The sequence below is a fragment of the Lontra canadensis genome, unplaced genomic scaffold, assembly GCF_010015895.1.
Source record: "Lontra canadensis isolate GAN:19392208 unplaced genomic scaffold, GSC_riverotter_1.0 scaffold52, whole genome shotgun sequence".
NCBI classification, from domain to species: Eukaryota; Metazoa; Chordata; class Mammalia; order Carnivora; family Mustelidae; genus Lontra; species Lontra canadensis.
This window is the reverse complement of record NW_022631046.1, coordinates 8230755-8359083: the sequence shown is the minus strand read 5'-3', so window position 1 is coordinate 8359083 and position 128329 is coordinate 8230755. Positions and strand designations below refer to the sequence as shown.

The 128329-nt window shown below is 38.8% G+C and overlaps 3 protein-coding genes across 5 annotated transcripts; 1 reads left to right on the top strand and 2 right to left on the bottom strand.

The window, feature by feature from the left end:
• Positions 1–20335: 20335 nt before the first annotated feature.
• Positions 20336–49783, bottom strand: MRPL42 (mitochondrial ribosomal protein L42). Its single transcript, XM_032874220.1, has 5 exons — positions 49620–49783; positions 43704–43767; positions 41770–41854; positions 34015–34178; positions 20336–20509 (listed from the first exon to the last, which is right to left on the bottom strand). The coding sequence occupies exons 1-5, from the start codon at positions 49687–49689 to the stop codon at positions 20464–20466; spliced, it is 429 nt and encodes a 142-aa protein (XP_032730111.1). The 5' UTR covers positions 49690–49783; the 3' UTR covers positions 20336–20463.
• A 15699-nt stretch (positions 49784–65482) lies between these two features.
• UBE2N (ubiquitin conjugating enzyme E2 N) lies at positions 65483–100867 on the top strand. Of its 2 annotated transcripts, none has more exons than XM_032874218.1 (4): positions 65483–65624; positions 98932–99178; positions 99358–99498; positions 100145–100867. In XM_032874218.1, the coding sequence occupies exons 1-4, from the start codon at positions 65595–65597 to the stop codon at positions 100183–100185; spliced, it is 459 nt and encodes a 152-aa protein (XP_032730109.1). In that variant the 5' UTR covers positions 65483–65594; the 3' UTR covers positions 100186–100867. The 2 variants fall into 2 exon arrangements, with proteins under 2 accessions (XP_032730109.1, XP_032730110.1); XM_032874219.1 differs by lacking the exon at positions 65483–65624 and adding an exon at positions 97608–97640.
• Positions 100868–109084: 8217 nt separating this feature from the next.
• NUDT4 (nudix hydrolase 4) lies at positions 109085–123474 on the bottom strand. Of its 2 annotated transcripts, none has more exons than XM_032874215.1 (5): positions 123045–123474; positions 113312–113422; positions 112085–112129; positions 110320–110407; positions 109085–110035 (listed from the first exon to the last, which is right to left on the bottom strand). In XM_032874215.1, the coding sequence occupies exons 1-5, from the start codon at positions 123141–123143 to the stop codon at positions 109833–109835; spliced, it is 546 nt and encodes a 181-aa protein (XP_032730106.1). In that variant the 5' UTR covers positions 123144–123474; the 3' UTR covers positions 109085–109832. The 2 variants fall into 2 exon arrangements, with proteins under 2 accessions (XP_032730106.1, XP_032730108.1); XM_032874217.1 differs by having other exon boundaries at positions 110320–110404.
• Between the last annotated feature and the right edge of the window lie 4855 nt (positions 123475–128329).

Sequence of the window (128329 nt, the reverse complement as noted above, 5' to 3'; positions counted from 1 at the left end):
CATCAGCCTTCAAGTACAATTCAGACCTCCCCTTGTTGACATCCCCCAGGAACTGTGCAAAGCAGTTGTCAATGGACCACAAATGAAATTCAGCTGGAGGAAAAAAAAAAAAAAAAAGCTGGGAAACTGGGCTAAGAGCACTAAGGAAACCACAGACAAAGGAAATCGGTCCAACCAGATTTCTATTACATAGGTTCTTTCAAGACAGAATTAAAGTAATCGTGCTTGTTTTAATTATTTCAAATCTGTTAAAATGCTTTCTTAGGTTCTCTTCCCCACATCTACAATTATTCTTCTGAGATTAGGAAATGGAGCAGGCTGGAACTGGTTGATGCAATAGGCAGGAAAAATTATCTTTTATCTATAGTTAGAATGAACAGAATTAAAATGAGATGAGAATTAGGTTATGTCTCCACAAGAACATGGGCAATATTAAGCAATGGAAGAGGGTTTGGGGGCAGGACTGGGTTGTCACATCACGTGTGCTGGAATCCTGAGGCACCTGTTTGATGAAGGTTTAAAAGAACGACAAAATCTAATCATTTCAGAGTTGGAAAGGATTCTCAGAAAGCATATCAGCTTACACATTTCACAGAGGAAATGCAGAGGTAAAAGGAACAAAATTACCTGGAAATATTCATTACGAACATTTGATTAGCATGTCACCAAGCATTTCCACATTTATTGCCTCATTAAATCCTCATAAAGTGCTGGCAAACAGCAATTATTAATTTTTCTTGTCAGAAGAAAGTTGGGGCTCAAAGCGTGGTGCAGAGAAAGCTCGTTCTCCTCAATGCTCAAGCCTCTCCCTTTGCAGGACACGCCACGAGGTCACAGTTCTCAGTTCTCTGGCAGCTGGTGGGGGGGGGCGCTGACAGAGAACTGAGTTCTGGCCAATGGAATGTGGCAAAAAGGCCCCCCCCCCCGCCACTTTCTGGGCTGACTAAAACTTGGCATACAATCCTCTCTTCCCCACATTAACTCTTCTCTTGTGCCCACCATTAGAGCATTAGATGCATGGGATCCAGTAGAGGACCTGAAGCCGCAGGGGATGAGGAACCACCATGTGGCGGGAGCCTGGGTTCCCTGAATGACTCTGTGGAGCAGAGATTTTTTTTTTCTCCCATTCGCTGACCCAAGTTCCACTGTAACGGGAGTGAGAAATAAACCTTTGTTGTGTCCAGACACTGAAGTTTTGGTGGTTATTGTATGGGTTAGACTAGCTAACAAAGAAATGTTAAGGGACTCATGCAAAATCTAGATATTAATTTAACAAAAGTCTACTGAGCATTTGTTATATGTGCCAGATATTGTGACACAATAAGGCCCTGTGTGTACATCAATGAATTAAGACAAATCTGGGCTATGCCCTCATGGGGCTTAAGCTAGTAGCTCACACAGTTACAGACAGGGCTAGGATGCAAATGAAACCTGCTAACTCTAAATTTCTTCTATTTTCTACTCCACATCTTTCCTCCCAAATAATACGAATCAAAATATATTACATTCTTCAAAGATTGCTTTGAGAAATAGAAGATGCATCCCACTATATGAATTATAGTATGAAATAGGAGAAAAAGAGATAGAGTTTCTTTGTTAAACTTCTATGTCCTTCAAGACCTGATGAGTCTCGGTCAAGAAAAAATTCCCCTGTACTGGATGGCTCAGTCAGTTAAGCATCTGACTTCAGCTCAGGTCATAATGTCAGCATCCTGTGTCCTGGGATGGAGCCCATGATGATGACCTCCATCGTTGTCATCGTTGTCATTATCATGGGCAGGCTCTGGGCTCAGCATGGAGTCCGGCCCTTCTTTCCCCACCTTCTCCTCCCCCTCCCCCCACTCGTGCTCTCTCTTGCTCCCAAATAAATAAATAAATAAATAAAATCTTAAAAAAAAATTCTCCTGTACTGTAGAGCTTTAGTCAGTAGGAGAGACTGGAAAACCATTGTGTTCATATATTTACATTTTCAGTTATTTAAGGATTAACTTAAACCATGTATTTCAACTTACATTGTTGAAAATGGCATGAGTCCATTCCCCTGTATTACTAAACAGTAGGTGATTTTAACTCCTCCAGATGTAAAATTCTATGAGCCTATGACTCTTCATTTTTTAAAAATTTTTATTTAAATTCAATTAACATATAATTTATTACTAGTTTCAGAGGTAGCATTTAGTGATTCATCAGTTGCATACAACACCCCATGCTCATTCCTTCAAGTGCCCTCCTTAATGCCCATCACCCAATTACCTCATCCCCCCACCCACCTCCCCTCCAGCAATCCTCAGTTTGTTTCCTAAAGTTAAGAGTCTCTTACGGTTTGCCTCCTCCTCTATTTTCAACTAATTTTATTTTCCCTTCCCTTCCCCTATGTTAATGTTTTGTTTCTTAAATTCCACATATGAGTGAAATCATATGATATTTGTCCTGCTTCTGCCTGACTTATTTCGATGAGCATAATAACCTCAGTTCCATCTGCGGAGCCTATGACTCTTTGTGATAACTGTGGCTTCCTGGTACCTCGTGATCACTACTCAGAACTTTTCTCACTATAATGCATTGTTACAGGGCTGGGCTATATCTCTCAGACTCAGGATATCCCAAGTAATTGATTGGATTTTTTTTTTAGAATACTCAGAGCCTAGTTTCTTATGCTTTTCTAGATGATTAATTTTGGCAAGTATGTAGGACAAGCTGACATGGCCAATAGTCCGAGTTTTCATTTGTCTCTCAGATACTGCTCTAAAAAAAATTCAGATATATATGTACTTATCTAATTTTTCCCCTTATTCAAGTGAATTTCACATGATCATTATTACATTGGTTAAGATCCTTTTGTTTATAAGTAACAGAAAGACTCATTCAGATGGTTTTGATCAAAAAGTTAATTTTTGATTCAAGTAATTAGGCCTGGGTTTCTCTTTCTTCATCTTTTGGCTCCATGTCTTTTAGGTTGACTCCATTCTCAGATAATCCCTTTATGTTCATGAAATGGCTGCAGAAATACCAACCTCATAGACCCTTAAGTTCATATCCTAAGGAGAGGAAAAACATATCTACTGTGGCATTCATAGAAATCCTGAAATGTCCTCAGGCTGCACTGGTTTAGGTCATGCAGCTACCTCAGGAACACACATGCAGGCTGCCTTAGGCCTGGGTCTTGGCTCCACTCTTGAAATGGGGAGTGCATTGAGACCTCACAGACTCAGAATGGGGAAAAGGTAAATCCCCAGAAGAAAACCACAGGCTAATTCCATTGAGGCAGGCAAGGAAAAACCATGGAACGCAATGACTTAACACTGCAATGAATACATTAATGATTATAAGCATCGAACCAAAATCAGATTCCTTTTTTAAAAAAAGATTTTATTTATTTATTTATTTGACAGAGATGACAAGTAGGCAGAACAGCAGGCAGAGAGAGAGGAGGAAGCACGCTCCCCACTGAGCAGAGAGCTCGACTCGGGGCTCGATCCCAGAACTCTGGGACCATGACCTGAGCCGAAGGCAGAGGCTTTAACCCACTGAGCCACCCAGGCGCCCCAATCAGATTCCTTTTAAAGAACAAAGCCATTAACCAACTTGTATAGCTGTCCTTGAACTCAGCAAATGTCTGGGTAACACAAATATTAAGGGTTCTACTACCCTTAAGGACTAAAAAAGCTGAAAGAGTAGACACTAAAACCTGTCAAATGACTCTTTGTTAGAGAAAGTGTAGGCTTGAGCAAGCACTTGGTAGGTTATTTGTAACTAAAGGGGAGAAAGTTAAGAAAGTATACATACTTTATCCTACAAACCATTTATTTGTTTCTTTAGGAATGGATGATTTAATAAATAAACAAGATAATATACAATCAGAGCAATAAGTGATGGGGAAAGTAAGGAAGGGAAATACAATTTAAACTAAGATTGTTAATATGACAAAAATCCTTGGGAGGTTACTTGGGATAGATGTTCTAATATTAGGCATAGGTAGGAAAAAAATCATTTTGGACAACTGCTATTTTTATTAGTAAAAACAAAAGAGCCATTTGTGGTCACTTTGTTTCCTACCATTTGGGTTCAATGTTTGAGATGTTTATCAAAATGAAGTTAACTTCATTTTAGAGGATTTAAAGGATAAAGGATTAAAGACCTAAATATGAGACCTGAAACCATAAAACTCCCAGAAGAAAATGTAGGTAACAACTTCTTTGACATCAGCCATAGAAACATTTTTCTAGATTTGTCTCCTCAGACAAGGGAAACAAAAGCAAAAATAAATCACTGGGACTATACTACAGAACAAAAGGCTTTTACACAGCAAAGGAAACCATCAACAAAACAAAAAGACAACCTACTGAATGAGAGAAAATATTTGCAAATGGTATATCCAATAACGGGTTAATATTGAAAATATATAAAGAACTTATACAACTCAACACCAAAAAAAAAACCAAAATGATCCAATTTAAAAAAATGGGCTGAGGACCTGAACAGACATTTTCCCAAAGACATATAGATGGCCAACAGATGCATGAAAAGATGCTTAACATCACTCATCACCAGGGAAATGCAAATCAAAACCACAATGAGATATCACCTCATACCTGTCAGAATGATTAAAATAAAAAAAAAAAAAAACAAGAAATAAAAATGTTGACAAGGATATGGAGAAAAAAGGAACCCTTATGCACTCTGATGGGAATGCAAACTGGTGCAGCCACTGTAGAAAACAGTACGGAGGATCCTCAAAAAGTTAAAAATAGAACTACCCTATGATCCAGCAATTCTACTACTGGGTATTTACTCAAAGAAACAAAAACTCTAATTTGGAAAGATACATGCATCCCTATGTTTATTGCAGCATTATTTATAATAGCCAAGATATGGAGGCAACCTAAGTATCCATTGATAGATGAAAGGATAAAGCTGTGATTTTTATATATATTTATACTTATATATGTTTATATGATATATATACTTACATGAGTGTGTGTGTATATATATATATATATATAATGGAATATTACTCAGCCATAAAAAATTAAAAGCCATAAAGAAGAATGAGCTCTAGGGCGCCTGTGTGGCTCCAACGTTAAGTGTCTGTCTTCGGCTCAGGTCTTGATCTCGGGGTCCTGGGATTGAGCCCCACATTGGGGGGGGTCTCTGCTCAGCGGGGAGCCTGCTCTCCCCCCGCCCCGCCTTCTGATTCTCTGCCTACTTGTGATCTCTCTCTCTCTTTCGAATAAATTAATAAAATCTTTAAAAAAAAAAAGAGTTCTTGCCATTTGTAACATGGATGGATGTAAAGGGTATAATACTATGTGAAATTAGACAGAGAAAGATAAATACCAAATACCATATGATTTCACTCATATGTGGAATTTAAGGAACAAAACAAACAAATTTAAAAAGAGATAAACCAAAAAACAGACTCTTAAATACAAAGAACAAAGTGGTGGATGCCAGAGGGGAGATGGGTAGGAAGAGGAGTAAAATTGATAAAGGAGATCAAAAGAACACTTAGCTTGATGAGCACTAAGAAGTGGATATTATTGTTGAATCGCTATACTGGACATGTCAAGTTAATATAACACTGAATGTTAATATACTTTAAAAAGGGGGAAATGAAGTTAACCTTTGACAATATAAATGAAGTAATAAGCTTTTAACAATACAAATTCAAACAAGATTTATTTGAAGTCATTGTACGAGTGAGGTCTCTCTCCTTTGGTGAAAAGTGACTGAAACCCAAGTCAAAACTATTTTAGGCAAAAAGGAATCTGTGTTGGAAGGCTCATTGTTTCTGAGATGGCAAGAGCACACGTGGGCCTCGCAGACAAGGGATCAGAGATTCAAATGCCACCTGGAGTCGTCTTTCATCTCTCATCTGTTTCTCCTGTACTGGCTTCTTCCTGGGAATTATGCCACAAACATATCGGTTCCCCACCTCTCTGTCTTAGAAAGGGAGTAAGCTTCTTCCCCAGGATCAGTTTTTCAAATCCCAAGGAAGGACCCTCCCTGGCCTGGTTTAGGTCATCTGCTCACTGAAGACCAAAACACAGTCTTTTGATCAGCCTTACTTGATGTGGTTACTCATCTTTAGTCCAATAAACTTTAGCCAGGAGTTGGAATTCCCTATAGATGTTTGTGGGAGGAAAATGGATATTTTCTAGAAGAAAATGGGTTGGAATACTTGGTCAACAAAATCAGAGATGTTTACACCAGACACCCCATTCTTTTCTTAATGGTAAAGACTATTAAAGTCAATAAACATAATTATCACTTTAATAAGTAGAGACCTAACAATTCCAACACAAGAGCCCACATGCCAGGTTATAATGCTTGACACAGGAGATAACCCAAATATTTCACAAGTGGCTTCAGTCTTTGCTTTGGTGCCCAGCCTTTGCAGATGGCCTCACTTAATGCTTCCTGAAAGGGAGAGCTTCACCTAGATTCCTAAAATGAATCCTAACCTTTGGAGTTCTATATGCCACTCTGGGACTCAAGATCTAATCATCCTTATCTTGCTTCTGACCTCAAGCTTCAGGCCTGATAATCAGACCTCTCCTTTACTTATCTTTACTTAAGCCAAGTTTCCCCCTGCTCTCTGAACTTCCATTCCCTCATGTGATCACCATGTGGCCATAGGCCTTCACAGACAAGCTTCTTAGAAGGAATAGTACCCCAGAGCATGATTTCTAAATACCTTTTCCACTCAAAGGAAACAGGAGTCCTTAGACAAATGGCTGATGCTAGGGCTAGGGCAAGGAAGAATAAGAGGGGGCTGAATATCCTATTCTGTGAGAAAGTAAAGAGGTACTCAAAAATGATGGGGCATGTCAAAGGCTTGGACGGCTCCTTACATCACTTGACTTCTTAGCGGCATACAAAACTCCTAATCTCATCCTCCTTTTGAAACCTTTTCCTTCTCTAACTTCTGGTCTTTTTCTACTTCTGATTCTCTTCTTTTCTCAATGGCAGCTTCTTCAAAGAGTCTTTTCTGGGTATCTCACTTTCCACTCACCTCATAAATATAGGTGTTCCTTGGGATTCTGTCCTCAGCCCTTTTCTCATTTTATTCCCTCCCTGGTGATCTTAGCTAACCCCACAGCTTTAATTATTACATAAATAATGGCTCTCAAATATGTATTTCTGAGTCTCCTTATGTATGGGTAGAGAGGAGAGGTAAATACACAGCACAGACATCTCTCTTAAGCCATAGAGCCATATAGACAACCAAAAGCCTCCTGGATATCTACACAAAGTTTAAACCATGATTATGTCAAAGATAACCTGTTAAAGAGTGAAGACATTATCTTTCTCTCATCTAGTATTCTTTATTTCTGTTATTGGTACTACCAACACCTGATTGTCCAAGCAAGAAACTCGGATTCTTCTTTTTTTTTTTTCTTTAAAGATTTTATTTATTTATTTGACAGACAGAGATCACAAGTAGGCAGAGAGGCAGGCAGAGAGAGAGGAGGAAGCAGGCTCCCCACTGAGCAGGGAGCAGGGAGCCCAACGCAGGGCTCAATCCCAGAACCCTGGGATCATGAGCCGAAAGTAGAGGCTTTAACCCACGGAGTCACCCAGGCACCCCAAACTTGGATTATTCTTAATATCTTTTAGCCAGATACAAACAGGAACACATCTCTAGTTGAAGGAGGTGAGTTTATGACTCACTTAAGGAAGAACACACAGCATAGGGAACCATGGAACTCGGTACGAGAGCATTATAAAGAAACCATTATAGGGTTTGCTATTTGTGTGAGCGCTTTGAGAGGGTCTAAGGAAGCAGAGACCTATTCTAGATTGGATGCTGTCATAAAAAGAGGGGGAATTCTATGACTGAGATCACAACACATCTTACATACAGAATGGACAGTCCAGAGCAAAGGTAATGCTAATAATTGGTGAGAAGTAGCTGTCACTCGTTTCAGCTGAAAGAAGGGGGTGTTTGCAATTTGGTGGATGGCACAGTGACTGCTTTTATCTGTGCTTAGACAAAATTAGGGAATGAACCTGTTTTGTCTCATGTTATTATGGCCTCAGAATAATCTTGTCTGATTGTGCTCTGCAAGGTTCTTATGCCCAGCAGGAAATAATATGGCCTACCTATAAAGGCCAGGCTGGCTTCTGAGTGTCAGGAGTTGCCATCTCCCCCTTCCTCATTCCCATATATTATTATGGAAATTATTCCCATGTAAATTAGTTACTGGGTCTTAGTAACTTTTTCATATATCTCTGGGCTTTGCCCTCTTCTCTCCATCTTCTTTGCTTCCTCTCTAACCCAGGTCATTGTCATTTGTCATCTGAATGACTACATCAGTCACTGAACAGTTCATCCAACATTTCATCTCCCTCCTGTTCCAGTCCATCAGCTCCCCTCCACTCTTTGCCCACAATGATGTGGGTAAATACAGCATCCTTACTTAAAATCTCCTTTGTTTACATTACCAGCCCTGTTGCTAGTATTTAAATGGTAAAATTAAAAACCAGTAAGCTTAGCAAGAAAAATTAATTTTTTTCTTTCCTCCCTAAAAGGAATCAAAAAAGGTGGATGAGGAATCCACTGAATATGGAGACTGTTTTGATATTCTGATTCTGTCTTAAGAAATTATGACTCAAGGTAAATCAATAAAATGACAGGATTGCTAAAAAACTTACTGTACTGGCACCATTAGCAGAAGTGTATTTATTGTCCAGAACAAGAAATTTATGTGCAGTTCAGTTCTGGGTAATACATTTTAAGAAAGACATTATTAAAAGAGTATGTCCAGAAGAGGGCAATCAGGACAAGGAGGTTCTGGAAACCATATCATATGAATAATCAGATCAAGTGAGGCTTACAGAAAAATAAGGAGGGATAATGACAAGTGTTTGCAAAGATCCGAAGAGCTGTCACATGCAGAAGGGAGTAAATTTATTTTGTACAGTTCCAGGAGTAGGATCAAGTTTGAAGACTATAAATCATAGGAAGATTGATTTCCATTCAATATAAGAAAACACTTACTAATAATCAGAACAGTCCAATGATGAGTTGGCATCCTGAAAAGGTAATGATCTCCTAGTTACTAGAAGAGTTCAATTCAAAGCTGAATAATGGTCTGGAAAGTATACTGTGAAACAGGAGTTGTTAAATCTTCTGTTGAAGGAGATGGTTCTTTAATCTGTTGTGGTCTGATACTTTTATAGATTACAAAAAAAAAAACCCTAAATTACTAAACATGGAAAGAAAAAAATTAAAAGTAGGGGCTTAAATGTTTTACTATCTGATTCAATGAACATTATATTTCAGCAATTAGAATTAGAACAAAAAACCTTGCTCACTGTAAATGCACACTTAAGATTAGAGGATTTCTAGAACTCTTAACATTTTGTTGTTCTTCAATTGTAACAGAAGAAAATTATGAGTGAAATAGTAATTCTCTAGATTAGGCCATTATATACATACTTTGAATAAATACTATATGTATGAATATTTTAAAGTTTTTAATATGCCAGATTAGCTAGTTTCTTTCTTACTAAAATATCTACTCCAGGTTGGATTGACAATACTACATTGACAATACTACATTGATTGACAATGAATGATGTATATCGAAACTGCTTCTTCTGTGTTGCCTTAATATCATGAAAGAACTGTATTTACAAAAGGATGATGAGGAAAATGGAAAAAAGAGGTTTTAAAATAATTTCCACATGCTCAGACTACTCATTTTTAACTTTGTCCAAAATGAAGCAAGTGATGCTGTATTTTCGAAATTCATTTTCAATTCACTGGTTGCCAGTTAGAACAATGTATCCGTCCCATAGATAAGACAATGTAAACCCCAAAACAAATCAGTAATGGAATGGAATGGAATGGCCACAGTATTTGCTATTTCTCCCTTCAAAAAGTAGAGTCTATTTCCCCAATCCCTGAACTTGGGATGGATTTGTGGAAGTGATGTTGTGCCAGTTTGCAGCCTAGGCCTTAAGAGACCTTGCAGTTTCCAGTCTCATACCCTTGAAATCCTGAAGCCATGTGAACAAGCCAGGCCTGATTTGCTGGATATTGAGAAACACAAAGTTCCCCTTATGGCTCCAGCTGACAGTCACCAATCACTGGACGTATGGGTGACACCAGCTAAGAATAGCCAGCCTCATCAACCCAATTAAGACCTCAGATGCATTGGCAAATCCAGTCAGGATCAGATGAGCCTAACGTAGACAAAAAGATTTACCGAGAACTGTAAATAAATACAGGGTTGGTTTTTTCCAACTAGTAAGTATTTGGGGTGACTTGTAACTTAGCAAATAGGAAACTGATACTCAAAGCTTCATCCAAAATTCTCCTAAGAGACAGACCCTGCAAGTCGTTAACCCCTTTAAACACACACACACACACACACACACACACACACCCCTAAAAAAAACCCCTGAAAGTGAAGGTTAAAGCTATCATGTAAAGATCATTTATTTCCCCCTGGAAACATTAATCAGAAAATAAGGTAGAGTGTCTTTGAAAGGATAACTTGGATGAGTGAGAAACTGATCAAATGTTTTAATCAGGGGCACATCCAGTGGCATGCTAGAGCTGGTTCATAGCAATCTGAGATCCAATTATTAAATTTTCGGAAATTTTGTGAGCCAGTTGTTAGACTGTTGGTAGATTAAATCAGCCATAATGGGATCATTTACACCTTGGAAATTGGCAAACATGACCAGGCAGAGCCAGCTGTTGAACCTCTACTAGTATGCCAATTAACACATCTGTTGTTGCAGGCAAATTTCATCAGTATGTGTATGCATAAATATACATATAAACATACCCTTAATGTTTAAAGGAGACATTGATTGGTTCTGCCATGACTTTTGCCCATTGAGATTGGGCAAATCAGTTGTCTTACTGAATTTCGGTTCTCCTATCTGTAAAATTGAAGTATGTACCCAAAAATCATCCTGAAGATGTCTTTTGGGTCTACTATTCTATCTTCTATGATCCTACAGCTGGTAGTTATAGCTGGGTGTCAATGATGAAGAAAGGCCAATGGGATTAATTAAAATTGTCACACTAGCTCTCTGCTCGGCGGGGAGCCTGCTTCCCCCTCTCTCTCTGCCTGCCTATCTGCCTACTTGTGACCTCCCTCTGTCAAATAAATAAAAAATATAAAATAAAATAAAATCTTTATAATTGTCACACTAACCACAACTTCACTCTAATTCAAGACTTAAAAAAGTGATACATTAGTAATTCAATGTGCTCTGGATTACGGAGAAGGAAGAAGTGAATTCTGACTAGAAGGGACAGGAGGGCAGGTCTGGGCAAGATATTTTGTCAATCAGGAATGAGGTCTCATCTTTGAAAACACTGTGGCTTGAACTCTACAGGTGCTTAATAAAATTTGCTGAAATAATTAGATGCCTGGAGAGAACATTAGAAAATACAATCTTGCTGAATTAAAGACTGACTCAGGATGCTACTTGAAATTTCCAGATATAATTGTGGAATTCTGCCTCAGTTTCTTCATCTAAAAATGTACTAATTTATAAGCAACACTGTAAGAATTTAGGCAATCACAACTGTGAAGCAGTTTAGGTTCCTATAGGAAGATGTTATATAAATATGATGTGATGTTACTAAGTCAAAGCAGGTTGTCTTTGTGCAAAACTAGAAAGCATATTATATATTCTTCCTGAGCATTTATTCCTAATGTGTTAAAATATGACTTCTTTCAGAAGGTTAAACAGCGCATTAGAAAATAGTAGGGGGTAGTGGCCGAACTGCAATTGGGACAATATTTACAAATTATTTTGCTAAGAATAGTAGCAAGTCATTTTGAACTTCAGAGAAAAAAAGATCTACAACATCATTCCCTCTGACTTTAAGCCATTTATTTATGCCTTTAGCAAATAAAGTAATTTGCTAACCTCTTGTATTTATGTGCTGATATTCAAGTTGACTCATTTCTGGAAATTGAAAAATATGCATCTGAAACTGGAAAAATATTCCTTAAGTCAGGGTTTGTTCACATTGCTAGAGCCTTCTAAAATGAAGGCATATGATCTTGCTTTCTTCCAAAATGAAGGCATATGATCTTGCTTTCTTCCATTCTTAAAAAAATGCTTGGAATCTAAGGTTGCTCTTGTAGAACATGTGGAAACCACACTTTCAATCTTGCATATCAATACTATTCCGGTGCTAATGTTATCATGTACTTACCTGCATGCAAGTAAGAATGAAGGCACGATGTGACATATCCTTTAATGAACTGAAGAACTATAGATTCTATTCCCAGGAAAACACACAAGATACATATTCTCAAAATTCTACACAACTTCAGGAGTTTCATAGATAGCCCTCAACCCCAAATCCCATTCATAAAATGGGAGGTTTACAATCCTTTGCACTACAGCAATTCTTTCATCAAATCATGTCTGTGGTACAATGAATGTACCAGGCCGTATTAAGCACTAGGGACACAGTGGTGTGTGTAGCCAGTCAGGGACCTTGCAAGCTATAGAGTTTACAGTCTTGTAGACAAGAAGGATATTTATCTAATCACACACAGACAAATACTTAACTGAAAACTCTGATTAAGTGCTCTGGAGTAAGAATTATATCTAATTTTCTTTAGATACCACAGGGGCAAGAAGAGACTAGAAGGAAATATTTAGAGCAAAGATTGAGAGCAAAAAACCCTACCAACCTAGAGTTCTGTACCCTGCAATATTATCTTTCAAAAGTGAAGGAGAAATAAAAACTTTCTCAAACAAAAATTTAAAGAATTTATTGCCAATAGACTTATCTTACAAAAAAATACTAAAAGAATTTCTTTAGAGAAAAGGAAAATGATACAGGTCAGAAACTCCGATCTACACAGAGAAAGAGCAATGGAGGAGTAAGTGAAGGTAAAATATAAACTTTAACTTTTCTTATTTTTCACTGATCTAATAATTTTGTTTAAAAAACAGCAACAGGAGCACCTGACTGGCTCAGTTGGTGGACCGTGCAATTCTTGATCTTGGCGTTGTGAGTTTGAGCTCCATGTTGGGTACAGAGGTTACTTAAAAATGAAAAATATATATTTTCAAAAATAGCAACAGCGTATCTGATTTTATTTATTATGCTTATGTACGAGAAATGAATGACCGCAATGATACATGAGACAGGAGGGAGGAATTAGGATTATTTTGTTATTATAAGGTACTCATACTGCCCATGATACAATATAGTGTTACTTGAAAGTGGACTTGGCTTAGGTGCAAATGTATATATGCAACCACTCTAGGGCAACCACTAAAAAAGATTTTAAAAAAGAAGTATATTACAATAGGGCCTGGCATGTGGGAAGGCCTTAAGAAGGGGGGGGGGGGGATAAAAGACAGTGTGCTAAGAAAGGAGAGTAAACGGAATCATATAAATTAAAACCACAAAAGGCAGAAAAAGAGTAAAACACAAAAACAGAAACAAAGAACAAGGGCAACAAACAGAAAACAGAAGTATATATATAGTGGATAATAACCCAACTATATCAATATCAATAATCACTTTGAATGTCAGTGGTCCAAATGCATCAATTAAAAGACAGAGATTGTCAGAGTAGATAAAAAACAAAATTCCATGTTGTCTGTAAGAAACCCACTTAAAATGGAAAAACACACATAGATTAAAAATAAAGGGAGAGAGAGAAAAGATATACCATACTAATTCTATTCAAAAGAAAGCAGGAGTAGCTATATTAAATTCAGACAGAGCAAACTTCAGAGCAAGGAACCCTACCAGGAAAAGAAGGGCATTACATAATGATAAAAGGGTAATTTTTCTAGAAGACATAACAACTGTTAATGTGTATGCACCTAACAAGAGAATGCCAAAATATGTGAAGCAAAAACTGATAAAACTGCAAGGAGAAATAGATGAATACAGTATTATAATTGCAAAATTTAATCCCCTCTATCAGAAATGGACAGATCCAGCAGGCAGGAAATCAGTAAGAACATAGCTGAACTCAAAAACACCACCCATCAACCAGATATAACAGACACCTACAGATTACTTCAACCAACAGTAGAGTACATATTCTTCTCTAGTTCACATGGAACATTCACTAATACAGACCACATTCTTGGCCATATAACACGATTTATCAAACTTAAAAGAGAAATCATACAATGTCTGCTCTCAGACCACAATGGGATTAAACTAGAAACTATTTACAGAAAGACAGCTGGAAAATCTCAAAATACTTGGAAGATTAAATAACACACTGCTAAATAACAGGAGTCAAAGAAGAAATATCAAGAGAAATTAAACAGTATTTTTCATTAAATGAAAATGAACAAAACTTATCAAAATTTGTGGGATGCACTGTAAGCCATGCTTAAAGGGAAATTTTAGCATTGAATATATGTGTTAGATAAAGAGAAAGACCTGAAATTAACCACCTGAGTTTCCACCTTAGGGAACTAGAAAAAGAAGAGCAAATTAAATCCAAAGTAAGTAGAAAAAAAAGAAATAGTAAGAATTGGAGTAGAAATCAATGAAATTAGAAACAGGAAATCAATAGAAAAAACTGATAAAACCAAAAGCTGATTCTCTGTAAAGAGCAATAGAAAAATAATAAGCCACTAGCCAGGCTAACTAAGAAAAAAAGAGAAGACACAAATTGCTGATACCAGAAATGGAAGAGGGGACATAACTAAAATTCCCAAGGACAACTCTATAACCACAGACAACTTCAATGAAGTTGAGCAATTCTCTGAAATACACAATCTGGCAAAATTCACACAAGATATAGACTACTTGAATAAGCCTGTATCAATTAAAGAAATTCCACTGGGACACTGTGAGTTAAGCATCTGCCTTTGCCTCAGGTCATGATCCCAGCATCCTGAGATGGAGTCCCACATCAGGCTCTTTGCTCAGCAGGTAGCTATTTTCTCCCTCTACCTGCTGCTTCCCCTGCTTGTACTGTGCATGCACTCTCCCTTTCTTACAAATAAATAAGGTTTTAAAATAAATAAACAAAAAATAAGTAAATGGAAACTGCAACAATAATAGCCTTCCAGAACATAAAGCACCCAGCCCAGAGGTGAATTCTACCAAACATTTAAGGGAGAAATAATACCAATTCTCTACAATTTTTTTCAGAAGATAGAGCAGAGGGAATACTTCCTAACTCATTCCATGAGGCCAACATTATCCTAATACCAAAACCAGACAAAGACTACAAGACAATGCCTAAAATGAACACAGAAGCAAAAATCCTCAACAAAGTATTAGCAAATCAAATTTTTTTAAAAAATTATAAAAGAGATTTATGCACCATGATCAAATGAGATTTATGCCAGGTATACAAGGCTGGTTCAACTTTCAAAATCAATTAATATAACCCCCTAGTATTGAAGAAGAACAAAAGGACTGACACTATCTTATTTCAAGACTTACTATAAAGCTACAATTATCAAGAGATTGTGGTACTAGTGAATGAATAGACAAAATATTTCAACAGAACAGGAGAGCCTAAAAATAGAGTCACATAAATCTAGTCAGCTGATTCTTGACATAGGAATAAATCCAATACAATGAGGCATCCACATGCAAAAAATTGATTCTAGACACAGACCTTACATCCTTCCTAAAAATTAATTCAATAGACCACACACACACACACACACACATCATAGACCTAAATGTAGAATGCAAAACTATAAAATATAAAACTTTCAGAACATAGGAGAAAATTTAGATGATCTTGGGTCCGGTGATAACTTTTCAGATACAATATCAAAGGTATGATACATGAAAGAAAAACTTGATAAACTAGACTTAATGAAAATTAAAAATTTCTTCTCTGTGAAAAGACAATGGAAGAGAATGAAAAGACAAGACACAGAGTGGGAGAAAATACATATAAGACACCTATGTAATAAAAGACTGATACACAAAATATACAAAAAGACTCTTAAAACTCAACAATAACAAATAACCCAATTAAAAAATGGGCCAAAGACCTTAACGACAGACACTTCACCAAAGATATACAGATAGAAATAAGCATATGAAAAGATGCTCCACGGGCAATATATCAAGGAAATGTAAATTAAAACAATTAAGATACCACTACACACCTATTACAATGGCCAAAATCTAAAAACACTGACATCACCAAATGTTGTTGGTAAAGATGTGGAGCAATGGAAACTCTTATTCACTGTTGGGAATGAAGAATGCTCTGGCCATTTTGGAAGCAAGCTTGGCAATTTCTTACAAAACTAAACATGCTCTTACCTTACAATCCAGTAATCATGCTCCTTCGCATTTACTCAAAAGAGCTGAAAACTTAGGTCCACACATCTATGCATAGAAGTTTATAGCAGCTTTATTTATAATTCCCAAATTTGGGAGCAACCAATATACCCTTCAGTACATGAATATATAACCTTCAGTAGTGAATGGATAAAATGTGGTATATCCAGACTATGGAACAATTTTCAGCATTAAAAAGAAATTAGCTATCAAGATATGAAAAGACATACTTTTCTTTCTATGAAAAGACATAGTAAGTGAAAGAAGCCAATCTGAAAATGCTACATTCTGTATGATTCTAACATAAAACATTATGGAAAAGGCAAAACTATGAAGACAAGAAAGATAGTGGATACCAGGGATTAGGAAGGAAAAGAGGATGAAGGCAGACACCATTTTTAGGGATTTTTAAGGCAATGAAACTACACTACAGATACTATAATGGTAGATATATGCCAGTCTATATTGTCAAAACCCACAGAATGCACAACACCAAGAGTGAACCCTAATGAAACCTATGAACTCTAGGTGATGATGTGTCAATGTAGATACATCAACTGTTAACAAATTTATTATACTTGTGGCGGGAATTGATAAGGGGGAAACTATGTATGTGTGGGGATATGGGAAATATCTGTACCTTCCATTTAATTTTGCTGTGAACCTAAAACTGTTTTAAACAATAAAGTCTTTTACTTTTTTTTTTAAAGGTTTATTTGTTTGAGTTGGGGAGGGGCAGAGGGAGAGGAACAGTCTTAAGCAGACTATGTGCTGAACAGAGACCCTGAGCTGATGACCTGAGCTGAAAGCAAGTCAGATACTTAACCAACTGCACCACTCAGGTGCCCCTAAAAATGAAGTCTCTTAGGAAAAAGGAGAAGTATATCCACTAAGATGTTAATTATTTATAATAGGGGACAAACAAACCAAGATTATATCTAAAAGTAGGGAGTTAATTTTGATAATCAGATTATACAATAAAACACATTTGTTACATGAGAGTATTTAATGATATGGCAAAAAAAATCAATTATATTAAATGAAAAAAGCAAGTTATAAAATAGCATGTATAATTAATACTATTTTTACTTTCTGAAATATATTTATGCAGTGAAGTAAAATGGAAGGAAAGCAAAAATTCCAGTGCTATCTTTACAAGGGACAATTAGGGGTAATTTTTATTTTCTCTTTATCTGTTTTTTAATTTAAAAAAATAATGTATTATGTTCATAGTTTAAAAACACCATTATAAAAATTAAGGGCTCAGTAGATACTAATGAAGTAGATACAATCATCCTTAGAAGGGACCATTTTTTTGGTATTGGCCTAAGCAAAAAATATGATGCCTCTTCATATGTATTAGGTGTTTGGCAAATGCTTCACAACTAGATGAACAGAATGAATAATGGCCTCAGAATATTTCAACACACATAAGTTCACTACTGCCATTTATTCCACTTGTCATTCTTACCTAAAGAATATCCAAATACTCTCTGGTAATTAAGCACTTGAGTTACTACCTTTGGGTGAGCAACATCGGAATTGAACACTATGTGAGAGTGCCCTCTCGTGGTTCCACGGACAGTGCTTTTTATCAGCTTGAGCTGTGTTGATCTGCCTCACCAACAGACACAGAACTGGGTAGTTAAAAAAAAAAAAGGACTGGGTAGTGAATTTTTCATGAAGCTAAATTAATTCCATTTAAAGGACCGTCCCACCCTATGTAGTTTTTACGTTTCAAGGAAAAAAAGAGACAAATAAATAAGTAGACATTTAATAAGATGCTTGTGATGGCAGGTAAGTTGCCCCTGGAGTGGTGGGGAATGGAAGGAGCAGAAAGGAGGTGATAGTGGTGATAGAATACGTACTTATTTAGCAAAACTAAACAATAGCAATCCACGAAAACCAAAATTCCAACAACTACAGTATTAATCTGTATTTCCAATACAGTAAGATTGAAGTTAATTCTCTAAAGCTTTGACATGTGGATGTGTGGTTTAAGCATCTTACAGTTGAACAATCTCCATTTAGTACATGTTTGTACTTAGGAAAAAAAAATTTTTTTTTAAAGATTTTATTTATTTGACAGAGATCACAAGTAGACAAAGAGGCAGGCAGAGAGAGAGAGGAGAAAGAGGCTCCCTGCAGAGCAGAGAGCCCGACGTGGGGCTCGATCCCAGGACCCTGGGATCATGACCAGGGCTGAAGGCAGAGGCCCTAACCCACTGAGCCACCCAGGGACCCCAGGTAAAAAAATTTTAATTAAATGCTTTATCCTTCCTACTTTTCAAATGCAGCATGCCTCAATTTTTATAAAAATCTGGATATAAATCAATCTGAAAAAATTTAACCATTTTTCAGTGTCATTAAACATGTCTGGTAAATGTTTCTGATTGTTAAGTTCTATCAACTTATTTTTCTTTGATCTTTCCCCCCAATTAATGTATTAATGAAAAAAAGCCGCTAAAAAACATTTCCTTTTGGTAACAGAGGGTGGCCATTATTAATTATTTCCTTTACTCTTCTCTATTTATTATTCCATACATCCTACCAAATACTTAAACCTTCAGACAGAGTTCCTTTATTAAAAGAACTAAACAACAGACTTTAAATGAAGTTTTCATTTCAATGAATTTCATTTCAATTTCACTCAATGAAATAATTTTTCACATCAAATTTTAAAGTACAAATATGAGTTTGAATAAAATACTTCTCCACTTTCTTTTTTTTTTTTTTTAAGATTTTTATTTATTTATTTGACAGACAGAAATCACAAGTAGGCAGAGAGAGAGATTGGAGGAAGCAGGCTCCCCGCCGAGCAGAGAGCCCGACGCAGGGCTCGATGCCAGGACCCTGGGATCATGACCTGAGCCGAAGGCAGAGGCTTTAACCCACTGAGCCACCCAGGCGCCCCACTTCTCCACTTTCTTAAGAGATTCCTCACCTCCTAAATAGAAATCACGGGGCAGTAAGGCCATCAAGGATCACATATAAGGTGGTACTGACAATAAACAGCAGAATAATCTATTAACATTCTCATAACACTAGTTCAGTGATACTAACATTTTAACCAGAACTGCATGTACTCTGAAGCAAGCATAATTTTTTTGAAGAGCCAGAAAAAAAAAAAACAACCCTCGAAACAAATTATATAATTTGTAAGCAAAATGTACTTTCTTTCTAGGAAAGTACATTCTTGGGTGAAAGAAAATACCCCTTTGTCACTGTAATGCACTATAAAAAAGCTTTGGCGCATGACCATTTGGATTCTGGCTCTTCCACTTGCTAAGTAGGTAGGGTTCAAGTCACTTGGCCTTACCCACAAAATGGGGATAATGCTCTTTCTTTAAAGAATTTTTGTGGGAATTTAATAATAATGTATATAAAGGACCCAGCAGACAGTAGAACTAATTAAAATGTAACTACAGTTGGCCCTTGAACAATAAGGGGATTAGATACACCAATCCGCCATGCAGTCAAAAACCCATCTATAAATGTGACTCCCCAAAAACTTAATTACTAATGGCCTACTGTTGACTTGTCGCCTTACTGATAACATAGTCAATAAACATAATTTTACATGTTATGTGTATTTTATATTCTTACAATAAAGCTAGGGAGAAGAAAATGTTACTAAGAAAATCAAGAGAAAATACAGTTGCAGTACTGGACTATATTTATCCAAAAAAAAAAAAAATCTGTGTATAAATGGACCTGCATAGTTCAAACTCGTGTTGGTCAGGATCAACTGCAATTTAATTATTTCGTAGAAGCCACAAGGAAGAATTTTAACATTTATTTTCTGGGTGGACCTCATGAGTTTCTTTTCAAAGGCAATTTAAAAATCTCCTTGAGAAGGAGAACCATGCACATTTCTATTAATCATATTTACACTACTAACAATATTTGGCTGATGATGTAAAAATACTTAATCACACTAGACACATAAAAATAAATGGCAGACCTTAATGTCTAAAGTAAGATGAAGTAGGTTTCTGTAAGTAAGAATGTCAAATCCATAATTCCCTAATATATATAAAGAAACATACATTCTAATATATGAACACATTTTATTATTATTTTGCTATATAACATGTTAGTGAATATACTCAATGCATTTTCTCAAAAGGCAAATGAGACACAAGATAACATCTTTTCGATTCCTGAAAACCTCAGTATCATCTGTCTTTTGGAGGATCCAGTTTCCTACGACGTCTATGATACCTTGAAAAGAAGAAAATATTTAAGGTATTATTTTAGTAAATGTTAACTGTTCCTGAAAGAAACACCAAATTTCTATGATTAATTTGTTGTTCATTAGTACTCAATGATCTCAATGAAACCTAATATAGATAGATGTTAGATATATCCAAGATAAATATTTAAATTTTTCTTAACAAGAAGCCACTTTCCCCACTGTGAAAATTTTTTCTACTAAATAAGCATTTTGGAAAGGTTTTTTTTGCCACTCTTGAAGTTAATTTCAATATGGTAACCTGGATAATTAATTCTTAATTAAAAATTAACAATTGTCTTGGGGTGACTTGGGTGGCTCAGCCAGTTAAGCAGCTGCATCCAGCTCAGGTCATGATCCCAGGGTCCTGGGATGGAGCCCCACATTGGGCTCCCTGCTCAGCAGGCAGCCTGCTTCTCCCTTTCCATCTTCCCCTCCTCCTGGCTTGTGCTTGCTTGTGCTCTCTCTCAAATAAATAAAAAATAAAACTTTAAAAAGACACACACACACACACACACAAATTGATAATTGTCTTTTGAACATGCTCTATTAAAGTTTTATTTATAAGGGGATGTTCTCCCCTAAATGGAAGTCTCTTAAAATCATGTTTTAATATATAATAGGATGCAATTAATACCGTTTCTAGAAAATGTATGTCACAAAAAACGTAAGAAGTACAAATTGAACAGTGAGGAACTTTTGTTTTTGCAATCACAAATATTTTTAAAATCATAATGCCCAACCCAAGCACAGGTGTGATGAAATAAGCAACATCAGACCCAAATGGTTAAAGTATTAACTGGTACAACACTTATGAAAAGCAGTGTGGCAATATATACCAAAAAATATTTTTAAATAGTCATAGCTTTTGATCTAGTAACTCCTCTTCTGGAAATCTAATCTAAAGCATATAGAAAAATAGTTAAAATATTAATATCTTAATACTAAAATATTAAAGATTAATCAGGGAGGGGGAGATGCAGGATGTAAATTTATATATACAGTATGATTAAAGCCATATAAAAATATACAAACTAACAAAACTTAGGAAAGATATAAAAAGAGAAATAAAATGCATTGTGAGCAGTGACTGACTTGGAGTGATTTCACCAGAATAATTTTTCTTTTTGTTCCTTTGCTTTCCTTATTTTATTTATTGATTTAAGAGAATTTCTACGCAGAATACATGTGTTTATGGTAATGAGTTCTCATCAAAAATTCCCTTAAGACTGCATTTTGGCAAGTTGGTCTAAGTTTTATTTAATTTTCTGGTAATGTGGAAATCCAATGTAAGGATTTCTACACCATAAATGGTAAGACACATAGCTTGTGCTCTTTACTTGTGATTAAGATAGTAAAGCATTCTTTTTTGCTTATTTTATGGTTTCATACTGGCAACTCTCCTATACATTTTTTTTGATACTGATTTTTTTAAATTGCAAAAAAAGAAATTAAGTTGAAAAAATGAAGTACATCTATATAAAATAACACAGAACATTAAGTTGTAGAATAAAACATATAGCATAATATAATTTACATAAACTTTCCTACAGGGACTTATACTGGCATAGAAAAATTATAGAAAAGTATCATTTTCTTAAGGGCTCCAGTTATGTGCCAGATAATCAAGTTTTTACTAGTGCAGCCCTGAAAGGTGTTCTCTCAAAGCAGCTAGTCACCAGAAGAGGGGGTTGGGAATTCACACTTTCTTTTTTTAAAAGATTTTATTTATTGATGGGGGGCGGGAGAGAGAGAGCATATGCACATGAGCGGAGGGGAGGGGCAGAGGGAGAGAGAGAAGCACACTTCCTGTGGAGCAGGGAGCCAGACATGGGGCTCGATCTTGGGACCCTGAGATCATGATCCGAGCTAAGGCAGATGCTTAACCAACTGAGCCACCCAGGTGCCCCGGGAAGTCACATTTTCTTATGATACATGACTTTCAATATCTGCTACAATCACTAGCCAGGGGCAAGCACCTTAATTTTAGGGTACCCTTATAACTTATCATCAGACTCAAACCCTTGAGAGAATTAAAAACCCATCCTACTAATAATTAACAAGAGAGTTAAACCAAGACTACTCATGGAGTACCAAGACACACTGTTACCCTTCTTAAATTACACAATAACTCAGTGACATCTGAAATAACTGTCCACCATTCTTAATCCAGAGAACTTTATCTCCTGGTTCACACTGCAGTCTGATATTCAAATCTCTTTCCTACCGATGGGAGTAACTAATTTTTGTGGCCTCCATGGAAAACTAATAAAAGTGATTTAAATAAAAGAGTATTGCTATTCATACATTTATAGGATTGCTCTACATTTCAAGAAATTTAAAATTATTTTCCAAATCCTTCTTACTTTCCATCCAGCCTTCTTTCAATCCTTCCATCCTTCTTTCCCTCAATGTAACTTTACACCTAGTAGAGCTATGTTAACTTACTATCTTCTCTTTTAAAAGGTATTATGAGAATCGGGCATTTACCCATTCACTTATTAATTTTTAGATGTGTGAGCATCTACTACATGCCAGCAACTACTTCTAGAGGCTAAGAATTCTGTAGTACACAAAACAAGACAAAATCTCTACCCTCATGAAGCTTACATTCCACTGCAGGAGACAGGAAAACAAGTTAAGTTGGACAAGGAAGGTTTCAGGGAGTAAAAACCCAAAGGAAGTGAGAAAGCTAGGTTTGCTGATACTAGCAGGAAGAGAATCTACGTAGCGAGAACAGCCTGTGTAGGGGCTTTGAAGGAAAGGCATGTTCAAGGAACGGTCAAGAGGCCATGTGGCTGGAACAGAGTAAACAAATAGGAAATGAGAGTGGAGAGGTAATGGAGGATCAGATCATACAGGTTCTTACAGGTTAACAGTTAAGGCCTTTAGCTTTTTTCTGAGTAACATGCAAAACTATTGGAAGGTTTTCAATAGAAAAATTATAAGAACTAAGGGAAGTATAAACAATGTTACTCTGGCAATGTGCTAAGAACAGACTGTAGAGAAGTAAAAGTAGAAGGAGGGAGACCAGGCAATTGAGTAATTCAATAAACCAGGCAAAAGATGGTGACATGGACCAGGATGGTAGCAAAAGGAATGGTGATAAATTGTCAAATGTGGATACATTTGGGGAGACAGAGCTAATAGGATTTGCTGACAGACCAGATGCTGGGTGTGAGACAAAGAGAAGAGTAAAGAATGGCACCAAGGTTTCTGGCCTAAGCCACCAGAAGAATGGAGCAAGCATTAACTGAGATAGGGAAGGCTGAAGGAGAAGCTGGTTTGTGGGAGACCATCAGAAGCTCCATTAGGAGACAATATTAAGTTAGGGATGCCTATTAGACATGTCAAGTAGGCAGCTGGATGGATACAGTTCTGGAGGTCAGGGGACAGGTCTTGACCAAAGACAGAATTGGGAGCCATTAGAATGCAGAAGGTATTTAAAGCTACGAGACTAGATGAGATCACCGTCTTTGAAAATGGGACAGGAAAGGGAGGAGAATTGAAGACTGATCCTTGAGGACTCCAGAACTTAAGAGGTAAAAAAGATGAAAAGAAATCAGTAGGAGAAACCAAGATAGTATTTGGATATGTAAAAAGAGTTTCAATGAGCTATTAAGGTTGAATTAAGGAGAAAAAAATAACAGAAAACCCACATACAACCATTAGGGACTGTAACACTGTTAAAATGAAAGAATGTTCTGGAAAGAATTACAATGGAAGGAATGCACCATCACACTTGACGCACCTTTCAAAAAATATGTTCCAAGTTCCATGACTTCAGGTAACTGTAATGTAATGGCTAAGCTAGTTTAATTTGTTTTCATACCCGTTATATCATTAAACAGGAAGTAGCAGGAACCACATGGTTACATAGTTATCTTTTGAAATCAAACTCTGCATAAATGAATGTAAAAATAGTCATTCAGGCAAAGGCAGAGGGTAAGGAACTAAAAGTTCAATTTAACCCCAAACTCAATGTCCTAGGTTTCCTCAGCACCCACTTCCCAACACTAAAAATTCAAAACAGCCCTAGCACCCACTCTCACCATAAAGCCGAAAATCTAAGACTCTTTGAATTGCCATTCTAAAGTAAGTAAGATCATCAGGATTAGGAAAAGGCAAAAGGCAGTTCACCAATTTCGTAGTAACAATATTAACTTTAGACTTCCAGGCTTGAGATGATCTAATCACCAATGTTTATTGGCCACTGGGCTATTTCAGAATCAGTTTTGTACAGTCATACTTACCTACCCTTCCAGCCCACCTACTCTGGGTGAGGTCAATAATTAAATGCAGGTAGGTTCAGGACTGAATGAAGTGAGGCAACACCTTGGGATCATAACTCACTTTGCTGACCTTGATTAAGAATTTGATAATAAGGAACATCTTACTCTACCTGAAACTCTAAATAAAATGGTAACTGAATAAACCCACATAATTTGATAGCTAAACTCTGGGAATAAAACTTCTAAGAATCACTGAGAAATTTATCAGTGGACCATCCCCAAAACTACCGTAAATAAAGTACCATTTCGAAGAAAAACAGAATATCTTCAAGAAGCTGTGAAGATAATTAGGTAAGGTAATATTTTATCAGACAGTAACTGAGATCCCACATACTGTATTAAGACTACTGTATTAGAGATCATGTGGAAAAGCACAAAACAAAAGACGCATTCCTGATGAAGAGAGAATAATTTAGAGCAAGAAATATAAATAAAAAATTACCCACAAATATAAATATAACATTAACATTATCTAGTCACCTATAGTTATATATACTTGGGCTAACGGGGGTAACAGCTATTCAAAATAACTATAACCAAATTAAATTTTATGAAGAAAGTGAGCTAAGAGCAAATGGTAGAAAAATGAAAGTACTGAAAATCAAAGGAAACAGCATTTAAAATGGCTTGATACTGAAATGAAAAGTCAAATTGGACAAAAGCAAAATCCAATTATATTCCATTTCTAAAAAACCCATCTAAAATATAAAGACACAGATAGGTTAAAAGTAAAAGAACAGAAACAGATCATGTAAACACTAGTCAAAAGAAGGCTGGATAGGCTATTAATACTAGACAAATTATATTTCAGAATAAGAAATATTAGCAGCAATTAAAAAGAAGACTTCATAAAAATAAACGTGTCAATTTATCAAGAAAATATAATAGTAAACATATATACAACTAATAACAGAACTTCAAAATATATGAACACAGAATTAGGAGGAGAAACAGAAAAATCCATTAAGTACAGATGCAGATTTCATGTTCCTCTAATAATAATTAGATAAACAGAAAATTAGTGAACTTGAAACTTGAACAACACTATCAGCCAAGCAGACCTGATATTTTTAGAACACTACCAGCAATAATGGCATAATATACACCTATGTTTTAAATGTATGTGAAACATTCACCAAGACAGACCATAATCTGGGCCATAAAACAATCTCAAAGACTGAGATCATACAAAGTATGCTCTGTGAGCACAACAGAATTAAACCAGAAATCAGTAACAGAAAGGTATCTGAAAATTTCCAAAATATTTAGAAATTGACTCACTGCTAAATAATCCATGGGTCAAAGAAGAAATCGCAAAAGAAATTAAAAACCATTTTGAACTTAATTAAAATGAAAACATCAAAATTAAAATGAAAACATAAAGCAGTGCTTAATCAGAAATTTACAGCATTAAAAACTTAAATTAAAAAAGAAGACAGGTTTCTAAACAATAAGCCTTAAGAAACTAGAAAAGGAACAAATTAAACCCAGAGTAAGCAGAAGGAAGGAAATAATGAGGAGCAAAAATAGAAAACTGGGGCACCTGGGTGGCTCAGTCAGTTATGCATCCAACTCTTTTATTTTTTTTTTAAGATTTTATTTATTTATTTGAGAGAGAGGGAGAGAAGAATCACAAGTAGGCAGAGTGGCAGAAGAGGGAGAAGTAGGCTCAATCCCAGGACTCTGGGATCATGACCTGAGCCAAAGGAAGATGTTTAATAGACTGAGCCATCCAGGTGCCCCTGATCCAACTCTTGATTTCAGTTAAGGTCTTGATGTCAGGGTCCTGAGTTCAAGCCCCAGTGTAGAGCCTACTTAAAAAAAAAAAAAAAAAAAGGAAGGAAGGAAGGGAGGAGGAAGAGACTGATGAGAGAATCAATTAAAGCGAAAGCTGGTTCTCAAAAAAATCAACAAAGTAACAATAACAAAATAACAAAGTAACAACACCAGGAATGAGAGAGATGACATCACTGCAGATTATGAAAATACTAAAAGGACATAAAGGAATATTATAAACTATGTACAAATAAATTTAACAATCTAGATAAAATGGGAAAATCCTGAAACGATCTGATACAAACCACCAAAGCTCCCTCAAGAAGAGATAAACTAAATAGTTCTATCTATGGAGTACAGAAGTTGAATTTGCAGTTAAAACTCTTTCCACAAAGAAAATTCCAGATAAATTCCAACATTAAGAAATAGTACCCATTCTACACATACTCTTCCCAAACACTGAGAAACAGTACCAAACCTACTCTATGTTGCAAGCATTACTCTGAAACCAAAACCAGACAAAGATATTATAAATCTATAGACCAATATCCCTAATAAAAATGTAAAAATTCTAAAATAAAATTTTAGCAAATAGAATCCAAACAATACATAAAAAAGAAACATATATATATATATATATATCTCATCACCAAGTGAAGTTTAGTCCACAAACGAAAGGTTAGTACAACAATTTGAAGTCATTCAATATAATTCATCACATGACTAAAAGAGAAAAATGTTATGATCATTTCAACAAATACAGAAAAAAGCATCTAACAAAATTCAACATCCATTCATGATAAAAACTCTCCACACCAGGAATAGAAGGGATTTTCTCAACCTGATAAAGGGCATCTATGAAAAGAACCATATTGAAACATCACACTTAATGTTTAAAGACTCAATGCTTTCCTTCACTAAAACTGGAAAAAAAGCAATGGTGTCCATTCTTATCATTTCTATGCAACACTGTACTTTAGACTCTAAGCTGTGAAATAAGGCAAGAAAAAGAAATAAAAAGCATACAGATTATAAAAGAAGAAGTAAAATTGCCTTTATTCAATGATACCATGATCATCAACACAGAAAATCCTAAGGCATGTATTTTATTTATTTATTTATTTATTTATTTATTTTTTCCTAAGGAATGTATTTTATTTTTATTTTTTTAAATTTTATTTATTTATATGACAGACAGAGAGCACAAGTAGGCAGAGAGGCAGGCAGAGAGAGAGGGGGAAGCAGGCTCCCCGCTGAGCAAAGAGCCCAATGCAGGGCTTGATCCCAGGACCCTGAGATCATGACCCGAGCCGAAGGCAGAGGCTTTATTTAACCCACTGAGCCACCCAGGCGCCCCTTTAAGGAATGTATTTTAAAAACTACTAGAACTACTCTCAAGATCACACGCGACAACATCAATAAACAATCATATTTCTACAACAAATAAAATTATTATAAACAACAAATTTTTGGAAACTGAAATTAAAAACCCAATACTATTTATAATAGCATAAAAATTATGAAATATTTGAAGTAAATTTAACAAAAAATATAGCATACTCATACACACAATTTATATAAAACATTGTTAAGTGAAAATTTTTTAAAGATTTAAATAAATGGAGAAATATACCATTTTAATGGTCAGAAAGATTCAATACCATTAAGACAGCAATTCTGAAATTGTTCTAGAGACTGAATCCAATCTCCTTCAAATTCCAGCAGGTTTTTTGTAGAAACTGATAAGATGATTCTAAAACTTATATGGAAATGCGAAAGACCTAAGATTGCTGAGACAACTTTGAAATAAAGAACAAAATTAGAGGACTCTGCCTGATTTCAAGACTTAGTTAAAATTATTTAGCCAAAACAGAATGGTATGGCAAAGATAGACAGTGGAACAAAATGAAAAGTCTAGGACCCACATATATGGTTAACTGAGTTTCAACAAAGTTAGTAGGACAACTCAGCGGCAAAAGAGAATATATTCAACTAATAGTGTTGGAACAACTGGAGGACAACTGGATATATATATATATATATATACATATATATATATATATATATATCTCCAAAAAAAATGAACCTCAACTTGTGCCCCACACCAGATATAAAAATTAACCACGAATGGATCAGAGACCTAAATGTTAGAGCTTAAATTATAAAAACTTCTAGAAAAAAAACTTAGCAGAAAGTCTTAGTGACCTTTGCTTAGGCAAAGATTTTTTTTTTAAAAGATTTTATTTATTTATTTGACAGAGAGAGATCACAAGTAGGCAGAGAGGCAGACGGGGGTGGGCAGGAGAAGCAGGCTCCTCGCTGAGCAGAGAGCCCGATTGGGGGCTCAATCCCAGAACCCCGGGATCATGACCTGAGCTGAAGGCAGAAGCTTTAACCCACTGAGCCACTCATGCGCCCCATTAGGCAAAGATTTTTAAAGTAGAATGTAAAAAGCCTGAACTAAAAGGAAAAATTTTAAGTTGGACTTTATGAAAATAATAAAAATTTTTACTTAAAATACACTATTAAATGAAAAAGCCACAGAAAGAAAATATTTGCAAGATATTTATCTCACAAAGGACTTTGATCCACAAGTTTTACACCATAATAAGACAACAAATCTGCTTTTTTAAAATAGTCAAAACATTTTTTACTTTTTTTACTCCAGACCGTATAATTCCATTTACATCAAATCCTAGAAAGGGAAAAACACAAAAATGTAGAAATTCATGAAATTCTAAAGAGACAGGAAGGAGAGCAGTGACTGCTAAGGGTGAGGGTTAAAGGGGAAAAACTCACTGCCAAAGAGAGAACTTTTTAGAGTGATGAAACAGTCTTTATTCTGACTATAGTAGTAATCATACAATTACATACACATTTGTCAAAACTCATCACAATGTGTACTTAAAACTGGTGAATTTTTCTGTATGTAAATTATACCTCAAAACCATCTATCTAAGAAAAGATACTTCAAAAGGAGTAAGAGGAAAACTATGAGTAGGAGACAATATTAGTAATTATCATTACCGTATCATCACTGAGCATATACTATATGCTAGGCGCTTAATTCCCATGATTATATATATATTTTTAAAAGATTTCATTTACTTGTTGACAGAGAGAGAGCACAAGCAAGGGTAGCAGCAGGCAGAGGGAGAAGCAGGCTCCAGACAAAGCAGAGAGTCCCTACATGGGACTCCATTCCAGGACCATGGGATCATGACCTGAGGTGAAGGCAGATGCTTAACCAACTGAGCCACGCAGGCGCCCCTTACATTATTATATTTTATATCAAAATCATCATGTAGTATTTACCCAAAGAATATGAAAACACTAATTTTAAAAGATAGGCACACCTCTATGTTTACTGCAACATTATTTACAATAGCCAAGACATGGAAGCAATCCAAGTGTCCATTTATAGATTAATAAAGATGTGGCATATATATATAGAAAGAGATATAAATCTCTCTCTATACACACACACACACATTTTTCCGATGGAATATTACTCAACCATAAAAAAGGATGAAATGTTGCCATTTGCAACAACATGGATGGATCTAGACAATATACATTGCTAAGTGAAATAAATCAGTCAGAGAAAGACAAATACCATATGATTCCACTCATGTGGAAATCAAGAAACAAAACAAATGAACAAAGATAAAAAGAGGCAAACCAAAAAACAGATACTTAACTGAAAGAACAAATTGAGGGTTACCAGAAGGGAGGAGGGTGGGGGGACAGATGAAATAGGTAAAGAGGATTAAGAGTACACTTATTATCCTGAGCGCTGAGTAATATATAGAATTGGTGATTCACTATATTGTATACCTGAAACTAATGTAACACTGGAATTAATTAATTACTTTTTATGCCAGGCAAATTAGGCATTATTATTTCTATTTTCTTTAATAATAACAAGATTAAATAAATAGCCAGTAACTAGCAGAGGAGATGATTTGAGTAAGCCCAGTCCCCTTTAAAACAAAGTTGTACGCTCAGAAAAGAGCTTGGCTTTACTGGAGTTTAAAAAGCACAAGACTGACTATAATATGAGATAGCTCTATTCATATAGGAAGAGTTTAACAGTGTTTATGGGGCATAAGGAATGAGTAAGTATAAAGAAAATTTCTACTTTACACTTCACTGCATTGTTTAATAATACTTTATACAAGCATTTTGTATCTGTTAATAAAAACTTATTTAAAAAGATACTATATACCTGCAATTATTAAATTCATAATGAGTCCCAGTCTTTTGATTTCCAGGATCTAAAAACTGTGAAATATTTAATACAACATCCCTCTATGCACTACCTGATGTTTAAGAAGACCTCAATGACATCTAGAAATCAATACTTGAAAACGGCTTACATTAGTCCAAAATAAATATTTAGATACCAAACAAAAACTTGTTGAATGATTAGTGATCATACCTTAGCTTATTCAAAATTCTGAAAGATGATGCATCACAAGGACAATATCTATTAGTAAAAATTTTCTTTATATACATAAGCTAGTATCTGGAGTATTTCTGCTAAACTTTATTAGGAGAGATACTGGGATAATCAACTGCATCTAATTAAAGTCTGCTTAAAATTGCAAGTGCCTGGTAATCCTGACGGGACAAGACATACCAAGAGATTAAATTAATTAGCAGTCAAAAGCTAATAAGCAATAACAAGATTAAACAAGTAAATATTTAAACATCAGGGCGCCTTGGTGGCTCAGTGGGTTAAATAAAGCCTCTGCCTTCAGCTCGGGTCATGATCCCAGGGTCCTGGGATCGAGCCCCGCATCGGGCTCTCTGCTCAGCAGGGAGCCTGCTTCCTCCTCTCTCTCTCTCTCTGCTTGCTTCGCTGCCTACTTGTGAACAAATAAATAAATAAAAATATAAATAAATAAATATTGAAACATAGGTGGGATACTACACATAAAAGTCTGAGGCTAACACGCATGATTTTAAGACTCCCTAATAGTCTTCCTGCCTTCAATTTTGTTCCCTTAGAGTCCCCTTTACAGGATTTTATTAACTACAGTGATTTGGTTATACACAAAAGATGGAAGACAAGTGTAGCAATATGGAACACACAGGAAGAAAACAGGTACTGAAAGCCACAGAAGAATTTCAAGATCGGGCTTGAACTAAAATATCTAGATAATGAGACAAAATAAAATATAAACACAAATAATGTTATGAATCATGGAAAGAAATCACAGAATACAGTAATGACATAGATATGGGGCTAAGAAATGGTTTACTAATTTGTTTCTACATACTCTAAACCCGGAGAGCATGTATAAACAAAGTGGATACTAAATATGAAAGAAAAACCAAAGGGGATATAAAACAGAAGCAGGAATTGAAAGACACCATGGTGGCCAAGGAATTGCAGATTTTTTTCCCTGGGAAATTAATATAGAAATATCACTTTTATTACAGAAAGATTATTAAGGGAGGAACTTTTTTTAAGACAGAAAAAGAAGAGCTATGTTTTTGTTATAATGAATTTAAAACTTTGGACAGATACCTATTTTGAAATTTCTATGAACAATGATACTGGGAATAAGACCAAGAAAATAAATGGTCACCTGGGTGGCTCAGTCGGTTGGGTGCCTGCCTTCTGCGTGGGTCATGGTCCCAGGGTCCTGGGACTGAGCCCTGCATCAGGCTCCCTACTCAGTGGGGAGCCTGCTTCTCTCTCTCCCTCTGCCGCTCCCCCCTGCTCGTGCACTCTCTCTCAAATAAATTTTTAAAAATCTTAAAAAAAAAGTAGACAAGTAGACCAAGGAAATAAAAAAAGAAAAAAGTATAAGGGAGCATAGCATCTATATAGTAAATGTAATTAAAGCTCTTAGAATGAATTTCAGCAAGACACAGAGTATGAGACTAGAGCCCTTAGGAATCTCTATTTTACCTAAGGATAAAAGAGGAAGTACCTTCTGAAGAGAAACTAAATAAGTAAAACAAGCTCCAGATCCATACATCCATTTGCTTTCAGAATTGCTCCCCAGCAGAAGGATCCATTGACCCTTCAGACTCAACACGACCAACAATGAGTTCATCTTCCTGTCAAACCTGTTTCCCCACATATATCAACAGCACCACCAACCACCCAAACACGTCTTCAGAAACTTGGGAGGCTGCCTGTCTCTTCCCACACTTAGCCGGTAACCTACCACTGCTGATTAAAATTCTCTTTTTCCCCCTCCTTTCTCCTTTTATTCCCTCCTGTTATCACAGTCCTTTCTTTTATTTTCCCCATTTCTATTCCCTTTTCTGGCCTTTTCATTGAGATCTTCAATAAATTTCACCTAGACTATTGTAATAGTTTCCAAACAGGTCCCCCCTGACTCCAAACTTTCCATATACACCTTCCATGTATCCCAAGTATGGAACCCACTTCATGATTTCCTAATGCATTAACTTTTCTTTTTAAAATTTGGTAATGAAAATAAACTCTAACTTCAGCACAACACAAACTCCTTCATAAGACTTACACTCCCTCCTCATATTCTCTGGGTCCCAGCCAAGCTGAACTACTTGCAATTTCCCCAGTATACTCTACGACATTCTGTTCCATCAGCCTGCGGAGCCTTTTCCCCATGGCTAGCTCCTAACCATTCTTCAAGGCTCAACTGCTTGACTTTGTTTATTTACTGTATTATTTTTTCTCCTTGACTATAAACAACTTATAAACAAGGACTGTATTTTTGATCTTCCAGCACTCAGCAGAGCAGGTGGGTGAATGTATATTCATTAATTCCATAAGCATGTCCGGCCATGAAATGTGCCAGCCTAGTGCTCAGTTACTGGTTGACTAAGTGAATAAGAACAAAGTTTGCTCAAACATAAATGATTAAAAATAGCCAGCTCTCAGTTTTGTTGGGAATAAGACACATATAAAAGAAAGAAGAATCAAAAGAAGAAAAATAATTAAAGCCAGAGTCAGGTGATAAGAATCCATGCAATAAAATTTGAGTATTAGCAAACGGGGCAACTACTTTCTAAAGGAACTGAGAGCCATATACGCTGCCCAATCATTTGCTGTACCACATTTTTTTTTAACAATAACTTGAAATCTGTTAAATAAATGGATAGGTGGGTTGAGAACAAGATCAATTATTTGGCAGGAAGATGAATAAAAACAGTAAATGACTTTATCACAGAACAGAAAAATTTTCAAGAATTATTGGAAAATTCACTGAAAGCTTTGGTTAAACTCCCCCACTAAAATAAAAGAAAAAATAAGTACTATTTCGTTTTAGCTATCCTTTATGTACATCTAAAAATATAATTTAGTAGGTGATCATACTGGGTGTTAATTTCCCAATGCAGAATACAACCTCAGAAGTTTGTTAATGCAGGAAAAGTCATGTATTCTTTTAGTTGTCAAGTGGGGGTTAAAGAAAAGAACTTACTGTCCACGAGGATACCAACGGTGCTTAGTAGTAAAGAACATTTTGCTAAGTTGTTCTATCATGGGTCCTTGCTCCAAGTGCTCATTTTTTCCTTCTAATCTGGTTTTCAGCACTTGGTCATGTGTTTCTTCATTATTATGCAGAGGATCTGGCCGAGGGATAGGCTACAAAATAATCAGTAATCAACAGGATCAAAACGTAGGTATGTTAACCAGCATTTGATTGAGTTTACAATACAATTACCACACTCCAGAATTCATTATAGTACCTCAAGGTAGGTTAGTATGTTTTCAGAACAGAATTTTACTTAGTTGCATTATTCATTAAAGAATCAAAAACAGGGGCACCTGGGTGGCTCAGTTGGTTAAGCATCCAATTCTTGATCTTGGCTCAGGTCATGATCTCAGGACTGTGAGATCGAGCCAAGCCTTGCCTTGCATGTCAGGCTCCACACTGGGTGTGGAGCCTGCTTAAAATTCTCTCTCCCCACCCCTACCATCTTACACTATTGATGGGAAGGCAAGCTGGTGCAGCCACTCTGGAAAACAGTATGGTGGCGCCTCAAAAAGTTGAAAATAGAGCTACCCTACAACCCAGCAATTTCACTACTGGGTATTTACCTTAAAGAAACAAATGTAGTGATCCAAAGGGGCACCTGCACCCCAATGTTTATAGCAGCAATGTCCACAACAGCCAAACTATGGAAAGAACCCAGATATCCATCAACAGATGAATGGATAAAGAAGATGACATATATGTACGTGTGTGTGTGTGTGTGTGTGTGTGTGTGTGTAATGGAACATTACTCAGCTATCAAAAAATGAAATCTTGCCATTTGCAACAACATGGATGAACTAGAGGGTATTAAGTGAAATAAGTCAATTAGAGAAAGACAATTATCATATGATCTCATTCATATGTGAATTTAAAAAACAAAACAGAGGATCATAGGGGAAGACAGGAAAAAAACAAGATTTGTCTTGTTTACAAACCATAAGAGACTCTTAATCATAGGAAACAAACTGAGGGGTTCTGGAGGGGAGATGGTTAGGTGATAGGTTAAGTGGGTGGTGGGCATTAAGGAGGGCACATGATGTAACGAGCACTGGGTATTATATACGATTGATGAAACACTGACCTCTACCTCTGAAACCAATAATACATTACATGTTAATTAAATTTAAATAAAAATAAATTTTAAAAAAGATCCTCTCGGGGTGCCTGGGTGGCTCAGTGGGTTAAAGCCTCTGCCTTTGGCTCAGGTCATGATCCCAGGGTCCTCGGATCGAGCCCCGTGTCGGGCTCTCTGCTAAGCAGGGAGCCTGCTTCTCCCCTCTCTCTCTCTGCCTGCCTCTCTGCCTACTTGTGATCTCTGTCTGTCAAATAAATAAATAAAATCTTTAAAAAAAAAAAAAAAGATCTTACATTTAAAAAAAAAAATCCTCTTTCCTTCTTCCTCTGCCCCTCCCCCATCTCTCTTTCCTCTCCCTCTTAAAAAAAAAAAAAAAAAAAAGAGAGTCAGAAATATTTTTCTTCTCATACCAAGTTTTGGGGGTTTTCTCCAATAATAAATTTCTCACTTAATGTTATTGCCCCCCAATAAAAAAAAAGCACTTATTACTTTAATTTTTATTTCTCAAAACTGTAAATTTTGCCCATTATTTTTTAACTTGGAAGTTTATTGTCTCAGGTGCCTGGGTGGCTCAGTCAGTTAACTATCTGCCTTTGGCTCAGGTCGTAATCCTGGGGTCCTGGGATTGAGTCTCGCATCAGCTGCTTCTCCCACTGCCTCTGCCCTATTCTCTCTCTCTCTCTGTCTCTCATGAATAAATAAATAAAATCTTGGGGGAAAAAGTTTACAACTTCTAACCTTACTTATCATTAAAGTGAGATACAATGAAAATGGTATTTCTTTTATCCAAAGGAAACAAAAAAGTTTCACTGTTTTCATTTTAGGTGACTGAAATGTCATCAAATGGTACTTTATGGTAATGTGAGTACTTTTTCACCTAAAGACATCAACTATTAAAAATCTCATTTCCCTCCCAATACATTTGAGTGATTATAACATAATCCCATCAGTACCCTAGCTCATTAAAGCCTTTAAGAATCACTGTTTTGGAAAGTCAAGTCATGTATATTTTAAATATTAAATGAGAATGTATGTAACACAAGGTGGTAACATTGTCTTGCTTTATAAATACCATGTATATGTATTACAATACATGAAAATACGAATTTAAAACCAGAAAGAAAATAATTCAAATATAAATGTCTTTACATTCATACACTATTAATGACAACTACTATAACCTCCCATCCCTATTAAATGTCATAGCATGTATTTATATTTGTTAGGCATATGGACATGAAAAAATAAGACTTCTATAAAAAGCAGTATCTAAGCGACGCGCCTGGGTGGCTCAGTTGGTTAAGCGACTGCCTTCGGCTCAGGTCATGATCCCAGGGTCCATCGGGCTCCCTGCTCAGCAGGAAGTCTGCTTCTCCCGCTGACCTCTCTACCCTCATGCTCTCTCTCTTTCATTGTTTCTCTCTACCTCTCAAATAAATAAATAAAATATTTAAAAAAAAAAAAAAAGCAGTATCTTAGCACATGAAGGGGGCACAACTGGCTCAGTACTACAGAAATGCAAAGTAACAAAAAGATATTGGTGAGAGGTAGAATAGGAGCCAAGTCAGAGCCTTGTTACAGAGTGCAGAATGTTCTACAAGGGATAACAAATATTACAATGAAAGTAGGAAAGAACACATAATAAAGAGATAAACCTTAAAAATAGATCTTGAGGGGCACCTGGGTGGCTCAGAGCCTCTGCCTCTGGCTCAGGTCATGATCTCAGAGTCCTGGGATCAAGCCCCAGGTCGGGTTCTCTGCTCAGTGGGGAGCCTGCTTTCCCATCTCTCTGCCTGTCTCTTTGCCTACTTGTGATCTCTCTCTGTCAAATAAATAAATAAAGCCTTAAAAAAAAAAGATCTTGAGGGTAATTGGGTGGCTCAGTCAGTTAAGCGTCTGCCTTTGGCTCAGGTAATGCATGATCCCAGGGTCCTGGGACGGAGTCCTGCGTCAGGCTCCCTGCTCAGCAGAGAGTCTGCTTCTCTTTCTCCCTCTGCTCCTCCCCCTGCTTCTGTGCTCTCTCTCTCTCTCTGGTTCTCTCTCAAATAAATAAAATCTTTTTTTTTTTAAGATTTTATTTATTTATTTGACAGAGATCACAAATAGGCAGAGAAGCAGGCAGAGAGAGAAGGGAAAGCAGGCTCCCTGCCAAGCAGAGAGCCTGATGTGGGGCTCAATCCCAGGAACCTGAGATCATGACCTGAGCCGAAGGCAGAGGCTTAATCCACTGAGCCACCCAGGTGCCCTTCAAATAAATAAAATCTTTTAAAAAATAAAAATGCATCTTGAGAAACCAGATTATGAAAGGTCTTCAAAGTTAGACTTGTAAGTAACAATTTGGAGTAAGCAGAAATAAGGAACCACTTAGTGTGGGAAGGAATGAGGAGGTAGTATAATAAACAGGTTAAGAACTTGAGCTTTGGTCTCTAATTCTACCACTTACTAGCTCTGTGACCATGACAAGTTATTTAAGCTCTTAATTTCCCTTTCTGTAAAATCAGAGAAATAATACCTACCCAAAAGAGCTTGGTGAGGATCACATGAAATAATAATATATGGTATGCTTAGCTGTCCCTTGTACTCTTAATTAAGAGTTCAATAATGGTAGGTAGCTACTAAGATTTCTTTAAGGCCTCAAACAGGAAAGAAGTGATATATATTTACTTTTTAAAAAAAAGTTCTCCTTAGGCATTTACAGTAATTTTAAAAATTATCATTTGTATGTAAAGTGAAATATAAGTTAAGTGTCTTTGCAAGTTACTATGAGACCCTCAGAGGTCTAGCAAACACAAGTTTAGAGCCTATAATAGTTTTCTCTATTTTAGGTGACTGTACTTGTTGCTAAAGATCAAAGTTTTCAGTATTATCAAAAGTTAAATTGTTTTCAAGTATTCATGAATGTTCCATTGTCTCTATTCCTATTCCCAAGCAGGCTCAATTCTAATATATCACAAATTCTCTCTGCTTTGTATGATTAAAAACACTTCTTTTCCAGGCACATAGATAAAAGACATTGGAATTAATGGATTCTTCAAAGTCTATACCAAGAGCCTCTGGCTGATTCAGAATTGATTTTTAGGTGGTATTTGATCTCCTTGATCAAACTTCAAAGGAAGGATACATGACTATTTCAGTAAAAAGGAAAAACTAAAATAAAACTGTCAACTTTAAGAAACATTCAGAACTGTCATCCTGAATTTTCCTTGTTTCTCTTAAGAATTTTCAAAATTTGACTTTTGAAATTTTCCACCAAATCAGCCACTAAAAAGAATTGCTTAGTACTTGCATTTTAACAGTTTTTTTTTTAAAGATTTTTATTTATTTGACAGACAGAGATCACAAGTAGGCAGAGAGGCAGGCAGAGAGTGAGGAAGGAAAGGAGGCTCCCTGCTGAGCAGAGAGCCCGATGCGGGGCTTGATCCCAGGTCCCCGGGATCATGACCTGAGCTGAAGGCAGAGGCTTTAACCCACTGAGCCACCCAGGTGCCCCTAGTACTTGCATTTTAAACTTTCCAAGTCACTATTTTTGCCCTTGGTATATTATCTTTATTCTCCTAAACAAGAAATCCTAAGTTCTAGAAAAAACACTTTTAGAATATTAGTACTTTTAATAAAATATATACTCAGCAAAAGAAGTACGATCTTTCTACCTGGATCTGTAGTAAACAATCAACATGTTTTAAATTAGCAGAAAACCAAAGATGCAAATCATCCTAACTTTCTTAAAGCCAGTCTCAGTAATTATTTCTACATATGACCAGGATCTTTGTATGCAGTATGCTTTCTAGGGCCTAAAGAATCAAAGGGCACACTGGAGTTGCAGCAGCCCTACCTCCTTAAGAAAAGAAAAAAATTAAGACTAAACTTCAAGTCATGTTGAAGGGTATTTATTTATTATCATGTACTATCTGCATGAGATTTGTAAATCTAGATTCAAAAAGAACACACTGTATTCTAAATTCTAACAATAATGTGTTTGCAAGAATGTTTCTTATTGTGCAGCCTAATCTACAATTTATTACTTGAGCAACAAAAAAATTCCATGCCTCCCCATGTGAATGTCTCTTAGCCCTAAAACAGAAAACCCATAAGCATGAAAAAAAGAGGAACAAAGTTATTCATTTAATCAACAAATATTTAGTGTACATTTACCAAGTACAGGTGTTATTCCAGATGCTAAGGATGTACCAGAGAACAACACAGAGGCGTCCTCATGGAGCTTACATTTTAGTGATGGGAGATAGACAGAAATACAAGAAAGTATCTATTGTGCCAGAAATGATACAAGCTATTGTGAAAAGACAATAGCTTGGAAGGAGTCCAGCCGCAGGGGTACTACATTAAACCCCGAGGTAGGAGCCTGCCTAATGTACCTGAAGAACAGCAGGGAGGCCAGTGTGGTTAGCAGTGGAATGATGACATGTAAAGTGATAGGAGCGATCTCCCAGACAAGAGAGAGAGAGAGAGAGAGAATAAAAGGGAAGGAGGAAGGAATACTGATGACATGGGAAAGGAGACAACTGCTACAATGGGAGTGCAATGGAAAAAAAGGAACCAGGGAACTGGACATGTATGCAAGGGAGTGATTACAATGATGGACCATGGAATCTATGCCAGGCAAGGAGAGAAGTGAGAATGTGTGAGATGCATGAGGGCTAAGAAAAAGTGCTTTGATCAATGGATGCAGGTATCAGTACGGAGATGAAGAATTCTTGGAGCTGGTAGGAAGCTAGTGGAATTCTTGAAATCTAGACTGGCAGGAAGGAGGAGCAGGTATTTGTGACTAGAACATCTCTAGAGTAAAGCAGTGGGAGTGGGGGCTGAAGCAGGGAAAAAGATGAAGTGAGAGGTCAGGGCATTAAATTATCTCCATTTACAGCAATAACAAAGAATTAGGATGGAAACAGTATCAGAGGGAGTGATGGTACATCTACAATCTCTGAGGAAGAGTGGAAGGACTGGGGTAGGAGAAGTGAACTGAAGGATGGTAGATAACAGCAATAAAAAAAGGGAGCAGGGGCTCCTGGTTGGCTCAGTGGGTTAAGCCTCTGCCTTCGGCTCAGGTCATGATCTCAGGGTCCTGGGATGGAGCCTCACATTGGGCTCTCTGCTCAGCAGGGAGCCTGCTCCCCCTACCCTTCTGCCCACCTCTCTGCCTACTTGTGATCTCTCTGTCAAATAAATAAATAAAATCTTAAAAAAAAAAAAAAAAAAAAAAACGGAGCAGATGGTATAGATTAATGATACAAACTACAAAGCCAGAAAATTGTTAGGGAGGAGGAAAAATGGTTTGCATATGACAACAAGGAGCTAGAGGGATCCCTACTTCCCCTCTAGGTCTAGTAGTAAAAGGGAATAGGGAAGAAACATCAACTACTTAAAAACCTGCTGGGGAAGTAATGGCCCCAGGGTCCAATAAGGTTTCTGTCAGAGACAGAGATGAAGGCAAAATTCTGGAAGTTAAGGTGATGAGAGATTTTAATGATGATAGTGAGTGCTAAAAGTAAGGTAGAAAGTTTAGACAGGAAGGAAGGATAGGAAGAGTGTCAGATTCAGGAATGTAAAAAACTATACATGGATGAAAGTCTGGAAGCTGAGAAATGACTTTGTTATTGTGGCCTTGGTATAACCACTAAAAGAGAGATAAACCATGTAACCAGAAATATAATACAAAATAACAGTGGAGGAGGACACAATATAGCACGAGCTGGAGTATTTACAAGCCAAAAGTTAGTGATTAATGCTTATTTTCTACACACTGCCCCAAGAAATGAAACAAAAGAGGTACTGAATTATTTCCTATGATATGTGGCTAGAATACAAAGTAGGCAGACAAAATGATGAAGTTAAAAAGGGAATAAAAACTAGCAAAATAAAATTAAGCTCTTTTCTTAAATCTACCACTATTCTGGCCCTAATGATGATTTTTTAAAATAGCTACCACTAGAGGCATCATGTGATGATTTGAATTATCTAATTATTTTCTTCTCAAAGAGCAAATCAAACATTACCAAATATAGTAAACTATGGCTTAAAAACATAGAAGGAAGCATTTCAAATATAAAATAAGAAAAAGACTTGGGTCAAGCTAAAATAAATTGTACTGAAAACAAAACCAAAACTTCCTCTATCTCATGCTTGGCTTCTGAAGAAATATGGAAAAAATTAAACTAGTCCTTAAAATATATGCCCATGTTGGAAAAAACTGGGGAAAAAAAAAAAAGAAATTCACCAAACACTGAAAGGATTATCAGAACCAATACAATATAAAAGGTATAAAACAGCAAGCCAAAATACAAGTTTTTCATGATTTATTAGTTTAAAATATAAGGTAGTATGTTTTGTAGATCTGTACTAGTCAAAAATCATCTATCAGATTTTAGACCAAAAAACTGATGCCATAACTGTGTTTAAATGGTTCACTCTGTGTACTGAAAAAGTCTTTATTTAAAGAAAGAAGACGAAAAAGGAGAAAAACTGAAATAGTAAAATAAAAACAAAACAAAAAAGATCTAATCCAAATAAAGGAAAACAAACAATTCCATTCTCTTTGGATACAGTTAAGAAAATGTGAATATTTCTAACAGCAAATTATAAATTACAAGAGATTTTCTTATACATACTTGTGTATGTTCATATGGAATGTCCACAGATGGGTGGTAGCACACTATTGTCCTGCCATCAGATGTCAAAGCAAGCTCTACTTTGCTAAAAAAAAAGAATGTTTTAGAAACAGAGTTATATTGTATTCAAGGCAGAATGATTTTCTTAGAGATAAAATTAATTAATCATAAGTCCCTGAAGAACATATGCTATGGCACTGGACTGGCAGACCTGGTACCCGTATCATAGGGGACAACTCAGACCATCCCACAAAATACGTCAGCTTAACTACCACAACAAACCGTTAATGCTTAAGCCACTATTTTACCTATTTGTTTTTAGACTACCCAGATCTTTGGAAGGGATCTTCATGTTTACTCATTAGTATTATTAGACCTTTTTTTCCTTATCTAAAAACTACCCTCATGGCACCTCCGTGGCTTAAGTTGGTTAAGCGTCTGCCTTCAACTCAGGTCCTGATCTTGGGGTCCTGGGACTGAGCCCCACCTTGTGCTCCCTGCTCAGCTGGGAGGCTGCTTCTCCCTCTCCCTCTGCCTCCCACCCTGCTCATGCTCTCTCTAATAAATAAAATCTTAAAAAATAAAGACTACTTTCAAAAAGCTGTAAGAAGTATATTACTTTGTTGAATTATTAGAATTAAACATCAGCAAAGTACATAATCTTCCAATCATAAAGACTGCAGCTGAGCCCTTTTTCTAGATCAAGTGCCTTCTCCAAGTGCCTTTGGCAGAGCAGTACAGCTGTAAGCAGCCTCCCGCAGAAAGAGTTCTTCAGTCAAATAAATTTGAGAATTACTGAACACTATCCCTTCCCTCCATTAATATCCCTCAGAAAATCACATTCGGGGCAATACTCCTCTAAATATTTTTTCAAGGAATACTCTGGCTGGATCTCATTCAGGTACCAACTGACTAAGACTGTATTTCAAAGATCCTAGCAATTACAATTATACTTAAATCCATATACATTCTAAGGAGCACAACTTTCAGTTTTCATTAACCTTACAACAATGTTCTCTAGATGTCTATAAATTTAAGCTTCTAGGGTTTTAATACTAACCAGATTTGAACTAGATCTGCAATTACTACAGCATATTTTTGCTAACAAAGGACATGGTATTAGGTTGTTTCACCATGATTTTAAGATCAAATAGCATAACACAGCTATAATGAACATTTAATCTATCAAGTGATTTTTGATGAAGAATGGAGTTTTACACGATACAAAAAACACTTACAAGACTCAATCTTTTTAGGTTTAAAAAAGTGTTACCTATTACCTAGTCTAATTTCATTGCTATCTTAGTACTTACTAAATATACACCTAAAATTCAAATTAAAACTAGTGTCAAGAGGGAAGAAAATATATTTTTACTAAAATTTGCAATAAAAACATCATAGCTTAAGAAAGTATGCTGCAGTTTCTGTACATCAGACTCTACTACAGAGAAGAAAACAACATCTTATTCATATATTATGCCTAGTTCTTAATATAGTGACTAGAATTGAACAAGTACCAAATAAATTGTGACTGAATCAAATTATTTGTAATTTAGGGTTATTCACCATCAAACAAAAGAGATAAATAACTGCTTAAGCTAAAAGATATAAACCCCAAGAGAAAAAACTATAAAAACTAATTAACTTTTCTAAAAAGCTAAAGAACGCTTTGGGATAAAAGACAACATTTCTAACAGCATGTCTGTCTTAACAACAAATTAAGGATTCACTCAAACACAATGGTAATGATTTTTATTTAAAACATTTATGAGCCCAGATACTGTGTAAATAAGGCCATTGAAATGATTTTTAAATACAAAATTAAAGAATAATCAGAAAAGAAAGCAGAAGATACCAAAAACAAGAAATAAAATTAAATCATTTCAGATACAACTAACAGACCGTTATTTTTCCAATTGAATTTAAATACATACCAATTATAGTCATCTGGTAGAGGAGAATATGTAGATTTATGACAAACACAATATAAAGCTCCGTCTGCAAAAACCCCAAGCAGTAAAATGGATTTAGTTAATTTGAGCATATGTTCTCATATAAATATAAAGCTAGTTTCATTCACGCAACCAATATTTACTGCGTTTACTATGAAACAGGGCCGTATAGAGACCAGGGATTCAACAAGATCTAGTCCCTGCTCTCAGAAAGGGTGAAAATCTGGTGAGAGACAAGTAAACAAACAATTCCAAAATAAATGACAAGCCCTGTTAGGAAGGGTAGGCACTGGGAGAGGGCACACAGACAGGTTACAAAATAGGACTGTGCAGGTTTAAGAACACCTTTCCAGTGAAGATGTCTAAGGTGCTCTGAAGGATGGAGGGATAAGCAGGAGTTGGTAGGGGTGAGTACAATGTTCCTTCCAGGAAGTTACAAGTGCTAAGGATCAGAGGAATACAGGAAGTATTTAGGTATTCTAAAAACTTGTATAAATAAATAAATAAATAAAAGCTTTTGTGAGACCAGGTGCACAGTTCAGAAAGGGAGAATGGTAAGTGATGAAATAATAAAATAAACTGTTCAAATTTAACTTTTCTTAATCAAAATGCTCACATTTCAAAGCACATTTTCCTTTTTAAGAATACCTGCAAATTCAAGAGCCATAATTACTTTATTCTCCTATGTTCAGAAAAACAGTGCTCCTTTAAATACAAAGAAAAAAATGTAAATGTAGCTCAGTACAGTTAAAAATGGTTCTGAAGAGAGGAGTCCTCCCCCATCCATGTTTTTGCTTTCTGCAGTCTCAGTTACCCAAGGTCAGCCGCAGTCCAGAAGCAGATGAGCCTCCTCCTGACAGTGTCAGGTCAGCAGTAACCAAACTATACCACAATGCTACGTCATTCACCTTGCTTCATCTTATCACATAAACATTTTATCTCACATTATCACAAGAAGGGTGAGTACAGGACAATAAGGTATTTTGAGAAAGACCACATTCACATAATTTTTATTACAGTACATTGTGAAAATTGTCCTTTTTTGTTATTAATTATGGTTGTTAATCTCTACTGTGCCTAATCAGTAAATTTAAGTTTATCATAGGTATGTATGTATAGGAAAAAGCATAGTACATATAGGGTTCAGTACTATCCACAGTGTCAGGCATCCACTGGGGGTCCTGGAATGCAACCTCTGTGGATAAGGGTGAGCTACTGTATGTGCTGGCTAAAGCCAAGGATCAACTTCTCTCAACTGAGCCTCTTGCTCCACGGTATGGAATGCAATCTCCATTTTGTTCAAACACCACTCATCCTTCAAAGCCTAATGCTACTCTTCCATGAAGTCCTTTTTCCCTTTCCTTCCCCACAACTCCCACCACAGAGAAAAGAGTAGTTTGCTGCACATGTCCCAAAACCTATGCCTCACACCACTTTGCTATACCTTCCTTGTGGTCTTTTTCTTTCTTGCTTCAGTTATTTATATGTATCAAAGATGTGTAAATAAGATACATTTTCCATCTTTGTATACTCCTCCCTTCCCCAGGACTGCATATAAAGGTCTAAACATAAATTCTTACTCCAAAGCATAAAAAGCGCTTTAACAAAACTCACTTTTATCACAAAAGATTGCACAGCAAAATGTCAATCCCAAAATTCTATTGATGTAATATAATAAAATACAAAGAATCAGAAATTTAACCTCATCTCTCAAAAGATTTGATTTTCAATGATCTGTGCTAATACAGAGAGGAGCACTCAGCATGACAAGTCAGAGGATGACGTAAACATCATTTACACTTATTTTCTTCACACTGTTGGGAATCTTCTCAATTACGTATGAATTAATACTAAAAGAAGTTTGTAGTCTCTGAATATAAACCAGCTAGGTGATATACATTCACTGAAAGAAACAGGGTTGGGTTGGGTGGCAGAGGCAGGACAGACAGAATTAAGTGTTTTTAAAATAGGTAGGAGAGAAAACTCAAGACAAGAGTATTTCAGTTCAGTAAGAAACTGTTAAATTTCTACCCTGTACTTACACAGATATTTGTTTGTACCCTCATCACATACGTAACATTCTAAGTCATATTCAGTTGTTTCTTCTTTCCATAAACGTCTGTTTCACCTACAAGTGTAGATAAATTCCTTAAGGCCAGGAACCACACCTTGATCATGACTCTCTCCCTTACAGTGATTACTAACAGAGAAGCAACTGCTGAACTGCCTCTAAAACGCTAACTCATTCACAATTAGTACATAATTAGAGATATTCATCTGACACTTTATCAAGAGAAAAACTCTAAATATGATAAATATCAGAGGTTTTAAATATATAATTAGAATTGGGGCACCTGGGTGACTCAGACAGTTAAGCATCTGACTTTTGATTTCAGCTCAGGTCATGATCTCAGGGTCCTGAGATTGAGCCCAACATCAGGCTATGTGCTCAGTGGAGAGTCTGCTTGGGATTCTCTCTCCCTCTCCCTCTGCCCCTCCCCACACATGAGCGCATGCTCTCTCGCTCTCTAATAAATAAGTAAACCTTTTTTAAAAAAGAATGCGAAAGTTAACATCAGTCAACTCGATTTATCAAAAAGAACTTCAATGAGTCAGCTCTCCATAACTTACAGGCTATTCTTTTTATGTACACACGTTTAACTGCTTTTTGATAAGATCTATAAAAACTGACAGTCGTGGGGTGCCTGGGTGGCTCAGTAAAGCATCTGCCTTCAGCTCAGGTCATGATCCCAGGGTTCTGGGATGGAGCACCACATGGGGCTCCCTGATCAGCGGGAAGCCTTCCGCTTCCCCTGCTTGTGTTCCCTCTCTCACTGTCTCTATCAAATAAATAAATAAAATCTTAAAAAAAAAAAAAACCAAAAACAAACTGACAGTCCCACTTAACCCTCAAATACTCACTATTTTAAGTTACTACAGGAAAGAGTATACAGCACAAAGTGTATTCAACTAAATAAGATGGGAAGACCCAAGTTTCGATCACAGCTCTCATCTACCAGATATACAACCTTGGGTAAGTTTCTGAGGGGTCAGAGAATTTAAGTTCCTTCATCTTCATAAAACACCTACCATGTAGTATTATTCAATGTTGTAAAATTCAAAGTTGTAAAGATCAAATGACTTAGTATGCTTAAAAACACGTAAAATATTCCCTACATTCCCATTGTTGGTTGCATATTTTGGGAGGTTTTAAATGTTCCTTTTGGCATATGGGAGGCCTTTTTATTTCTGCTCACTGAACTTTCTCCCTTTTGCTTTGCCTCTAATCTTACTGTTCTTCCTTTTCATATGAGGTATCAGTAACAGTAATTCTACTTTACCTTCAATAATAGTAATGATAGGACTTGTGGAGAATACGGGGCTTCAGGATACAAGAAGTTAGGCAGTCACTGAATATTAGGATGACTGAGTAATGATGCAGTAATTTTCTGGGGTAGCCTAAATTAATTTGTAGTTAACTAGATATTTTGATAACACCAGTCCATTCCAATCAGTTCACAAACATTTATCATCTACCATGTATGAGAGGTACTAAGGAAACCAAAATAAACATTACAAATTTATAATCTAGTTGGTAAAGTATACATAGATAATTTTCACTTATCCTGGGGCAGATTAACTGGTTTTCAGATTGACCTCAGTGATGGCTAATTGCTACATGAACTAGGAAAAAATGATTAGGTCTGATTTATCATCAGCCGTGAGGCTGGGTTCTAGTCAGAGCCAAGTGGAGGACAAGCGGAAGTCTCTCTCCCAATTCTCAACAACAAAAATACTCCTAAATGATCAAGAACTAACTACTGTTTTGTTTTGTTCTCATTTTTGTTTTTTAAGCGATGGGGAGAGAGAGAAAGAGAGAGAGAGAAAGGAGGGGAGAGGGAGAAAGAATCGTTAAGGAGCCTCCACACTCCACAGAGCCCAATGCGGGGCTCCCTCTCACAACCCTGACACCCTGAGCCAAAGCAGTGCGTGGGTGGCTCAGCAGGTGAAGTGTCTGCCTTAGGGTCAGGTCACGATCCCAGACCAGCCCTGCACAGAGCCAGCTACTGGGTTCCCTACTCAGTGGGTAGTCTACTCCCTCTTCCTCTGCCCCTCCCCCTCCATTTGTGTTCTGTCTCTCACTTTCTCCCTCAAATAAATAAAATCTTAAAAAAAAAGAAATAAAGTCAGACGCTTAACCAACTGAGCCACCCAAGGACCCCCTGATTTTAGTTTATATCTGGTCTCATAACAATTTCCTCCTTAATTCACTTGATTAATTATACTTAAACCTTTTACCTCAGTTTTCAACTCTTTTCCCCTAATTCAATAAACATTCAATTACAAATGGCAATAAATAGGAAACACGAAGGAAGAGATTAAGGTCAGCCAGAGATGTGTAAAAAAATTGACTAGCGCAACTGAAGAAAAAGCAAACCGATTATTACACTCTAACCATATCTGCTTTAGATATGGAAGAAGAGAGTTCACAGAGGAAAGGGAGAGTGAAAGCAAGACTGGTTGGGAAATAAGATTTTAATAGTCTATTTATTTATATGGGTCAATGTTTTGACTATCAAACATGTATCCCTAGGCTTTGAAGAAAATATTAGACCATGCACATTTCTTCAGAAAAGTACAAATTATATATTATATAAATTATAAATTTCTTTTTGGGGGGCACCTGGGTAGCTCAGTGGGTTAAGCCTCTGCCTTCAGCTCATCTCAGGGTCCTGGGATCCAGCCCCATTATTGGGCTCTCTGCTTGGCAGGGAGCTTGCTTCCCCCTCTCCCTCTCTGCCTGCCTCTCTGCCTACTTGTGATATCTCTCTCTCTGTCATAAATAAATAAAATCTTTAAAAAAATTTTTTTTCTTTTTTTTTAAAACTAGGTTCCATGCCCAACACAGGGCTTGAACCCATGACCCTGGGACTGAGAGTTGCACACTCTGCTAACTAACTGAGCCACCCAGATGCCCCTATAAATTATAAATATTTTATATATTATTAAATATAAAATTTTTTTTATGTTAAATATAAGCATACATATTTTTAAATGGCTAAGGACAAAGAAAATACAAACTTAAATCCTAAATATTAGCAATGATTTTTGTAAGATGGAATTGTAAATTTGCCCTTTACTTGCTAATATTAAGGACTACTAAAAAAGCGGTATGTGAAAACATAATGAATGTAAAGTGATTCAGAAAGTTCCTCTTTGTCAATCCCTCACTTGCCCTCAGCTAAATCCCACTAGTGGTATATACAGAAAACCTTTTTGGTCCAAACCTTTTACTCTGTATATATATATGTGTGTGTATATATATATATATATACACACACACACACACACATATGTATATGGTAGGTCTTTTTTTTTTTAATATTTTATTTATTTGACAGAGAGAAATCACAACTAGGCAGAGAGGCAGGCAGAGAGAAAGGATGAAGCAGGCTCCCTGCGAAGCAGAGAGCCCGATGCGGGGCTTGATGCGGGGCTCGATCCCAGGACCCTGAGATCATGACCTGAGCCAAAGGCACAGGCTTTAACCCACTGAGCCACCCAGGTGCCCCGGTAGATCATCTTTTAAATGCACAAATGGGATCATACAATAAATACTGTTCTGTGACATACTTTCCCCCCTTCTATTTAGAGATCTTTTCATGTTGATGACAGCTGTTTGATATAAAGATGTACCAAAAATTTATCCATCCCCTTTTGAGAGCCATTTAGACTTTCTCCCCTTTCCCATCATTGCAAACACTCCCATTAAGAGGCTTATACAATAACTAAACACTTCTTTTTTTTTTTTGCCTAACAACTAAATACTTTAAATTTTCTACAGTGAACATGGGTTTCTATATTTGAAAAATTTCAAACACTGGAAAAAAAGCTCACTTTGAATTGGAAATAAATGTTTCCAGAGAGTTCTGTTTGATATCACCCATTTTACTGCTGCTAACGCCATGATGAATCAAGATCCTTATCGGGTGGTATGAGAGAAGATGATTTGAAGAGAAACCGATTTTAAAATCTTCTTCAAGGTATTTCTATTTTCATTCCTGTATAAAAGATAAAAAAAAAATTAGTACTACCTATGATAAGTTAAAATGATACAATATATTGAATGCTACCAGAACAAGAGGAATTGCTTGTGAACTACAGTCACAAGAAAAACTTCTAAACAACTTCCATTTCCATGTGATATATGACAAAAAACAATACCAAAATATAAGCCCTAAAGCCCTGGAACTATGTCCATTACTATTTTTCTTTTCTTTTCTTTTTTTTTTTTTAAAGATTTTATTTATTTATTTGACAGAGAGAGATCACAAGCAGGCAGAGAGACAGGCAGAGAGAGAGGAGGAAGCAGGCTCCCCGCCGAGCAGAGAGCCCGATGCGGGGCTCAATCCCAGGACCCCGAGATCATGACCCGAGCTGAAGCCAGCGGCTTAACCCACTGAGCCACCAGGCGCCCCCATTACTATTTTTCTTAAATGCAAACTTCTCAGCACCTAGCGTAGTTTTTTCCACTTAGTGAGCACTCAGGAAATGTGTAATTCTGCTTAGAAACAGTCACTCACACATGCTACACTAAGCCTCCTCCTTCATAATGCTGAAGTGTCTGTGTATAGCCTCTCAGGTACCATACACAAGATCTTATTACATCACTTGAAGTAGGATTGTTTCTAATTAAATTAAATATTAAACAAGGTCTATCCTTTACCTATTAAACACCGATTTAGAGGAACACATATAAACACTAAAGTCCCAAGTAAAATTTCACCCTCTTATATATGTTTAAGGTTTTTTAACTTTGCAAGGTGCTTTCACTACCATTTCATTTTACTCTACTGATCATGACAGGTATCTTTATTTCATTCATGAAAAAACTGAAGTACAAAATTTAAATGATTTGCTTCCAAGAACTTTACAGTCAGTCACTTATAAGCTGGGAAACTTCGGGCAAGTCATTAATTAAACGACCCTTTGTTTCTTCACGGTAAAATGGGGAAAACAACCATAACCTCCATGGTTTTTGTCAGTAAATGACTTATAACCATTGCTACATCCTTTGTTTTTAATCCGCCTCGATGATTTTTCATTCCCTTCTCGCAACAGTGATAAAATGGAATTGGGACATAGGCCTCGTAGTCTTATTTATTAGACTAAATTATGCAGCGCGATTCCTTGCACTGTCAGTACATTTGCACTACTCTCCCTGAGTTCATACAGCGTGGTTTTTACAGGTTATAACCTCGCTGCCCTATACATTATATGCTCTTTCACAAGTCTGTGAAGTAGGCATCTCCATTTTATATACTGAGAACCTGAGGCTCAGAGAGGTCAAGCGATTTACTGCCCACCATACCACTGCTTTATAGGTTGCATAGGTAGAACGCAAACTCACAGCTTCTGACCACGAACCAAGGAACAAAATACTGGGGGGACCTTAGGTCCCCTCAATCACGGCAGCTGGAAGGTCAGATTACTCACTCCAGGGATAGAAATTCAGACAGTAAATTCCTTGGCCCATAATTCAACCCCGAAGCAAAAGCTGCGGAGAGCCTCAAAGCATCCGCGGTTTGAGGAACACGCTACCATGCGCGTCGGGACTATCACCCAGGGACAGAACCGAAAGACCTGGATTGGAGAGGTCCCCAAGCGATCAGCCCAAACACGAGGGGAGCCCCACAGGAAGGGCAGGGCCATACGCCAACCCTTCTGCAGGACGAACCCAGAATGTTGAAACTAGGGGCTCTACCCAGCCAGGGACGACAGGTAGGAGACATCGACATCTCCCCGTAAGGATTCTGGACCTGCCTAGCTTCTAGAAACTCCTTGACCGGAGAAAGAGAGGGCACCAGTTACCTGTCAGCCGCTCACCACGAGCCCGCCATTTTACCTCAATCCGGGTCCTAGAAGACACCGTCTCACGCGCCTCCCTGGCCCGCGTGGCACTCTGGGAAATGTAGTCTCCGCGGGAAGAGCTCCGGGTGGAATCGTGAGGGCGGGATTCACTAAATTTGTTCCTGTGTTTAGTTGTAGCTGTTTGCTTCAACCTTACCTCAAAAACAACACAAAGTCACTGCCCCACGCACACGTCCCTAGAAAGTAACAAGCACTATCTTTTTTAAAACTTTATACAAATTATTAGAGGAGCTCAAGGCCGATCCTTGGTGGGTAAGCTAAGGTTTCCTGGGGGGAAGAAGTAACTTCAGAGAAGCACTGAAGGCCCATGGGATTGGATTTGACTTTTGACACAGGGAAGTGGGGAGGCCCTTCCACCTGAAAGCCCAAAACTGTGTTCTTAGAATTGTACTGGCTATTCATTAGGAGAGGAAGAAAATGTGCAAAATCCTGGACATTGCCTTTTGTTTTTGTGAGGAGAGAAATCTCCTGGGCCTTTGCACTTTGGGTTCTCATTGCCAACAATGCTTTTCTCTCACCTCTTTTCATGACAACTGCCTTATTTCATACAGGTCTTGCTCTGATAACATCTCGGAGAGGACCATATCAGTGGGTGCCTCAGCTGTTAGGCATCTATCTGCCTTGAGCTTGGGTCATGATCCCAGGGGGTTCCAGATGGAGTCCTGCGATGTGCTCCCTGCTTGGCAGGAAGCCTGCTTCTCCCTCTCCCACTTCCCCTGCTTGTGTTCCCTCTCTCACTGTGTCTCTGTCAAATAAATAAAATCTTAAAAAAAAAAAAAAAGGAAAGAAAGAAAGAAAAAGAACTTCATCTGCTCTTAACCCATTGCTCTCCTTTATTTTTCTTCATAACACTTACCATTAGGCAACATTCTATTATCATTTGTTTCCTTGTTTAATGTCTGTTCTTATGCTGCAATGCAAGCTCAATGAAGGCAGGAACACGTACCTATTGTGTTCTATACTCTGCATAAACCCAACATGTAGGACTGCATTTGGCCCCATTGTAGGCCTCTAATATTTGTTGAATGAATGAAACAATAACCCTGCAGATATCCAAAACAATAGATGATTGACTGCTGAAGCAGCAGTTTAGCCTGGAATTCCTTTCCTAAATGATTTGCAAAAATCAGTACATATCTACATTTTTCTGAAAAGAATTCATAACTTTTATCATGTATTCAAGGGGGACAATAAACTCCTCGAAAGTCAAGGGCCATGTGATCTGAGTGCCTGAGTGGCTCAGTTGGTTAAGTGTCTGACTCTTGATTTTTAGCTCAAGTCTTGATCTCAGGGTCGTGAGTTCAAGCCCTGTTTTAAGTTCCATGCTGGGCTTGGAGCCTACTTAAAAAACAAAAATAAAAACTTAAGGCCATAATCCTGAGTGGTTAATATTGAAAATAAGTGGACGTAATATAAGTTCACAGTAAAGAGAAATAAATGTGAGCTGCTTTGGTGTCTTGCCTTACTTCCACAGAATACCAAGCTTATTCTGCTACTAATCTTAGGGCCCATGTCTGTCCTTTCTAATCTTGTCCATCCTTCAAAGCTGTCTTGTAATGTCTTTCTGAACTATGTTGTAGGAAGAGACAGAGAGGAGAAACAGACTTGAATGAACAATCAACTGGACTTGTTAAACATTTGTTATGCAATGCAGAAGAGGGCTGGATCAACGATGACTCCAGAGGACACATCTTGATGGCTGAGAGCTGCGTGGGGACCACTGACCAACAGGAAGACTCACTTCATGGGACCAGGAAAAAAAAAATGACAAAGCTGAGATGAGAAAAGAAACCAACCATGGTTTGGCTCTAGGCAAAGAGAATAACTTAGAAGTCTAAAGGGGGTAGAAATAGCTTATCCTCTGCTGGAATATGGTGTGGAGGAGAATGACAGGAGATGAGGAGAGTAAGAGTCAGATTGTGTTGGGCATTATAGGCCGTGTAGTGACCACATGGAATCAGAACAGAGGCCATATGCATCGATGTTATGCTAAATGCAGTATGGAGTCACTGAAATGTTCTACCACCAAAAAAGAAACATGATATGATTTATGTTTGTATTTATTTTTATATTTTAATTTTTAAAGCTTTTATTTATTTATTTGAGAGAGAGAGAGCGCCAGGGGGAGGGGCAGAGGGAGAGGGAAAAGCAGACTCCCTGCTGAGCAGGGAGGCCTGACATGGGGCTTGATCCCAGGATCCTAGATCATGACCTGAGCTGAGACAGATACTTAACCAACTGAGCCACCCCAGGTGCCCCAGATTTATGTTTTTAAAACATTACTTGGGCTCTACTTGTGAGGAGTGGTGACGTGGTAGATGATGGCAACCATGAGAGGAGGCGAAGGGCAGAGTGTCCAGGTATACATTGGAAGTAGAAATGATGGCTGAACCTGCTGCTGGATTATTGGATGTGGGAGTTGAGAGAGAGGAAAGATATCTCAGGAGATGTTGATGACTACCTTGAAGGTGGCGTGGTTCAAGAGATAGGGGAGACTGAAAGAGGAGCAGGCTGGGCTGGGGGGGTGGTGAGAATAGAGATGAGTAATTCCATTTGGGCATTGCTGAGTTTGAGATATCTCTGAGATGTAAATAGAGACATAATAAAAATATAAAAGGAGGCAGGTGGTTGGACAGATGTGTCTGAAGAATAGAGTGTAGGCTAGATGCCGATTTGAAGCCAGGGGAATGTTAAGTGCATATAGGGAGAGACTGTAGAAAAAAAGAATGAGAAAAAGGCCCCAGAATGTGGGTCCAGGGAATTCCAACATTTAGAGGTTGCGTGGAAGAGGACACCCAGCAAGGACGTCTCAGAGGTGGCGAGGAGAGAGGCACAATGAAAACCAAGAGACCGTGGGGTTAGAGTAGCTAAGAGAGACATGTTGTAAAGAAATTTGATGCCCTCAAGTTTAAAACTATAATTCCCCCCAATACAAACTGGAAATGGCAGCAATAACTTACACTGGCCTACGTAAAAGCTGTTTAAATTCATGCGAATAAAGTGACGAAACAGACAAAATTTTGGCTTCAAATGGTTTCAGCTGAGAAGGGGATGGCCTTTTTTCTTCCCTAACTTCACAGAATAAAGTCACTTTTTATATAAATCAGAGATCAAAGACTCCAGAGCAATAACTGCCAAGCCATGAGGGCTAATCTTTCTAAAAACTCTAATTTATTTTTTATTACATAAAATTGTCTACAGTTTTGAGTACTTACCACGTGTCAGACATTAATCTTCAAACAGTTTACATAGGTTGTTTTTTTTTTTCCTATTCCTTCTGAGAGTCCTAGGAGGTGGGTATAATTATTGTGACTGTCGTTATACAAATGAAGTTCCAGAAGCACAGAGAAGGGAAATAACTTGTTCAGCGTCATGCAAGGTACACCTGGTAGACCTGTGAATTGAGCCTGGGAACTACTGACTATAGCACCCGTCAGCGTAACCTGTGCAATGCTCATTTCCAAATAGAAAATGTATATTAAAAAAAAAAAAAACTAATGTTTTTTACATTTAACAGATGTTAAAAAAAACACACCCAATAAGATAGTAACTGTAACACTTCAGTGTATAATCTGCCACTTTTCATCTCTTCTTTTGTCCATATTAAAATAGCTAACATTTATTGGACACGTTATGTGTACTGTTTTAAGATCCTGGGGAGCCCGGGTGGCTCACTAGTTAAGCGTCTGCCTTCGACTCAGGTCCAGATCTCAGGGTCCTGGGATCAAGCCCCCTGCTCAGTGGGGAGCCTACTTCTCCCTCTCCCCACTCCCCTTGCTTGTGTTCGCTCTCTCTCTGTGTCTCTCTCTGTCAAATAAATAAAGAAAATATTTTTAAAAATCCTATGCCAGTAAATAGTGGAGCTGACATATGAACCAGACAGCCTGGTTCTCCCTCAATCTCCCTCTTTTTCACACAAACACATATTTATGTTTTCTTTTATTCCAAAAATATACAAATATAAATAAATAACATATATTTGCATTTATAGATTTTCTTTTTTTAAAACTACATGTATAAGTATAATAGATGAATAACTCAACAATGTATCATGAACATCTTTCCTGTGAATAGCTTAAATAATGTTCGGGGTTTTCTTGAAAGATTTTATTTATTTACTCGTCAGAGAGAGAGTGAGCACAGGCAGGGGGAGTGGCAGGCAGAGGGGGACCAGGCTTCCTATTGAGCAAGGAGCTTGAAGCAGGACTCCATCCCAAGACTCCGGGATCATGAGCTGAGCTGAAGGCAGAGGCTTAACTGACTGAGCCACCCAGGTGCACCTCTCTGCCCAAATTTGTATCTTGATTCCCTTATTTCCTAACTCTGTTATTTGGGAAAATGTATTTTCTTAATATTTTTGAGTCTTAGCTTATTCTTTATAAAAGGAGTACAAGAATGATCTCCCCTACTTTATAGAATTGTTGAGTGGGTGGGTTAAAAAAAAGAAAGTAAGTAAAATGCTTAGCAAATGTAATTATCACTCATTCAATGCTAGCAATAATTATACCATGTAGGTACTTAGTAAATATTTGTATAATAAATTTTTATGAATATCTTGCCCAAGGAGATTACTTACTTCTTAGGCACGAAAATATAATCCTTCCCTTTTTTTTTTAAGTTTTTTTTAAAAGACTTTTATTTATTTATTTGACATAGGGATCACAAGTAGGCAGAGAGGCAGGCAGAGAGAGAGAGAGGAGGAAGCAGGTTCCCTGCTGTGCAGAGAGCCCAATGTGGGGTTAGATCCCGGGACCCTGAGACCATGACCTGAGCCGAAGGCAGAGGCTTAACCCACTGAGCCACCCAGGTGCCCTAATCCTTCCCTTTTGACTGTAAGAAATAATCTAATGAATGGAATTAAAAGTGAAAAATATAGTTAGTCTAAAATGGACAATAATAATTTCTAGCTTTAAGTTGGTATATCACTTAGGGTGACAGCAGAAGACATGTCATACTCAAATTGGTATAATTCCAGAAGAGTTTATCTACAGAGGGATTCTTTACAGAAATGTGAGTGGAATTACAAGGAGTTAACAGTAGTGTAACTCAGGCTTAGTAGCACTGGCTGTTCCTTCCAGACCAGAAGGGACAAAGAGAGGGAGTGGTTACTAACTGCAGCCCAGAAAGAGAGAATCCTATAGTTGGCTACCTTAAGAGGAGTAATAATCTTTTGTCGAAGGGCATAGCCAGCCTAAGGTGACCTCGCCGGGACCAATCCAGGTTAATAATTACGCTGACCTCCCCATCCTTCCCCAAACCAGAGGGCAGGGAACCCCCTCCACACAGGGTAGTACATTCAGATCAACTTCCTGGGCAGAGAGCAGTATGGACAAAGTAAAGAGTGGATCTGGAGGAGTAAAAGGAAGATAACTGGCATCCTATCAGAATAAGTGTTGTTAGCATGCCTCTAGTGTTGTAACTGTAAAGCCAGAGATTGGTGCAAAATCCAATTGGATGTCACTTATGTATAAGCAATGCAACTCTCCCATACTGATAGGATGTGGAAAGAATTCTGAATAGTTTCAAACAACAAGTAGCTTTATTGAATATGTTGCTAAATCGAACAGTGAAACAACCTTGGTAAAAGATAAGGGGCTCCAATCACACTAAGAATTAAGTAAATGTGTAATGTGAGTTCAAGTGACAAGGGCAGTGAGATGACCCTATTTGGTGGACATTGACTTGGAATTCCTATTGGCACCACAACCATAAAAGAGGGCTCTGCTTCTCCCTCCAGGTCATTCAGAAGATGATCCTGGAAGTCTGTCCTTCCAGACCTCAGCCTCACAACCTATCTAGAAGGCACCCCTAAATTGCTTGTGTAGGTAATCTCAGTTTACTTGGGGTTCCTTAATTTTTTTTTAAGGAACACCATTTTATTTATTTTTTCTTTTTTATTAACACATAATGTATTATTTGTTTCAGGGGTAAGGTCTGTGAATCATCAGTCTTATACAATACAAAGTATTCACTATAGCACATACTCTCCCCAATGTCCATCACCCAGCCACTCTATCTCTCCCACCCCTTTCCACTCTAGCAACCTTCAGTTCGTTTCCTGAGATTGAGAGTCTCTTATGGTTTGTCTCCCTTGCCTGTCCCATCTTGTTTCATTTTTCCCTCCCTTCCCCCTCAACCTCCCACCCTGCCTCTCAAATTCCTCCTATCAGAGAGATCATATGATAATTATATTTCTTTGATTGACTTATTTCGCTTAGCATAATACCCTCTAGTTCCACCCACATTGTTGTAAATGGCAAGATTTCTTTTTTTGATGGCTGAGTAGTATTCCATTAGAGGGCAATTCCATGTCTGATCTGGCTCATCATTTACCTGTAGAAACTAATGCTGTGCCTGGTACTTAATAGGAACTCACTTAATATTTATTAAATAATTGAGTGAATGAAATCTTCACTGTATCTTATGTATACTCCTCACTGTATCTTCTATATCTTAATTATAGGACTTACCACATAAAATATATTAATTTGTTTTAATATCTGTTTCCCATACTAGAAAGTACGTTCCAGATTGGAGATCCTACCCAGTTCATTTTAAAATATTTGTTGGCATTAAGGAGGGCATGTGATGTGATGAGCACTGGGTGTTATTTGCAACTAATGAATCATTGACCATTATATCAAAAACTAACAATGTACTATATGTTGGATAATTGAATTTAAGTAAGAAAAAAAAATACCGGTTGCTAGAGAGGTCTAGTACATGATAGAGAAAGAAGGAAGGCAGAAAGGCAGGAAGGGGGAATGTGTGTCGGGCATTAGGTTACTGCTGAACACACAGAAACAGTTGCATATATGCCTTACAAGGGCACACAGCGTGGTGAGGGACATTTGTAAACAGATGATCAGAGTGAGCACTTGCTAGAACATACTGTGCAAGGTGTTTTGGAGAGGAGGGTGAGACGAGCGGGCTGATGGGGTGGGGAACGTGAGCAAAAAGGCACCCCGATGTGAAAATCGGGGTGTTAGAGTGTAGGTATGATGAATCATGGGATATTTAAAGCTTCGATGAAATTGTCTGGCCCCTGGGCTGAGGTTGCATATGGGGAGTGGAGACAGAAAGTAAGCAGTAGGTTAAGAAAATGTCAAGAGGTTTTGTAAATTGAAGCTACGAGGAATAAGTTCTCTGATGGGTGAATTTAAAATAATGAGCTGGGTCTGCTCAGCCTTGTCTCCTTCTCTCTTTTCTTCCCCCCCCCCCCTTTTCCCCTTTCTTTTCTGTTCTCTCTCTCCCTTTCTTCTTCCTTTCTTTATGTCCTTTTTCCTCTTTCTTCTTCTTTTACTCCTCTTCCTCCTCTTTCTCCCCCTCCACTTCCTCCTCTCCTTCTTCTCTTTCTTCTTCAGCAGTTTGTTTTCTGTTCTCCAGCATTCCCAGCTCTGCTCTGGCTGGGGTGATGGGGCTTGCCATTGTTTGGCTGTGCTAAGTGACTGGGGAGCGGATTGGGGGGAGTGTGAGTAAATCCAAGTTACTGCAGACTTAGACCTATGTTCTCCAATCAGCTTTATTAGTAATAAAAGCAATGAATGCGCTGATCTCTATCTCTTTCAATCTGGTTGTAGTTTCAGGAGGGGAAAGTGGGTTTTATTTCTTGGCCTCCTCAAAACCCAACAACCTGGAATACTGAACACCTGGGCCAACTTAAACAGGAACGATGTGAAATATCTAATACCCGGACCAAGAAAATTGGAGCAAGCAGGAGGGAAGTTATGGGTTTGGGGTCAAAAAGGATCTAGCAAAACAGGAACAAGAACAGTAAAAGTCAAGGTTGCTGTTGCAACTGTTTTGTTTTCTCCAGCAGATCAGACAATGTGGGACAGTGACTCTCAAACTCTGGGCCCTTCAGTAGTGTCTGGGGAGTGTGTTAAAAACACACATGCATGGGGCCTGTGACTTGTACCTAGAAGACCTTGGGTGGGGCCCCTGCACCGGTATGTTTAACCAGCCTCTGAGGTGTTTAACCCTCCAAAGTTTGTAATCCTCTGTTCCAGAGTTTATTGGATCCCACGTCATTGTTACCAAAAACAAAACAGTTTTCAAAACATTTCTAATCATGCTGGAACCAGGTGGGCAGTTTTGCAGAGAGCAAGTGACACAACGGAGAAGCATATGATATGGGAAGCCAGTAAGACAGACCGGGGGAAGGCATACCAGGTGGAGAGAAAGGCAGGGCCAGTTTAGCTGGTAGGCTGAATATACAGTCACAGGCCCAGCTACGCAGCAGCTGAAGCCCAAGGTCATGGCATGCAAACAGTTCTTTGGGAACATAGAAGGGTGGCATGCATTTGCAAGGAAAAGAACCCTCGCTTTGAGAGTTCCTGTTCCAGCTAGGCTTCTGGCCAAAGGTATTGAGTCACCATCCCCTGGAATCCTGTTGCCACTGGGAAATGGCCCAGAGAAAGGCGTACCCCCTCCATCTACCTTTATAGAGACACGGTGGAGTCAACGATGGTCCTACAGAATGCCTCCAGGGGCACATACTCTCCATGGGTGAGAGGACGTTCAGAAATGTTCTGTAAAGAATAAAGCATTAGACAATGCTAACCCTTATTACTCTGATTCTCCTGGCTCTCATCTTTTCTGATGCCTTCTACCTTAACATAGTGTTGTTATGACCTTGGATGATTCTGCTCAGCTCCTTCTTACAGGCTGGCACTGTGTTGGTTAACAGTTTATAAGTGCTCAGCTACTTACATTGATGTTTTGAATAGGAGGCAGCAGACATTTTTTTTTCCTTTCTTCTTTTATTTATTTATTTATTTTTAAAAGATTTTTTAAAAATTTATTTGACAGAGAAAGAGAGCACAAGTAGGCAGAGGCAGGCAGAGGGAGGAGAAGCAGACTCCACATTGAGCAGAAAGCCTGACGCAGGGCTCAATCCCAGGACCCCAGGATCCTGACCTGGGGCTCAGGTCCCTGGGACTATGCCCTGAGTCAAAGGCAGACGCTTAACCGACTGATCCACCCAGGCACCCCTCCTTTCTTCTTTTAAATCAGCGTGCGCCTTTTCTTCTTCCCCTACCCACTTCCTCCCTGAGTCAGTGTTCGTGAACTCTCTTCTCACAGATACTCCTGTCTTGATCGCCCACGAAACGGTTTTCTCATGCTGCAAGAAACAATAAGGGTACTTCCAAACAATAGTTCTGCCGCATGACTACCCGCCTGAATTGAAACAGGGCCTCTCTTTGAGATGACTGAGCCAGGATTTTCCAAACTCATCTACTCTATTTTGTCTCTGCAAAGCACAAGACAGTTGCTGAAAACAAACAGTTGCCCTTCAGGAAGTTGAGATGTTTAGGGATGAACGTGAACATCCTTTGGTTTCTGTAAGCATTCACTTATCGATCGTGAACCTATGTAATCTATTCTCAAGGAGGTGTTTATTTTTCCCCTGCAGTTATGGGCTCATTCCCTTGACAAATATTTTTTTGAGAACTATCATAGAGCAGGCCCTGAGCTAGGCCTCAGGGGTACCCTGGGGACCAAGATGGAAGACATCCATAATGTGGAGGAGCTCAGGTATGAAATGTCCCAAGATATTACCTGCAGGGTAAATAGTACTTATGAATCTGCTAGTTTAAGATCACAGTAACTAACCTGGAATATTTGGGGATGGGGTTGGGGGTAGGGAAGGAACAGGATGAAATAAACTAGTGTTCTGGGAGTAAGAGCTTGTTGTGGAATAGAATTCTTCTAATTCCTCCAGCACAGCATTCTTGCTGATTCCCTCCCTATATCATAATGGAAGGGCACTTGCAGTTTGAATTCTGGAAGGAGCAGAGACTGGGAAAAAACAAAAACATAGTTGTGAGGCCTGACAAAAAGCTAAATATCAATTAGCTAAGAATTCTGCCTAGCACTATTCAACTTAATAGAGCTATCTGATCACTATCTTTTATTCGATATCATGGACCAGGATCTTCTTGCTGAGTTTTGAGTGTGTAGTATTATCCTTGATCAGCATTGAAAGAACTTTAAGAATTTCTTAAGGCTATTGAAATTAGTGAATTAGATTATTTAATGTTTTAAATAGGTAATGCATTCATATAGTCCAAAATCTAACAGGTACAAGAGTGTGAGTAAAATGTCTTTCTTTTACCTCTGTTCTCCAATACCTGACACCCCTCCCTGAGGGAATTGATTCAATGAGTTTGGTGGGTTTCCTTTTTTTAAATCCATATTTTAAAGTAAGAATTCTTTTTTTAAAAAATAGCCTCCTGCAATCCTTTTTTTTTAAATAAAAAAATAAAAATAAAAAAATAAAATAAAAAAATAAAGATTTATTTTATTTAAATAAATAATTTATTTATTTATAATAAACATTATTTATTATAATAAATAATAAATTTATTTATTATAAATAAATAAATAAAGATTTATTTATTTGACAGAGAGAGACACAGAGAGGGAACACAAGCAGGGAGAGTGGGAGAGGGAGAAGCAGGGTTCCTACCGATCAGGGAGCCCACGTGGGGCTCCATCCCAGGACTCTGTGACCATGACCTGAGCCCAAGGCAGACAGATGCTTAACGACTGAGCCACCCAGGCATCCCTAGAGTAAGGATTCTTTTTTTTTTTTAAAAGATTTTATTTATTTATTTGATAGAGATTACAAGTATTCAGAGAGAGGGGAAAGCAGGCTCCCCGCTGAACATAGAGCCCGATGCAGGGCTCGATCCCAGGACCCTGAGACCATGACCTGAGCCGAAGGCAGAGGCTTAACCCACTGAGCCACCCAGGTGCCCCTAGAGTAAGGATTATTAACTAGATTTCTAACTTAAGAATTAGTCTTCATCTTGATCCTGTGGCAACCTGTCCTTCTAAAACGATATCCTGTTCTACAGAACTTACATGAATCAGAAGTTCGGATTTTGTTTTCCAGATGAGTATAGTGTGAGTTGTTCTCAAGGGGGAAAAGAATGGGAAAAACAACTAGAAGAGACTTGCAAAAATATATTTTATCATTAATATTCTTGAGTGTTTCATGCCTTCAAATAGTCTCCACCAAAGTTATACTGTCATGTTTTGAAAATCTGGTTTCCTAAGGAAAACTATACCTGGTTCTATGAAGATTATGAAAATAATAGTCCGTGCTAAGTGCTATGTGGTGTTCATTTAAACTTCACAACAATCACATGAAGTATATACATTTCATAGGTGAAGAAAATGAAGGACAGCAAATGTTTAAGTTCTCAAACCTAGACTAGGGCTCCCTCACTCTTAATTTGCATGATACCCATCTATCCTAATAGAGAAGAGCCAAGAGAAGGCATGTGGCAACATTTTTTTTTTAAATACATCATTGTTTACTCAAAATCTTTGTTCTCAAATTCTAGGATCCATCAAAAGTACACATATTTTAATGCAGACTCCCAGGCCTTGGCACTGACTTAGAGAAAATCTCTGAGAGAAGGACTCCAGCCAGGCATGTTTATTTTAACCACTGCTTACGAGTCACAGGCAGGTGACACTAAGCCAGTTGGCTGTAAGCATAGTGACAAATGTCGCACCTGTGACAGCTTGTTTTCCAAAGTTGGCCACAACCGTATCTTCCATCACACACAAACTATGCCAGTTTCTAGAATCTCTCCACTCCCCTTTCAAGAGGTGGATTCTATGCCCCATACCTTTGAAACTGGGTGGGTTTTTGTGATTAGTCAACCAATAGTTATAGTGGGAGTGATGCTATGTGACTTCCAGGGCTAGGTCAAAAAGACCATTCAGCTTCTGGTTTTGCTAGCTAGAACACTCACTCACTCTTGGAACCCAGCCACCAGGTGGAGAGAAAGCCAAAGCTGCTCCAGGGAGAGGCCCACTAAGAGAGAGACTAATAGCCAGCACCAGCTTCGCCAGCTATGTGAGCCATCTTGGAAGTGGATCGAGGCCCAGTCAGGCTGCCCAGGCTGACACAGCACAGCACGGAGCAAAGATGTGCCTTCCTGCCAAGCCCTGCCCAAACTGAAGATTCAAGAGCTCAGTAACTGACTGTTGTTGCTTTAAACAGTATGAGCTGGTTTGTTAAGCAACAATAGCACACTTTTAACCTAATAGTTACTCTGCCTTTCTTCTTATTAGGGTGAATTCTCCTGGAAAATATTCTGAAAGCATCCTTGTCCAATGTCATTTATTTTCTCAGATTCTTCTAATCACGAAGCCACTTATTTCAGACTCTTGGTTATGTGAGGTTCTCATTATTACCTCTGAGGCTTGGTTTCTCATCTCAAAAGCACTGGTAATAAGAGAACTTACCTCATGAGCTTTATAGTTAGTGGAGACAATCCATGTAATCATTTAGCACTGTGCCAAGCACAAAATAACTCTTACTATTTTTATTAGGTTTCTTGCATTCATAGTCTCCATTTCTTTAATGCAATGTGTCTACAAATATATACACACACATATATACACACACAGACACAATATACATACATATATAGACACATACATACATATATATACAGATACTATATGTATATATATAGAGAGAGAGACACATAATTTTTCTTTTTTTCTTGTAGTCCAATGCCATTTTATGGGCTATTTCCTGTATCTGACATGCTCTTCCCTACCAGGTCAGTTAGAGTCTTATTAATCCTTGAGGGCAACTCTTCTCCTTTGGGAAGGACTTTTCTGACTTCTCAATCAACTAATGCCTGGGCTCTGGGCTCCAAAAGCGCCTTGGAGGAACCTCTACTACAGCCCTTAACACACTGGGTTAATAAATAAATTAATTCGTTGTCTCTCTTCTCTGTTGGACTGGAAAGCAGTCAGTGTTGTCTCTGCATTCTCACCCACCAACACAGCACCTGGCACATCCTTACTCAATCTACTATGTGTCCTCTGCTAGGAAACACTGTGGTCAAGCAGTTAAGGGGTCCATGTTTTGAGAGACTTCCTCGGGGTCAAAACAGCTCCATTTTCTCCAGGATAATCTTGGAAAAAGCTAGTTGGCATTTCTGAGCCTCATTTGTAGAGATATCTTCTTAAGATTGCTATGAAATAAAATAATGCCTGCGAAAAGCCTATCCCAGAGCAAGCAAGCAGTGACAAATGTGACAAAATGCTTCTCCAACAATCCCATTTTCAAGCACCGCCACTCTAATCTTCTTTTAGGGCCCTGCGTGCCATGGGTAATCCCTCTCTCAGGGATTTCTCTGGGCTTTCTAATCCTGTCCTCGGTCATTCCTCCAGCTAGCAGCTCTGCGTTCAGAAGCCAATTCCCTGCCTCCCAACTCTCTCCAGATCCTTTCTCTCAGCCTTCTCTGGGCTTAAGGAGCCCGATTTACATGAAATTTAAAAATCAAAATTTAAATATCATAACTCTATGACTAGGGTTTCCCTGGATAAATTCCGAGATCCCCATTCAGGACTATGGCTACTGAGTTTCAATCTTCCACCTCCCTTTGAGGAAGGAGCCCCGGCTCCACTTAACCGGAGTCGTTCCCCGCTGTGGCCCGCGCGCAACGTAGAAACGTTGAATGAACGAACAAATGAACGGATGAATGAATGGGCTGCGCCCGCCGCCGGGCCTCTGTTACGTCGCCCACTGGCGCAGGCGTGGCCGCGGTAAAAGGCCTGTGGGGCGCCGGCCGCGTAATCCCACCGTCGCGCGGCGGGCTCGGCCACGAGCGCCGGAGCTCCGCGCCGCCTCGCGCCTCCTCCCTCAAGTCCCTGCCCCGCTGGGGCTCGTCACTTCCGCCAACCCCAGGCCGGGGCTGGGGCGGGGGAGGGGGCCAGGTCCTAGAGAAGCCCGCCCGCGCCCGAGCAGGGACTACATTTCCCAAGGGGCCTCGGCGGCGGCGGCGGCGGCGGCGGCGGCGGGCGCGGCAACGTCCCCCGGAAGTGGAGCTCTGGACTTCCACTCGTGCGTGAGGCGAGCGGAGCCAGAGTCGAGACCAGAGGCCGAAGTCGGGATCTGACAAGATGGCCGGGCTGCCCCGCAGGATTATCAAGGTAACCGCCCAGGCCAACCCCCGGCTCTGCGCTCTGCTCTTGACCGCTCGGCGGACCCGGCGGCGCGGCTCCTCGCTTCCTCAGGCCCGCGGCCCGCGTTGGGAGGCCCCAGGCCAGCGCGGAGAGGGTCTGGCCGTGTCGGCTAGGGAAGTCAGGCTCTGGGGAGGGGGCTCCGGAGAGACTTCCGGCCGCGGTGGGGCAACGGGGCGGCGGGGACCGGGGGCTTCCCGTTGGCCGCCCAGCGGGCGGGGAAGGCCTGGCTTGCACCCTGGCGGAGGGTGGGGCCGCGGGGTTGCGGGGCTTTAGTCTTGGGCGCGGGCCCGCGCGGGCCTCCGCGGCCTCAGACCACCCGGGAGGAGGCCGCGGGCGCGCGCGAATCGCGGCGGGGCCCGGACTCCGGGCGGGAGTTGTGGCCGGTCGTAGGTCCTCGGCCCTGGAGCCTCCTCTCGGGCCGGGCGTGAGCGCGGGGGTGCGGAAGCCCCGGGTTCAGAATGAATGAACCAGGAGAGTGAGGCCGGGCGGGGCCCTGAGCCCCGGGAGGCGGCTCCGGGAGGGCCGCGCGTCCTGCCGCCGTAGGCACATGTTCGCCGCAGGCTGCCGGGGTCCGGAGACTTGGGGCTGCGCTCCCTGCTGCCTTCGCTTTCGTGATCTCCTCTCTTCTAAATAGGTTTCCGCTCGTTATCTGTGTGAAGTGATTTTACTCTGGTTGGCAAACTCTTTGAGAGCGGTTTCTGCTCAAGAGGAAATAGTTTAACACAACATTGGGGGAGCGGCAGAGCATGTTAGGGGGACTTGGTGAAATACTTTGCTTCTCGATTTTATGCACTTTAATGTTTAAACTGTTCTCGGCTCTTTATGAGTACTATACTTTGGCAAATATATGTGGAACTATGAAAAATGGACATACTGGTTTTGTAAATTTTTTATGTAATATCAGGTCCTCAGACGTGCGGTATTTCTTGCAGTACATAAAAACAGAACCTTGAAATTTCTTGTCGTTTTTAATGAAGATTTTAGTTGAACCTCTGTGTTGCTTAATAAGCGAGTTAAAGTGACTAAATTGCAGCATCATTTCCTTGATATAACCTGGTGAACGTGTATTTAATCTAGCTTGTTCTAAAGTTTGGGGGGAGATGCATAAAAGTCCAAGGTCTTTTAATGGGTGATGTATTGTGCCGTGCTTTCTGCAGCTTACATATACTTGAGTTGGGCAGATGTCTCTGACCTAGAGTTGCGTGATTTGGAGAAATAAGACTTTTTATAAGGTAGAAATTCTTAGAAATTAGAGAAGTAGCGTAGATTGTCATTGCGTGCTGCAGTCTAATGTGAACTTTCATAGTGCAAAATTTATTGTATTAAGGATTTGTCTCAGACTTTGTCCAAGGCAGTTAAATTGCTGTATGCGTTGAATGGTCCTTACAATGTGGTTTTCCTCATATGACCCCAGTCATGTTTATTGAAGCCTCAGTTGAAAATGAGACATGGGGGCTCTAGACGTACACCAGATGTCTTCAAATTTTTGTTTCCTGTATTCAGGTTATTTATTGACCACATAATACAAATTGACATTCTTAATAATTCTCCAAAATACGTAATGAAATAGGTTTAACATTTTTTCCAGTTTTGCTTGATTCTGGACATCATGTGCAGTAATATGAAAGCCTTGGATGAACAAATAATCCTGTGAAACTTTGTTTAGTAAAGCTACAGAAATGTTTCATGGCAGTGATTTGAAGTCCTCATAATTCAGTTTTGGCACACAATTTAGTTTACACTAGGTATTTCATTTTAGTATTTTAACCAAGACAGTGATAATTTGTAAATATGGTCTTAATTTTACAGTATATTGTTGATAGCACTTCTTTGATAAAAAGGAGACTTCATTTGGGTTTTATCTTGGAAAAGTTAGGTGGTTTTACTTTAATGTTTATACTTAAGTTAACTGTTTTCTCCAGTCCCTAGGAAATATTACAAGACTATAATGTGTTTTCTAGTGCTATTCTTGAATTATGTATATTTTCCCATAATCCGTGAAAAAAAATTTTTTAAAGATTATTTGAGAGAATGTGTGTGGATTGAGTGGGGGTGGGGAGGGACAGAGGGAGAGACTCTCAGGCAATTTCCCCACAGAGTACGGAGTCCCAGGCTGGGCTGGTTCCTAAGACCCAAAAGATCACCTGAGCCGAAACCAAGAGTTGGACGTTCAACTGACTGAGCAACCCACCCAAAATGTTTGTTTTTTAATCAAATTTTTTTTTGGAATAGGTGGTGGTGGTGGTGCTGGGTAGGCAGCTGTGCTGTCCTGAATTGAACGAACACACCTCTTTCATTGGACAGCTATTGATAGGATGCTGTTCACTGCCAACTGGTCATTATTTGCATTTGCAGAAAAATTTTTTAAGGCTTTATTTTTTATTTTTTAAAGATTTTTATTTGTTTATTCGACAGAGATCACAAGTAGGCAGAGAGGCAGGCAGAGAGAGGGGGAAGCAGGCTCCCTGCTGTGCAGAGAGCCCAATCTGAGCCTTGATCCCAGGACCCTGAGATCATGACCTGAGCTGAAGGCAGAGGCTTAACCCACCAAGCCACCCAGGTGCCCCTTAAGGTTTTATTTTTATTTTTTTTAACAGTTTTATTTTATTTGACACAGAGAGAGATCACAAGTAGGCAGAGAGGCAGGCAGAGAGAGAGAGGAGGAAGCAGACTCCTTGCTGAGCAGAGAGCCCAATGGGGGGCTTGATCCCAGGACCCTGGGATCATGACCTGAGCCAAAGGCAGACGCTTTAACCCACTGAGCCACCCAGGCGCCCAAGGTTTTATTTTTAAGTAATCTCTACACCCAGTGTGGGACTTGAATCCACAACCCCGACATCAAGAATTGCATACTCTACCGACAGAGCCAGCCAGGTGCTCCTGCCTTTATGAAAGTCTTACATCATTTGATACTTGTAGCTCTTGATCTTGTGAAGTAGACTACCTTACATAGTCTAGAAACCCATTCAGATGACTTTCCTAAATTCTTAAAACTGGCAAGGGACAGAACTCAGATCTTGGCCAGGTGTGACCTTTCCCTGCTTCTTGTTATGAAATGACAATGTGTGTAAATATACTTTGATAACTATGAATAACTATACAAATATAAAATGATTTTTTTGAATTTCTATTCACTCATTTACTGTCTCACTCAGATTCCCATATACAATCCACTAGCAAATCCCCTAGGGCGTCAGCTTTCAAAATATATCCTTAATCAGCAACATTTACCTGTCTCTCTGAAACCACTCTTCAGTTCCATCATTTGTTGCCTAGCCTACTGTATTAGTCTCCTAATACAGCAGTCTCCTAATACAGCTGCTCCTAAGCAGCAGCTAGTGTTACTTTTTAAAAATACAGATCATGTCACTCCCATGAACTGTACAAAGGTTCTCCATCACACTTAGAATACAATCTTGACTTTTTCTCCTGTAGTTACAAGGCCTTCCTTGAATCTGCTTGCCTCTGTGGTCATCTCCTGCATGTCTGTCCTTGGGTCACTCTTCTGCAACCACATTGTTGCTTTGCTCTGTCTGAAGAATAAGAGGCTAAGTTTGTTCCAGTGACAGGGCTTTCCTTCTGTTTACTGCATTGCTTGTTTTGGCATATCGTTTAGTTCTTGGCTCACACGTCATCCTCAGAGAAGTCTACCTCAGTTATCCCAAAACAGTTTTCCTCTTCCCCTCCCTTATAGTTCTTCTTCATTCCCATATTTCCTCCTCTTCTTTCTGTAGCATTTAAAAGTATTTGAAGTTACATTATTTACTCTTTATCTCTGCTCCTACTAAAGCTCCACAAAAGCAGGGATTCTTAGATGACTTGGGCATTGCTCTAATACCCAGAGGATGTAATGGGCACTGAAATAATGAATGAATGAGTGTGCTTCAATCTCTGGAAGAAAGTTTTTAGCAGAGTTATTCTGTATCATAATTTGATATTGTTATTGCTTAGATTCTGTCTAAATCATTGAGCTAAAAGTTAATTTCTGAGCTAGAAGTTAATCTCTAATTCGCTAAAAAATAAATCAGTTTTTTATTTTGTCTAATAGGAAGTACCCGAGTGCAGCGTTTGAAAGGTTCTACTGGGTACATAGAGAAAGTTACTCTCTCATCTGCCCTTCAGCATTCCAGGTGCCTGCCAGACAATCATTATTTTTATTGTGTATTCTTCCAGAAAGACCAGAGAGATTTAGTATGTATGTATTAGGCCTAGTCCCCTCCTCCCAATGCAGATACCTTAATCTCCTCCCCCATTTTATCTTTGAGGTGACTCATTTTTTTAGAGGGGTTCTTTGTGAAACTGTGCTATTAGACCTTAATTTAACTGATTGCTTATTGCTGACTTTTAGATTATCTCCAAAATTTGCTGTGCAAACAGTGCTGTGATTAATGTAGTCCTACAGTTAGTAGTATTTTACACACATGGTGAATTATACTGAATTTTGACAGTTCTGTGTTTTACTGAGAACTTTAAGAATTTGCTTTTTTCTCTCTTCTCCTCGGCCAGAGCTCTTTTTAGTCTTTAAAAGTGACTGAGCAGTTACAGCTTAAAATCATGCAAGTTAAAAGATTACTAGGGGTGCCTGGGTGGCTCAGTCGGTTAAATGTCTGCCTTCGGCTCAGGTCGTGATCTCAGGGTCTTGGGATCAAGCCCCCCCATCGGGCTTCCTGCTCAACAGAGTCTGCTTCTCCCTCTCTTTCTCTGACCCTCCTCCCGGCTTGACTTGTTCATCCTCCCCCACCCCCCATTAAAAAAAAAAAAGATAACTAAAATAAGAGATCCTTCCTAATCTGTTCCTCATAAAGAAATAGAGTTACTTTGGGAGCAGATAAATCAGATCTGTAATTATGGCCTTAGTCTTCTCAAAGTTAATCACAAAGATGGTAAAATACAGCCTAAAGAATAGTAGTTAACTTACTCAAGGAGTTGACTTATTTGATTAAAACCTGGCAAACCAACCTATTCAGATTAGATTTTCACCAGTCTTTCCTAGAATTTATTTTTCTGTTTGGTGAGGTTTAGTCAGATTCTTAAAAACTTAATATGGTCTGACTCTGCATTGAACTTGAGTTCTATATACTTTTTACTTTAATAATTTTGATTCTTAAAAATACAGATATTTCTTTTTTCCTATCACTATTTAAAAGCCATTCATTTGATATCTGTTCTAGTACATATGGTAGTTTTTAGTGAGAAAAGTCAGATAACTGGCCCTGTTTTTGAGCCTTCAAAGTCTGACTGATAATTTTTTTTTCCATTTAAAAAAAGGCATGAAAGTCTAACATGATGAGGATGGACTTGTTATATGTAATTAAAACATCCTTAGGAAACTGATAAACTCTTACAGTAAAATCTTGACCAGAAACAGTATGGTGCTTGGCTCTTTTGGTTGTCCCAGTTTAAGAATTTTCTGTTAAGAATTTTCAGGGGCACCTGGATGGCTCAGTTGGTTAAGCGGCTGACTCGATCTTGGCTCAGGTCATGATCTTAGGGTTCTGAGATCAAGCCCTGCTGCCAGCTCTGTGCTCAGTGGGGAGTCTGCTTGACATTCTGTCTCTCTCTCTCCCCCTCCCTCCCTTCATGGTCTGTTTCTCTCTCAATAAATAAATCTTTTTAAAAAAATTTTTGACCGGGATGCCTGGGTGGCTCAGTCAGTTAAGCTGCTCCCTTTGGCTCAGTTCATGATCACAGGGTCCTGGGATTGAGTTCTGCATCGGGCTCCTTGCTCTTTGGGGAGCTTGCTTCTCTCTCTCCCCTGCCTGCCACTCTGTCTGCTTGTGCACGCTCTCTCTCTCTCTCTCTCTGACAGATAAATAAATAAAATCTTAAAAAAAAATTTTTTTTTGACCATTCTAGGATAATAAACCATATTTTTTGTATATGATTTCTTGGGTTTCAGGTTCTTGACAAGCTTATTTGTGAATCTTCTTGGTCTCGGTGGATTCCAAGTTAAGAATCCCTGGACTGCTTTTGGTAGTGATTAAATTTTCAGGTTGTAAGGATACTTTTTAATTTACTGCCTGTTGTTTTGATTATGAAATGTGGGCTTAATTGAAAGTAAATTAAAAATAGCAGTTGAGTGTTACTTTTTAAGCTTCTCTATTTCAAGCATTTTCTTTTGTCGAGGTTGATTGACTTTCACAATAGAAATTGAGTTTTGTCAAAATAGCTCGCACTTTTGTCTACCATGCTAAGTAATTATGACATCAGAAATACTATGCTTTTGCTTTGTGGAAGTTCTAAACTTTTTTCACAGTTTGACCACTTATAGCTATAGAGTTTTACCTAAGAGGATGCCCATCGTTTTCCTTCTCTGATGAGTTTGTAGGCCAGAGAAGTTAGATGACTAGGATTCTGCTGAAAGTTGGTAACTTTGCTTTTTTCCCTATATCCCATAGGATGGTTTACTTGAGTGTAAATGGTTTTAAGAAGCAATTAAGTTGTACTACAGATTCAGGTAGTACGGATTGTGAACATACATTTAAATCTGTTATTGTGACTTATGAATGTGTATGCATTAGAGAAATAAATAATCAGAAACAGGGGAATGAGGAGACCACCCACTAGGGGTTTTGGGCATTACAATTGTAGTCATCAATTTTGATGTAGCTGCCTAATTTTTATATAATTTTACTTTATAAAAACAAAATAGATCTGAAAGGCATACTATGTGTAGTAATTTTATATCAAGAAATATTCCTTTGTATGAAAGATGTGTTGGACTGGTATTTTATTACACAGTTGAAATTTTCTTTGCAAATGTATATGAAGGACATCAGCATGGATATGTAAATTAGGAGATGGAGTAATAAGGAATTAGTTAACTTCTCCTGAAATCTTAGCAACTTCTAAAAATGTTTCCTACATGAAGTATTTTTTGTTTTGTTTTTAAATGCTAAGTAGTTATCTTTAATTTGTGGATTAGATAGGATGTAGGATCACCATAGTCTGAAAACTGGCGCTAGCATCTCTGGTAGCAGAAACCATTATTGTATAATTGAAAGAACTAGATAACTGGTAAAGAGCCCTCAGAATCAATAGAGAGACTTCTCTATTAGCTATTCTTTTTTAAGAGCTGTAGTGTGATATAGCTTAGAGGTATAACACTAATAGATATCACACTATTCAGGGTATTTTGTTTTTTTTTTTAAATCCTGGTTGTAGCTATTCTAGAATCCCTTAAGGGTACCTAGGGATACATAAAAATCAAAATTTTTATTATTCTGATTTGGCCTACAACTCAGATATTTCTAACTGATTAGGATTTAGCTATAATTTAAATGATTTTATTTTATTTATTGATAAATAATCTCTGTACCCAACATGGGGCTTGTGGAGCTGGAACTCACGACCTTGAGATCAAAGAGTCACATGCCCTGCTGAGTGATCTAGCTAAGGGCTCTTAAGTGCTTTTAGATATTGTTTTCAGAATCTAATGTTGACATATTTTGCTTTTTGGCTAATCTGTTCAGATTTCCAAACTCCCTTAGTTTTCATTATGTCTCTATCAGTAATTTGGTCTGTTTTGGGCAAATCTGTTTTTATTTTCAAAGTCTTTACAGTCTAGTGACTAAAGGCATTGTAGTCAGGAAAATACTAGAAAGAAGTATAACAGTTGTTATCTTTGTGTCTTGAGACTATGGGTGCCTTTATTTACAACTTTTGAAGATTTTTAAAAATAATTTATACTAAGGAAAATGTTATTCCCATAAAGTCTTTGTGTTCTTATCACAATTGGAATTACCATCCCCTTCCCCTCTTACTATAGGGCAGGGACACAGATGATGTACTCAGCTAGTAAGAGCCCAAGGCCAAATTTCATTCTTCTGTGAAATTGTGATTTTTCTGCCTTTTTAATATCCCTTCTTTTTTTTTTTTTTAATCCATTCTTGAGACATTTTCAGTTCAGATAAATGGACATTTACTGGATGCATAATATGTATTTAGCACTAAGCCAGGTGAATAAAAAAATGAATGCATCACTATCTAATGGAAAACTCAGTCATGAAACAAGAAATTAAATTGAGGTGTGTTATGAGAAAAGATACACATGGGATTTACCATAGACTGAGGATGAAGGAAAGTAAGGATGAAAGAATTTTTTAAAAATTTTATTTATTTATTTGACACAGAGAGAGAGAGATCACAAGTAGGCAGAGTGGCAGGCGGTGGTGGAGGGGGGGTGGGAAGCAGGCTCCCTGCTGTGCAGAGAGCCTGATGCGGGGCTTGAACCCAGGACCCTGGGATCATGACCTGAGCTGAAGGCAGATGCTTAACCTACTGAGGCACTCGGGCACTCCAAGAGAATGTTTTTAAAGTTGAAGGAGGGAGGGGTGCCTGGGTGGCTCATTTGGTTAAGTGTCTGCCTTTGACTCAGGTCACAATTCCAGGGTCCTGGAATGGAGCCTGGCATTGGGGTCCCTGCTCCATGGGGAGCCTGCATCTTCTTCTACTCCCCCTGCTTGTGTTCTTTCTCTTCTCTGTCAAATAAATACATAAAATCTTTAAAAGGTAAAGTTGAAGGAGGGAGAGTGAGTTTTGGGTAGATGGAATAGCAGGTTTGAAAGATGGAAGGAGAAAAAGCAGAAGAGGAGTACACAAAAGTATACCATATTCCAGGAATCTAGTATGTGTGATGGATAGTGTCTTAAGTAATTTTTAGGGTCCCATTAAGAAGTATTAGTGTCTAATTACTAAGTTTAGTGAGTTGGAATCAGCTGTTGGCGAAGAATTTTGAATTGTTAAGTTCAGACTTAGTGTATGAATCATTCACCAGAGTGTAGTGTGACAACTGTTCTGAAGTGAGATTGGTCATACAGTTTTTACTGTGTAAGACAGACCTCTTTTATTGAACACTTACTATGTGCTAGATACTGTTCTAAGCATGTTACATGCATTAATTTACTTAATTCTAACAGCAGGCCCATGATATGAATATTAGTTTAAACCCTGAATTACAGATACGGAAACCTGCACAGAGGGGTTAAGTGGTTGGTGGAGCTGTGATACGAACTTAGGCAATCTAAATCTATGCATCACAGGTGCTGTAGATGAAATGCACCAGAGCTTCTCTGCCCCTGGATAATAAGTGGCAGTGTTTGTATTTTATATTTTATCATTTGGGCAAATGAAGTGGAAAAACATGTTCATTGCAAGATCTAAGTGCTTAGCTTTCGTGTTTTTATTTATTTATTTATTTGACAGAGATCACAAGTAGGCAGAGAGGCAGGCAGAGAGAGAGAAGCAGGCTCCCCACTGAGCAGAGAGCCCGATGTGGTGCTCCATCCCAGGATCCTGGGATCATGACCCGAGCTGAAGGCAGAGGCTTAACCCACTGAGCCACCCAGGTGTCCCAGCTTTCGTGTTTTTCATCAAAGTCTCTTTATTTATAGTTGAATTAGAGGCTTTTGCACAAGTGAGTCCCTATTTAGTAATAGTTTCACTTAAGATGGGATGACTTTGGTCTGGGGTGATATATTCCTCTCTTGCCCTCCTGGATCCTTTTACTTGGAGAAGTTTGGGGTTTGGGTGAGAAGGAACTAAAGAGCAGCTATTCGTCTTTCATTGTATGTTAATAAAAATAATTAATAAAGAAATCACATAGCCAGTACCTTCTCATACATAGAGAGCAAAGGCATCAGTGGGAACACTGAAGACATGACAGACAGTCCAGGATGGGGAGACCCATCAAGATTGGTTTAGGGAGAGAGATTTTTAGAGATTTTTAGATTTTTGAGCTAAATTTTGAAGGGTGAGTAGAAAAGTGAGGTGTCGGGGGTGGGGAGTTGGGAGTAGGATGTCATTCCAGGTTACACATATCAACTCCAAGAAGATACTTGAGCAGTGCTAAAGCTGTAACATGAGTCAGCACTTCTTTGCTTGGACCATAGGCACTTTAAAGGCAGTCTTAATTTAAAAAAGTTTTTTTTTTTCTTCCAAAATGTAGTTTATGAATGGGTCTTCATTTTGAAAATTCAGTTAATACACTAAGTATATTATATACCCAAATAATTAAGTAATATGATTTTTCCCCTTCATTTTCTTTTGCTATTTCGGTCTTCTGTTCATAAAGTGGCTAACATCTTACTGAATATGGAAGGAAAACCTAAATGCTTCATTTATTTTTTTGAAATATAAATCATATACCATAAGATTCATCTATTTAAAATGTACAGTTCAGTGGGTTTTAAAAGTTTACAAAGTTGTGCAGCCATCACCACTATAATTCCAGTACATTTTCATCATCCCGAAAAGAAATCCTATACCCATTAGTAGTCACTGTCCACCCTCTTAGTTCCTCAACCCTTGAGAACTGCTTATTTTTCTGTCTCTCTGGTTTTGTCTGTTTGGGATTTTTCTTATAAATGTAATCATATAATACATGACTTTTGTGTCTGGCGTCTTTCACTTAGTGTGTTTTCAAGGTTCACATTTTAGCATGTATTGGTACTTCATTCCCTTTAAAATTTCTTAGCTGAAGTTTTCTGAGTAAATAACTTCTAAGAAATGACAGTGCTGAAGCATAGTGGTACTTTTATAAGGTAAATAATCTGTATTGGTTCCCCAAAACTAGTTATATTTGAAACCTACTTTGCTTTAGAACATTTAAGAAATATTCTTCAGCCTTGTGAGCCATTATTTAAAAAAAAAAAAAAAAGTCAGTGGTAGTAAATCTTTTTTTTTTTTTTCCCCCCTCGTGGTAGTAAATCTTTATCTTTGAAGATTAGACTTGATTGCTAGACACTGAGAAAATTAAGCTAATGCTGGTGAATAATGTTAAGGATCAGCCCTGACTTTTATTCTTATCTCAAAGATTAAGAAACTTTGTGACCTTGGCCAAGTCACTCACTTACCCTGGGCCTCAGTTATTTCTAATTTGTATTTGAAAACTCGATGATTATATGATCCCTTTGGGCAGAATTTGGAACAGTGAGAAAAAAACCCATGTCGCATAATCTTGGAACTGATTTTCCCTTTTGGCTTTTAAACTGGCTCTTAAGCAATTTAAAAAAACCAAAAACCAAATAACAAAACCCACAAAGGCTGGAGTAGTTAGCAGTATTCTAAAATAAATGTATAGTTTTCCAGTATAACTGGTAGGTAGGCCTGTATCCTATCAGCTTTGACAGTTTCAAAACCTTTAAATGTATATTATGTCCTGAGGTTCAGACCTTGAGCCTTTTCTCATTATATAGTCTTATGAACACCTTTATTTACTTTTACCTGGTTTTGGTCCACATTGATCAGTGATTCCAAAATTTAGTGCTGAATTTCAGGTCTCCAAATGCCTCTTTTTTTCTTCACTTAGATGTCTTACTGACATTTTTAAATCAACTTTTTTTTTTTTAACAATAGAATGTATTTTGCTATCTCCCCTCATGTGTGTCAACACTTTTAGTGTTTCTTCCTTGTTATGTCAACATTAACCCAGTTGTCTGAGATTTATTCCTCCTCTTCCCTCCCAGTGTTTCTCTTCCACATTGAGTTTGCTAGTAAGCCCAGGATGGATTCAGCCTCAGGAATGTTTCTGACTTTTCTTAACCCATTCCCGTCTTCTCCTTCCAGTTGTCTTTGTATCTGGGCCCTTACTCATCCTCTCCTGATTGATTTTGCAATAATCTCAGAACTCATCTCTGTCTTCACTTACTGCCCACCTGTATCCCTCTCTCCCCATCCATCACATTATTCTAAAACATTGATGTGATCATGTGGCGCTCCACTGTATATAGGGTAAGGTTCAGACTTTTAAAACTTGGCATACAAGCTGTTCTTTTCATCTTATTTCATTGACATCTCTTCCTGTTTCCTATTTCTTTCTTTCTTTTTTTTTTTTTAAGATTTTATTTATTTGACAGAGAGAGAGAGACACCACAAGTAGGCAGAGAGGCAGGCAGAGAGAGAGGGGGAAGCAGGCTCCCTGCTGAGCAGTGAGCAGAGAGCCCATGTGGGGCTCGATCCCAGGACCCTGAGATAATGACCTGAGCTGAAGGCAGAGGCTTAACCCACTGAGCCACCCAGGCACCCATTTCCCATTTCTTATATAACTTCTGATAGTGATACTGCTTACCAGCCAAAATGATGTATTTTCCAACTTCCGAATTATGCCATGTTTGCAGGGAAGCAGCCCTCTTCAAACATGATGGTCCAGCATTCTGTGTTTTGGATTTGTTTCCTCTACTCTCCTGCGAAAATCTTGACAGTAGTCATCTTGTTTATGTTCTTTTTTTCTCTTTTTAATATTTAATTAATTAATTAATTTGAGAGGGAGAAAGAACAAGAGAGTGCACGAGCCAGGGGAGAGGGAGAAGCAGACTCCCCGCTGAGCAAGGAGCCCAACACAGGATTGATCCTAGGACCCTGAGATCATGACCTGAGGTGAAGGCAGATGCCCAACCTACTGAGCCACCCAGGTGCCCCTCTTGTTTATGTTCTTAATAACAAATAGGTGGTGGTTTAGAATTAGAACTACTATTTTCTGTTATTTTACAGGTTCCATGAAAAGAAAATCAGGGATAAAATTTAAGTAATTTGCTTTTTTTTTTTTTTTAATTTTATTTGAGAGAGGGAGCACACCTTTGAGAGAGAGAGAGAGAGAGCATGAAGGGGCTCACAAGGTAGGGAGGGCCAGAAAGAGAGGGAGCATGCATACTTAGAACTTGCTGAGTAGATCTGAAGTGTCCTTGCAACAAAAAAAAATCACAATGGAAAGTAACAGATAAAAGTTTGTGGTATTATTATTAACTGTCACATATGAAATATGGGCAGTAACATAAGTCTGTGGTATTATTATTAACTTTCACATCTGCTACATCAGGTATACAGAATGTGTAACTGTATAACGTATAACTGAAAGATTTTACTTTTTGATCAGTATCTTACCTTTTCCTCCACCTAACAGTGTTCTACTTTGTTTGTTTGTTTGTTTTTAAAGATTCCATGCATAAGTGAGATCATGCATATTTGTCTTTCTGTGTTTGGCTTACTTAGCATAATTTCCTTGTTGTGAATGGCAGGATTTCCTAATTTTTTAAAGCAGATGAAGAAATATTTTAATTTGCTCTTTGTAACTGTTGGAAAATAAAATATTTGGCACTGCCTGGGTCAAAGTTTTGAGTACCATATATACTTTAAAAAAGTCTATAGACCCTTGCTCTGATGGTTCACACGCACATATGTACTAGCCTTTGTGTTTTCTACTGCTTAATTGATAATAGTGGATTAACCATAACGGGGCTATAAACAAAGGTGTTGGAGAATTCCAGTGCTGGCTTCCTTCATTTTAAGGGTTACTTTAGCATATTTTCCTGTGATAGGATGCAGCAGGACCCTGACAACCAAGATCCCAGTCCTAGTCGGTGAGCAGGCTTTTGATACCTGTGCGCCACAGGTGTGTATTAAAAAATGCAGCTATTTAGGTCTCCTGTCAATGAAAAAAGAAAGTAAAACTAGCATATGTTCTCTCTTAGGAGTAATCAAGTTACAGCAGTTTTAATACTTTTAGAGTGTGCGCCCATGTGCACACGCGCGCGCACACACACACACACACTCCAAAATGTTGCTTTATTTCTTGAGTTGAATCATCAGGCCAATTATGGTTATGATTTATGTATGTTAGTTTCTTAAAGGTTACAAGTATTAGTATGTTGAATATCTGCTTTGTTCTTTATACTGATTGTATAGACAGTTCCTCTGTGTATGGCAGACTGAAAAAAATAATTCTTTCTGGTTGGTATATATGAGCCACTTTTATATCATAAAGTCAGTGATACAGCTTCTGTTAGAAAATTGAAATATCTTGAAAAAATGTGATTAGTTGCAAAGTATAGAAATGTTACCCATTCCCCTCAATATCAAGAGCCTTATTCTTATCTCTGAAGAAAGCTTTATCATGGGAGTGAGAAGGATTGAGAAGGGATATTTGTATCTTCAGGCAGGGAGATCCCAGGGATTGTCCCCTTCCTTAATCGTGTTTTCTGTTGGTTACCTTTCTCTTTAGAATCATTTGACTCCCATGTATGTGAAAGTGTTGCCTCAAAGTATTACCTAAGCTGTGTGCAAAATTGCTGGACCCTGTATCTTCTGTCAGGGGTACTGGAGAAGTGCGGTTTGGGAGAAGTTGGTTTGGGAGAAGTTAGTTTGGGAGAAGGTGGTTGGGAATCTCAAAAATCTTCCCAGATTATGAAATTCTCTTTGGGTCATTCACACTTGGAATGTGAGCATATTATCAAATAGTTCTCTGAAGAGCATCTAGCTGTAGTCTGCTGCATTGTAAAGTGAGGAAGGGTGGATCTCAGTTGGCATAGTGTTGGTCCTGATACCTGTGAAACTTATATATGAATACCAGTAAAACCACTTTTTAAAAAAATGGAAGTATTTTTGACAGTGTGTTATATTAGTTTCAGATGTCACAACATAGTGAATTGGACAGGTTTATAGCTTATGCTATGCTCACAAGAGCTAGCATTATTATAGTACTGTTGACTATATTCGCTATGCTGTACCTTTTATTCCCATGACTGACTCATTCCATAACTGGAAGCCTATATTTCCCATTCCTCTTCACCCATTTTGCTCATCCCCATCACTTTATTCTTGTATTTATGGGTCTGTTTCTGCTTTTTGTTTTGCTTTTTAAATTCCACATGAGTGAAATTATATGGTATTTGTCTGATTTCACTTAACATTATGCCCTTTAGGTTGATCCATGTTGTCTCAAATGGCAAGATCTCATCCTTTTTTTGTAACTGAGTAGTATTCCAGTACATACACACACACAGACACACGCCATATTCTCTATCCATTCATCTGTTGATGGACACTTGGGTTGCTTTCATATCTTGGCTATTTTATTTAATGCTGCAGTAAACATAGGGATGTATATATCTTTTTGAATTACTGTTTTTGAGTAAGCCACCCTTTGAATCCTGAATTTGATTATTTGATTTTAGTTGCTAGATATGGGCATTGTGCCTTCTACTTGTTCAAGTGGAAAGATTCCCAGACATCTAGGGACCTGAGGTGCATGCATGGGCACCTTCTGGGTTTGGCATTTCCTTAACTGGCATAACTGCCCTTCTCCTTCCCAGCTGTCCTTTTATCCTTTGCAGAGTGAAGGGCAGTGAGGTTTGGGGTAGCACTAGCTTCTGGTACTAGTACTAGTAGCAGCTAGGCTTGTCCTTACTGTGGCAATTCTGTGAACATTTGGGAGCTGTCACATATATAAAGTTGTTTGGTGGGTGACTGAAAGGGTGAAAAGAGATCTTTAAAGTATTGTGGAGGTAGAATAGGAAGCAGCTACCACTTCCAGGTTTGGGAAGAAAACAGAGAAAAGATAGAGGTTATTAAAATTGAGGAACTTGGGATGCAGAGCCCCATCGGGGATGCAGAACTCAAGGGAGTCCCACCCTCTCTGCAGGCACACATGGCGATTTAAGCTGGTGCTGTCAGTGTGGGGTAAACTGCAGATTGAGTGAATGTGCTGCAGGCTGTTGGGTGATGCTCACAGGCACCTCAGACAGACAAGAAACCTCGAATAGGCAAGATCTCTCTTGTAGTTCCCCTTCAGCGCTTCTCATCTGCAGAGTTTAGTGCTCAGTCCCTGGCAAAGCGGCAGTGTGGTTTGCAGAGTCCCACCTCCGGAATTACAAAGTATAGAAGGATAAGTGAGAGACCATTACCTTCCTTGTGACACAGATACAAATTTCCCGGTGTAGAGGTTTCAGAGAGAGAAAGCTGCCTGACCTAGCTCAGCCCATGATAGATAGGGAAGAGCAAAAAGCCCTGAAGATGTGGCAGTGTTGGGCTTGACTTCAGTCCTGCAGAATTAGGGATTTTGAGATCTTTTAAAAATGTTTTTGTTTTGACTAGGCTTAGGGTAAGGGAACCGCTCCCCCCCATACACACCATTTGTCACGATTTTTTTTTTTTTAAAGTAAGTAACATATAAATTCCTTTGTTCCAAATGATTTGAATTTTCCTCCCTCTTTTTTGAACCAGTGCTCAAATCTCAGGACAGACAAGAACTGTGTGTATTCAAACTAGGGTGTTAGAGAAGAAAGTAGGCTTAGAGAAAGTGCCAGAGGATCCAGGCAAGTGGTACCTTGGGGGTTCACTCTTGCCCCTATCCTTGGTGACTGCCTCAACTCTGAGGACACTTCTTCATATACTATTAGAACAAATTAAGAAACATTTTCAATTTTTAGCTCAGATACACCTTACAGTTACAACTCCGTCACTGACCTAACGGGAGCGTATTGATGTAAAGCACTGCTGGAGACTGAGGAGTCCAGGTACCAGCTCGTTAAGTATAAAAGAGCCCTTGACTGCAGTGAGCGTCTAGTCCACTAGTCCAGGTGTTCTGCCACTTGTGTTACCTTTCCGGAGGTGGATCTGAGGCTTAACTGAAACAACGTACGTGAACATCCAGGTCAGTTTTAAGGATTAATTCTTGTGTCATCCCTACACCTTGAAGTTCTAGCTAAATTTATCTAGCTTTCTAATTCATTAGCTTCTGAAAAAGTCCTGCCCGGGGTTTTGCCATTTATGAATGTCTTGAGGTTTTCTTTTTTTAAAGATTTTATTTATTTATTTGACAGACAGAGATCACAGGTAGGCAGAGAGGCAGGCAGAGAGAGAGGAGGAAGCAGGCTCCCCGCTGAGCAGAGAGCCCCGGTGCCGGGCTTGATCCCAGGACCCTGATATCATGACCTGAGCCGAAGGCAGAGGCTTTAACCCACTGAGCCACCCAGGCGCCCCTTGAGGTTTTCTTTTGTCTGTGGTTCTGGGATTGTATATGCTTTTAACCCAAACACACAGTTCAGCCCTTTAAGCAGTTTCCATAAAGAGTCCACTATGTAGTTGCAAGCATTTTGCAAGTTTACGGATGTTTATTGGAGAGTTAAGAGTATAGCAGCTAATGGTCATAAGCTCAGGTGAATGGGGGTCTTGTCTACACAAATTAAGACCCACTTCCTGCCCTCGGTAAGCTCAAGACACACACTAGGCTTTTTCCCCCCTCTTTTAAATAAATTCTTTTAAGGTGTAATCTACATACAAGTAATGCAGCCATTTTAAGTGTATCATTTACATTTTGACAATAACTATGAAACCACCATCTTGTTAAGATTTGGAATATTCCATCCCAGCACTGTTTATACTGTTTTGAAGTGTGTGTTTTCACTTATGTAGAAGGGTGTTTTTTTGTACTGTTACACATTACCTTTACAACATCTTTTTCTCTTAGGCTTTGGTGTGATCATTATTTCTGGAGCTGTACTTTTGAACATATTCACAGTTTTTTCTTGGGATAAATTCAAAGACATGAAATTTTAAGGGGTGGGTTAACTTGTAATCCCACCAACCATGATTATGAGAGCCAGTTTTCTCCATAACAGTAAATAGCATTATTTTTTTTTTTTAGTCTTTGTCTTTTCTGAGTTTTAAGGGTTGTCTTGAAAGTGAGACATTGTCACTTTCAAAATAGGGTTACTTTCACAATACTTATTCTGTTTCCGTGGGTGATTTTATTTAAAAACATTTTTTTCTTGCATTTTTGGGTAAGTGGTACTTGGACATGTTACAAAATTCAGCAAAAAGTTATTCAGCTGAAGTGTCTCCCACCTCTCAACCATCTAGTCATTTTCCTCAAGGAAACCACTAAGTTGGATCATTTACATCTGTTATTTTATAATTTTGTAAGCTTTTATAATCTTTTTTTGAAATTTTATTATTTTTGTTTAGTTAGAGTTTTACATCATATCATATTAGTTCATACTGCTAGCAGGCCCTAAGTCCAGCATTTATATTATGTTGTTGCAGAGACTCTGGCTGTCCCACATGAAGAGGCTGAATTTGACCCAGTACTATTGTACACAGATGCTCTCTCATATGTCAGCCTCAGTATGTAAATTTGTGCTTATTTCAGTTATATTAAAATCTCAGTTGTATGGGTCATTTCTTGGTCTGGCTCAGTGGCACAGGATAAAATAATCATCTAAAATTACAGAAAAATAAAATATCTACTGAGCTATATACTCCATCCAGATGGATCTCTTAAGATTATTTAACTTTCGGGGCACCTGGGTAGCTCAGTCAGTTAAGCATCTGTCTTTGGCTCAGGTCATGATCTCAGGGCCCTGGGTCCAAGTCCCACGTGGGGGCTCCCTGCTTGGCTGGGGAGTCCGCATCTCCCTCTGCCTCTGCTTCCCCTCCAGTTTGTGCTCTCTTTCTCTATTTTCTACTCTCTCAAATAAATAAAATCTTAAAAAAAAATTTAACTTTCAAACCGGACTGATAATGTGTAAAATATTAAAAATCTCGAAAGTACTCAAGAAAATGAGATTAATTTCAAATTCTTCCAAAAACCTTGAAGTAGAAGACTGAATTTTTAATATGTCAGCCAGTTCTTATTAGCAAATGATCATTATTTTTTTTAATTATTATTTTTTTAAACATATAATATATTTTTATCCACAGGGGTACAGGTCTGTGAATCGCCAGGTTTACACATTTCACAACACTCACCATAGCACATACCCTCCCCAATGTCCATAACCCCACCCCCCCCAACCCCCCTCCCTCCATCAACCCTCAGTTTGTTTTGTGAGATTAAGAGTCACTTATGGTTTGTCTCCCTCCCAATCCCATCTTGTTTCGCAAATGATCATTATTAAACTTGAGAAAAATGATTATTAGATTATCAAAGCTAGTAAAGGGGCAAAAGAAACTTAAGCTTGATATTCTGGTGCTTAGCATTTGGTCCTTTAAGTGCATAACTTGTAAGGAGAATAGCAAGGGTAAAGCTTTTGAGCAGAAGTATGAAATAGTTCATGTTGGGTTTTAAACTTTAAAAAAAAATTCTTTTTTTTTTCCCGATATTCTTGCCATTTATGGCCACTATCTGGCTCCTTAAAACCTTGAGCCTACCATTTTTGGAAGTTCTTGAATCCTCCTTTACCCTTTCTGTATTTTTCTTTCCGTAGTAGTTAGGTCTGTTCATTCAAGCACGTATGGAATGTGACAGTCTGTGGTGCTCAGTATTGAGGCTGCAGACACTACACCTGGACCCTGACCTATAGGGACTAGTGTAGCCTGGGGAGTTAGACTGTAGGGGGTAGATAGCTTTCTGCAGAAGGTGCACCCCTACCGCCCAATAATACTCTTAGCCAGTTGCATTTACTCAGTTGCTTACCTCTTAAGTGACAATCAACTTCTCAAAATGGTAGAAATGCTGCTTTGTGGGCAAAATAATGTTTAGTATCTTAAATGTCTTAGATCTACTTCCTAATTCTGAAGAGCAAAAAGATTTTGGGTATGTGGAGCTTGTGTGAGTTCTGTGTGGCAGGAGCACAGAATGTGGGGGGTTGGCTTTCTGGGCTCGACTTGCAGCTGTGCCAAGTACTAGCTTGTACAGCCCACTTGACCTCTACTTCATCTGTTTAATACACTAATCTAGTTCTAAGGTGGTTGGGAGGGTTGTAGTGCAGAGAAGAGAGCTTACCATAATACAGTGAGCCTTATAATGTTATTACTGTTTTCTGATTTTGCAAAGATGCGGCTTCACTGTAAATCTGGAAAAAATGAATTCCTTCTCAGTGTAAGTGTACTTGCGTTCATCATTTATGCATTAGTCCCACAAAATGGATAACCTTAAACATAACCATCTGTAATGGGGGATAGTTTTTTTTTTTTTTTTTAAGCATAGTGGATGCCCATTTACCAACAGTGGGTAGGAAAATGGGATGTTTGGGGTCAGTAATCTGATTTTATTGAAATTCTCATTTTGATTTTATTAGAATTACCATATAATAAGTTTTCCATGAGTTAAACAGTAATGAAGTTGATTTGTATTGCTGCTAAACTGAAGTTTTATTCTTGAATCCAAAGTATTTGGGATCTTGGGCTGTACAACTTCAGGGGGTGCCATTCATATAGACTGTGATGTGAATGGGCCTTTCTTGGAGTGGTGCAGTATGGCAGCCTTGTTAAAGGGTGCTTATTTGGGGGGACACAGGATCCCTAATATCTGATTGTTTCCTAGTTTGTCTCAGTGTTTAGTGTGCAGTATTTTTTCTTCTTGTGGTTTGGATTTTGGACAGAATTATGTCAGTGGCACAAATGGATTGAGAATGCAAATCTGGTTTAACTGTAACTTGTTTTTGTTTCCCTCACTGAAAATTTAATCTGCTCTGCTTCTGTCTTGTCTGTTAATATAAGCAAAGGCCTTTCTTATTAGTGAAGACCACAGGCATTTAGCGCTTAAATTTTGTTTTGATTACCACATTTGAAACCTGAAGTAACTAGTGATCAAGGATTGGATAAGTAATGCATGGTAGTTGTACCAGAGAAGCCACTAGCTTGGAGACCAGTAAAAGTGCCTATTTATGCCACATAGTTGTGCGAGGAATATTGATTAATTTACGTGTAAAACAACCAGGGAAGTGGGGTAGACTGACACAGTAATTGAAAAAAATGTAAAAATATTAAACTGTTTTTAAAAAGGGCTTTTGTCTTTATCGGAATAAATATAAACATACTAAGATGTTAACCAGATTTTGTTTATTAGGAGTATAGCTATTTAAGTGAGTATAGCTATTTAAGTCAACATTGTATTTTTCGTTAATGAGCAGGTGGGAAAGAATTGGGGGATAAAAGCAGGTACCATTAGCAACAAATTTCTTTAGATATTAAGTATTGGCATGGATGCTGGGGATACAGTCCATAATACCTCTTCCCTCAATAGGGCGAAACAGTGAGCAGTAATAACAGTGTTAAAGAGTATTATAGGGGTGCCTAGGTGGTGCACCTGGTTAAGCACCCTGCTCTTGGTTTTAGCTCACGTCGTGATCTCAGGGTCTTGAGATTGAGCCCTGTGTCTCGAGCTCTGCGCTAAGCACAGCCTGCTTGGGACTCTCTTCCCCCTCTTCCTCTCCCCCCTGCTTTTTCTCAAATACAATAAATCTTTAAAAAAATAAGAGTATTATAAAAGGGGACATTTTAGCAGAAGGGAGCATAAAACAGTAAGATTTAACCCATTTCAATGTTAAAATACTTAGTTTTAGTGTTAGAGGGAATCTTTTGAAATGTTGGAGGGACTAAATTTTAGAAGTTGGGGAGGTTAAGTGAATTTGTGTGATTGTATAACAAATTGGTACAGTTAAGATTGGGATTAAATAGAGATGTCTTAGCTCCAGGTTTTTTCCCTAGGAGGTATACCAGACTGTTTAGTTAGAAGTTAGCTCTTTCAGTGTGAAATTTGCTCCCTCTTTAAAGGCAGTTAAAGTAGATAGTTCTTTGACAGAGAGGTTAGCCTGCTCTCCTTTGATCTCATTTAATCCCAAAGAGATACTTTGCTTCTCAACCTTTTCATCTCCCCAACCCCAGGTCTATTAACTCTTTCCTTTTCTTCACTTTCTTTTCTATCTAGGTTAAGCTTTGTATTTTTAGCAAGCAATGGAGTTCAACTTTGGCTAGTTTAAGTAGAAATAGTATTATTGAGTTACAGGCATCTCACATAATCTTCAGGGGTGCCAAAGAAAGAGGCATTCAGGAAACAAGGCTCAGAATCACAACATGGTGGAGACTTTACTGCTGGCATTGTGTGCCTCGTACTCTGCAGTTCGACTGCTAATGCCAAGTACAGAATTCCGCACTAGAACCTCTTCTGTAGTAGAGGTAACTACTGCTATTATCTCCAGAATGGATCCTTCTGTTGTATTTTACCTTTGATGCACAGGTTTTGACTGAACCTAAATCTCACACATGCTTAGGAGAGAGTTAGGAAATTTCTCAAGACTAAAGCTTCTGTTGAGGGAGGTGGGGATCTATAAAGGTTGGGGGTATTATTCCCCAACAAGGCTGTTCAGCCTGTCAGGTGGTCTAAAGGAATGATGAACACCCATTATGAACCTAATTTTTCTTATGCCACCGACATAATCCTATGTGACTATGGATAACTTTTTCTGTTTTCAAACAACAGTTACTTCAAACTTTCACATTCTTAAGCTCCCAATTCCAGCATTATACTAAGGAAGGGAAGGTATGAATGAATGGTGGAATTTTACTATTGTTTTATTGTAGACAAATGTGTAGATGAATGGCTGAAATTAACACGTAAAGGCCTTGAAATGAATTATCAACTTCAACCACTTGAAATTTTAAGAAAGAAACCCACAGTCTAGATGATTTCTAACTTAAATGCTGAATTTTTTTAAAAGTACAAGTTTACTGGTTTTTGCTAAGGCATCAATCATAATTTTAGTTTTCACTATAAAGAAACAGGCATTTAAAAAATTGCCTATTTTCATTCAGGATGAATACAGAAGACCTTTCCTCCCTCACCTACTAAGTTATATACTTCTTCCCAGAATCTGAAGCATTCAGGTTTTTAAAAAATGCTTTTTGATGGGTTTGCTAATGGTGCCTTTAAGGACCTTATTACAGCAGCAATCTCAGTGAAGTGTTACTAAGCTAGATAGTCTCTCTTCATTCAGAGTTCCAAGACATCATTCCTAAGACACAGAATTCATTAAGACCAAAGGACTGTTACATTATTTAGATCAGTAAAGGCATATATTAAATTTTTGAGCTGGTGCTAAAGAAAGTCCAGGCAACGAAGTGTTTATATTATCCATCAAATCAGAAACTAAGAAAAAATGGAGATGTTAACTTTCATGAGTGATGCCAGTATTTAGAAATCTTTCAAAAAACAAAAAGATGGAGATGTAAAGTTATCTTCCCAGAAAACTTTTGAAATGTCTTTAGAAATAAGCAAGAACATAATGTGCTCCCAGTGTAGTCCTGTTGTTCTTGTAGTTAGTATCCCTAATCGCCTTCTCTAAGACCTTGACATGCCGTATTTGAAAATGCATCTTTCAAAAACTGACTTTTATAAATATATTTTATACTAACAGTGAAATTCTTGAAGGACAAAGGGACTTTTTAAAAAAATTCTTCCTTTGAATTAGTTGGTACCACAATGCCATGTACAAAATAAACATTTGTTAGTAAATTCGTATTTCAGAGTCACAACATTTTAGAGCATAGTGGTTTCATGTAATAACAGAGATAGGCAAAGTGGCTTACCATATAATGGATAATTCCAGGTCAAAATGACATATACCGATTTTTCCATTAAATAAAGCAGAGTTTTTTCTACTTCATTTATGTTACTAAGACTGTATACTTCTTCAGTTGCCAATCCCAAAGGAAAAAAAGAAAAAAAGTGACATTATGGCTTAAATTAATTTACCTCTTCGATGAAGCACTTTTTCATGATTATGAAGGACTGAAAGGAGCACTTCCTTAACTTCTGTGCTATTTACTGTCCTGACAAACATTTGAGATTTACTGTTCATATTGTTAATTGTCTTTCTGTAGGTCACTGAGATTAAGAAATCAGGCTCTGAAGCCAGACTGAGTAGAATCCAGTTACCTGGATTTCAGTCTTGGCTCTGCCACTTGCTATAACTTTGGTTATAATATAAGTGGTTAGTTTTAGTTTCTCATTTCCCTCATTTGTAAAATGGGTATGATGATTGAGTTAATAATACATGTAGAACACTTAAATCACTGTTTGGCACAGTTATTGTTACTTGATTTTTTTTATTGCTTCTCTGCCCATCTGGGTGTAGTGCTTAATAATCGCATAGAGTCCCTGCCTTTAGTGGGGGCAGGAAAAGAGACAGACTGCAGTGGAACAAAAGAATTTGGGGTTGGTAGACAAGGAATTCAGCCTAATGGTTTTCCCTGTTGGAGGCACACTTTGCTAGTAGGATTTTCAGATTTTTGTCTGTTGCCAGTGATTGGAATAATTGTAAATGCCATTCCTGGGGTGGAAGTTACCCTCTACTAACAGTTAAGTGTAGTAATTCTTCATATCAGCTCTGTGTGGTGCCTAAGCACACATGCATTTATTCATTCACTGAGCAAGCATGTTTTTAGCACTTCACCACCACCATTTGCTAGTCGGAGTTCTCATCTTCAAATAATTATTGTCCCAGCTGTAGTGAGAGGGGTGGTGGTAAGGTCCAGGCAACTCCCGACTAATTCAGACCTGAGAAACAAGTCAGTTGAAGATACTTAGCTTTTCAGAAGTCCTTCCCTGACTTCCAAGTCTCTTTTCCTTTCACTGAACTTAACGGAAGTACTGATTTGGTCTTGGTTTGAGAGAAAAAACTAGAGAGTTCTAGACCAGGTTATTCCATTCCATCTCTTGGATATTACTCCAAAGTGGAATACAGAGTACAGCTGACCCTTGAAGAACATGGGTTTGAACTGTGCTCACTGGTCTGTTTATATGTGAGTCCACTTGTACGTGGATTTTTTAGTTCTGATAAATGCAGTGCAGAACTGGGGCGCCTGGGTGGCTCAGTCAGTTAAGTGCCTGCCCTTGGCTCAAGTCATGATCTCAGGGTCCTGGGATGGAGCCCCGCATGGGGCTCTCTGCTCAGCAGGGAGCCTGCTTCCTCCTCTCTCTCTGCCCGCCTCTCTGCCTACTTACGAGCTCTCTGTCAGATAAATAAATAAAATCTTTTAAAAAATGCAGTATAGAACTATTAAATACATTTTCTCTTCCTTGTGATTCTTTTTTAAAAAATATTTTTATTTATTTATTTGAGAGAGAGAGAGCATGTGCAAGCAGGGGCAGAGGGAGAGGGAGAAGCAGACTCCCTGCTGAGCAGGGAGCCAGACACGGGGCTCTGTCCCAGGATGGGGAGATCATGACCCTGAGCTGAAGGCAGATGCTTAACTGACTGAGCTACCCAGTTGCCCCTCATTTTCTTAACATGGTCTTTTCTCTAGCTTACTGTATTATAAGAATACAGTGTATAATACATACATACAATATGTATTAATTGACTTACAGGTAAGGTGTTTGGTCAACAGTAGACTCTTAGTAGTTAAGTCTCTGGGGAGGGGGGTCAGTATTTATATGTGGATTTTCAACTGTGCGGGGGGTTGGTTCCCCTAACTTGTATGTTGTTCATGGGTCAGCTGTACTTTCTTACCTCTTATCGGTCCACTAGAAATAAAGCTTTTCATCACAGGGATACCTTGGTCTAAGATCTTAAGATTTAGTCCTTGGTGCCTAGAGCCTTTGAAAGGGCTTCTTCCATTTTTCCTTCTTTTCAGTGAAGGAAAATGGGAGGTTTATGTGTGTGGGAGTAGAGGGGAAAATGGAAGGTGGAGGGTGTGCCTTGAGAATTGTTAGTCTCCTCTGACTTTAGGGTAAACATTTTTTAAAAACTTAGTGAATTAGAGTAAAATAGTTTATCCGCTATTGGAGGAGGAAAAGGGGTTCAAATGAGTAAGTTATGTCTTTTATCCACTAGGGGGTAGTGTGGACTGTAAAAATTAAAATGATCTCTGAGGGATTAACCCTTATTTTTTAATGTAGTTGCCTTGTTTCAGTTAATTTTTGTCCATGCTATGTTTTTTTGAAATGGCTACGAGTCATTATTTTCGAGCACAGGCTTGTGACTGTACCAAACATTAACAGCCACATTCCTAATACTAGTGATTCAGATGTTCTGACATTACTGTTGCATAGAACTTTTGAGGGGAAAAAAGTGATACTTTAAAGTTTCTCTACCAGTTTTTACTCACTATTTAAAATAAATTATATTGGTAATGTGTAAGTAACATTATAACAGTATTGTCTTGTGTTTCACTGTCCTGTATGGTAGCTGCTAGCCCCATGTGGCTATTGAGCAGTTGCAGTGTGACTAGTTTGAATTGATATGTGTTGTAAGTATATAAGTATAAATTACTGGATTTTGAAGACTTTGTATGAAAAAAGATTATATTAATAACTTTTATGTTGATTACATGTTGAAATGATACTGTTTGAATATACTGTTAAATAAAATACTAATTTTAACTGCTTTTTACTTTTTAATGTGGTTAGTGGAAAATTTAGTATTATATTTGCAGCTTGTATATCTGTTGGGCAGCACTGCTGTAGAGAAAGCATTCATCAACCATTTTTATCATGCTGTATGCACCTCTAGCTCACCCTAATGATTTGTAAGGAAGTGGTGCAGTAGGGAAATTGAGCACAATTTTGGCTCTGTTTCTAATCCCAGCCAGAATAAATACAGTCAGTTCTACTATAATGAGATCTATGCGTTCCTAAAATTATTGTGTTCACAGACCAAAATTGTGTAGTAAAAACGACATGGCTCATGGATAAAATGTTAGGGACATGACACTCAAAATGTTGGTAATGTTTTTGTTTTTGTTTTTTTTAATTCCCACTTATCTTAGATGGCGAAATTGTAGATGCCCTTGAAGTAGTTTACAATTGAAAAATAGGCTTTTGCTTTATCAGTAATCCCAGAAAAGGAGCCCCTGCTTGGTAATATTTTTAAATTGCTTGTAGATGTGGTTAAAGAGACTGGAGTACACAGAGCAGACATCACTGAGGCACCTCTCAGTTTGATAAGACTAGTAGTGATAACAAAATTGATGGTGTTACCGAGTGTAGTCAGATGACTCTTGGGTGAGATGATCTAAAGATCCACAATTGACATTATTAGTAATACATTAGTAAACATCTTGTGTTTCAGAGAATAATTCTTTTTTAATTTTAGAGAGTGAGAGAGGGCATGGTAAGGGGCAAAGGGAGAGGGAAAATGAGTCTTAAGCAGACTCTGTGCTGAGTGCGGAGCAGGGCTTAATATCAGGACCTGAGATCATGATCTGAGCTGAAACCAAAAGTCGGGTGCTTAGCTGCCTGTGCCACCCAGGTGCCACCAGAGGATATTCTAAATAGGAAAAAAACCTAATGGCTGTAGGTATATGTTGGAGGTAGTATACAGATACAGGTAGTGTATATATATACATACATATATGTGTGTGTATATATATATATATATATATAGGTAGTATATAGTTGGAGGTGTATATAGAAAGTTATTAAAGTATATAATGTGTGTAGTATAATCATGTATATGTGTATATAATGTAATGTAAAGTATTAGAAAGTTGGAGGTGTATATAGCAAGTTATTAAATGGATCAACTTTTCTCATATGCAAATTGCCACTTTTTCCCTCCCTCCTTCCTCGTTCTTCCTTCCTTTCTTTGGCGGGGAGGGGCAAAGGGGAGAACGGAATCTCAAGCCGAGTCCCTGCTGAGCGTAAAGCTGGACCTGGAGCTAGATATTAGGACCCTGAGATCATGACCTGAACCAAAATCAATACACTTAATTGACTGAACCACCAGGCATCCCTGCCACTTTTTTTCTAAGAATACTGTTTATTATCTAAAATTTTACTGTATATACTTCATTCACTGCCTTAAAAAGATGTATAAGACGACCTTAATTAACAGTTCTTGATAGTGAGCACAAGTTGTTATTGAACTTTACAGAGGGACAAGACCTAGTTAATGGAATTTAGTTGACAGACTGTCAAGTGTTGCAGTTTACTGTGGTATAATCCTGAAATTTGCTCTTCAAGTCCCAATAGATCTATTGATGACCAGATCAATTTGATGTTACTTAATTCCTTTTTAAGGTATTTATAGCATGAACTATTACACTCACTCTGTAAGACGAGATAGTTTCCTTGAGACTTAGTCTTCCTGTCACTTAAATTCATACTCTATTTTTATGTACTTCCTTTTCTGTTTTTTAGTAACTAATTCCCTAAATAGTCTATAATACTTTTTGTTCTGTATGGCCTAAATTTAGTTCTGCCTGGGATTGGGTCAGAGGATTGTTTTCAAGCAAGTAGGATTATAATGCAACTAATGGTTATTCTGTTTTCTTTAAAAACAAATCCTGGGGGCACCTGGGTGGCTCAGTGGGTTAATAAGCCTCTGCCCTCGGCTCAGGTCATGATCTCAGGGTCTTGGGATCAAGCACTGCATCAGGCTTTCTGCTCAGCAGGGAGCCTGCTTCCCCCCCACACACACACCCTCTGCCTGCCTCTCTGCCTACTTGCGATCTCTCTCTCACCACCCCCCCACAAAGATTTAGAAGGGGAAGCAGGCTCCCTGCTGAGCAGAGAGTCCCGATGTGGGGCTCTATCCCAGGACCCTGAGATCATGACCTGAGCTGAAGGCGGAGGCTTTAACCCACTGAGCCACCCGGAGGCCCCAATAAATAAAATCTTAAAAAAAAAAAAATACCGTTGTTTAATAAATCTTAAGATTTGTTACTGTGCTTTGTTCTTAATTCTTTTTGAGTTGGTTGTATATGGCTATGATCTTCCTATGTGATCTCATTTGTTAAGTCTTTCTGCAATATTCCTCTTTTGATCTTCATAGCAACTCTGCATGAGAGGTAATCTTAATTATGATATAGGTAAGTCAGCTGAGACTCAGAGCAGTGCAGATTATTTGCTCAAAAGTAATAGTTACGTAAGCAATGCAGAAGGAATTTGAACCCGTTACTTCTAGACTTGAAGAAATCATACTGTACTTCATTGTCCTTTTACCAAAGAATAATATAAAACTAGAATGTGTTTCATAGTTAGCCATGTGTGAGTACTAGCAGGAAGGATTTTATTTCCTACCCACTTTTGCCTTTTTCGGGAAAAAAATGGACTCTAAGTTCTGTGCGTGAGACTTGTTCCATTTGGTTTGGATTTTATTCTTTTTTCCTCCCATAATTTATGCTGTGGGTTTGTTTGGGAAATCACTGCCATGTAGTCAAATAATTATGCATCTCTTCATTATATCAAAATCCATGAGAACTTGAGAGCGTATAAAAACTGTTTCAAAATGTTTTCCATACGTAAAGGCTTATGCTAGAATGTGTTCTGATTAATTTTTATAATTGATCAGGCCATGTGGTATGTTTAATATGTACATTCTTTAGAAAGAGTCTTATTTTGAGGAGGAACTGAGGATGAGGAAGGAATGATGACTCTGACAATGTGTTCTGAGTGTGATTTTGAGGCTATTTTGATCTTGGAGGCCCTTCTGGCTGCTTTTTATAGCCTAGAATAGAGCTGCTACTACTTTGTGTAACCAGGGAGTGGGATTTGGGGGCCCTTAGACCCCAGCCTTTTCTTTTTTCCCCCAATCTTCCAACTTCTGGATTTCTAAAAATAGGAAGACCTGGGGCAAAACAAAAGGAGGGTCGAGGTGAGGAGAGGTCAGAATTCAAGGAATTTTACCATCTAGCTTTTTTCTCATTTCTTTATTCTTACTGTAGGTCCTTAGTATCTTTATTTTATTTTATTTTAATTTTTTTGCTAAAAATGAAGACCTGCCTCTTTTGTTCTAATTCCATGTTGGTGGACTTCCTACAGTGGGAGGCTTCATTATTGCCTGTTGAGGTTTGCCTTTTTTTTTTTTTTTAAAGATTTGTTTATTTACTTGAGAGAGGAAGAGAGAGCGTAAGTGCGAGACAGCATGCACAAGCTGGGGCGTGGAGGGGCAGAGAGGGAGAGAGAAGCAGACTCCCCACTGAGCAGGGAGCCCAGTGCAGGGCTAGAGCTGAAGGCAAACACTTAACTGAGCCACCCAGGTGCCCCTCTGAGATTTTTTTATGCAGTAAAAATGTTTTACTTTGAATCCAAAGAACATTTTGCTAAAAGTAGTTCACAGCATTTCAGTTTCTCATTTCCCTTGCACTGCTATGATTAAAACAAAGCAAAAAAACACCAGTCTCTAGTTAATTAAAGTACTAAAGGCATTGCTTTAAATGGCTGTGGGTTTAACACAGTTTGGAAAAGGGTTTAATTTTTTATCTGCATCTTATGATTATTTCAGTATAAGACAGGGAAATCTCTTTAAGTATGTAGCCTGTAGGCTGTAGAATGAAATGGTGTAAGGTGTAGGATTTTTCATAAGTGAAGGTGGCGTAAATACAGTATTCTCATTGTTTTTCATATCTAAAACTTCAGATATAGCAGTGTTCTAAAACTTCAACTGCACATGCCTATTCAAAATGTTGAATGTATATTACTAACATATAAAATTACACATGGAATTACCAGTTTCTTTTATTGAGTGTTAACTATTTTTGGCTAAAAAAGTATGTTTATAAATAAAAGTTAGGTTATTTTTTCCCATGAGTGAATGGATCCTTTTGTTATCCTCCTGTGATGTGTATATCCTGCTTTGAATAACACTGCTTTAATGTTGAAGATGCAGTTCTGATAGTTTATTCTTTGTTCTTTGTAACATCAAATAGATTCATAATTCAGCGAGTATTTATTGAACATCTGTGGTGCTGGGCACTGTTCCAAATGCTGAGGATATAGCAGTAAATAAAACAGGCACAAATCTCCTTTTATGGCACGTCCATTCTGAACAAAATAAGTGAGATATGTAATGTGTTAGTAGAGCCCTGGAGATAACATTAGGGCAACAGGGATAGGGAGGGTTTGGGATTAGGTGGACCGGGCTTTTGCAGTTTCAATTATGGAGGCCTTACCCGAGAAAACACATTTGAATGAAGATCTTAGGAGCTGTCAGGTAGCAAACCAGGTAGAAATTTCAGGGGAAAAAAAAGCAAGGGCAAAGCTTTTGAGGGAGGAGTATGTTCAGCAGGTTGGAAAATTACAAAGCCGCTAATCTTGCTGGGGCAAAGCGCCAGGTAAGAGTATTAGGGGAAACATAGCTGAAGATGAGTTAAGAGTACCCAGAGTAAGGGGATCATATAAAACCTCTTCTTGGGGGGTCATTGTAAGGACTTCCAAAGGTCCATCAACAGACCCAGGAGTGAGTGGGGAACAAGGTCAGAAGCAGGAAGAACAAAGCTTGGCTATTACAGTGTACCAGCCGAGAGCTGATGGTGGCTTGGATCAGAAGTGTAGCTGCGGGGCAGTAAGAAGCAGTCCAGTAGATTTGGAAATTCAAGCGAACAAAATATGCCGATCAGTTTAGATATGGTGGAGATAAAGGGAAAGATTTGATCAGTTGGAAGGATGGATTGATGGTTAACTAAAGTGAAGATGGCTTTGCGGGAAGAGCATATTGAAGGTGGGGAAAGTCATGCTAAGTTGGGATGCTCATTAAGACACACAAGAGGAGGGTGCCTGGGTGGCTCAGTGGGTTAAACCTCTGCCTTCGGCTCAGGTCATGATCTCAGGGTTCTGGGATCGAGCCCCACATCGGGCTCTCTGCTCAGCAGTGAGCCTGCTTCCCCTTCTCTCTGCCTGCCTCTCTGCCTACTTGTGATCTCTCTCTCTCTCTGTCAAATAAATAAATAAAATTAAAAAAAAAAGACACACAAGAGGAGCTGTTGAACAAATTGTTATGGATAGAAGAGGCGTAATCCAGGGGAGAGATCTGTGCTGAATATGAGTTTAGGGAGACATCGTATACAGGGTGTATTTAGTATTTAGATTCATTGGACAACATGGGATCACTATAGAAGTGTGTAAAGAAGCCTTAGGACAGAGCCCTGGTGCACTTCGTGTTGGGGAGTCAGGGAAGGAACCAGCAAGGAGGTTGCAGCTAGACGAGTAGGAAGAGAATCAGGAGAGCTCGGCTGTAGGAAGCTGGGTGATGTTTGGCAAGGAGGAGGGCAGACCAGCAGGGTAAGATGTTACATTTAGGTCAAATAAGATGAAGATTAAGCATTGGCTATTTGAATTTAACTGTGTGGGAATCACTGGTGACCTCAATAGGCATGTTAGTGGCTAGACCCTGATTGGAGAGTTGTGTTCAAGATAGGAGGGGAGGAGAAAAATTGGAAACAATCAGATATAGATAACTTTGAAAAAGCAGCAAAGCAGTGGTGCATTAGCTGGTGAGGAGGTGGTGGGAGAGTGAGGTCAAGGTTATTTTCTCCTCTTACTGCGAGAAATTACAGCAAGTTTGTACAGTTTGGGGAAAGAGCCAATGAGGAGGGGGAACTGCTGGTTCAGGAGAAGAAAGCGATCCGACAGCAATGTCCTTGGAATAGGTGGAAAGGAGAGAAGATTTAATGCTTTAGAGGAGAGGTCAGTCTTAGCCAAGAGTGACGGTCATTTTATCCACAGTGACAAGAGGACAGGCAGAGCATATGGGCACACAGTTGAAGGTGGGTGTGCAAACTTGAGGAAGTATCTGTTTTCTTGTGAAATAGACCTCAGAGTTATCAGCCAAAAATGAGGGTGAGGATAGAGATACTGGAGGTTTGAAGAGAGAAGAGTGTTCTAGATATTTAGGAGAGAGGGAGAAAGATGGGAAAGAGAACTAATGATTGTTGGGGAGCAGCATAAGGGTTCAGTGTCAAGGTTGTATATATTTCTCTAGCCCTGTCTAGGTGCCTAGGCACTTGGCCCTCCTACATTCCCTTCTGTTTTTTAGAGGAAAGATTTTTCAGTGAGTTTTAGAACTCATTTTACTTTTAAAAAAATTAAGAGATTTTATTATTTTTTATTAGTTTTTTTAAAAAAGATTTTTATTTATTTATTTGACAGGCAGAGATCACAAGTAGGCAGGCTGACAGGGAGATTGGAGGAAGCAGGCTCCCTGCTGAGTAGAGATGCCGTGCTGGATCCCAGGACCCTGGGATCATGACCTGCGCCCAAGGCAGAGGCTTTAATCCACTGAGCCACCCAGGCGCTCCCTAGGAGATTTTATTTTTAAGTAATCCCTACACCCAGCGTGGAGCTGGAACTCACAACAGCAAGACCAAGAGATCATGTACTGACTGAGCCAGTCAGGCGCCCCTAATTTTACTTTTTAAAGGTTTTGGTAGAGTTTAAACAGTGTAAGTGGCCTTTACCTGTGTGATAATCCCAGTGTTGTTTTCTTTTTTCTCTTCTCTCTTGCCTCCTCTCTTTTCCACTCCCCTCTCCTCACTTCTCTCCTTAGTATAAAATCAGTTTCATTATCCTAATTTTTATTATCAGCATATGCTCAGACACTTGCAGCTGCAGTGTATGTCATTACTAGTCACTTGCAGTTGCATTCAGGTGATTGAGATTATTTAAATAGTGTTTTCTTTGAACTTCAAGTTTAAAAAAATAAATACATACCCTTCGAGAGAGTGAAGAAATTCTGTTGTGTCCAGTCACAAGAGACGAACTTCTTCTTCTTCTTCTTCTTTTTTTTCTTTGTAAAGATATTATTTATTTTATTTGACAGAGATCACAAGTAGGCAGAGAGGCAGGCAGAGAGAGAGGAGGAAGCAGGCTCCCTGCCTCGCAGAAAGCCCGATGCGGGCTCGATCCCAGGACTCTGGGATCTTGACCTGAGCCAAAGGCAGAGGCTTTAACCCACTGAGCCACCCAGGTGCCCCACAAGAGTTGGACTTCTTAATTTTTAATTTGGTGTTTAGCAAAGTGACATTTGTTTCATAAATGTGTCATGTTTTTCTGTTGTAGGAAACCCAGCGTTTGCTGGCAGAACCAGTTCCTGGCATTAAAGCAGAACCAGATGAGAGCAACGCCCGTTATTTTCATGTGGTCATTGCTGGCCCTCAGGATTCCCCCTTTGAGGGAGGGACTTTTAAGCTTGAACTATTCCTACCAGAAGAATACCCGATGGCAGCCCCTAAAGTACGTTTCATGACCAAAATTTATCATCCTAATGTAGACAAGTTGGGAAGAATATGTTTAGATATTTTGAAAGGTAAGTGTTACCTTTATTAATATATGCTATTAAGATTTCTCCTTTTTCTCTTAAGCGTTTTATATTGAGAATCTGAACATTGCCTTATATAAAGACCACAAAGGTCTGTGGGAATGCAATGCAGTAGTTCTGGGGCTTTTGTTTCATGCTTGATCATTCTGGGCCTGTTGCCTTCATAGATAAGTGGTCCCCAGCACTGCAGATCCGCACAGTTCTGCTATCGATCCAGGCTTTGTTAAGTGCTCCCAATCCGGATGATCCGTTAGCAAACGATGTAGCAGAGCAGTGGAAGACCAACGAGGCCCAAGCCATAGAAACAGGTATTTAATACCCACCCTCCTTCACACCACCCCACTTTTTCAAACAATATATACTACTGTTATAAAAACTTCTTTTCGAGTCTTAACAAAAAGGAAAAGGTACATTAAGAGGAATAAGTCATATCCTGTTTGTACTATGTAAACACTTCTCAACAGCAGATGTTTAAACTCTGTCTTAGGGCCTGCTGCATGATCCCCAAATGTAAAGACAGCCTATAATTGGTTTATCAAATACTCCTTGTGTACCATTCACCTAGCAGTACATGAAGATACTAGAAAACTTTTCAACCCTTTTGAGCTGCTTTTGTAATTCATCTGATCAGTAAAACTATGCCAGTTTATAGCTAGGGAGTTTGAAAATCAGTAAGCTTCTTCCTGTTACAGATTTTAACAAAATTAGTGGAGAGCATATCTAGAAATGAAGGAGACAAAAGGAGACAACTCTTTTCATCCTGCTGAATTTTGTAGAATTTCTGGATTCCATTGTAGTGTTTTGGTAATTAGATATACACACAGTCTTTCTCTCTGATCCAGATGATAGAAAATAGCATGCATTCAACATAATACTGCTTTATGTTTATAGAGTTTGGAAAGTAACCTATTGAACTAAGTAAAATAATAATTGCACGTTTGTTTTTGTCTACAGCTAGAGCATGGACTAGGCTATATGCCATGAATAATATTTAAAATCGATCTGATCATCAAGTGTGCATCACTTATCCTGTTCTGCCAAGACTTCTTCCTTTTTTGTTTGCATTTAATGGACACAGTCTTAGAAACATTACAGAATAAAACCCAGACATCTTCAGTCCTTTGGTGATTAAATGCACATTAGCAAATCTATGTCTTGTCCTGATTCACTGTTGTAAAGCATGAGCAGAGGCTAGAAGTACCATCTGGATTGTTGTGAAACGTATAAAAGCAGCGGCCCTTCTCTGCTTTTATTCATTTCCCCCATCATGGTTAAGCACTGTGAATGAAGGTAGTTGTCAGGGTTAGCTGCAGGGGTGTGGGTGTTTTTCTTTATTACTTTTTTGAGGGGGAGAGGTAGTTTTATTTTAATTTTATGGGCTCCTTTCCCCCTTTTTATGGTGATCTAATTGTATTGGTTAAAAGCAGCTAACCAGTTCTTTAGAATATGCTCTCTAGCCAAGTCTAACTTTATTTAGACACTGTAGATGGACAAGCTTGATTGTTTGAACCAAAATGGGAACATTAAACAAACATCACAGCCCTCACTAATAACATTGTGACTTTGCTGTCAAGTGTAGAATCCTTCCTTCAAGAAAAAGCTTGTGACCATTTTGTATGGCTTGTCTGGAAACTTCTGTAAATCTTATGTTTTAGTAAAATATTTTTTGTTATTCTACTTTGCCTTTGTACAGTTTATTTTACTGTGTTTATTTCATTTTCCCAATGTGACAATCGTATTTAAAAATTAAAACTGATGGAACATTCTCTTTTGGTCTTTACCATCTGACAAGTTATCTGGCAAAAGGTGGATTTTGCCAGTTTCTTTTCACTGATGCAAACTTGTGTTAAGATACCACTGAATGGAGTATTTATAAGTTGGCCCTGAGCATGCATAAAGCATCGGTATTTTTTTTTTTTCTTATCTCCTAGAAATCTGAATAAATGTGTTGGTGTTGTCTGATTAGGTAGATGATCATTGGTGTCTTGCCATGTACAGGAGAGTCACAGCAAAGCAGCATTGTGACTGACTTTGTGTAGGACTCACATGTTGTGCCACATTTGTTTGTATCTGGCATTTGGGATATGACCCTTTTCTTAGTTCTTGTCTGGAAACCACGTGTAACCACTGGTGTGTGCTATTAGGAAACACCAATCTGATAATCGTTTGGGGTTGCTAAAGCATTTATGAGTCTTCCTTATAGACCTGATGAGCAGATCTCAAGCAACCAGCTTGCCTAAGTGTCATCTGAAAGGTTTCTTCCTTTGAGTATCAGATCCTCAGTTAATGATTCTTTCATCCTTCAGTATTTGCTTTGGGAGCTCCTATTGTTTGATATTCAGTAATTTTTTTCTGCATTGACAGAGTTCCTCCCCTCAAAAAACTGTTCTTTCCCACCCTTCTCCGTATCAGATTCCCTATCCTTGTTCTTTGTAAGTCATCAGTGTAGCCAGTCCCAAGTATATAAATGTTAACCCCCTCCCCACACCCCCCTCACCCCCTGGGTTGGAACCTTTGTCTCTTGCAATTTAAGGTAATGGATATTGTAGCCCGTCTGAATTTCCCCCACTCTTGATTCTCATAACTTCTGGAGTTTCTTCAGAATGTGGTGTATTTTATTGTGCTCCTATGTAAGATGAAGAATTATCTATTAAAATTACATTTTCAACATATGAAAGTTTTTGATGACTGGTAACTGGTATCCTTCCAAATAAATGCATTGCTTGGAAACAAATGTTAGTTTAATTCAGAATAAAATTGTTCATAACCTTGATGTTGTAAATTTAAAGCTCTTGAAGAGCAGTTGACATTTATAACAATTCTTGTGCTGTAGAGGGTGTTTTACAACTAAGGAAACAGAATCACATTCTGGGGCCAAAATGAACACTCAAGTAGTGAGCTCTATTTAGTGTAGGTGGCACTACTCATGATGGTAGCTAGTGTCACATAGTGATTTGTAAGTTCTAAAATTCCAGATTTAAATCCATTGTACCACAAGAATATGTCTAGAATGGGACTCATGTCTACTGATTTGAGTTCTGGAAGTACTAAAATGGAAAAATACACTGTTTTTGTTTCAAATATATGAATTCCCGATTTCATGGCATTGTTTTTTTCCTTTGTAATTTGTTAAGAGACCCCATTGTTTCATTAAGACTCTTTCTCAGCCAGTGGAATGAAAGGAGTCAGTCTTTTGATTGAACTTGTTTAGGATTAAAAGGGGCTCTGGGAGAGGCCAGGTAGACTGCAAAAATTTGTCAGCCACCTCTGGCTTTTGGGCCTCTTTTCCTTGGCCCCGCACAGTGTGTGGTTGGTTAAAACATTTTGAATTCAGTGCCAGCATTTTTAAAAATCAGGAAATTCACATGAAAAAAAAACACTCCAAATCTGGCAACATGAATGATATGAAGATCAGGCAACTGCAGCCACGCTCTGCGTTTGTGCAGAGCACCTTCTGGGAGGAGTGGAGTAGCTGCCTCCGGAGCCGCGCGTCCCTCTCTCCTCCTTAAGAGACTCCGCAGTGGGCTGTGAGTCCCGGACCTTCCAGCCTGCTTGCTCCTTTATGTAGTCCTCTCCCTATAGCCTTTGATTTTTAACTCCTAAACTTAAGGGAACAGTGAATCCGACGGAAGTATTTTATGTACGCAGCACTGTGCCACTTGTGGATGATTAAGTGAATGAGATTGGCATGTGGCTTTTCCTGCGGACCTTCTGATGGGGGAGGGGCACAGACAAACTGCAGTTGCCGCTCTGTATGGAGAAGGGAAGGAATACTTGGAAAGGGCTGCTCTTCTGAGTTCCAGCCAGATGAACACCTCCAAGCTGGAGGAATACCATGTACAAAGCCCTGGGGGAGAGGAAAAGAATTTGAGTATGTAAGTGGCTTCTTGAAAAATCTATTCTGCCCCTATTAGGAGCTTTTCTGAAATCCAGAGGCATTGACTGGAGCTTTATTTGATTTCTCTGTTCTGTTGCAGTTTACTTTGTTTTGATTTTTTTACACACTAGTTATTCTTGGTCATGCCTAATAAAATCTTGGTTCTGCAGGTATAGAACTTAAACCCTGCTTTAGACCAAGAATATACTTAAATACAAAATCTCAGAAGCATTTAAAAATAAGCTTAAATGCAAACTGGTACTTGAACAAGCCACAGGTGCTGTGGTTTAGCACTGTTCAGAGAGGGTACGGAAGAAATCTAAGTATCCTGCAAGACACCATAAACACAACATTAGCGAGATGGAACTGTTGGTGTCATAAGAATGATAGAAATTGTCTTTATTTTTCTATTTGACAATTCAGGGTTTTTTTTTTTTGTTTTTTTTTTTTTAAGCTATTCTAGTCCTATCACATTTTGTTAGTTGCAAAGGTTTTAAAAAGGTAACCTTATCTGGGAAAGCTGGCCAAAAAACAAGTAATTAAATGCCATTATTCATGGCAGCTAATTTATCAGTCGATTTAAGAAAAATGTAGTATCTCATTGGAATAATGTATTTTTGGGCTGGGGGATAACATTTCATTTAGCTATTTAGCATGCTGCTTAGTTTAAGGAATTATATCGGGTTTATTTTTTAAATGATTTAATGATCACAAAAGCAAAACATGTTGAATGTATAACTTGAAAGAAATATAAAGAATAAAAATCTGTAATCTTCCACTCAGCCTGGTGATACTTTGTTTCCTTAACTCTATGCCCCTGTGTTAATTTCCATTTCTCATTGATGTTGGAAATTGGGAGGATTTGTTCCAAGGGTTAGCTTTGCTACAGCTTTGTTACAAATTGGGTAAGTTCCCATTGGCTGCAAAACTAGGATTTGGGCCACAGTTTTTCCTATTGAGTATGGAACTACACATGAAGAGTTCCAGTACTCCTTTTTCTCCCCAGTTACATCTGGACGGTCTTTCAGTTGGTCTCATTTCATCTGTGCCTGTTGGTGTGGCATTTCAGTTGTGTGAATGTAGACTTGGTACACAGCCAAGCCTCTACTGACTTGATGTAATTGTTTCAGTTTCTGACTTGGTTGTAGATGCAGAATAATTGCCAGAGTATTTTTCAGCCTTGCTTATTGTGTCTCCTAGCAGAGTCACAATTGAAATCTGATCATTTAAAAGTACATTTTGTGTTGCTCATTAAGGAACTTTTACGATTTTTCTCTAATCATGTTATTTGTGGGACAAAACAGGTCTTACAAAGACTGATAACCTCACTACCTTTGTAGAGAGTACCTAGCAGGCTTCCTTTTTACATACTCTAATCCATTCTCACCCACCATGACTCTTTTGAAATAGTTCTATGATTTAGATTAGTAAATCCCAATTAAATTTCAGTATAATCTAGTAAGTTGAAAGACTTGTCAAAAGCATTTTAGATAAGGTAGGTTGGTTGCACTAGATTTGAACTGGGTGGTTGGTTTTGGTAGGGAGCATTAGGACTGTGAGTAGCCAAGGGAATGAATAGGGCAAAAATCTTACACGGTTTTGTTTTTTTTTCTCCTACAATAAAATATTTGGGGCTCAGTTGTCTGTGGTTCGGTTACTCGCCTCTGTCCTTGTTGGTGAGAACGCATCCATAGACAATTTTAAATGGTTGGAGGTGCTCTGCTATGATAAAACTTTAATTTTCACGGGCCACAAAGTATTTTCAACCACTTAAAGTGTTAAGTTTGTCAGCAGTGCAAAGACAGGTGGGGGCTAAGGTTTAGCCTGCAGCCTCCTTGGCTGTGGTTGATTATTCACTGCTCTTGTATTGGGACAAATGTCTCTCCTCCCCCCTCCTCCTTAAAAAAAGTGATACATGACTGTTACTCCAGTAACAAAGATGGTGTAGGTTTCCTTTCCCCCTTTGCTGTTGATATATATATATCTTGATAGTATGCAGAGATGGAGCATTTATCAAGCTCAGTTTTTTCATGCAAGATTACTGAACATCTTCACATTGAACATTTCTTGGGAGTATTTATTTTAAATTTTTAAATTATACAGGTTTTAAAGAAATCCATACAGGTTCCTTTTTAAAAAGTGACTTAGCAGGTAATGCTTTTTTAAAATGTTACTGAAAGTTTACCTTGGGGCATTGCATTTCTTTGTTATCCATGTAATATCCATTTATCATAATCCCTGTTACATTTAAATTGATGCCATTTTATGAAGTCTGCATTATACATCTTTAACCATATTTTTATTGTGCAGTTTGTCTAAGTATTTCAGTTTACTAGATTCCTAGAAGTGGAGCTGTAAAATTTTGCTAAGTAGTATTCTCCAAAAGGCTATACTGATTTACATGCAGAAATCCTTACCTGACATGAATGTCATTTGTGTCTGCATAATATTCCTTTACATGGATAGGTTATTAGTTGACCATACCCCTTTAGTTGCCTGCCTAATCTTGGTACATAAATCTTTATCCACATCCCTGGAGAGGGTTTGGAATTCCCAGTGTAATTTGATCAAAAGATGGGTTTTTAAGGTTCTTGATACACATTAATGGTCAAAGTATTCTTTTAAGGAATGAATTTGATTAAAAATTGAGAGCAACAGTGGGAGTTACAATACTGTCACTGGTGTTTATTAAGAACCAGGAAATGTGATGTGCAGGTAGTTAATATTTCCACATACTGTCAAGAGTAACTTTGGGGATCATAAGTAGTTTCAATCATGACAAAGCAGAGTTATTTAAGACTGGCTTCTGGCAAAAAGAACTAATAAGCCTTTGGATAAATTTGGGTCTTTGCTATAATGCAATGCCAAGAGAGGCCTTTAGGGCCTTCTCACTTGACTTAGAATTCAGCCATTGGCCCTGGTCAGGAAGATTAAAAAAGGGGCGGGGGGGGGGATAGTACCAGAGACAAGATCACTTTTCAACCTGATTATTCTACAGCTCCATATAAAATCTTGCTTTTGAAGACTGGAGATGTTAATTAAGTCTATTTAAAAAAAAAAAATGGTTCTGGGTGGCTAGTAAGGGTCTGCTTTGGATCCTGGGATTAAGCCCTGCTCAGCATGAAGCCTGCTTCTCCCTCTCTCCCCTGCACCTGTGTTCCCTCTCCCTGTTGTCTGTCAAAGAAGTTGTTGTTCAACACCTTGAAATCCCGGGGCCCTGAGAGCACAATCTGAGCTGAAGTCATGCTTAACCAACTCAGTCACACAGATGCTCTTAGACTCTAACCGTCTTGAGGGCAGAAACCTACTCTGTGTTATGATCAACAATGTAAACGGTAGGAATATAGGAAACAAGTGTTAGCCTGAAACTTTGAGGCACAAATCAACTACATGACATTCCTGCTACAACCCAGTTTACTAGAAACAATAAACTTTATTGTGTTTAGTCTTGTCATTTTGTCTACAAAGTTCAGTTTAAGGGGACCTACAGGAATTCTTATATTCCAGTGTAAAGACAAATATGGGAAATGACAGGCTTTTGTTTTTCCTCCAACTTACTAACAGTCAAAAGCCAGATGAGATTCGAATGGAACTTTTATGTGAGAATTCTTAAGTTGGTCTTTAGTAGGCAGTATTTTGGGGAAATAGAAATTGTATTTTGGTGGGGAAGGTAACTTAGCCAGCTACCCTTTTAAAAAACAGAGCTGTAATAAAAAGTGATGGCAGTATATAGTTATCTGCAACATGTTAACAGCAAAGTATGTAATTACAGAATAGAAAAGCTCATGGAAATTATTAAAATTAACAAAACCCACTGAATAACAGAAATAAGATAGCCATAGTGGGCCACCATGAGGCTGGCATCTTAACAAAAATGTCCATTTCGGAGAGTAATGGAAACACTTTACTGGTGGACAATCCCTTTTAACCCTGTGTTAAAATCCCACTTAGTAAGGGATCATGAATGAAAGTGTATAAATATACTATGAAATGATGTGTATGGCCACCCATGGGAGCAAAGTAAATATTTACTGTGGAATGCCAGACACATTTTCCACTCGATGTTCAGTTATGGTTAAAAAAAAATTATTTCCATTTTTATTTGGTTTCCAAATATAAAAAAAAGTCAAGATTCTTACACCAATTATCTCTGAGACCATGCAAAGCAATTTAGAGTGTATACAACAATCATTCCCCCCCCCCCCCCCGTTTTGCTCCTTTATACAACTGTTTGACAAAGTTGAATGGCACATGCCTGGTTGGAAAATTTCACCTGTTTATTAAAAAACACACACACACAACCCCCCAACAACAAATATTCAGGACAGTTTGCTACTTTATGTCTGCACATCAACTTATAACCTAGTTACTTCTTTTATTTAGGAGGCACATGGGACTGAAAAATTTAGCTGCCCAATTTTATCCATCTACACCACAGAAAGCAGAATGAGTCCCAACACTCTGTGAAGTTTCGAGGGCTGAGATAGTAGACACTGTTATCCATAGTAGACTCAACTATTGAGTCTGGAAAGGAAGGCTTTTCCTCCTTAACAGAAATGGAAATCTCTTTAGGGCCTTTCCTCTAATTTTGCTAGACTGGGTTCCAGAGGAATAGTGAAGAATCCCTCATGTGAAATTCAAAGTGTGACAACTGTGAAGTATTCTTCTGCATCATACCAATTTTTGCTAGTTGCATAGACCTAAAGACAGTTGGTCTGCTAAATGGCACTGAAGAAAATCCTGACCCGAGTGGCACTACTTAGTCCAAAATGTTCTTGACCCAAAAAAATTATACAACAATATTTATAGGCTCACTTTTAAGAGATGGCTGACAATACTGTACATATTTTACATGTCAAATACATAGTCCAGGAGTTTATAAAATAAGTTCATGCATTATTACCTCTAAGAATATCATGTACAAGACCCCCCCCAAGTACTTGTGACAGCATTTCAGGTGGACAGTTTTATATACAAAATCCAGTTCCTCTGCTGTGTTAAGGTATATAATTTAAAGAAACTTCAGCAATTACTGAGAAAAAAAATCTTAAGTCCATTAAAGATTCAAAGTGTCAATCTGTGGATTTAAAATGTTTCCTTTTTAAAAAACACCCAGGAAGCATAACCTGTACAAAGAAAAATAATAAAAATTCTGGATGATCATGTTTGATCACACTACATAATTTAGAATGAAATGTCATTGGTTAAGTCTTTCTACTTTACTCATTCCTCTGACAGCATTAATTTGTGAACTATTATTTTATTTAGTTCAGCTGCATTTATGGCACAAATCTTTTTCGAAACAGCTGCACCGATTTTCCTTAGGTGTAACAGCACTCTATTTTTTAGCAGCAAGTATATTTTTAAAGGTTAACAATTTGTAGAATGTACAACTATACTTTCTACTCTATACTCACCAGTTATAATATTTACAAGGCTAACGCCTACATACAGAATCATCTTTCACTCCTCCCACCCCATGTTTTTTTTATTCAAAGGTTTCTGTCCTCCCATCTCATTTCTGAGGTTTTTTGTGTTTTTTTTTGTTTTTTTTTTTTTTTTGGCGGGGGAGAAGAGTACAGGGGCTTCAGACAAGGTACCTGTGTGTTTGTCAATGGATTCTTGATTCCAAGTGAGTATAAAGACAAGACAAAATAATTCTTGGTTCAGGTATGTTCCAGTGCCCCAATAGTTATAGGATAAGTAGTACTTACTAGCAACCTATAAAAGGTGAGACATTCTTAGGTGTCTTAATAATCTAAGTCTGTAACAGTGGAACAGCAAGGAGGCCATTTCTCAACTGTGATGTAGTAGTCACCGTTGACTAGCATTTGAGGTTAGACTCTAATCCTGTGGTTACTACTGGTAACCAGTAAGTTTAACTAGAGGGGTCAGTAAATTAAAAAACAGGAAACATTTACCTCAAGAGAATTATTGGTTCTCAAATATTCTGGGTAGAGAGATTATGGATAAAGGGAATTGGCAATCTAGCGTGCTAACTCAAATCCCATGAATAGTTTTTCATGATGATGTATTTATTACATGCATCTTTCTTAATATAGACCTCTCTAAAAATCACCAACTGTATACAGTTAATAGTCCTTTAACAGAAAGTTTGGGTTATAGAGGGGAACTGGCCCTATCAGGTAACTAGTGACATACCAGTTGTGAAAATTTATAGACAAATGAGTTGACAAATTCCTGAAAATAGCAAATTAAGTCCTTTGTCAAAGTAGTTATTGGACCATACAGAAATAGTCCAAATCTGGAATTTAGAAATTAAAACTGTGATCCTGTGATACACATTTTCAGATCGATAGATTTCTTTAATATCAAGATTTTTGTAAATTTCTACAACAGAACAATTAGTTGACTATGTTAATGCTGTGATGAGAAAGTAATTTAGAGAAAAGATCTACCCATAAGTAAGCTGATCTGACAAAAACCACAGACTGATGTCAAATGGACGATAAACTAAACAAAATGTATGAAAAAAAATGACAACTAAAATGGGGGGTGTGGGTTGGGGCTGGGAGCACAATTAAGGCATCTAAAAAAAATTCCACATGGCTTTGGCTTATTAAAATATTTTACACTTTTTTTTTTTTTTTTAAAGATCTGAAAACATCTGAAAAACTTGCAAATTGTTTGAAAATCCTGCATGGCAAATTCAGACAGTTTGCAAGCATCATTCGGATGTTTACCAAGGAAAATAAAGAGACCTCTCCCCACAAGACTGCACATGGGAGGTCCTCCCAGTTCTCTCTATCTTATACTGGATGGCAACCCAGAGGTCTGTGCAGCAGTCACGAACAAGGTGTTGTTATCTGGAAGGGAAGGGACTGTGGAATTTCCATTGGCTGGAGAACAACCCAGCTTTAGTTTTTCCAGATACTCTGCATGTACAGGCTTATGACACTGGAGAACTTTGATGGCATCTTCTACTTTGAACCACTCTCTCTTCCTTCCTAGAAAATAGTAGGACATTGGTCATTATACAGTAAAGTCAATTTTAAAAAGCAGGCCAATGCTTTTACAATGTCCCTCACCCCCTACCCCACAAATAACTTTACTGTTTTTTTGGAATGACTTATGCTGGTGGAAGAATTTTAAGAGAATTCAAGTGTGGACATACATATACTGATCCTTTTTGAAAAAGGTAACCGAAAGTAATTCAAGATGAAAACTGTACAAGTACGAAGTACTTGAATTAAGAGAATCCAGATGGCAAAGGGAAAGGGAACTTACTTACCTATATTAACAGAATCTTCCCAATCTTCTAATATTTCAGTGACAGTAAGAACATAAACATACGTTCTATGCTTTCTGTCTTGATTCTGCTTGAATATAAAAAGAAAAAAGCATTTTAATCTCCAGGAGCTAGCTATTACACATATTTGAGGAAAAAAGTCAGTTGTGGCATACTACTGCTTAGCAATACTATGCATACTATGCTTGGCATAGGCAAGTATAATCCAGTTGTATAACCCAGCACAGAAGTGAATTTTATATGGAAAAAAAAATATGTAAAATGGTGAAATTAATTCCCCATAGTAAACTTTTGGCACTTTGATTTCAACACATGTTTTTAAGAGACACGAAGTACCGATAGTTTAAAAGCTTCCAGGTGAACCATATGCGGCCAAAGTTGAGAATGGGTTACTCATTTCTGGAGTATTACCTTTTAGTCCCGTGTGCTCAAACTCGATTTTTACCCGCATTAAAAATGCCACCTTGTCTTGTTTCTAGATTCAAAATTAAACATATGTTGGTTTTAAAATGAAGAGGCTCATCTTCATCTCAATTAAAAGTTAGCCTTGTCTACTATAGTCTAGGACTTCAGGTAAATGAAAATTTGAAATTTGATAATTTAATTTTGTATTTTTTTTTTTTAATAGACTCTGTGTCTGACATGGGTCTTGAACTCAAAACCCTGAGATCTAAAGCTGCTTTCTGTATGAACTGAGCCAGCCTGGCAGCCTGATAGTTGCCTGAATTTTTTCTACCACGAACAACCTAATTCACTCAATCCAAATAGCACATTATGTCTTTGGGAAGGTAACAGAAACAACAAAAAAGGAGAGGCATCTCTCACATAGAACATTACTGTTCATTATTTTTAAGAACTTACTGTCTTCTATGCCTGGAAACATTTATTATGCTATGTTCACAAATTCACTGAAATCACCAGGGTGAACAGGCAGGACAATTCTAACCTTCCCTTACATATTTTAAGGGGAAAGATACATTTGTTACTTTTTTCTGTTCAGATTCTATGAAATTTAGCATTTGTAATGCCAATATTACTATTACCTACCTGTGTTATAGAAGCTTTATTTATAATGTGAGAAGTTCCCTTCAAAAATCTTGTCAACATACTGGAATGTTCTTGCTATTTGTACCTTGGCTACTCTGAATTATAGAAAAACCCTCAATACATTTTTCACTTTTAACCAGGAGATGGTGCACTTCAATTGGGTAAAGCAAGTGCTGAATTCTGGGAAAGACTGAATACTAAAATTTGAGAACTTTACAGGAGTCATCAATTCTACCAAGTACTGCACAATTTCTGAATTCTGTGGAAAGCCTTTTCCATTTTTTTTTTTTTTTTTTAATTCTGAGAGGGAGGGAGGCCGCCCATACAAGCGTGAGCAGGGGCAGAGGCGTAAAGAAAAATCCCAAGCAGACCTCCTCCCTGCTGAGCACCAACGACCCTGAGATCAAGACCTGAGCCGCAATCAAGAGGGGTTAGGGTTAGGGCCGATGTACTGGACTAAGCCACCCAGGCACCCCCTTAAAAATAAAATGTTTACGGTTCTACCAGGACACAACTAACCCTTAAGTAGTATCTTGAAGGTAAAAAAAGCTTACTTCCCTCCCTCTTAATCCTTTTAACTTACTTGCTTACTGATAGTTTTAGTCTCGCTCAGGTTGCTCAGGTTGTGCCAGATTATTTGGCTGGTTAGGAAAGAATGGTTATAATTCTATTATTCGAAAGGATTACTTTGGCTACTCACCTCAAATATGCCCAGGAGTCTGCCTAACTTTCCTCTGACTCCAGCCTATTAAAAAAGGATGAAGTAAAATTGTTACCTTTCCTAAGAAAATTTATACTGAAGTTATTTTGACTATTTCAACTTTTGGATCTAAGCACAACAGGCCCTCCTATACACCTCCTATACTAAGCCTGCTTCTGTGAAGGTTTTTTTTTTGGCAATGGCAAGATTCACGACCTGTGGTCTGCTATAAAACATGGCTTAATTTATTCCATATTCAAGTTCAGACTGACCAAATTGACTGTCATTTATTTTTTTAGAAATGACAGGGACTGACCAAAAATTAGACTTTCTACCAATTTGGGACAAACTTAATGAATGAAAAGACTTTTCTGTACAGCAAGTACTTATTACCCTTCTTTCTTTAAGGACTTTCTGCCCCACCCCCTTTTTTCTTCACATGGCTCGGGAGGTACAATTCTTTTCTATAGGTTACCCTTCAAATGCAGAGTCCTCATTACTTTTACCCATTACTGTAACTGACTGACTGGAATGTCATATCCACACCACAACGAACAACACTGACACCTGCTGTCTCCTCTATCTAGGAAATGTTCCTCCTTCAGGAAACTGCTCATCCTTTAAGACCCATCTCTATGAAACTTTTCTAACTAGAGAACCAAGACCCAATGAGAGCATTAGAATTTGCTTCCCATTTATACCCTAACTGCTGCTCAGTAATTTAACAGCACTTCAATCTATGCTGTAAAAGCAAATTCTATCTATGAGCAACTTTAAGAAGATAAGCACGCCATGTATGCTTTTGTGTGTGTGTGCAGGCCTCATTTTATTCAGCTTTAGGACAATACACAAATAAAAGCGGTTTGCTTATTCATCTGAACAGTCTAGCACATGATTGTGCATTCCAGTGTATTACTAGCTGCTCAGAGACAAGGTCACCATGTTATCTACTGATCACTCATCAGGCTTGTTGTCAAACATTTCTGGGGGACGTCTACATTGCTTTTAGCTCTGTTTTACCAGGTAGCAAACGTATCTTCTTAGCAAAATGCCACCTATAGTTGCCTGCTTAAAAATGTTGAACAACAAAGAGAGAACCCATGTGATCTGCCTTGTCGTCTTCTGGTTGCACATGTAGCCCAAGCGCCCCACAAACACTGTAAAACTTCCCAAGTACAGCCTGTGTGCAAGGACAGCCAAGAAGCTACTGCGGTTTATCTATCTCACCTCTTCGTACACCTCCCTCACGGCAGCGCCACCGGGTTCCTCCTCTGGCTCCATGCCTCCTCCAGGGACAATCCACTGGTCAGGGTACCGGCTGCTGCTCACCAGCAACACCTGCAAGGAGGAGGACCGTACACTCCTGCCGCCCAGGGAGCACCGCAGCCCCCACCACCACCCTCAAACCTCCACCGGGCTGGGATGCCCTTTCACGTTAACACACCTTTCAGAGTCATTCAAATTAAGAGGAGTGCAGAGTCTATCACAGACAAGCAACTGACAGCTTCTGTACATAGTTTTTCAGAATTCAACAGTATTGTGCTCACATTACACCATCTGAATGAACCTAATGAAATCACTTTAACTACCAGATTCAATTCGTGAAACACTCCAATTCTTGGAGACTAACAAAAGATAGAAGCCAAGACTTGGTTTACTAGCCTCAGAGCTGTATGCACTTAGGTTTGTGGTCATAATACCTGTTTTTTAAATTACAGAATCTTATCACTCTCCCAAATTTTAAGAGTATGTGACCCCAGGCTCATCGCTCTGTTCCCTCACCTATGGAATGTATGAATACAGTTAACTGAGAAAGGAGGAGGGAGATTCAGGTAAAGCCAATGCTCAGTATATAGAGAGTTCCTATTATATTTATACTTACAATTGGGTGGAAAGAAGTAACCTTCGTATTCCGAACCAATTATAAATGAACAAAAGTCACTTCTTTTGATAACAGGCAGCTGTAACTTATGATCTAGAAGAGGGTTGGCAAGCTATAGTGTGTGTACGGATTGTTTCTGTACAGTCTGGGAGCTAAAAATGGTTTTTGCATGTTTAATTATATGAAATTCAAATTCCAGTGTTCATAAATTAGAAAATCTAGCCACACTCATTCATTTTTTACATGTTGCCTATGACTGCTTTCATACTCCCAACAGTAGAGTTGGGTAGCTGTGACAGAAACAATGTGGCCCACAAAGCCTAAAAATATCTGGCTCTATACAGGAAAAGTCTGCAGACCTCAATCAAGAGTAGCATTAACCTTGAAATATGCAAGCACTTTTTTAAAAAAAGGATGACATTATCAGAGTATCCTAGAGGACCATTATTTTAACAGTGCCTGAAATAAGAATTATGTATTTATCTTATGAAATTCACCCAAATTAAAACACAAAGGCTATGATAAATAACCAAACGATATTTGTGAGGTAACAGGTGCCTTAACCAACTTGAACAAAAATGTTCACCAAATTACCTTGGTATACTGCCTTCAGAACGTAAACCATTCTCACCAGATACATCAATCAATTCAGAGCCAAGTTTAATCTGTGAGGTGTGTACTGGTTTTCCGACATGCATGCCAGTAGTTCTATCTGCTCAGCTCCATCCCTACTGCCAGCAGCTGCTGGAGTAGAGAGCTCACAGCCAAGCCAGGATGGGAGTTGCCTCTTACTTGAGGAGGCCCCCACTACGAAGTGCCAGGCTGACAGTAAACAGTTCAGCAACTCCCACCTTTCCCCAAAAAACCTCTAAGTGCGGAGTTGGGAGATCAGGGAACACCTATCCAGGCACATATCCCCTCATTCTGAAAATTAAGCAGCAAATTTTGGCCTATGGACACACACCATCATTGCAAAATGATCAACCAACGTTCAAGGGGCCTGAGCATTGTTTCCCTCATTCCTCATCTGGAGAAGACTCTATTGCTTCTACTGGGACTTTATTCCTTCAAACGAATTAACTGGCAGAACAGTGCAAATCCAGAGGAAGCACTGTAAGATAACAACTGGTAAAACCTTAGAATAATAATGGCTGGGGCGCCTAGGTGGCTCAGTTGGTTAAGCAGCTCAGGTCATGATCCTGGGGTCCTGGGATGGAGCCCCTCATTGAAGCCTGCTTCTCCTTCTCCCTGTTGCTCCTGCTTGTGCTGTCAAATAAATAAAATCTTTAAAAAGAAAATATTAATGGCTGACACTGAAGGTACCACCAAGTCCAAATATCGCAATTCTGGTAAAAGGAAATGTAAGCCTTTAAGCTTTCTTAAATATTAGCAAACAGGGCTTACACACCAAAATTAGAAACTAAAGAGCCAGAATAAGCAAATCCAGCAAGTAGAAAACACTGGTTTGAACTTGAAGATGTTTCACAACTGTACACATCACAACCAAGGTGTGTTTCATTCCTGGATGCACACAATGAAGGCTGCTGATCTACCATTCAGTGCACCAGTGCCATCCTCTCTAAAATCAAGCATCCATCCTTGTAGGGCTGTTTAGTGTTAATGAGAATGAAACACCCTAAGTCCTGGCCGAGGCACCTGCTGTTGGCCCTCACTAGCTCTTTCTGTTTTCTCAGATATGCCAGAATCTGCTTACCAATAATTAGGCTTTCTCCCCCAAATTTTGCCACTTGCATTTTTTATAATTATTGAGAGTTAATAATGAAATGAGTGCAGAAAGGAATTATCAAAAAGAAAGCAAAGATTAATTAAAGGTGGGTTATTAAAAACTGCTATCAAATTAAATATGGATGAGGCTACTAGAAAAGACTAGAAAAAGGAAATTTAAAAATCCAGAAAGAGCCAGCAAGAATCTTCAAAGTTCAAGATGTTTAAACAAAGTGAAACTGGAAATCAGATTTCGCTTTTTATTTTATTCAAAAAGGAGGCTTACGAAGGTTCTATGGTGTTTCAAGGCTTTGACCTATATTGAGACCGGCAAATACATTTTTAAGTTAAAACGAAAATGCTTAAGGTATAAAAGCATGTATCTTGTATCAAGGGAAAAGTAAACCACAACTACTGTTTCTGACTACAGAGGTAGAGGCCTCTTTCCTGATCACTAGGTGCCAATGGGTTACAGATAATCTAGTTTTTATTGCCTGGATGAATTCTTACTACCTAATTTCTATGCTCCCTAAGCAACTTCCTTGATTACTTTCACAATGGGACAGGCCACTGCAGGGGCTAGCTATTGGAAAAGTACATCCTTATTTAGTAAACAGGGAGTTTCAAAGCCACTGATATTCTTATGTCTGAGTCTTGGAAAAAATGAAACTCTCATGTATCTAAGTCAATGATGATTCCCATTTGTCCCAAGATGGTCTTTAAGACCACAAAGCACATAAGGTTAATAATGTTGAAAACCCATTAGTAGAGTCTGTCTGCTTTTCTGAACTAACACTTATGCTTCCAGTTAAATCCAAATCTTTAATCTGCAATCTACAGGACATCATTCACATATGACTAAAATTATCATCCAAAAGTCAGTGACATGGAATCCCTGTATGCTTCAACATCTCCCTTCATAAACTATTTTAGAAAAGTATGAAAACAGATCTATATAGTTTTAGACAAATGGTTTAGTAGAATCTGAGAACTTATCATGTGGAGTCCCTTGACATTCCGAATTGATTAAATTTAACTGATCAAATCATTACTTCAAATGTATCTCTCCAAAATATGATATATTTAATAAATGAGTAATTGATACCTGTGGTAATAGAAATGATCAGCATCTAAACTACTAGCTTAAAAGATCTGATAATGAGCCTTCAGTGATGAAACAGATTTGAAAACCAGTCAGTGTTTCATTAAGTACATCTGCCTACTCATCTAGAGTACTTCAGTCAGAGTTCAAATGAGGTCAAGGCCACATTTGTATGTTTGTTGTGGTGGTGGTGATTATTCTACACAGGTCTGAATAGCATTAAGTAGAGACAAGTGATTTAAATTCCTTCCAACATGCTAGAAGAATCTAAACGTGAACTCCCATTACAAATTACTCAATATCCTAAAAAAAAAGAACAAGCCGTCTGTCTTAACATTTCTACAACATCCCCAATCTACCAGATCTGTAATATAGGTTCAGCATGCTTACTGATGCTCTGAAAACATTATTACTGAAATAACAGAGGTGTAGTATCTCATTCCGTTAGGAGGAAACACCAAAATACAACAGCTGGCATATCCATCCCTGGTTGTTCATAGGTTTTAAATTCGTTTTCAAATACCTTTCTGGGAGTATTACATTTTGTGTATCCAACAAGATGATAGTCTGCCACATTAGTGACAATGTGACAGCCGTGAAGACGACATTCAACCTTCCAGATAAGCCAGAGTTGAGACCAAAGGCAAGATTTATAAAAAGGAGGTTAGCCAACCCACCAGGCTGCAGAATTAGACTTGAATCAAACTCAACCTCAAAGCCAGCACTGTTAGAGTTGTGAAAAGCAAAGACACTTCCTTGATTCAACCGGCCCACCTTCATATAAACATTCCTGCTGCTATATACTATCAAACCTCAACCCCTCCTCCTTCCATGTATTGAACAATTATCAGAACACACCACCATTCCCTTATCGTTAAGAAGCCAATTCTCACACTTGTCTTTTTGTTAGACAATGTTTTAAGCATTTGGAATATAAGTAGTCATTATAATGATCTACTTGGAACCAGCCCTTAGTCTTACTGGACAAAGGTCTGTCAATGAATTGGGAGTATCTCTATACTCTGTATCACCTAGTAAAGTCCTCCTCATTGGGGTGTGTAAGAGCTTGTAAAAGGGGGGGTTGGGGGGAATGCTGTGTAAGGTTTATGTAATGCAGTTATGCCCTCAGAAGATGGAGGTACTTGAAATTCCTATACACCAAGTGGCCCCCAAATGTCATTTGTGTTTCAGCTTTTACCCTTAATAACTGTTCTTGGTCAGTCAGCTTCTGGGAACAACTATTCACTACAAATGACTACTTCTAGTGGGAGCAAGCTATCTGGAGAAACTCGGTGATCCCTACATGGAAGAATCAAGAGTTTTATTTTGTGATTATAGCTATTTAGAAGCTATATTGGGGTTTTTGTACTTTCTTCCCACATTATCATGAACCAGGATGCATGAATGATTAAACCATCTCTACCGTAGTAACTGTATTATAGGTATTTAGCCAAAATTAGGCCAGCAAGCAGCACATTAGGAACAACAGTATACACACAGACATTTTAAAAGATCTTAAAATGATTACTGTATCCATTAACCAGCTACCTGTTATTATTAAATTAGTACTACTTTTTGGACTACACTACAGTGCACTACACAGAGGCACAGTGCTATAGGAGGATCAGAAATATGGGCTCATTTTGGGAAAATGTGCTTAACCTTACTAATGAGATTGTTAAGCCTGGAAAAAGATCAAAAATTAAAAATCTGAGGTATGGGTTCTACTGAATGCATTTTTGCACCATCAGAAAGTCGAAAAACCACAGGTTGAAACCACTGAAGTCAGGGACCATCTGTATGGGATTGGTAGATAGATGAATGCTAAATTGCGCTGATGACATTTTCTCCTAGTATGTCAATGTTCTGAAGCTATAGGTAAGCTTTCTTTCACACATTTACAGAAAGCCTTAGTAATATATGCCAAGAGCCTGAAACAGATGCAAATTTTGCAAAAGTGCCTTTCCTTTGGAAAGTGGCTGGTTGAGTGGCCTAAGAAGCCCTTTAAGTTTGGGAGAGCTTCAGGCATAGGTGACATTTCCGATGTTTAGAAAAAACTGCCTTTGGAGAGTTAATTTTAATAAAAGCGGTCTCCATTTGAGGCTCATTATCTTGTACGACTTAAAATCTAAAAGGATTTCTGCGAAGCTTAAGCCCGAGAGTGTACATCTGATAAGGCAGACTACCTACTGATCCCAAGCAGACAAATGCAGTAGATAGAGACTTAACCTGTACTAGTATTTCTTATTAAGACTTGTTTTTATTAGGGCTCCGGTTTTGGAATTCTGCTTTCCCTACCAAGTCTTTTTAGGACTCTGCTTTCCCTCAAGGCTTAGTTTTAGTGCATGATTTTGTAGAATTCAGACATTTAGTTAATACACATTTGGCATTTAACAAACTGTAGAATGCAGCCCCTGGCTCAAGGAGCTTAAAAGCTAATTAGGGGAGTAGTGGGCAGTCTTTAAGGCTGTTTTGTTAGGGTTTCTCCCTCACAACTGTGCCTGGATTCCACCCAGAATCAAGTCCTTTCTATTTCTCTTTTTAGCATTCTATCCTATTTTGCTGCCAGATCATCATCAAGCTTGCATACATTTAAAATGTAAATGTTCCTTTTTCAAAACTAAGTGTTCCCTTCTTGCCTAGCAACTCCTTAGCCTTACATTTAAGGTGCTTTTTCAACAGTTCTCTGTCATGTGCTATCCTAAGCTGCAGCTCGACTAACCCACAGCCCCAGGTTTTGCTGTCTGTGATGTTTGGTCCTTCCTCTCTCACTGAAATCCAGCTCCAGTGGATCTTAACCCTGGAGCATGTGAAGTTACTTTTCCCTTCCTTTATTTACCTTTATGTCAGTCATTTGTCTATCCTCCCACTGTAGCATTAGGTTTCTTAGGAGTTGACACTTTTCATCTCTGCAACCCTGTTCAAACTCTCATATATGCAGTAAGTTCAAAAAAATCGTATTTTTGGTTACCTTTTGTGAACATATTGTTCTCTTTCACTGTACAAGCACAGTATCCCAGCTAATCAATGGGAAGCTTATTTTGTGGGATTCTGTGTAAGCCCAACTGCCAAAACTAAACTGCCCAACTGCCAAAACTTCTGTAGGGTGGTTCCCTATAGAAATAACTAGCTGAAGGAGAATCAAATGAACAGAAGATTTAGAAATAAAGCACCTGGGCTCAAAATTATCTGCCAGCTTTTGGGACCTTGGGATAAGTTATGTCTGCTGACTAATTTCCTCCTGTACAAGTGCTAATGCTTTTTACCTCACAGGGATGATAAAATGGGCAAATATATAAAACCCCCCCAAAAATAAAGACTGCTGTTAGGACAACCTTCTTTCCTAAAACAACCTGTTCTCAACTATGGGCTGAGAACTCCAGGAGAGAACCACACTGGAACACTAACTTTTTGTGGTCAAAGAGCAATTACTATTTTATTTCAACTGACACTCTATAACATTTCATCCTAAAATACGGCATACATTTAAATCTCCCAACCAGGACCTAAGTGTTGTTAACCCAGTATGGGGGGGAATTCTCACCTGTTAGCCAAAGAGGTGGATTCAGGCTGTTTTGTATTCTATCCTTGGAAGGCTACCAGTATAATTTCAGTAACGTGGGAAAAAATTCATAGTAAAACAGCAAGATGTCCTGGAAAGCTAACAGGGTTCATTTTGTAACTATCATATAATGGAAAGAGCCCCAAATACTCAACTACAGAAATGAAGATCCTAGAGAGATACATGTTAAGGTTGGCTGTGCATTTTACTTAGAAAATTCTAGAGCCTTCCCTTAGAACATATTCTGACTTGGTTTCTTCGTCTACACTGTACCAGATTTGCCAAGTTTTACGTAACAGATTTCTCTAATACTCCAGAGCTTGCTCCTTACTTCATTTTATCTAATGGCAGTAGTCTCTTCACTCAACTAGAAACTAGAAATTTAGCATTTATTACAGTAGCGGAACAATTTCCAAGCACAAAAATAATTCATTGATCTAAGATAAACTCTGAAGTATTCTTCAAGCTTTGCTTTTACCACTCACACAATACAGATCATTTCAATTTCCTCCCATTTCCTATATATTCTCCTGGGAACTGTTTTTTGTTTTTTTTTTTAAACAAAGCGTGAATTCCAAGTTCAGGTTATGGCAAGACTTCAAAGTCATCGCTTCCAGAGAGTCTTCCAAGCTCAGCCTCACAAAATCTCTCATTCAGCAAATAGCGTGCACCCAATTACTAAAGAACCCTGTGCCATGAGCCCACCATCAGGAGCAAGGGCTGGATCCTGAATTGTGAATCTACCACTTCCTAATTATGTCATTTGGGGAAAGTACTAACAATCTCAACTGTCTCCTCACCTATAAACCAGCACTAGAGGATGAAATGTAACAAACCTACAGGTCTCCAGGCAAGCCCCACATATCCTAAGCACTCAACTAAGAATGTGATTACACAATAGTGAGCGAATCAGACAAGATCCTTGACATTTCTTGATCACTTTGGGCTATTCTTTTATATCCAAAGCTTGCTTTTTCCTAACACGGCCCTCCCTCAACAACGTTCTAAATAAAATATACTTAATGCTTGTTGACTATTTATTCTGTGAATGTTAAAAAATCTTTCCCCTCCCACCTTCTAGCTTTCCTAACTGGGCCCAGGTCATAGTTTTCTTCTGAAAACTCAAGAAAATTTAGGCTAACCACTTAAAGGCCCCAAACTAAGCACCAATCAGCACTAAAAAGCTTGGTTTCTTAAAATAAATAAATAAATAAATAAATAAATAAATGCAAAACAAGAGTTTGAAGAGCATCATTTGAAGCACTTTGATTTTTGTCAGCATAGTAAGAACTGTGCTACTGACTGTATACACTATGTCATACTCAGCCTAACTACACAGATCAGCAATAAGGAAGCCATTAAATTTCCCATCTCCGGCTTTAGCCTGGTATTTTACTGGACACAGTTGGCTATGGAAGCAGAACTCTTTTAAGTTCTTTCTCTGCCTAGTCATTATAGGAATGGCAATCCTTTATAAAATATTTTCACGGCTACCAATCAACTAGTATTGCCTTAGGCAAATTTAGAACAGTGAACCTTTTTAAAATTAAATAAATGTAGGGGCGCCTGGGTGGCTCAGTGGGTTGAGCCGCTGCCTTCGGCTCGGGTCATGATCTCGGGGTCCTAGGATCGAGCCCCGCATCGGGCTCTCTGCTCGGCGGGGAGTCTGCTTCCCTTCCTCTCTCTCTGCCTGCCTCTCTGCCTGTTTGTGATTTATGTCTGTCAAATAAATAAATAAAATCTTTAAAAAAAAATTAAATAAATGTTAACATTGAAATAAGGAAAAACTGCTTTCCAGGAAAAACCTCAAGGGCCTCGTATCAACCCAACGCAGGAGTATAAATTACAGAAAACTGCTTACTCTTAGAACAAGAAAGGATGCTCCTCTCCAGATGTAAACCAAACAGCAAAGTAAAGAAGCCTTGGTAAATACGCTGAGAACTAGAGACTATGCTCTGAAAATGGCAACTTTGCCCACCTCCCTCTGGCGTTATTCCACATTTCTCACTAGCCATCTTCATGCTGTCAGAAAACTTTAAAAAAAAGGCGGCCATAAAAAAAAATATTATCACGTGTAATTATGCCAGGTGCTTACGAGTTAAAGGGTCCACATGCAAGTCCGATTTGAAAAACCAGACTGAATGGGGCTTTATTTTAAAGCACGGGGTCTGTTTGGCCATTCCACAAACGTCCCTAGGTTTAATCAGAAAACGCAAACTGCTGTTAACGTTAAAGGAAAATGTAACAGAGGCAGCGGCAGAAGAGCTTGGGTTGCAACACTCACGCCATTTCTGCCGCCTCTATTAGCACTCGAGTTTTATCTGGCTTTACGCTCAATTCGCGTGTTAAGATGGTGACTCCCGCCAGAAGCGACCTACTCCGCCCGGGACCTTCCCGCGGGCCAGGAGACGTCTCTGCCTCAGGTCCTCACGACCGCCTAGCAGCACACTGGGCTGGGCCAACCCCTTTGTCTCCTCCATCAACCCAGAGAAAGGAAGGAAGGAGGGAGGGCGAGCAGGAGGGAAAGAGGGAGGGGGCTAATCCCTTCCAGCCCCAGGGCCAGAAGAGCAGTCGGGCAGGGAAAGAGAAGGGCAAGGACCCCCACCCCGGCCGGCCGCGCCCCCCCACGCCCCCGGCCTGCTCCGGCACCCCCGCCGCGGAGGGCACAGAGCGCGCTGGCGGCCCTCACCTCGTCCTCCTGCTCGCTCCGGAAGCACAGGCACGCCGCCCGCTTCTTGAAGCCCTCGCGGTCATAGGTCCGCGTCTGGTTGGGCTTGAACTTCATCATAGAGGCGGACTCTTGCTGCCGCTGCTGCTCCGGCCGCCGCCGCGGGGGCCCGGCCGCCGCCACCCCGCCGGGAAGTTGGGGCACGGGCGAGTCGGGGCACAGGGGGCGCCGGGAGGCGAGACGGCGGCGCGGAGAGTGGCAGCGAGGCCGGTCAGTCCCGGAGTCGGCGGCTGCTTCGACGCGGGGCAGGGAACAAGTGCGGGTCACTGCAGCCCGGGTACCGGAGAGGAAACGCCGCCTCTGCCCGGGCGTCCGCCGCTCTCCATGGAGCCCGCCGCCCGCTCGCCTCCGGTTTCTCCTGCTGCTGCTGAAGCTGGCAACGCCGCCGCCGCCGTCGCCGCCGGAGGAAAAGCGAGGCTCGGGGCTCGCGCGACAAGAAGACAGTTGTGAGAACTCGCAGCTTCCACGCAGCAGCGCCGCGGCAGCTTCGCGCCGCCCCCACCGCGAGTATATTTAAGTGGGCCCGCGCAGCCCCGCCTCCGCGCGCCCCGCCCTGCGCGCGCCCCCGCGCCTGCGTGCCGAGACCGTTGCGGCGGGGGAGGGGCGGCGGGGGGCGGGGTCTCGGCCGCGCGGCCGCGTGGGTTCCACGGAACCCGAGGGCCCCGGCTGCCACCGAGCGCGGGTTGGCGTGCGCCTGCTAAGGCACCCGTGAGTAGGAAGCAGCAAAGCCCCCTCCCTCCGTGTTTATAAACACCGCTCCTTGCCCCGTGGAGACCTTAAATGCCGTCTCCAGGAGAGGAGGTCCAACTGCGTACTTCTCACAAAGTTGCAGCCGGGTCAGGCAGTGCCTGGAGGCGTCGCTGCGATGGCCGTCTCCGCAGTGACTGACGTCCCGAACTCGCCCGTGAGGTGCGGGGGGACGAGAGGGTGAAGGCCTAGAAAGGGGAAGACGTCGGTTTTCGTTTGGAGGGTTTTTTGTTTTGGGGGTTTTGTTTTCCAGAGGAAAGAAGGCACGTTTCTTTCTCCCTTTCCTTTCCTTCCCTTCCCTTCCTCTTTCTTTCTTTCCCTGTCTCCCTCTCTCTCTCTTTGGTTAGGGGGTCGTTTGTATTCTTTCAGGAGTGCGTCCAAGCCTTCTTTGAAGCCACGGGTAACGTCTTCCACGTGGTCCCACGCTCCGAAACGTATTCATTAATACTGGCAATGCCTAATATTTACCAAGTGTTTTGCACTTGTATTTCACGCTAAGCAACAGGCACAGTTAGGTACTGGGGCCACTAAATATAATAGGATTTCTGCTATCTGGGAGTTTCAAGTCTTCTAGGGACTTGGGACAAACCTTTCCATTTCAGATTGTCACTCAGGTTTTAAGATTGGAGCCGGGAGGTCCCCCTGTTAAGGAAGCCAACCCAGTCCATCCTGCCTCCTCCACAGAGCCCAGGCTACGTAGCCCAGGAACTCCACAGAGTTCCAGGCACCTGTGACTCTTCCGCTTTCATTCCTAGAGGGCCTACTGTGTGCCAGGCACTGGCATCTAAAACCAGCCCCTGCCCTTCCAGAATCTTAGGCACGTGAGAGGAGATACAGTCAAATACCACACAATCACACAAGTACATGTAAAAGTACAAATGTGATAAGGTTGAAGGTGGTGGAGGGTTTCACAGGGGATATGACCAGACCTGCAAGTCAGAAAACGCTTCCTGAGGCAGGAGGTCAAGAGCTGAGGGCCAAAGGAGAAGGAGGAAGGGCTAAGGCCACCAAGAACCTGGTGAACTTCCAAGGTGAAGGAAACTGGAACTCATGCAGAGAGTCCAGTGGGAGAAGGAGCAAGGAGAAATGAGTAAAGACCCATGTGGCTGCAAGCAGGATGGGGGTAGGTGGGTTCCACCCTGGCCCAGAGGGCTGTGAGGCCTGATTGTTCCCAGCGTGGGGTCCTTCAGAGAGTCCAGAGTAGGGCACTGGTCTTCCTGTTCTAGATTCTGATCTCTAGGTTCATGACCACTGCATCTGACTTCACCATCTTATTTCCAGGGCCAGACAGATGCAAGTTTGTACAATAATGTTGAAAAAGGGATTCAAGAAGTAAGATTTTACCGTGGCACAATTGGAAATCTTATCAAGTCCGTGCAGGGACATTTTTCAAGCCTTAGCTTTCTTACAGAAGCTGCTTGAAATTTATTTCCAGATTTATAAACAGGGACTGAACGCATGTAGCTAGGAGCTCCATTTTGGCTAATATGCAAATATTGTTTTAAGATAATTGGTTCAAATTGACAAAATGATTAATCTCACCATAGTCTTTTTAAATGATAAAGAACATCAAGTTTTTCCTCTGCTTCAAAGGTCTAGCTTCTGGTTTGTGTGCAGTGAATATTAGTTGTTTAGATGTTGGTCTACTCAGATCTTTCCCATTTAGTAATTACATGAGGTGAGGCATGAATCAGAATTAACTGAAGAGGAAAGAGGAAGATGGCTGGAATAGACTCACTAAAGGGAGGAAAAACTGCACAGAAAACCGGCGAGTATGAGCATGGGGCTGCTTGCTTCAGGTTCCAGACCATTGCTTTTGGTTGGAATGATTTTTTGTTCAGGTCTCACCTGCACCAATCACTATATGTAACTTTCCCAGTCAAATAGCTATAATATCATTTATACCATCTTGTACAAGACCACAGTGGATCTGAGAGTGCTTTAAAACTATAAAGCATTTAAACATAGGTTATTATTAATAAGGACGTTTTCTTTGGCGATCTGTCCTCCACCATTTACTCAAGGAGTAGAGGAATAATGCAGAGAGCTAGGTGCTTGGAAAGGGCTGTGAGTTGTGAGGGAAGGGTTTTAAAAGGAATTTTGTAACATGATTTGAATGGAAGAATGCTATCCTATAAATAACCACCCCTACTTTTTTGTTAGTTAATTTATTTATTTGGGTTATTTTTTGCAATTACTTGAGAAACACCTAAGAGAAGAGGAAATTTTTGTCTGACTAAAATGGTAGAATAGAGAAAGGCTGAATTACAATGCTGGATCTTCATTTTCCTATGTCAGTTCCTCCATAGTAGGGTACACACCCCAGCCCAAAGCTCCCTGCTTAGTATTGTCTAAGTATATTATGCATCTGCAATGAGCTTAGGCACCTTTCAAAGCTTAGATCATATCCAGTCAGATCACAGTTGAGATAGACATTAGGTTGTTTTTCCTCTGCCCAGCTGAAATGACTGGGCGACACCGGCCAGTTTCCTTGGGGATCAGAGTCCAATATCAGGTTAATCTATTTAGTGCACTTAGCACAGTGTTGTCTTACCTGGAATTTAACTACACACGGAGCCATTTCTTGTACTATTTTCAGATATTTGGAGCCATCAGAGAGGAGAACTAACATTCCCTCTCCAGGGTACTTCTTTTCCCTGGGTCCTTTTATGGGAGGCAGTGCAGTGGGGGGTGCCAGGCCTGGCACTTCTCTTGTAATTGACTCACAATGTTACCATAAAGTAAGTTCTGTCTCTCAAGGTAAGAACTGATCATGACAAATCATCCCTTCCTTTGTCTTTCCAATGATAACAATAGCTAGTCAGTTACTGTTACTCAGTGCTGGGTGCTTCTCATGATCACAGCTGAATGATCGCCACAGCAGCATTACGAAACAGCTTCTAATTATCGTCCCCAGTTCACTGGCAAAGATACAGGGACGTCCTTTCTCTCTTTGCCGCCCATATTCTTACCTCCTGCACTGTATCACTGTAAGCTTGTCTTGTCTCTTATTACATGGTGATTATTTTGTATGTGTTATGTTCTGACACGGGATTTCTTTCCTTTTTAAAATGAAAAAGGAGCTTTGCTTAAGGTAGGATGGTAAGAGAAGCTCTTACAGTGCAAAATGGAAGTCGAAGTCTTCTATGCATGTCATCCAAAGTGATTTTCTTTCTTTTACAAAAGGCGCAGATTAGAATGGAATAAGCAATAGTTGAAAATTCAAAAGCCTTAAACTAAAGCTTTAGGATTAAAAATCCTGAAAAGGATTAATGCAACCAGCATTAGCAAGACTTAAAAGAGACTGTTTGGTTTGCCTGTTTATAAGCTTCTCTTTCATTGAAGTAAGAGAAATGATTTTCAGATTTACAACTCATTTTCTATTTCCTCAATTCCTGTTTATAGCAGAGCACTTTGTTTCACACGCATCATGTTTATGTGCAGTTCTGGGTGGCTAATAAAAATGTTTACCGGGAAGCACAGCTCCCACTTTCCTTTATCATTCAGGGAAAGGTATATGCCAACCGCTTATCTTCTGGGCAAAGGCAGTGACTTGACATTTTCACCACCTTCTTCAGACAGCATTTTAAACTCCTGCTTCATTCAGAATTGCTTGTTTTTACTACATAACAATTCTGCATTTTCATTTGAAGAGAAGGGCTTGAAAAAGAATGTTTGCTCATGAGAGACCTGTTAATTGTAATGTATGTACCTTGTTTTGATATACATTAAAACAAACAAAAAATAAACAAGAGGAGGGGCGCCTGGGTGGCTCAGTGGGTTAAGCCTCTGCCTTCGGCTCGGGTCGTGATCCCGGGGTCCTGGGATCGAGCCCCACATCAGGCTCTCTGCTCGGTGGGGAGCCTGCTTCCTCCTCCTCTCTCTCTATGCCTGCCTCTCTGCCTGCTTGTGATCTCTGTCTGTCAGATAAATAAATAAAATCTTTAAAAAAAAAAAAAAAAGAAACAAGAGGAAAGACATAGGGCAATTAGGGAATGTGAACACTGTTTTATGATATTAAGCAACTGTTGTTATTTTGAGGGGCTATAATGATGTTTGAAAGGGAAACTGCTTACCTCTCAGAGATATATACTAAAATATTCTGAGCTGAAGTGATACGATGTGTGAGATTTCTTTCAAAATAATCTGGATTGTTGGAGCAGGGAAGATGGGTTGGGAGTGTGGACGAAGCTAGAGAGGCCATGAGCTGATTGTTGTTGAAGTTGTAAGCCCTTAGGAAAATGGAGGAGGAGCGCCTGGGTGGTTCAGTGGGTTAAAGCCTCTGCCTTCAGCTCAGGTCATGATCCCAAACTCCTGGGACTGAGTCCCGCATCGGGCTCTCTGCTCAACAGGATGCCTGCTTCCCTCTCCTCTCTCTCTCTCTCTCTCTCTCTCTCTCTCTCTCTGCCTGCCTCTCTGCCTACTTGTGATCTCTGTCAAATAAATAAATAAAATCTTAAAAAAAAAAAAAGGAAAATGGAGGAGACGAAGGAAACAGA

Coding starts and splice junctions, on each gene's coding strand:
- NUDT4 (XM_032874215.1), bottom strand. CDS start 123,143: ATGATGAAGTTCAAGCCCAACCAGACGCGGACCTATGACCGCGAGGGC. Junction 113,423..123,044: donor GGAGCGAGCAGGAGGACGAG/GTGAGGGCCGCC, acceptor TCCTCCTTGCAG/GTGTTGCTGGTGAGCAGCAG. Junction 110,036..110,319: donor GGAAGATTCTGTTAATATAG/GTAAGTAAGTTC, acceptor ACTATTTTCTAG/GAAGGAAGAGAGAGTGGTTC.
- UBE2N (XM_032874218.1), top strand. CDS start 65,595: ATGGCCGGGCTGCCCCGCAGGATTATCAAG. Junction 65,625..98,931: donor TGCCCCGCAGGATTATCAAG/GTAACCGCCCAG, acceptor TTTCTGTTGTAG/GAAACCCAGCGTTTGCTGGC. Junction 99,179..99,357: donor ATGTTTAGATATTTTGAAAG/GTAAGTGTTACC, acceptor TTGCCTTCATAG/ATAAGTGGTCCCCAGCACTG.
- MRPL42 (XM_032874220.1), bottom strand. CDS start 49,689: ATGGCGTTAGCAGCAGTAAAATGGGTGATATCAAACAGAACTCTCTGG. Junction 43,768..49,619: donor ACATTTATTTCCAATTCAAA/GTGAGCTTTTTT, acceptor GGGTTTTTGCAG/ACGGAGCTTTATATTGTGTT. Junction 41,855..43,703: donor CTACCAGATGACTATAATTG/GTATGTATTTAA, acceptor CTTTTTTTTTAG/CAAAGTAGAGCTTGCTTTGA.